At 40.4% G+C, this 144,179-nt stretch overlaps 2 protein-coding genes across 6 annotated transcripts in view; one reads left to right on the top strand and one right to left on the bottom strand.

Moving 5' to 3' along the window:
- The window catches only part of HERPUD2 (HERPUD family member 2), a 22,022-nt gene extending 15,801 nt beyond the window's left edge, over nucleotides 1–6,221 (bottom strand). For 2 of the 5 annotated variants that reach the window (XM_063325504.1, XM_063325507.1), the window contains exons 1-2: nucleotides 5,543–6,220; nucleotides 4,995–5,349 (exon numbers count right to left, since the gene is read on the bottom strand). In XM_063325504.1, coding sequence (XP_063181574.1) covers nucleotides 4,995–5,141 — 147 coding nt within the window. In that variant the 5' untranslated portion in view covers nucleotides 5,142–5,349; nucleotides 5,543–6,220. Of the gene's footprint in view, nucleotides 1–4,994; nucleotides 5,350–5,542 lie in introns of all 5 variants that reach the window. The other 3 variants (XM_063325506.1, XM_063325503.1, XM_063325505.1) reach the window with 3 other exon arrangements.
- Nucleotides 6,222–58,513: 52,292 nt separating this feature from the next.
- SEPTIN7 (septin 7) lies at nucleotides 58,514–124,054 on the top strand. The gene is made up of 14 exons (XM_063325502.1): nucleotides 58,514–58,532; nucleotides 60,286–60,388; nucleotides 95,996–96,102; nucleotides 102,363–102,463; nucleotides 103,068–103,202; nucleotides 106,249–106,366; nucleotides 108,229–108,321; nucleotides 109,566–109,662; nucleotides 111,821–111,872; nucleotides 112,784–112,909; nucleotides 117,448–117,468; nucleotides 120,166–120,301; nucleotides 122,296–122,435; nucleotides 123,022–124,054. The coding sequence occupies exons 2-14, from the start codon at nucleotides 60,379–60,381 to the stop codon at nucleotides 123,059–123,061; spliced, it is 1,176 nt and encodes a 391-aa protein (XP_063181572.1). The 5' UTR covers nucleotides 58,514–58,532; nucleotides 60,286–60,378; the 3' UTR covers nucleotides 123,062–124,054.
- The last annotated feature ends 20,125 nt before the right edge of the window (nucleotides 124,055–144,179 follow it).

The following is a 144,179-nucleotide window of genomic DNA, read 5'->3' as shown; positions in this document are numbered from 1 at the left end:
AACCCGGCTCAATTCAGTTTATGCTGTCAGAAAGTTTTAAATAGTCTTAACAGTAGTGAGTCACTAACATGCTGTAACTCTGTGAATAAACACCTCTTTTTTTTTTTTGAAAAAAACTCCTAAATATTCACCTATATTGAAATAATTTTAAAGAGAATCCAACTGTTACATCCGTTCAGTTTAACTATTGCTTGAATCTGAAATTAATACAATAGCATTTAATACTTGAAAGAGAGCACTAACAAAGGCAAATGCTAAATGAAGAAACCTAGCCTAACATCAGTGGAACAGACATGTATTATCAGCATGAAATATTTGAAGAATTTCCCCATCATGCAAACAGCTAGTCTTACATCTCTCCTCTTTCTCTCCCTGCCTTTTGTTGCCCACTCTGCAGTCTTATGCTAAGACACAAATACCTGAGCTCCAGATCTCTTTAATTAGAAAAAGCTTTCACATAAGTTTTGAGATATTTTTTTCATGCAATAGCCTTTTACAGATTTCCAATAACTTATCAGAACATTAAAAAGTTGCAGAACTTGTTTTTTGCCTGAAAAAAATTTGGTCATATCACTAGAAAAAATAAATATAGATACTCTAAGCAAATAATTATGAAAAGAACACATTAAATCTGAGAAGCTTTTAACTTTTTTCCCAAATTCATACTAGCTATTCACGATTAAATAAGTCTTTAAAAAAAAAGTACATAACCTGCCACATATAGTACAGAACTGTATATCACTTCTTCAGAATAACCATTTTCCATATTCTTCTGCATTTTTCTGTATTTTTAATTATTGACACAATACACTATTTTATTAAGTCTCACAACACAGGGAACTAGTTATTTGCAGCTCCAATAGATAAAATACTGCAATGAATTAGACATCAGTGCTGTACTACTTCTATTTATGTTTAAAACAACAACAACTAATGGCCATCTCTCTCATGTCAAGACTAAATTCTTTTGAACTACACTATTTTGCTTGCTCCTTTCAAGCAGTAACAGGCTGGTAACAGAATACAGGCTTTACTTGCATTTTGTATTTGGGAAAGGCCTTCTTAGAAAAAACAGAAATTTGCAACATGCATCAAGATTACAGCAAAATGATTTCCTGTAAATAAGAAACTTGCTGCTTTAGAATGACCAAGGGAGCCAGAAGAAAAGTCTCAGAAACCTTGTTTCTGGGTCCTGACACAGATTATCTGGAGATTAATTAGAACAGATAAACTTAAAACAAAACAAGCAAAACACAACAAAAAACCCCTTCCAAATCCAACACAGCAATAGAGTGCTGTTTTGCCTGTCCCACTCATAATACAGCTTTCTACAGGGTCAAATTCAAGTTCTTCTCTTTAGTACCTTATATATGAACCTCTCTTCAACCACATCTAATTAAGTACCTTCTCAAACACTATACAAACAGTACAAATTTTTTTTTTTAATAGTGGTACTTTACAGAGAAGAAACTGCTAGATTAAAAAACCCCTCAAAACTGACTATTACGTAGCCTTCAGTAATGTGTTTCAGCTCCCTACAAAACCACAAAAGAAAAGGTTACGCATATGCTGAGTACTGTTAATTATATTAAACTAGAAACATTAATGGGGGAAGATGAGGTTTTAAACCCTATACTCCTCCCTATGTAACTTAAATACCTAACTGCGTGCTACGGGAATACCACTTGAGATTATCCAGGTGTAAAGCCATTTTAGAATTCTGAAGTGTAGGCTTTTTTTAAATGCAGATGGAAGAAGAGATGATAAGTGTGAAAACACAGTAATTCACATATATGCCAAAGTAAGTGGAAAAGGCATTCAACTCATCCTCTGCCTGAGGAGGTTCACCACCACACCTCCATGCTCACTGCTAGCCCAAATACTGAACAGTGACGCAAAAAAGACTTCTATATATAATTTTATATATATATATATGTATAAATAAAATATCTACATAATTTATATATATAAATTATATAGATAATTTATTATGGTATTAAAATAAGATATATACATATTTGGTTTATATATAAAATATGTATATATTTTTTATATATATGTATATATAATTAGAGTGGCCTCGTTTTCAGAAGCAAGCACATATCATCAGTTAAAGTGATTCTAGAACATAAAATTTAGAAGTGAGGTGGAAGGCAGTTTTCAGATCATAATCTAAAAGGTATGCATTTAAAACCAAGAATTCATCGGCTCGCATTTTTTTTTTCTTTCATTTTTCAAACAAGACTCCTTCTGCTATGCTTGTCTTTATAAGAAGATAACAAAGTCTAAATTAGCTATGCCCAGCACATTACCAAAACCCACCAAACTTAAGCTGAAGCAGCAACTTCCTTTAGAAACACAGACAATCTCTGAACTATCCTGTTTCAGCTACCCGACACTCATGATTTTGGTCACTCAGCCTCTCTCCCATAGGAAATAAAAATCCAAACAACCACGTCAGGTTAGAACTGTGGGGAAAGGATATGCCAGATGACAGGTACTGAAGGAAATGAGAAACAGCAGTTTTAAATTCCTATTTATGGGTGTAATCAATGCAGCAGTTAATGCACTGAATGTAAGATCTACCAAATTGAGACACACAGGTGATTTTCCAAGTTTTCTTGTCTTAAATAAACATTTAATTTAGGGACACTGTAACTACAGTCCTCTATCTATGAAAAATTGGTCCAGTCAGGGAAAAAAAAAATATTGACAAATGCAAACTTTAGTATAGACCCACTAACTAATTTAACACTGTTTTAAACCCATTTAGCTTATTCAGGGACTGACTTTATTAAGCATACCACCTTTAATAACAACTAAACCAATTTAAATCTGCCTAAACTTAGAATATGCACATATTTAGCTAAGTAATTTACACAAATTAATCTGAAAAAAAAAAAATCACAAACAACACTGCCTCAAGGCCTAACTTCTAGTTTGCCTATTTTAACCATCTCATTTTCTGAAGATATACTCTCAATAAACTGTAAATGTTATGACAACATTTACAGTTACCATCAGTTCACTAATTTACAGATGCGTATAGGAGAATGAGGTACAAGTCACACGTGAAAACTTGAAAGACTATGTATAGCAGTGATAGCAACTGACTGCTGTTTTACAGTCTTCACTTCAAGAACACTGCAATACCTGTATAGAGCACCTGTGTTCTGATGTACTCTTGCACTCTTAAAATAGCATTGTAATAGAAGTTATTTCCAGGACCTATCCCATTCAGGGAATGTAGAAGTTTGATCGACAAAGATTTAAACAAATTCAAAAAAAGCAGTAACACTCAATATCAAAAACATATCAAGCCAAAAATACACTTTCCAATTTTACTATACATAGGAGACATCCTTTTAAAGACCTTTGTCCCCTCCGACGTTACTACTTTAATTTGAAAGGTTCTATGAAATAAAAATATTGTGATCAGTTACTAGTTTGATTGCAAATACAGTAAATCCAAATTAAATTGGAATTACTGAGATAATTTTCACTGAAGAAACTCCCCATTCTTTAACCCAGAACAATTTTGGGCATTCTGAACTAGTCATTCAATAATGAGAGGCATGTTGAGGAATCAATTTTCAACAGAAGAAAGATGTTCCAGGAAAATGAAATTTGATATTATACTCCTGGTTAAAACCCACAGTGCAACATAAAAACCCCTTGTTCATTAAAGATTTTTCCTAGAAGCCCAACTGAGCAAGATCATAGGATGAGTCAGAAAAATAGTGTTTAAACACAAATACGTCACAGGAGGAGATTCTAGTGAGGAGGAAGAAGAAACAGCAATCAGCTGAAGTCATGTATTTGTTTCCTTCACAGCAGATAGCCTCCCTCAGCAGAGAATTACTCACGGCAGTAACTAAAACCACAAACTGAGTCTCAAATACTGCTTAACATGTCCTAATGTACCAGTGACACAGCCTAAGTCGTGGACTGCTTTTCTTCTGCTTTCTCCAAAAGGCAGAAACCCCCTTTGAGACACAAAGCCACTACATTGCCTTCCCCCCCCCGCGCCACCCCCCCCCCCCCAAAAAAAAAAAAAACAACAAACAACAGTGCCAATAATTCTTCTATTGAACCAGGTGAATTCTAGTTATTTACAATATAAATGCAACCTTTGTCTGATGTTTTATACAGCAAGGTCTAGGCCCCACGTGCTACTGCAACGTGGGGGCAAAGTCACTCCCTTCATACAGTCTTCTGGAACAAATTTTCACATATACTGATCTGTATGACTGCTATTCTAAACAGGTATGGTATTAGCTTTCTATTATTACCTGTATGTTTTTCATAACATCTTTTCAATTGCCAAGTTTAGAACTTAAAAGAATTTAGAAAAAAATCATATTTTCCCCAGAAAACAAAAAAAACCCCAAACTTTTATATTGTTTCAAAATACAGTCACAACTGCCATACAAGTGTGCAGAACATCTGAGAGCAGTTTTTTCAGCACAACCTCAAAAAAATGTCTTTTCAAAGAGGAGGAGAAAAGGAAATAATGCTGGAGATTGTTCAGTTGTGTGTTTCAAGTAATATTATGAATAAACATCTATCTGCTCCACACCTCAGTGAATTCACTAGATCATAGTAACTTTAGATACATTGCTTAAGTACTGTAATTACTTTAGACAGAACTCTTACATTTACAGAAGTTAGTCTTAAACTGAGCTGAGTTATCTCAATTCCAGTTCCAAAATAGTTACATGGAGCATTAATAAGTGTCTTCAGCAACACCATCTTTTGAGACGCTATACTGTGATCATCTTCAACCATATAAAAGGGCAGCTATTTATATTGCCAACTTCCCTGAAAGCAGAGACCCAGCCATTGCCTTTACACAGACAGCTCTTTGGCAGTAGGGCTCTTCCTTGTTTATTTTTGCAGAGCACCCAAGGAAAGTCTCCCATCGACTGTACAGAAGTTACTGCGACGCCAGTCTTACCGACAAGATGAAGAGAAAGGGCTGGCCAACAACTCACCGGCTTACTGGGGTAGACATTAGAGAGGTGGGATTTTAGCTTGCCCACAGTCCAGTCCAGAAAGCAGTTAATGGTCTGGTCGGTGTATTTCTGGTTGGGGGCCTTGATGATGAGGGTCACCGGGTGATCCACGACGCTTTGGTCCATGCTGCTGGCCCGGGGGTGGGGGGGGTGGGCGGCTGGCCCTGCCCGCCCCCTCCTCCTCCCCCTCCCTGCTTCTCCTCGGGGTAGACGAAGCGGCTCCAAGCTCTGGTCGCTGCGGGAGGGTTCAGCGGCCGGGGGCGAACTTCCTGGGGAAGCTGGGGGAGCCCATGCCCGTGCTGGCCCTCACGCCGGCGGCGGCACCGGCCGAGGTCTGCCCGCCGAGAAGCAGAGAGAGAGACGGGGGGGGGGGTCGGCTTAGCACGTCACACACAGGCCCACCCCCCCCACCTCCGGTAACCACAGCGACGGGGAGGCCAACGGACGCACCCTCACCCACCCACCTCCCGGACACCCTCCCGCTGCGCCCGACGGAGAAGGAAAGGAGACAGGGAACAGGCCGGTACCCGGAACTCGCCCGCCCGGGCTGGGCCCCTCCGCCCGCGGCACCGCCTCAGACCTCCGGCCCGCTCGCCCTTTGCGTAAAATGGAGACCGACCGGAAGCGCGGTGGCGTCCGTCCTGCCTCCCCCTCCGCCCGCTGGGGGGCGCTCGCCGGGCGGGGGGGGCGCGGGGCGCAGGCGCGGGCGGAGTGTGGTGTGAGGGGAGGTAATGGCGGCGGCCCGTCTGTGAGGTGGGCGGTGGTTCTTCTTTAGGGAGGCGGCTTCTCTTCAGGGAGGTGGCGGGCTCTTCCGGCGTTTTGCCGAGGGGGCGAGGAAAAAAGGGCGTACAGCGGCGAAGGCGGCTGGCAGGAGCGCAGGGCCTGGGCCTCCGGGTTTGTGGCCGTGGGCGGAGGGCTGCGGTACAGGATGTGGGGCGTCCGCCGGCCTCTTGCGTCAAGGTGCGGGTTCGCAAGGAGGCCTCAAGGCTGAAAAGGTTAAATGCTTCTTAGCAGCCGGAGTTAAAACTTGATTACTTGCCGCGTGTCCCGCCTCCCTCACCATTGTGTGCGGACACCTCCGTGTATTTATCACCAACATCCTTGTGAGGTCAGGAAATGGTAGTTTATAACCGGAACGGAGGCAGAGGAAGAGGTTTGCCACATGTTGCGCAGGAGACCTGTCTAAAACCATAAGTTTCTGAAATCGCAGGCTTGCATTGTAAACTTCTGATCATCTTAGGTGATTCTCAGTTGCTGAAAAGAAAATCCTTTGAAGGATAGCCTTCAATTTTGATGAACAGAATGACAATGAATAAGGGAAAAGTTCAGTGCATGATACTTCTGCTAAAGATCTCTGCAGTAAAAGTTGGTCTCATTAACTCAATAAAAACAATAAACTGCTTAGACAAAATACTTTAAAGTGTCTCTTGAACCAAGAAACAATGCTTTCCTGCTATTTCCTTCAGTCTTCAAATGCTGTAGGTAACTATAGAAGGCACAAGAGTTTCAGGTTAGATTTTTTCAAGTAGGTAGTGTCCCTTTAATGGCAAAGAATCATACCTTTCATTAATCTCTGCATTATGAACAAGGAGTGAGGCACAAAAAAGTTTGATAATAAAGAGAGGATCCTAAGGAACTCCAGTATCAGAAGGGAAAGATAAAAAGAAGAGCCTGAATGAATATCCTTAGCACCCAAGACCTAATTCTTCCTTTTAAATAAAACCTGGATACAGACAGCAGCTAATGTGAGACTTTGCAAAAGCAGAGAAAATAGTCTTAATTTTTATGTTTATTGGCTTCTAATTATTTTCCTCTACAACCATTCCTTCGCATACCTCATGTTTGAGGTGGAGCATGGGACCTCCATGTTTCTACAGCACCTGGTATCCTTGAGATGGCTTATCAAATCATAAACGTGGACAACTGGTACTTGACAACACCTTCAAGTGTAATATTTGACATACTCATATCAGTTTCCCAGCTCCCTCCCTTGTTATATAAGAACAATTGTTTGCACTTGAAATTCTGAACATGCTGTCATTACCAGGGCATGCAACTTGGAATTCCCAGGAATTTCCAAGAATAGAACAGGATTTCCAAGCACTAGTCAAATATTTGTGCATAGGGTGATGCACCAAAATGGATCAGCTAGATGGGCACTTGCAAGGCGTAATATACAAAAATTGAGGCAAATGGTAAGTTTTATGCGTTGCATTTAGGATGCTTGCAATTGTATTGTTTGACCTACGGTGTTTGACCTACGGTGTTTGACCTACAGTGTTTGACCTACAATGGCCACCTACATACACATAATATTTCTATAACGCACCCATTAGCTACTTTAAAAAATGCCAAACTTGGGATGACCAAGAAATCCCCTGAATCACAACCTGAGAACAGTAAGGTCTCTTCTGTGATGTCATTTTAGAAGCTGCGTGTTGTGCCAGCTGCATGAGCAGATCCCCATACTGTGCACAGGCCCTCAGGGGTCAGAATTACACGTGCGGTGATCTCGTTTTGGGACTAAAACTTAAAACCTGGTAAAAATAGTTTGACATTCATTTATACTCCGGAAAACATTGTGAAGTAGTCTAAAGTATCACATCAAGGGGCCATTTGATATTTTAAGATGCAAGAAATAGTGTGGTTATTCTTACTACTTGTCTGACTTGACATACAAAGCCACGGTAATCTTTTTGCATACTTGCATTGTCTGTGGCATCTCTGTAGCTCAGAGGAAAACTTAAGGCAAATCTTTTTTAAGAATGCCAAAACTTTATTAATTTTTTTAAATAAAGGAATTCATGCATTAAAATGTTACGAAAGACAGAGGCATCATCTTCTCACTCTTGAGGTAGCTACAACAGGTACCTGATTTGAGACTTGAGGCTTCTTATACAGCCGTTAGACTATCTGAGGGAAAATTCAGAGCATATAGGATCCTGCCATCTCTAGGTTCTCAAATAAGTTGGGCACAGAAGATACACTGCTTGATTAAATCTACGCTGATAGCATTTATGAAGTTGAAATAGATCAAAAATAACAAGTTATTTCCAGTAAATATCTTCTCTGTTTCTTGATTATTTGTATTTATTTGTTTGTTTGTTTATTTATTTTCTGATAGGGTAGCAAGTGCGCAGTCTAAAAACTCTGGATCACCTTTTTTCTTTCATTCCTCTGCACAAACCAGCAGGGCTCAGCCTAGGCGCTGTAACACCACATAAAATCATAGCAGTTACAAGCTGAGTTGTAACTAGCGAATTCGGCCAGTCTTCTGCTATTTATACTAATAGTTGGGGTCATGTGAAATTACTGACCTATATGTGGGATGACAACCAGAAAGAAGTTGAGAATCCGTATGCTCAGAAACAGCAGTTTTCTCCAAGGCTGTTTAAAAACTCTGCCTTACCATGAAAAGATGACAAGAATTCCCGCATTCCTTCTTCAGAAGAAACGGCTTTGAGAAAATTGATATTTCAGCCCCTGCCAGGATTTTCTGTTCTAAGTCATGGAATTTACATTTCATTTAATGATCTGGAAAGCTTGATGTACAAGGAGGAAAGAGTGGGTTTGTGCTGTTTGTGCTCCTCTCATTTGTATACATGAAGCCAGAGAGGTTTATTCCTGAAGAAAACTAAGGGAAAGGTCATGTTCACATGGGTTTTTTTCACTCTGGAAGTGTATACCATCTCTTCTCTACTAGATATTTTGCTAACTCCCAACAGTACTATAGGAATTTCCGTAATGGATTTCCATGAGCAAAAATGGCGCTGGAAGTCCTTTGGTTGCCATGTTAGCGCCACTGACAAACAGGTTTGACTACGTCTTTCAGCAAGAGGTGTACAATTCGTCAGTCCTGATATTTCTGCAAGCAAACAAGCTGAAATGCATATATATATATTTAAATATAATAATGGGCTTCTCAGTTGTTTGTCAGGACTTAGGCACTGATGTTTTCTACGTGTACCGGTTGATCCTCCCCCTAACCTTTGAGCCCAGTGGCCCATTTCCATCAAACTTCACAAGGTGTAGCACTCTAGGATGTTACAATACTGAAGGTTTCAAGAGCTAAGGGGCTATTAAGAGAGAGAGAGACACCTTGCAAGTGTATCCACTGATAAGAAAGCTAATCAGCTTCCTCCTCTCTAGCCACCAGAGAATTCAAATGGAGCACGCTGAGAGGGAAATACAGAACTACTCGCTTTCACTTGCAAATCGCCTGTAAAGAACGTGACCGGTTAAGACCCAAGGTCTTGCAGTAGGTGACTGGCGGACAGACTGCAACGTGGAATTGGGCTTGCCATGACTTCAGCTGGGCTATGCAGTTTCAACTTCTGGAATAAAAATCCTGCAGGACCAAATAACTGGTTTCTAGTAGGGGCGTGAAGATGGTTTTATTGACAAATCCTGAAAACAAGTATTACTGGGTGCATTGTTAGTAGCAGCGGTAGTCCAGTTGGCGACAAATGTGTAAGGAATATTTTCCTGAAATGGTTAAATGAAAATGCGATTCATCTTCAAATAATTTTGCCCTGATGGTAGCTTCAATACTGAAGAGGAGTAGCAGTTATCCATAAATTTTCCGTCTGACATGGGAGGTGCTTCGAAAGAGACGTAAAGGTAAGAGAATGTCGTGGTATCGTATTGTTTCAAGGAGAATCAAACGGTAAATATGCTGGTTAAACAGCTGCAGAGATAGAAAAGTTTTAGGTGACCAGTAGCTTTCTGGGACAGAACTTAAATGGACCCTTTTTTTTCTCCTGTAATACTGCAGTATAAAAGAGCTAGACTGCTGTGTTATACGGTCTCAGATCAATCTCTGATTTCATCTCAAACATGGAGTATGGTTGTATAGAATGGCTTTTTGCTTACAGATTTAGCATGGAGTTTTATTTGGAAAATTTTTTATGTGCTATTACTTCTTCCTAAGCATGGGTTAACATCAGACCTATTTTTTCAATAATTTCTCATCCATTTTAAACATTATGAGAATTATCAGAACCATTGTTAAAATGATAAGTTGTTTTGTTGTGGAATGCTAGAGACACAATTTCAAATATTTAATTTAAAACAAATTGCTAAAATGGCCGTGGGAAATTTAGCAAAAACTGGTACCATCATGTTTTTTTTCAGAAGAGCATTTGTTTTTGTAAAAAAATACTATTTCCATTTAGCAAATTCCTTGTCTTTTTAAATTTCATATAATTCTAAGTCCCTCCCAAGCAAAATTGGAGACAAATCAGCATTGCTACAAAGGAAGATTTTTTTTTTTGCAGGGCAGCGAATAAAAGAGAATCTACTGATATAATTGATTTTTAATTTTCGAAAAGCCTTTGACCTTATTGCCCACAAGAGGCTTCTGAGGAGATCAGTGCAGTGATCCAGCTTCTGCTTTCATCCGCAGCATTCCTCATTCATGTGACGCCCCATGAACATTAAGGGACCCAGCAGCCTGCCCACATGAAAGGAATTGCAGTCAGTTCCTACACAGACAGTGATAGGGTAGTATATGATAAAGTGACACTGAGACCTGACATATCATTCCTCACTCTAAATGTTTCCTTGTTTTCTGTTACCTGCTTGACTTTCTTTTGAGGTTGTAAGCCCTTTGGGGCAGAGACCATTCTCCACAGTGCCTAGCTGTAGGCTGAGTAACTCGCTCCTTGTGCTTTACAGACGTGTATGGAAGAAGGTAGATTCATAACCACCTGCAGAATCAGGGCTTAATTGTACATTATATCCTGGCACAGTGTGTGGTGCCCCAGAGTTCTGGGTCCCACAACCGTAGAAATAAGTCTTAAGGGATCTCTCATAATTTGAGAACAAAACAGTATTTAATTAAACTAAGAGGAAACAAAAGTTAAAACCAACGCGACCCTTTTTATTAGCTCTGTTTACAGTAGCGTATAATTACTCCATGGAACTTACTCTTTCAAGATACTGCCAAGCCCCGGTGTTGGAGGCAGTGTTGGGAAGAATTTGATTAGGGAAGGGCACAGCTTAGAGGGGGAATGGAATAACTTCCCCCCCATCTAAGAACTGCCCCAGTGCACTCAGAAAAGATGCCTGTTTCATTCTCTATAGTATACAAGCTAAGTTGAGACATTACCTATAAGGGTATCCTCCCTTCCACCTCCAGGAAGCAGTGATGGACTCATCTGGATCAATGACAATGTAAAATTTACTATCATTGAAGAGATTGCTCTTCCCTATAGTGTAATTTTTTTCTCTGAAAAAAATGTTCAGGATTAAAAACTTTGGAAAGAAGACAAGCGACTTGATGGTAGCCAGAATTTTTCATGCTCAAAGGAAAAGTTACTCTGCAACATGATAGGTTGCTGATTTACATTACAAGGGCTCTGTCAGATATTTTAAAAGTGTTTTATCTTATCTTGCGTAAAGTTTGTGCCAGCATCTCTAATTTCAGCTCAGGACAACACAGGCAGAAACGCGGATACAGGCATCTCCTGGCACATACTCAGATAACTAGCACCTGTGCAGTAAGCGTGACATGCTCCAGATACCTCAGATTTATATTCACTTGAAGTGCAGTTGATCTGTCTGTGCGTGCACTGGCCAGTTATCAGGACAGCCATCATTTGGTCTGCGCTATTGCAGATCCAGTCAGGTTGCTAGCTATCCAGAAATCCCAGACATGAGGCCAAATTCCTGTTTTTCTGTTTGAACAAAATTTAGGGGGTGAGGGCAAGAAAGGACACGCATGGAAAGAATTAAGATATGTAAGTGAATACCCAGCTTTTTATTACAGAAAGGATTGCTCTTCCTCTAACCGCTACGGTGCTGTTTGTCTCCGAGTGCCTGCCCAACTCCTGGGATGTGGTGTGAGGAAATGGCGAGGGCAGAGCAGAGCAGCACCGGTAGTTCCAAGCCTTCTTCGCCACGCTCTGGACACGGCGTGACCCAGCACCTCTGCCTTCTTCCAGCGACATCTGAGGCACAAGGGATGGAGTTAGGAATGGGGTTATAGCAGAATTGTCTGTGTGGGAATAGGGTTGGGGGAGCGCATAATGAAAATGCTTGGAATTCGCAAGGCAGCTTCTCCTTGCTTGCGGCTCTGGTGTAGCCATTGCCTGCTGGCAGTATCCCTCCCAGCACCGCCCACAGCATTTCTCTCGCCCCCACTACCATATGCCCTGTGTGTCAATGCTTGCACAAGTTGAAAATAGCCACATAAATAATTCACAAATTGTTGGGAGAGCGTGCGAGGCCGACGATGTGCCTTCATGAAGGGGAAGAGGAAAAACTTTGGGAACTGCCAATCTAATGATTATGAAATATCTAATCTTTTCTCAGCGTCTGCTTTATAGCTTTACATATAAGGCTTATTTTTATTATTTATAACAGAAATGACCAAATGCTTGCTAAGTATGATCCAGTCCACCGAAAAGAAACCATCACTCTTCAGAAGAATTTGTCATTTTTGAAGTTCCAGTTCTACAGGTTTGCAAATGTCACTGCACATGACTGGAGACTTACAGACTCTAAGTGATAACTTTACACGTGAACAATCCCAGGAAACTCAATACATTAAAATCATTCATAAGTATTTACAGAAACAAAATCCAGTTCTGCAAATCCATATATTTTGCATATTTATAATTTGTTCTGCCTGAGCCATTGTCTCATGTCTGTTGTGATGATGTTTTCATTTATTCTTGAGTGGAAATAAAATGGTTTATGTTTTGTTTCCAAATGCTTCCAAATGTTTTGTTTCCAAATGCTTCTCTTTACTTGTTTGTCTTTTTAGGTGTCATCCTGACATCGGTACTCTGGAAAATACAACCACCTCAGCCTGAAATGCTATTCTTGTAGCTATAAGATTTTATAATAGCATGGTATTTATCTCTGTCCATTAAATATCACACTCTTATTAAATAAAGTTTTTACAAGTTGTTGAATATCATAAGGAGAGTCTCAAGTGTCAGTTTAAAGTCTCAAATGCTTGTCGCTCATCTGTGTGGAGCTTTACACCGTTTTCTGAGAATCTATAGTAACGTCTCATTTACAATGGCAAGATACAATAAAATAACCTAGAAGTGGTATTTTGCCTGTAGTTCTTGATACCTTGGCTTTTGGTTGTTCTAAAAATTGCAAAGGGTGGTTTCAGCCTATATGTTCTGTAAGCAATAGGGATTAAACATAATTAAAATTTAATTCAGGCCATGCTGAAGTGGTTGCAGGAGGAAGAAAGGCCCAATTTCCTCACAGTGACACTTCAAAGCAAAGTCTTAGTTGTGTAAATCTGGATGCTCCGGTTCCAGCAAGGGTAGGAACCATACATGTAAATGTAGGTCAGGTAGCTCCAACAGCTGCAATCTGCCTGCTGCCTACAGAGTGTTTAGCGCTGTCACAGCAGCCCTGCAGGTTACACGGCTCCTCCTAAACCTAAGGAGGATCCTGGGACTTCCTTCACCATCTGTCAAAAACCCGTGTTCTACAAGCTGTCGTGAGGCTCATTGTGCAGAGTCGGTTGCTCTGGTCAGTCTTGATCCCTACAGTCATTTCATAACAATGTAAGAGTGTTTTTATATTTACACATAGTCTGCTGCCTCACTATGTTTTCCTTGGTGCCTTTTGGACTGCTCAGCCAGCTACTTGTGCACCAAGTATGCCAGGTATTTTTTTCAGTTTGCTGACAGACACACTGTTCCTGCTGAGCCTCATATGATTATTAACCAACACTTAATTTTCCTTTAAGGATTACAAAAGCTGTTTGGTAGAAGGGAGCTTCTTGACATCCATCCAGGATCTAATACACACTGACTTTAAAAGCAGTATTTCATCCACTTTTCATATCTTTCATTGTAGTTGTATGAATTTTAAATGTTCTTCATTTGTTTGTTTCAATGAGAGTCTGTGGCAAGATATGGACTTCCTGCAAGATTCCATGGTCTTAGGACATCTGAGCCCTCAAGTCACTTAACATACAGGGTATTGCACGTCAGGCTCCATTTTCAATCACCTGCATCATCACATAACCTACAAGCAGATCTTGAACACAATTAAATATCCTGAATAATTCCTGAGTCAAAGACTCCCATCCCCTTATTTTGCCAGGTTTCTTCGTCAACGTTGTGTTGGTGTCCAGAGTGTTTCTCTGACTTCTACAAAGTAACCAGAGTTCAGCAAACACCAGCCTGAGGCGTCAAAAGGGGAACAGGGCAGCCACAGATGTCAGAGAGTCTTGTCTCATTCTTTGGTGGAAATGTACTGTGATCGTGATTTTCTCTTAGCCCTACGCAGCAGCGGAGGTGTGGGGATGGAGCCCTTGCACGTCAACTGCAAGACGTGATGCCATCTTACACTTGGGAAAATACACGGCACATGCTTAGGAGTGCTTATACACACAGCTACCTAACCAGATGTCAAAGCAATGAGTAATAAGGAGAGTCAGCCAGTTACTAATCGGCTATTAGTGGTGTGCTTCAGTAATTGGCTTCTGCTGAAAACCAGTTTTCCACGGGCCACAATTTTAGAATGGAAATAGCGAGTCAAATGACAAGCACATAAACATGCTGTGGTTAACCTTGTCAGTCAGTAGATGGCTGTATTGCTTCTAGCCATCTTCAGAAAGAAAATTGCATTTCCATGGGCAAGAAAGAGAGCGCTTTTCCCCAGGGATATGAGGAGCCACTGAGAGTGCATGCAGACCTTTGCACTTTTTTGTTTTAAAAGGGTTCAGTTTGCGGACAATTAATTATTTGTTAGTTGCACAAAATCTCTTTAAGGCTCTGGTTGAGCAGTCTGTCTGGTGCTGTTTCATACAACTTAGCTGAAGTAATTATCATCTGTCCCTGACATCACCTTAATTTCACAGCAACAGGTTGCAAAATCACAAATAAGCCACTATGGAAGGACTGGGTATTTCAGCTGTTTAAAAGTGGGCTGTGAGTTTCTTCAGCTGTCTTGTGGGCTCAGATCTGGTCCGTATTTATAGTCACTGTCCTGATTCCTTCTCATTCTCACCTGGTGGCCTAGCAATCGCACATGTGAATGGTTTCTTGTCAGTTTAAAACAGGCCGACAGCCACATCACCAAAAAATACAATTGCTTCATTGATTAGCCCTAGCAATGAGAATGAATAAGCACAGAGTATGAGCTACTCTTTCCTTCCAAAAATCCAGTCACACCAAATTGGAATTGCAGGAGACTGCCAGGGCATCAGGAGGAAGCTTGCAGTGTTAGGCTCTCTCTATTCTGCAGATAAAAACAACATTTCAGTTACCCAGAAAATCTATTAATGAGTTTTCTCATGCATTAAATGGCCACACAAAACCCTCTTCCCCTCTGCCCTGAAAACACAAACCAGCGTGATGCCAGAAGAGCTCAGTGGTGGAGGAATTTGCAACAGGCACAAGGAGATTGTCTTGGCTGCCATAGAAAGAAATGAAAAAAAAGAGAAGTTTATTCTTTGGCAGTTGTGGGCAAGTACATGAAAATAAGCAGCAGATGTAAAAAGCTCAGGAAAAAAATACTAAATACTTTCAGACACAGGTGGATTTATGTTCAGAAAGCAGTGATATTATCTGAGGTCTTGGAGTGCTGTCACGGCACAAGGAAAGCAGCCTGTAGGCAGGATCTGCAGTCCCCTGAAAGCGCCGGGAATGTTTTTTGGGGTTTCAATAGCCCATAGAGCAATGGAGCTGCCAAATGTCATGCATTTCACTCAGGCTAGCGAGGACCTTCTCACGCTGGCCTGGCTCTCAGCTGGGTTCTCAGGCACTCAGGCTGGCAGTGGGAAAATGTGTCAGGCTTTTGGCTTGTAGTTGTGTCTTGGGGCTGCTAGGGGCCCCCGTGGCTCTATTCCTGAGGCACATAATCATCTCTTCTCTATAACTGGATTATGCCCCTAAGCAGTGGACTTGATTCAGGCCAAGGGAACCAGGATAAAGGCTCCCAAACTGACACCTCTGTAGCCAGTTACGGCAGGATCCGCTCCAACATTTTGCTCCACAGGTAAAGTAGCTTCTACCTGTAGAAAGTAAGAGAGCCAGAGCATCTACGGCTTTCCTCACCACGCGATGTCTTACCCATCCAGCATCTCTCTGCCACTGAAGTCGTCTAGGTCCAGTGTCTCTCTGCTTCCCTACGGATGGTACCTCTCTCCCCATCAATCCCCTCGCTACTTCCCAGCAGCAGCATCCATCCAGTATCCCTCCCCAGCACCGAGCTACCCCGCACCTCTGCTCTGCCATGGCTTGGAGTAATGTGTGTTGCTCGCTAGTCTGAAAATTGTTTGCAGGCACGTGTAAAATTGCACCCAGGGAGCGGGGCACCTTTTGGAAGCGCTGTTTCGCCCCCAGTCTGGGCCGATATTATGAGGAGAATAATAATAACAAAATCAAAGAAACAGTAGTAGCTGAGGTACATGAAACGTTTCAGCTCATGGAAAACGCCTACAGTCAAGGAATGACTGCACAGCATCTGGAAATGAACGGCCAAGGTCTGAAACAAGATAGGATTTATATTGCCGTGGGTTTCATACTGGATGGCAAAAAACCGCACAGAGATTGAAACAGCAGGGGAATTTACCTAGGAAATGCTGCCTTACAGAGCTATGAGAACATGGAACATTAAAAATTCACGCTCAATAAGGGGTCAAGAGAGATATTTAACCTTTCTTGGACTGTACACGTATGAAAAACTTGTGTTAGATGGTTACAAGCTTTAAAGAAAGCTGACCCATTTTGCTGTTTAAAATATTCTGAGACTTCCATGGAGACTCTGATGCCACCTATATATAATGACCCAGATTTTAAAAACAGTTGGGAAGCAGACGTCTGGAAACCTGCTGTGAATGTTAACATTTTCCATACAAAGATCGAGTGTAAACTTGCAGTTTAATTTCACTTAGGAAAGACCAAAATGGTTTTAGGACTTCTCAGTTATATAATTAGGATCGTCTTGTTTGGGAGATGACCATGAAGTGACAACAGAGCCATCCTTTCCCAGCCAGATTCCTGTCTTAAAGGATGCTCAGGTAAGGACAGGTCTAAAGTCATTACTATCTAATAACCGTATAGCTGTCTGTATGCCACATCTTAATATGCTGATTAGTAAATGGGTGTCAGTGTCACAAAATTCACCGGCACCATTAATGCCTGCCGGCTGAGTTATCACAGTGACCGACAAACGAAGCGGCGAAGAGAATGAATTACTTTGCCAAGATGAAGCATTCAGAGTAAAAGAGACATGTGATGATCGGGATGAAGCAATTTAGAGGATGGCTTCCCTCCTCCTCAGATTAACAGGCTTCAGTCCGCAGGTTTGTCTTCCCGGCTATATTCTCTGGAACTCACTCAACCATCCAAAGCATGGACTACGTGAAGTGGCATTTCTAGAGTTCAGCAGGCAGGCTGCCAAAAGAATCTCCTCTACTCCTATTTTGACATGAATTTCTATGAGTTGGGGAAACAAAATTAAGCAGTCGTATAAAAGGGAATTGCTGGCAGAAGATATTTGAGGAAGGAAAAAAAAAAAAAAGAAACTGAAATGTCTCCTTTTGGATTTTCAATAGGAAAAATATCCCAGAGCCTCATAGGCTCAGGGATCCAAAGGTCAGTAGAAACAATAAGTAGTAAGCCTTAAAAAAATAAATAATCTGGTAGGGGGAAAAAAAGGGAAATTTGTAAAAATAAGCAAAAGCAAGTTAAAGGGTAATTAGTGAGATAAATAATACTGAATTCCAAAAAAATATTTCGGCTGACAGCAAAGGGACACAAATATGTTTTTAGTGGAAGCCAACCAAAGATAACTAAAAATCGGTCCATGGGAGCATAATTGGCTTGATTGTCACAGCTATTTAAATAAGAGTTCTGAGATTATGAAAACAGTTGTGTGATACTGCTGAAAGGGCTCATTAAAATAAAGCAGGCATTTCTGCAGGCTGCTAAAGAGAGTTTCCCAGGAAAAGGTTTGGTTAGAGTTTGTTCTTGAAAACCTCTCTGCACAGCTTTTGGAGACCGGTGTACACGTAGAACCAGAGGCAATTAGAATTAACTATCTGCATTTTTCTCCCAGGGTATCATCAAAACCTTAGTGAAGCACAGTCTCTTTATAAAATCAGTGCTCATTCTAATCCCCTGCAAGTCTCACAAGTGCAATCTCTGTTACACAAACAAGGATGACTCCAGACACAACAACTGTGTCTTGAGAAATATCAAGGGAGATCATCTTTCACCGGGACAAATAAAGACCAGAAAAGATAAAAGACTATAAAAGTATGTTATGCATTTTAGCAAGTGTCAAGGAATAATCTGTGTTATAGTAGTAATACGGAATGAAGTCAGAACTAATTTTAAAGTGATTACTGTTGCGCAGAACGATACAATAGCAGATGTGTGTTATGAATTGGAACATACCAGATGCTTGTTCAGATGAATCTTTGCAAAAATGAAGTCTAGCGCAATAAATTTTACAGCTTCGGCTTCTCAGAAGAACACGCTTTGAACTACCACCTGTAAATATTTGGTGGTTACCCTTGCAACTCTTCTTACTTCCTGGCTGCAGTCCCTTTTAGTATGGGGTGATGTTCCTTGAGCCTATTTAAGTCCAGCATCAGAGGGGACTTCCACCTGTTTTATGCTGGCCCCATGGGAGAACACACTGGTTTTGGATGAGGCAAGTATCAAGGACATTTGAGTGGCAACTGGAAGGACTGGGTGGAAACCCCTGGCAAAGGCAAGCCTGCAGCAGTGTAGCGGACACGCAGAGCCTGCGGAGAAGGCAAGCAAAAGCTAGGGATGGACAGACGACCAATGCTGCCAGAGATGATGCTTTAACATCACCTGAGTAACATCCACTAATTGTCACTTAACTATTCTTTCTTACTACTGCAACACAGAGAAGTTTTGCCAAAGTCTCACATACTTAACTGCACTTTTGCAGTGGAGAATTTAAGCCTCACAGAAGCCAAGATAGTACTGCTGGAAGTAGAATGGGTTTTGTACCTGTTTATTTTTTTAACTGCAAATGTAACTAAGCTTTTGTCAGTGTATATTGTAATTTCCAAAATAGACTAGTTACTGCCTATCATATATTCCAACTTCATTTAAGAATAACTCAGGTGGTAAAAACATATAGCCACTTCTCCTGCTAGAAGGATAAAGACTTAACTATCTCATAGCTTGCAAAGTTGTCTTCCCAACAATTTATAGTTCATGCCCTCCGCAAACATGACAAGAGTCAATCCCCAGAAGTTAAACGAACCACATCCTCTGTGAATATACCAGCCCCCGGCCATCTGCAGAAGGCCTGAGAAAATAGAGCCAGTAGTATAAGCCAGAAGGTCAATAAACTGATTCTTCCAGACCTGCACTATTTTGGAGTTGGAGATAAAAGCCAGGATGTGAGTTTTCTGAGACAGTTGCTTCTCTATCTATAACTGCATGTTCATAAACTGTCTAAAGATGATTCAGGGTTATGTAAAGTCTTCAGCTTTCCACACTTATTTGATATTTCCTAATTACAATTCCCTTCAGTGACAGGCCGATTGAAATTCCTATGATCCCTATTGTAGTTGTTTTGCAGGCTTCCTTTATCTACATAAACATTTCCTGTTCTGCTTTCTCATCCTCCCCCAGTGTCCTATAATGGCTTCCTATCATCATTTTTTTACCATTTCTTTCACTTGAGTCCAAATTGTTTTTCACTGGTGACAGTTCTGTCTGTGATACTTCTTGCTTTAGAAACACGTCACGGCTTCTCACCAAGTGAAGAGGTTTTCCGTGTGCTACCTAATGCTTTAGATAAAACGTATAGCATGATGTTTAAAATTCTTAACTGCATCTTAATCTGACAAGAGCTCGGGCGCAGCTAGTTCATTGTATTGTTGTGATGGCACTACTCTCTTCTGCACACTCATGACATACAGAGGGTTCTTATTGCAGAAGAGATCCTCTCAAAACTGAAATTAACTTCATTTTACCACTATTTTTTCCAAAGAAAACTGCTACGCTAGTATTCCAACCCTGTTGCAGCAGCCATTCCACAAGTACAAGTTCTGCATTCTACCCTTTTGTAATCTATTTATGCAATTCATTTTTACAGCTGGATAGGTTATTATTGATAGAAGAACACCATAGGTGTGCTTCAGATACCGTTTCGGTGCTGTAATACTCTGTGCTTTATATTTTACTGCTATAATGGTTTACTATGGAGCCTGCAGTCTGACTGAGAAGGTTACAGACCACACAGCAAAAAGCGAGGGAAAGACTGAGGCCGTATAGCGCCAGTATGGAAGTTAGTTCATTAAAGTCAAGTCAAAGTCAAGCCAAAAGAGGGGAATCTAAAGGAGGATCTTAAGTCTTTGTTATGTTGTACAAGGGAGGCAGCGCATCCTGAGGAAGGTCTGGGCAACAAGCCTGAGTGACGTTTGTCTATCCTCACCCTCACTGTTGTGCTCTGACCCAAAAACATGCCTCCAGTGACTGCTTCATCCATTCACCTCTGCTCCCTCTCCCTGCTGGCCTTAAATCGTATTAGTCACTTTTACAGCCTTTTCTTATTATTCTCTTAAAATTTATGAATATGCCCCAGCTACCACCATTGGCTCTGTCCTCCTTACTAGCTCCCCCAGACTCTTGTTTTTAATATGCCTTCCATTTTGGGTATCATAATCATGTGCAGTTAGTCTGCAGCGCATTTTGCTGCCAGTCACCTAAACGTCACCTACACTATGTGCCAAGGGATTCTCTCAGTAACACTTAAGGGTGCTTTGGGCTCTCTTTGGTACTTTTTATTGCAAAAATGTACAAGCCTGGTCTTTTTGCCTTCCCTGAGGGGCTTTCATGAAATGCTAGTTTGCAGCATGCAACCGCATCCTTCTCTGCAATGGTGAGGGACTCCATCCTGTACACCTGCAGGCACTTCTGTTGGTGTGTCTCAGTTCTCAAATAAGACAGCTCATCATTAATTTGTATGGATTCCCATCATAATTGTCATTACTGAGTACGGCCACCAAATAAAAGACACAATTTTCTTCATCACTTGACTAAAACAAGGTCTGTTTTTATCTCAGATGGGAGAGCAGATGGGATGTGGCTGCTTTTTAGCATGCTACATGTCACTTCAGAGGTAGATGTTGTAAACATGGCTTCATCTAGCACTGAGGATTGTGTTGGTCCATCCTCAGCTGGAATGTGGCTCCTACAGCTCTTGTCTTTGGAGGAATTAGTGAATATAATATAGTTAAAGTAGGAGATGAAGGAGGTAAATTAGCAGGCAATATATTACTGCTTCTGTTGAAGGAAACCTTAGAATAGAATATAGAATAGACTGTTTCAGTTGGAAGGGACCTACAATGATCACCTAGTCCAACTCACCGAGCAATTCAGGGCTGACCAAAAGTTAAAGCATGCTATTAAAGGCATTGTCCAAATGCCTCTTAAATACTGGCAAGCATGGGGCATCGACCACCTCCCCAGGAAGCCTGTTCCAGAGTTTGACCACCCACTTGGTAAAGAAATGTTTCCTCATGCCAAGTCCGAACCTCCCCTGACAGCTTGGCAGCTTTGAGCCGTTCCCACGTGTCCTGGCACTGGGTACCAGGGAGAAGGGACCAGCACTGCCCTCTCCACTTCCCCACCTCAGGAAGCTGCCGAGAGCAGTGAGGTCGCCCCTCAGGCTCGTTCTCTCCAAACTACAGAAACACCATGTTCTCAGCCACTCCTCAGAGGACATGCCTTCCAGCCCCTTCCCAGCTTTGGTGCCTTCCTCTGGACACATTCGAGGATATTCACATCCTTTTTAAATCATGGGAGGGACCCAGAACTGCACACAATACTCAAGGTGAGGCCCCACCACTGCTAAATACAGCAGCAAAAACCACTTCTGACCAGATGGTTATGCTGTGTTTGATATGCCCCAGGATGGGGTTTGCTCTCTTGGCTGCCAGGGCACACTGCTGACTCCTGTTGAGCCTCCTGTCAACCAGCACCCCCGACCCCCTTCTGCAGGGCTGCTCTCCAGCCACTGCTCTCCCAGTTCAGACTTGTGCCCAGCGTTATTCCATCCCAGGTGCAGAATCCAGCATTTGTTCTTGTTCAGTTTCACGCCGTTGGTGATTGCCTGGTGCTCCAATCCATCTAGGGCCCTCTGCAAGGCCTCTTGTTCCTCAAGAGAGTCAGCAGCATCTCCCAGTTTAGTATCATCAACAAACTTAGTAACTGTGTGTTCAACTCCTGCATCCGGATCATTGATAAAAATATTGAACAGAACAGGCCCTAGAATTGAGCCCTGAGGAACACCGCTGGTGACTGGTCGACAGCCAGATGTAGCCCCATTCACTACAACACTTTGAGCTCTGCCCTTCAGCGAGTTAAATCTTGAGTAAACAATATGCATCTTGCAATCTTTTTTTTAAAAAAGCAAGCAATGATCTTCTGCATGGTTTTTGTTTTGTTTTGTTTTGTTTTTTCTGTTTGCCTGATGAATTTCTGTAGCAAATACGTGTTCTTCACACTCGGTCTCCTCAACTGATCTGAGTTTCACTTCAGTCATGAGAATTACATCATCCCCTCTCAGCAAGTATCCTTGGAGTGGTAGGGAGGGAAATACAGTCTTAATGGGGTTGAGCCCTATCCTGTGGAAAGCCGAAAAGAGAAAGATCATTGTTCTGGTTTAAAGCGGCTACTGAATGCGGAGTCACTAAGCTGCAAGGAAATACGTTCTGACATGTTCCCATTCGCCTTTGCAGCTCGAGAAATGCATAACTGCATGGTGGCCTGGCTAACATGTCTGAGCAGCTTTCTGGTCATTTTAAAAGATAAAGCATTCCCATCTTCCATCTTAGAAATAAAGAGTCACAGGGATGAATGCTGCAGTCCCAAGAAGCTGGTTGGATTAAGAAGGAAGGAACGTAAAATGGCTTCATGGGTGTTCAAATGCTGGTCAGAATTAAGTATTACCTGAATGCTGATATTCTTGATGACTCTGTCATATGTAATCTCTCCTTAGCAACTGATGGAAAGAGGGGAAAGTCGTGATTTCCTTAAAGTGCTGTACCATCTGTCAGCTATACTCATCTTTTCTTCAAACTTATTTTGAGTTAGCTTCTTTTCTTCTTCTGACATTCACGATTCTCAGACTTGGCTATAGTTGGATGAATGTAATGCTCAGTCCAGATTATGAGATACATATAACCCTTCATTTTAAAAATCTGAGGTATCTCATCAAGTGACATCCCATTGACGCAAATATTGACAACTAGCTTTCCACAAAAGGATGTCAAGCAAGGAAGATAACCAATGCGACCCTCTCGGATATTTCTGCAGGGACTGCAGATAGTTTTCATCTTTAGAAAGACCCCATTGATCCCAAATAGCTTCTGTGGAAAAGCAGCCAGACCTTAAATTCATTTGTGTCAAAAGCTGCTGATAAACTTGCAGACTTTTACCAGAGATAAGAGGATCACATTGCTCAATGGCTGTGCAATCCTAAGAAAGGTCTGGATTCCTGTGAAAGGTGGGCATTATTGAACCTAGATTTTTCATATTTTTCTTGAGGTCAAAAAATACAGTGTTTATACAATGCAATAAATATGATTTTTTTATATTTAAATGTGATTCTTTTATTGAGTAACATCTGGATGTTACTCAATAAAATGTGTAATGTCTGTGGGAAGAAATTATGCAGTTTTTTTCATCCTGTGCCTGCTTTATTAATTTTAGTTTTGCATAGACTTTTTTGGCTTTTTAATTTTCTTTTTGCGGTCAGTAGGACTTTAGAGTTTTACTTTCTGGATTTTTCATCTGCAGTCTCTCTCTTCAACAGAGCACTAACCCTCAAGAGGTTAAAATGACAAAAAAGGCACATTCTCATACAATCGGGATGCTAAACCCAGCTGAGCAAAGCGAAGCAGAGTGCAGATGCAAGACAGCAATGAAATAGGCAGCAAACTCAGAAGGGAAAGAATAAAGAAGTCAGTATGGCAAACAGTGAGAAACTAAACAAACACATTCAAAACACAGCCCACGAGGGAAGCAAACACGTACCAAATATAATCAGAAAGGAAAAGTCAGGCCCGGGCCATCCCCACTCATTGGCAGCACATGAAGAGAGTCAGCAAATGCAAACTGCACGGGCTTCTCTAAAAAGAAAAGCTTGATTTTCAGGAATGGAATTTTCTTCTTCCCATGAAGCAGCAGATTGCATTCTTAAAGTCTATCTCTCCAAAAAGTCAAGGCGAATACCGGAATGTGGTTTAGTGTTTTGTCTTCTGGGGAAATGTTTATATACGCTAACTGGGGGTAATTGGAAAGAAATCGTTATAAATTATCTGTGGAACTTCAAAATTTATCTTTTGCATTGTGTCATGTGCTGGCAACAAAGCGAAAGTAACTTAGAGCTGGTGGTTCGGGGGAGGAAAGCTGGAACAGGAAACATCAGGAACAGCTAATGCAGTGAGTAGCTACTCACAGCGTAATTCCCAAAACGTGGATGTTATACACGCACCAGGAGCAAGACGTGCGTGTGTACGCACTTGTGTATGTACGTGCACACCTCTGCCATGCAGACGCTGAGGCAAGAGACGGAGAATGGAGAAGAGAATGGAGAAGAGAGGAGCTTCAGTGCTCTGAGCCCGTGTTCACACGTGTTAGACCTCTGTCCCAAGCCCACCCACACGGAGCCCTTTTTGTCCACTTCGCTAGACTTGAAAAATCTGACGAAGAACCCTGGCATGTGGGAAAAAGCCAGTGGTTTGCTAAAGCTCTTAGGGGTTGGTCTGCTTTTTTTAATCCTTTGTTAAAATGTGCTCGCAGCCCGGAATGCATACTTTTTTGTGTTTTGCAAATTGAAATCAAAATAAATGAACAGCTAAAAGGAGCCTGCTGGCAAATTTATATTATCTATGGGTTGTTATAATTCTGCTAGCAAACACAGACTTTTTCAGAGGAGAGTGGCCAGGGCTCAGGACTTAGAAGAACAAAGCAGCAGAAATAAGGGAACAGGGAGCTACATCCTCTGCCACCAGCCCAGCGCCTATTACTAAGATTGTCATACAGAGGCAGCAGTGACATATTCTGAGCTCAGGAAGATCTCTCATATATCACATAGATGGAACTAACAAAATTTAAAAAGATGTGATATTTTAAAGGATAATGAATAAAGATATACGTGCCTTGTTCCATATTCCAGAAACAAGCAGATGTTCAGAACGGTGAACTGAATAAACCTATCACTTCACATCACTTTCAATTCTTCTTCCATAATTTTCACAGCCAGAATAACTTAGCGGGAAAGCAACACAAAAAGCTGAATGTCAGATGGTGAGGAAAAAGAAACAAACCATCAGTGGCTGTAATATTATCAAGAGAATCAGAGGCTTGCGCTTCCCTGAAGCAAATGCCGTCTACAAGCAGCTCTCGCGGCATTTGAACTAGGGGAACTGCTGATGCAAACGAGGCAAAGCGAAATGAAGCTCCAGTGAAGACCTATTGCCGAGGGGTGGAAAGGTTTAAGCACAACAAACGCCTCGGCTTGACAACGTAAATTCTGCAAAGACTCAGACAGAAAGGGGCAATTACTGCCTTATGTTCCAGTTCTAATCTTAAATTATAGGATAGTTTACTAATGAGGGGGAACACTGCTGGAGACAGCTGTGGTGGATGGAAGGGAACGTTGCTGTAATTACAGCTCCTTGCACATCAGTGACAGAAGTTCCCAAACTCCGAGGGGAAACACCTTCATAATGTTTGTTTTTGCAGAATCAAGTAACACTTTCAATTGGCAATGGAATGGAAACGTTCAAGTATGTGAGCCTTTAAACTAGACTGCAGCCCTACCTGGTGCCTGTTAGGAGCTAGGCTAAATTGGCGGGCATGAGCTAGTGTGCTGGGATCCTAACTCAGACTCGGGGTACGATAACGATGGTCAACTAGAGAAATGCAAGGTATGGCAGCGGCGATCGAGGAAGAGAAAACAAATAAAGAAGATAAGTAGACAAGGTCCTAGGCAGAACACCTGATACGGCAAAGTCAAAACAAACTCCTTCCCTTCTTTCAAGATTACTGCTAGCGGCAAGGGCGTTGAATGTTTCATACGCTTTTTCATTACACAGAGCACGTTACTGGAAAGACCGAGAAAACCATTCTTGAGTTAACAGGGTTTTTTTGCCTTTGTGAGCTATACAGCCACAGACAGTGGTTTACAACATGTGGTCTACAGACTCCTAGGGATCCACAGATGACTTCCAAGGGCTGCAGAAGAGGTAACTAAGGAACAAGCTGTTGTCTTGTCCCTATCCAGGGGTCTGCATCTCTCCTGCAAAGTTGATAGGGATCTACAAGTGAAAAAAGCTCAAAACCACTGCTTTTACACTATTACTATTACTATTACTATTGCATCACAAGAAATGGATGGTATTTTTCCAATTAGTACTTCCATGGATGACTCAGCTCCTAGTAGCATCATACATAGCTAGTTTTTCAGAGTAGCTGTGCTTCACCCAGTACACAGAACCAGAGCTGGTCATATAATGAGCAACTGTTCAATGATTTGTGTTCTCCTGGTTGTTTAATGGGGCTTCAGTGCTGTAATCTTTTATTTTGCTCTGAAGGAAGAATTGTTTGTTCTCCAAGGTATTTTTTTTTAGTGACATTTAAAGCTATAAAATCTGAGTACTTCACAAATATTAATGTATTTTTTCATAAAACTCCAAGGTGAGTGTATGAAAAATGGGAGAAAAGATAAATTAATTTTTGGCATCCAAACCTTATCATTCTAAACATTGACATTACATTTTTTGTATATACTAAAAACATAGCCCCTATGGACTTTAGTTATAGCTCTGAACACTCATCACTTTCTCACATTTTGCATCACGTTGCTCACTAAGGAAATGAGGAGCTTCCAGGTAACCATATGCAAAGTTTGCCTGGTGTGCAAGGAGTTCTGGAGCAGTGGGACAGAGTCCAACGGAGCATATAAACCCCAGGGGCCAGTTATCTGCACCACATCTCCTTGCCCTCAGCTTTAACTCCTGTACCTCTGATTGAGCCAGTCCTCACCTCCACTCCATAAACTTCCTACCCAGTCCTAATCTTCTTGCTCAGCAAATCCTAGGCCCTAGTAAATCCAAGATAAGTGGACTGCAGACAACAGCCCCACGCACAGCTCGTGTCCTGGGCCAGCGCCGTTATTCTCTCCCTGGCTCAGCATCGCTGTCCCTCTTGCCTTTCTCCTTTTCTCCAAGACCACTTCGGGAGGGTTCAGCCCCAGGCTCTCCTTGTGGGTACTTCCCAGGTCCCCCAGCCCTGATGCTCCCTTCCCAGCTCCCATCTGACTTCTGCCTTGCAGTTTGCTTCAGGCACCAGCTTTCTGCCCCATCTCTGCTGCCAGTTTAAACTTTTCGCCCTTCCTCCTGCCACCTCCGGGTCCAGTTTCCACTGCTCTGAGGCTCCTTGTCCCCAGCAGCTTCCCCTCCCCTCCCCAGTGCCAGCCAGGGGATGCTGTCTGGAAACCAGGCTGTGCCCCCAACTCATTAAGCGTGACCTGCCACAGGGACTCATAACAACTGTATGGGGCCGGGAGGAGAGGGGGGAATAAGTCTTAAATTTGGAATGGGGTGTGTTCAAGGCAGACAAAATCATTGGGCAGGTTAGCAGCTAAAATTGTAAAGGTTTCTGTTGAACACGTGTGAGCTGCAGACTTTCAAGGGCCTCTCTGCCTGAGCTAACTGTGGCTGAATTTGCTGAAGGAGTGTGAAAGAGAGAGCCCTTTCAGAAAGACCACTTCCTCCCTCCTCCCCCCACACCTCCTGACTGCAAAGGCCAAATCCTCACTCCAAACCCCTTTGACCCGAGCAAGAAACACGTTTCACTTTTATCCTGGATCTGAAAAGTCCAGCCCCGTGTACATACGTGTACCCAGTGCCGCCAGACAGGTCTGAATGGCTCAATTCTAGGAGCTGGACTCAGACGAAGTTATAACCGGCTGGAAACAGGGCTCTGTAATGAGATGTGCAGACAACTTTAATAATACCTGGAGCCACGGGCCTCACCACCAACAACCGATTTCATTTGGAGAAATCTGTACCAAAACTGTTTTGGGGAAGCCTACAGTAAACAGGCTTTTGTTTTATCCTCCTCCTCCCCATGTTAATTGTGACAGATACAGCCTGACATCATTGTAATCTGGGAAACAGATAGTTAGGAGGGGAATTACAGTCGCACCAGCACCTAGCTTTCATCTGACGACTTTTTGCTCTTTGATCTCTTTAGCTGGATAATTAAGAAGCTTGAATCAGCACGCTGCCGAAATATGTTATGCCTTTTTCCATACCTGTGACCCTCAGAAAGAGCATCCAGTCTACTTGCGTTCAGTAAGAAATTTATCACTTGCGAGTCTTTCGGCTCTGTTCATTTAGGTGACCATATAAATGTGCTCTGTGTTCTACTACGGACCCTCCTCTTTCTGCGTTTCCTATTTCAAGACGAATTGAGGGGGGAAAAAAATATAAGCCTTGACATCACATTTTGCAAAGGAAGCAAATGCACTCCTCCCTAAAGTCTAAATGAATGGCCTTTTAAGGTGACTGCTGAATTAAATTCCTGAATGATGAAATCAACGGGCATGAGAAGGTTCTTATTTCCGAAAAAGAAAAAAGCTGCAGGAAAAAAAAACCCACCCAGTAGTGTGATTGCAGGGCTGAGAGCTGAATAGGGGCTGTTTGCACTGCCTCAATAAAGATACTTTACTCAGCTTTGGTAGTAATGCAGCTTCACAGGCTGAAGGGAAATGGGGATATACGTATTCTGAGCCCGCTAAGCTCCTCTAATGTAAGACATGTGCATTTAGTTGAAGTCCTGAAATACCTCACCAAGAAGAAAGATGATCAAAACCCCAAGCACATCTTTCTGTTTATCATACATTATGTATTTCTGACATATTTTAGGCAGTACTGTATGCAGACAACATTGGTCGTTATATATATGTAACATGCCTGTAAGGTATGCAGCTAAAACCCAGTTTCTGTGAAGACCTAAAATACCCTTAAGACAGAGTAAAAATAATCTCATTAGGGGTATGGGGCATGTCTGGACATTCTCAGGATAGAAGCTCTACCCAGGCACAGCCTGTCGCTCTGCCCTTTCAGGGGGAAATCACAGTGAATCAAACCACCATGAAAGACAACAATGAAACAATCTCCCTGTAATCTTGAAAAAAAGAGGTCTCTACCTCTGTGAAAGCCTTAAATTCCCTAGGAGCCCATTAGTGGTTGATTAGCACTACCTGCTCACTTTTCTATCATTTTTCACAGGGATATCGCAGAAAGACAAGAACACAATGGACATGACAGCTAGTTCCAGTTTTTTTCCACTCCTTATTCCTGCTGCCCCAACATAACTCCAAAACCTGAGTCTCCATCAGACTTTCTTCCATAACATCTTCCATTTTTGGGGCTTCGCCTGTGGCTGGAGTGTCGATAGCAATATGAGCTTTAGGGCAGGAGAGGTACTGTTAGACATTGGTTGTTTTGGTTTTTTTATTACTACATCAACCAGACTTGCTTTAAGTAAGGTTAGACCACACGGTGATAAAACACTGATGTCTTATCTTAATTGTTCTCAGTGCTGCTACAGGCGACCGTGCTACACCAGCGATAACTGAATGTTAGGGGAGGGTGGCTATTTTAGACAAGCCTCCATCTGCAGGAAGGAAGGGAATGTGACACCTCTGTAGGACTTTAGTTTTAAGATAAATTAAGCAGAAAGCAGCAATTTTCCTTTTTTGAACATAATTCCTCCTACTATTGCAGATTTACAGGTGGTAAATGAATTCCTTAGTTCAAATAGGGAATGAAGAGGGAGATGAATGATGGCTTGAAGACCTTACGTAGTTTAGTCACTTCAGTGGACTAGAAGGGCGTTAGGGCCAGATTATTATGACAGGCAGGGGAACGCTGCAGTCAAAGCTACTTTCTGTGTCATAATCTGGAGCTAACCCTGAACTGGATGTCTCAGCAGGGGATGTGACAGCACTACACTCTTTTAACTTCTTCTGTCTTCTTTGCTCCCTATCTACTAAAAGAGTGAATTCTGAGTTTTGGACCCAACATATATTTTATCCATAGCAACCACAACACTTCCCTCAGATTTGCTAAAACGCAAGTCTTTAATTTAGAACAAGGAAGATGGATCTTCCCCCTGATACTTTACTTCTGAGCTTGCCTGAAATGTAGAAGTAAGCATCTTTGTCAGCATCAGGCCTTCCTGATGGCCCTTCCCATCTTAGAGCCTCCAAACTCTGGCTTAGCAACCCATGACCTTTGCTAGCAAGCACTGGGAAAGCACTGAAGAAAAATTGTTGAGTGATGACTCACTCTACCACAGTTTGGTTGCTTTATCATTTTCTAATGCTGCTGATGGGAAGATATTTTCTATTGTGAGAGGCTTGTTTTCCTGCTCCATAGGAACAATGATCCATAAGGATTTCCTGAGGAGTGACTTCTCCTTAGAGTGAGATTTCTTGTCTCTCAGCTCCTGGAAGGCTAACTGAATTAACCATCACCCAGTTACTTATTACCTTCCTGTTCCCTCTCGCCTTTTCAACACCTACTTTAATGCAGAGGGCTCCTCATAGTATGCAGGCACTTGGAAACAGGGTGTGACTAATGAAAAACCTTCATAAATCAGCAGTGGAGGAGGAAACGCGTAGGACCGGGCAAGAGCAATCAGGGGCCGCATGTGGACGACAGCATGGGGGATTGCACATGGAAGGGAGCAACGCTACGGGTTCAGTCCTGGCTCTGCTGGCCTTCAGTGTGAACTCCAGCTTGGAATGGCCACAGCCGACGATGAGCATCACAGCAGAGGACTTTTTTCTCCTCTGATCAGAAACAGCACTTGGGGCTTCTTAAGAAAGCAAAGGCGCAACAACAGTCAAGGTTTATCTGCTTGGGCAGAAGGCCCAAAGCCACTACATTTTTCTCCGTTTATTTACAGCCTTCGGCGAGGACTCATCTCCCCTGATGATCACAGACCGTAATGTTTCAGTGCGAGCACAGCTGGCTGTTTTGGGCGGTTTACAGGCAGAGCTGCACCTGCTAGACTGGATGCTAAGAAAAAAACACGTGTTCTGACAGATACAGGGAGATTGTCTAATCAGTGATGGATTGCGTGGCCAAAAGGGTATGTTAATACCATCCTGTGTGACCTCCTGCATTGACTATCCGTTGACTACTGGCTGGGCAACAGAAAGTCTTTTAAGATGGCACCAAACCTATAGAAATGACTCTGATCTGATGGTGAGTAGGGGTAAATATGCGTGTGTGCCTTTAGGTTGGTGGGGTAGAAGAGATGTCAGTGACGCTGCGTAGCTTGCTATTGTCCCTTTTTCTGCTCCCAGGAGGCCGGGAGAAGCAGCTGTATTGCAGGGATGCCAACCATCAGCAAAATACAGCAATTGTTTTATGAGTTTAATGCTCTTTATCTCCTAATTTATTTACCAGGGGCATGTGTAATGCTCAGTGAAAGCCAGTTTGCTGAGGAGAACAGTCTTAAAAACACCCTTCCATTTGCTAATGTGTTTTTTCTTATTAAATAAAATTGTTGTGTTTTCAAAAATTAAAGCTTTATTTTAAAAAAACAAATAACAGAGGGTGAAGTACCTCCCAGCTCATGCTGAGAGAAGGCAGCAGCAGTTAATGGAGAGCAGGTCAGCCAGATCTTGTCTTCTTTTTCTAATTACCCCAGCGAGGATGGGGACCCCATTGCCCTGGGAGTGTACAGTCCCTGCCCCAAAGCTCACACGCCAAAGGGTGAACGGTCACCTTGTGAAACCATATTCTGAAGGAGTTCAATCTGATCTTCATGCAAATGCGAGAAAGCTGCTGGCTTGGTATTTGCTAGCTTAGGTACCGCTATCTCCTTCGTGTCTACGTACAGGTATCTGGAATGGCTGGGACCCCACGGCGAGCGCTGCCAACCTCTGTACCAACCAGAATTAATTACAGGATAGGGGCCCACTGTGGAGCTGATAAGAGGGATCTAGAAATGCAACAGCGGCCAGACAGCATTAGATAAATGGTGGTGAGAAAGCCTGCATTAATAGCACTAATGTAGTTGTGTTTCCTGAAAAGAAATTCCCTAGTGTAGACATACTTCTTGTTGGCCAAAAAGCATTCTGAATTCCTCAACAATCAGGCAGGAAGTGGTAAAATCCGTCACACAAAATGACCAATATGTTATTTTTTCCAATATCAAAAATATATTTTAGGTCATAACTATTAGAGAAACACATTTTGTGGCCAATCAGATTTATTTTTTCAGCCATACTAAACTCGTCAGTGATGTACAGCAAATGGAATTTCTGTACACAAAAATGTATTTTAAGAACTTTGTTTCAGTCCAGACCAGTACTTTACCTTATAGGTGCATTATTCGTAAGCACTCACTGTTCTTTCAAAAATTTGCACAAACAGAAGTCATGTTTAGGTATTTTCCCAGTCAAGTAATCGGAGAGAAAAGCAGCATTATAATAACCCTGCAGTTTGTGCTGCCAACAAACAAACATCTGGAGTTTTTATCACAAACCGACACAAAACATATAAGGTAATTTCTGATTTAACGTCATTGCTTTGTGTGATTACTTCTGTTTAGTTTCCTCCGTGACCAAAGTCAAAGTGTTGACCCTGTATCCCAACAGGTCTGGAGCCTAGTACCTAGCTTCCTTTCGGTTGGCCGTTCTGAGAACCTCCTACCAAGATTTCCCGTTGTCTCCATTTTAGAGGAGCTCTGTCTCTTCTCTGAGGAGTGGAAGTCAGTAAGACCCCCCCAGTGCTGCTGCCTGAGTTCAGTCAGCAGAGCAACACCGTGGTTCCTTCCAGCTTCTTTCCTCGTAGATAAAGAGGAAGGAGGATGCTAGCTTAATAACTTCTCCCCATTGTGCCCCAGAGGTTAGGCGCCTTGCCAGATACAGATGTTATCAAAAATGGAATCATTTTATAAATAAACTGTGAATTAACAGCAGTCTGGATAAATGTATGCTTTGGTTCAAGACTGATGTATTCCATTCTTTGAGAACATTCTCTAAATAAACGGAATGTTTTCATTTTGTACTTTGTTATGATTTATCACATTGTGGTTTATTTAAGTCTTTCAATGCTCTCTCTTCCATTTGCTGAACTTTAGATATGGAATTAAAATACCCTTGACTGCACTGTCTTCCCTCTGTGTTTGAAGGAGCAGCCATGTAGCTAGCACAATGGATTAAGATGTCCTACACTAAAAACCTGTGTCACTTTTGCAACTGTGTGCATTTATGTAACAAGACATCAGTAGCTAATGGGTCCATCTAAGACACTAACTTGAATGGACACTTTTTTCATAGCTGTGGTAATTATGAATACTCTGAAAAAGGCTTCTTTGCCAATTGTAGCCTCAGAAAATCGAATCCTGTTTTCTTGCAAAAAAATGCTCTGCAAGTATTCAGCCATCTTATTCCATTACACGCCATTACAAAAAGCAGTGGCTTGTTTATTCATTGGAAGCTACATGCACATACACTAGATCTTTTGAAGGCCGATAAATGCTGCTTTAGCCTGCTTTCTGTCAAAGGCATAGGCTCAAACTAAGAACCTTTCTAAAGGGTTACTTCTCCATTTATCTGCTATGGACAGTCCATCGCACTAATAGATCCATAATCATGAAAATTCTATGATCCCAAATTCTTTCATAGTGAATTCCAACAGCCACCTTTGCTCTCTGGACTCAGCCACAACAGAGTTATGGATGATCCACCCATCTACAGGGAAAGGGTTTCTTTTGGGCAACATCCCCCAAAACATCAGGACCAAACTCTCAAATGTGCCCAAACCTACTTTTTTTGAGAACTAGGGCTTTCCAGGAAAGAATATTAATAGTGTTGAGGAATATTCACAATAAATACCTTCTGCTGTTATCAAACATATCAACTTCCATTTGGTATTTAGTTATGCCTTAACCATTTATTTACTGTCTAGTTATGATTCATATAACTATACATTGCTGCCAAGTGAATTCCATTACCATGGGGATATTTGCAGACATTTTAAATAGTTGAGATAAATACAATAAACTAGAAACACACCGAGAAATAAATGGATATAAAATGGGAGACCGTTGGCTCACAAACTGGAATTCAATACACTAAGTTTTTGGACCAGCTAGACAACACAGCAGTAACTGCATGAGCTGCATAATAATATGCTACAGGTAGAACAATACCGTGATTCTTTTTGCAATAAAAGTAGTCAAAACACTTTTTAAAGAAGGATAACCTAGGCAAATATTTGCTTCCTACACAACTGAACCCTCTTTCAGTAATAATTCTTCAGCTAGGTATTTCAAGGAAATAAAGAATGCACGTAAAGGTAAATGTCATGTCCAATATAAATGTCATGTCCAATAGACTACTTCTATCACAGTGTCTTTGCTGAAGATGAGTAATATCCGACAACAGGCACGGGCATTACCAATACTAGTGTGTTCATAAAACATGAAGTCATGCAACTAGTCATTCCAGGTATTAAAAAAAAAAAAAAAGTGGTTTTATTTAGTATATTATATAATGGAGGTGTTCCCGTGCACTCTGTAGAGCACAAGATTAACTATCAAAAAATGCTATCAATGTATAACCACACAGTACATGCTTCACGTATATCCATCCACCGTTTTTAACCACATTTTTTACAGAACACTGGGCATTACATTAGACTGTTAGGAAAAAAAAAGAAGAAATGTTGGCGAGGAGCTCAGAAACATCCTGGGTTGGAAGAGTCCATGCTGCCAGTTAGTCCAAGGACATTTAATGACCCCATGATCCAGAAGTGGGAAAAAACTGTTGTTTCATAAAACATATCTATGATATTATGCAGATAACTCCAACCCTAATTTTTCTACACTAGCACAGATTATGTATGTTGCATTAAAATGTATACACTGGAAGAACTGAGCCTGAAGTTTGGCTCTGTAACAAGCATATAATTTCTTCAAAAAATCTCTAACACTCTAACTTTCTGTTATTACAATAATACAAGAACTTTTCTTATCTGTAAGACCAAGGATATGTCTTGGGTTATGCTAATGGATCTACTTTGAAATAAGCTCTTGAAATATTCTTGGCTTATATAGTAGATTCATCATCAAAAAGACCATTATCTTCCATTATGAATCCCAAACGTCTACATAACAGATTCTTTCAGAACTGTGCTCTGTTTCTAGTATTGCTCAGTCATCATAGCAAAATCACTAAGTACTGTTCTCCTTATGTAAAAAAGCAGTTCAGCATGATGTAATTCAGAATACAAATATGAAGAATTAATCTGAATTAAGTTTCAGCGCTTTCCACTTATGCACCTATAATTTAACTAACTGGATTGAACTATAATGTGTTTTGAGTACTTCTGTACTGTCACATTCATATTTTAGCTGTTCATGGTTTTCTTAGAAAACATAGTTTTGAGATTTTTTTCCTGATAACAGACAAATCTGACTTGTAGGAGATTGTATAACCAATTGCAAAATTCCCACTGGCAACAGTGGCAGTAGGCTTCAGTCCCACGTTTAAAAAGACACTAATCCTTACACGTGGCTTAAAAAAAAAAGGTTTTGCTTTTTCACTTATTCCTAAGTGTTTCCTATGACCTTTTGTTGCAAGGGATGAGTACTTCTATTGCATTAACTAGGGCTCCATGCCTAGGTGTGTTCAGCCTAATGGTTGCTGCTAGATAAACTATGACCAAAGCCCAAAAGACAGGTACAAATAAACCATACTCTGACAAAAGCAGGAGATGAAGCGGTGAATGTAAAGATTGTATTCATTGATTCCAGCCCAAGGGATCAACAACTGTTTTTAAGCTGGAACCTAAAGATCAAAAGCACATGGAATATCTGAAATTGAAAAGCGCAACTGAGTATCTGAAATGTGACTTTCAAGAAGTGTAGGGTGGATGTTCTGGTGCCACGGCACCAATAATTTTGTTCATGCAAAGCAGCTGGTCAGAAAAAACAGGAAGGATAATCTGACGACCTTGGGCGAATAGGTGTGGAGGTTCAAGCCCTCCTCTCTGTGAAGTGCTGCACTCCTGGTATGGTTGTGATAAGCAATTCGTTTTGCTTAATCGATTCACCGAAGTGCCAGGTGCAGCCTCAAAGGGTGGATCTGGGAGCCAGGTCATATGCAGGTAAGAAGAGTAAGCACAGCGGGTGGACTGGGGACTTTCCTACCCAGAGGGAGCAGGGTCCAGGCTGGTCCAACCTGCAGTACGAAGGCATGAGTTTGGAGAGGACTCCAGTTTGTAGGTAGCTCAGTAATCATGTCAGAAGCTAGAGTCACATTTTCACAGGTAAAGGAACTGGAACACAGTGAAAAAGTTATTAAAATGCCAGTAAGTAGCACAATCTGCAACACTTCGTTTCAGTTGTTCAACATCTGTACCCAGGGCCTTGATGTGGCATACTGCTACCTCAAGTCTAATGTCAAGTACTAATCACTTCAGTGTTTGCAAGGACAAAGCCCAATTCATTGTTCCTAGGGTGATGCAGATGTCCTTTAATCGAAAGGGGACAGCTGGAAAGTACAAAGACGGACTGCTGGGACTGCAGTGGCACAGGGTACACAGTACTTCTTTCCAATCAAATCCGGCATTGACTTTACTTTTTGTAGAAACAATGTTCAGATATGAGTGAAGAGAATAAAGAGCTGACTACTGTATGTACAGTATTCATTTGTTTTCATTCTGTAATATTTTACTATTATTTATTCCATAATATTTTACTTCTGGAATGAAAAAAAACCCTGCGAGCATTTATGCAGGAAAGTAATTTTAAGCTCATTGGTTCATTTTAAGAAAAATTATTTTTCTTTTGGAGGGCCTAACTTCTTTCCTTAAATAATAAAAAAAATAATGTAATAAACATCACATTGCATTAAATGCTTAGTATTTTTTTTTCTAATGTAATATGCAAAGTATGACAGCAGTACTTTATGCTACGCTAGGAAGCACTTGCTAATGTAAATAGGCAATAAGCCTGATGCTCTGAAGGCCTTGCTCTTGCAGTGGTGACAATTTGAGTAGACCCTTTTTGCCCATGGGACTCTGCTCAGACGCAACGGTTCGTCGGTATATGTCCGGCTGCAGCAGTGGTTATTAATGATTACACATCGGGATATACAGAAACCCTCATAAGGATTTACCGAGACCTGCCCAACCCCAATGGGGTTTACTTATTAACAAATAAACAAACGGAGAACTGGAATTACAGGACGCGCGCTGCACACAATCACCTTGCTCCTGGTCCATCTGAGCAGCCGCTGCCTGCAAGTGGAAGGGTAAGAGGGGCCTTTTGCTGAAGGCTCCGACTCCCTGGCGCAGGAAATAGATCTTTCAATCTGACAGCTCAGCGGCTTGTGCCTGCGAATGTTGTACAAGCGACGTATTGGAGCATTTTTCAAAAAGTTAAACATTACTGGAAATCTGCTGTGTTTCCCAAGCCACGAGTCCTTCTCGCGAGGATGAGGGAAACTGCCATGAAGGTTCTCTCTCACCTCTCTTAAGGAAGTAATTGTTATTGGTATGGGTACATGACTAAGGGTTAGGCAGCCTTCCTGCTTCTACTGATCTATATTCTCTGCTACACAACTGTAACTGCACAAAGCAACCATTTTCTACCTTAAACAATAAGTGCATGTGTGTGCCTCTCACAAAGATCACATCATTGGGTCATAATCTATCAAAGCCTCTTTCTTTAGATAATTGAAGTAATGGATGTATACCAGGACGATACAGTAAACACACTACAAAACAAGAGATGCTGTATTTTTCCCATAGCAATTGTTCAATAGAAGCCTGTGTTCATAACTTTTACAGCATTTTATAAGCATTTGCTGATGAATGTAGCTCTTTCTGATTGTTGCAGAGCATTTTTTTTAACAGCAAATGGCGACACTTAAAAGGGAGCCAAGAGGTATACATTTTATGTTGCTTCATTTGCATATTGGTAGAATAATGTTGTAGGTAGTGGCCAAAGACAACAGCTGTGATGGCAGGGACAATGATTGTTAGGATAGTTGGTTATTGTGCTGCTTGTGAATTTTCAATGTTTTTCTGCTTCCTGACAGCCCTCCTCTGAATACAGAAAATACAGGCCTGATTCTGGAAACCTTTATTCAGCCAAGCAGCCCTACTGACTCGGTATAGCTCAAAATAGGAAAGGGCTGATGGACAAGAAGACACCGGGGGCCAATTAGATGTGACACCAGATGCCTCATACTATTGTTAGCATTTGTGTTACCATTGTGTCGGGCTGCTTCTTGTACTAGCGAACACAGCAAAATGGCAGCATTTACAAAAAGATCATCCAATGTAAAGGGCAACAGATGTCCAACAGGCAAAAACTACAAGGACAGGAGACGTTACTGGTCAGCATGACAAGCAGTGGTCAAAGAGTGGTCAAGACGCTGGTAAGCATTACTGCAAAGCTGATTTAAGGATGCATTTGAAGGAGGATCCTGTGCTTATTATTCACTGTTGAGCATCCTCAGCCTCCTATCTTGCAAGAGATAGATTTACAGGAGTGGGAGTTCAGGACTTCACACAGGTAGAACGAAACTAGTTGTTTTGGCAAGCGATCGCTTGGTATGCAAAGATCTGTTACACTTGCACAGCAGCTCAAAAGGATGCTGCATACATTAGACTGACTGAGCAAGCATGATTTAGTCTGGAGATCCACCACGTGCCCTACAAATCCACGAGGTATTGGAGTTTCTGTGCAGGAGCAAGTCAACAGGGTACAAACACAGTAATTCCACCACGTCCCATGCTGGAGCTAATGCTATGTGCAAATTCACCTAGTGAGTCACGTCTGCTTGCATTAAAAAAAAAAAAACAACAAACCAAACCCAAAATAGTCTTCATATGTCTCACTGGCAAGAAGACACTGAAACTGGCTTGGCTGGTTGGGAACCAACCTGGCGGCAACCCTAGTTAGCAGATTTTGTAAATAAGGTGAGTGGGTTTTGTTTCTGCATCTGAAGACAAGAAGGACACAGATGGGTTCTGAGTTGTGGCAGGTAGCGCTCTACATTTACCTTTGCAAAGCTTTTTATTAATTTTACAAGAAGCAGTCACAAACTGCATCTTCTTTCAAAATCATCAATTTAAATAACATCTGAAGAGTCTTGAAAAGTACTTGCTGAGTTCAGTTTTTTAAAGTTTAGTAACAGATTTAGTCAAGTCTCTTCCTTTTGAAAGACGAACAGCAGATCGCTACAGGAATGGAAAAGTTTGGATTTATTACATTGTACACAGAACACAGTATTCTTCAAACCTTGGGGACCCATTTGCATTTGCTTTATTTCTTCTCAAAATGCACAGAGTTTTGCAGAATCTTCCTAACCCCTCCTAACCCCATAAATTACCCTATGAAAGGAGAACCCCCCCTGCTATTCACAACACAGAAAAATGGGACATTAACCTCACATAAAACCCACTGGCTTGTATCTTGCTTCCTCATTTAAGCCTGTGCCAGTTTTGCAGTAGATTTTAAAGGTGCAAGCTCACTTTTGTTTTTCCGATGATCAATCAACAAAGTAATGTCTTGCTTAAAAGGAAATTACTTAAAAAGCATGATTCCCACTTTGAAGATATCCTCATCAGTTACATACTATTTCCTCGACATTGCATATCTGAAAACCAAGATAAATGTTTTTGAGCAACTTGAGCCCTTACTACAAGACAGAAAACAAGTATTCTTCTAATTGTTTATTTTCCCACAATGTATTTTTATGGGAGAGCTGCAGGGACCATATTTTGTATTCAGTGAACAACTTCTGTGGTGTAAAATGTCTCTTTTTGGTATTCAAATAACCACGAAAGCAATGTAGCTATATCTTATTGCCATGGACATTACCACCTAAACCAACCAGAATGAAAAAAGAGGTTATTTCTTACCTCATCCATTGTGAGAGACACAGATTTATGAGATAACATTTGGCAGTCCTGTGACCAACGATAATAAAAATCTCTTTCCCTTGGGCATCCGAGAACCGCAGTATATTGTAACGCCACCACTTCTTAAACAGTGCTGAACCACATTGTGCAGCACTACATACCTTTCTGAAAAGATGATGCGTTTTCCTTGTTGTTGCGAAAAGTATTTGTTTATCAAATGCACCCAAAAAAGGAAGTCAGACTTAGACAAGAAAGAATTGGGTGGAAATCGAAAACAAGGACAATCTTAGCGTCATCATTGTTGCTTCTGTCTGTCTTGCTATGACTCTACCTACTGAAATACTGCATTATTGAAAGTTTTCCTTTTGCTGCTGAAATTAAAACCACTATTTTCATCCTTCTAGTACCAGGGAACGCTCTTAAAACGTACTCTTAACAATGGCAGAAACAAATTATATCATAGGCACAATAAATTTATATAGTTTTCCCTTTTTGCCAAGTACCTTTCCCTGCTAGAGAAGTATGCTGTGCCTTGTGTGAAATAAAAGGGAAAGGAACGGACCACACTCGGAAATCCCTAACACAAAAGAAAGTATGCTAGATTTCAAATCACACATCATAAATACAGGCATCCAGTATTTCAGTTGGGGCATAAAATATCCCAGAGTTTAAAAGGCTCCAAAGATACTTGTCCCAAACATAAAGAGGAAATACATGTTGAGAGCTGTATCGGAATAGGAAAGGCAAAATTCATTTGTCTGCCTCCCTTGGAGTCCATCCTTTTCCGGTGTCACTTCTTTACCACAGTGGACGCTTACCCCAACTTTTAGCAGCATTTCAGAGGAGCCAACCCAGGGTCTCGGGAACGTGCCAGACCAGCCCAAGCGGTAGGGCTTGTCATGGTGATTCCCAGGGCGTACGAGCAGCCCTTTGGCCTCCTAGACGGATTTTATATGTGGTGCCTGCCAACAGCAGCATTCAAATGGCATTTTATTTTTTTTTTAAATGAGTTCTCATTCATTTGGGAGGACTTGGGCACCAAATTATCACCTCCTGATGGCAAGAAGGGCCCGCTCCCCCCAGCCCCGGCGGGCACAGGCCGGGGCGTCGGCAGCCGGGGAGCGCACGGCCGCGGCGGGAAGCGGCTCCGCGATGAGGCGGCGGTTTCGAGCGGGACCCAAACGCCTCATTCAGGGGCGGGACGGCGCCGGGCTCTCCCCTACCACGCCGCGGCGGGGCTCTCTCCTCAGCCGGGCGGACGTAATGGGGAAGCAGAGGGACGGACCGTCAGCCACAGCCGGAGCGTTCGGTGGGGATGAGGGAGGCCGGCGGGCCCTCGCCCCAGCGCCCCCAGCCTAAAAGCTCCCCCCGGCCCCTCTCTTCCCGTCGCCGGGTCTCCCTCTCCTGCTCTCGCACGCCAACTGCGTGGGCGGGCGTGCGGACGGAGCGTAAGGCGCCGTAGCCCTTAACGGGCTCCGCAAGGCGCGTACGCACTAGCCATGCTCCGAGAATAACGCCGGGGAAAGAGGGGGCGTTGTAACCGCTTCGCTCAGCCCGTCAGCCATCTTTGTTCCGGGCAAAGCCCTGCGGCCGCCGTGGGAACTTTGGCGCTCCCTGAGCGTGCCCGGTTCCAAAATGACCGCCGAGCGGTCCCTTTTTTCTCTGACACGGAGCGGGAGGAAATAACAGTTCGATCTCGGGCTGGGCTGGGCTGGGCTGGGCTGGGAGGGGGGCGGGGGATAGAGACGTGGGGACCACGGCGAGACCCACGCTGAGCCGGAAGCCGCCGCCGCTGCGTGCTCGGGGAGGCGGGCAAAGAGCGAGAGTGTGAGGAGCGGGGTGGAGGCGGCGGCGAGGGAGAAAGAGGAGGAGGAGGAGGAGGAGCAGGCGGTGGAGCCGAGCCGAGCCGCTGAGTCCGTCTATCCGGCCCGCCAGAGCGTAGGCGCTGTGCGGAAGGGCCGCGGCCCCTCGGCGCAATCGGCGTAGGGGGCGTTGGAGAATCGCCGCGGCGGCCGCCGGGTTGGCTGGCGGGAGGCGCGCGGGGAGGAGGGGGCGGCCCGCTCGCTACCGCCGCGACTGAGGGAAGGCGGGGAGGGCGGGAGGCAGGCGGGGAAGGAGGGCAGCCAGCCGGAGCCCAGCGTCAGCAGCGGCAGCGACACCACCGCCGCCGCCGGCCAGCGCCATGGGTGAGTCTCCAGCCCGGGGCCGAGGCGCGTGTGTGTGGGGGGACGTGACAGTCCGAGGCGGGAGGCTGCGGCCGCGGGGTCTCCATGATGGGTGGGATGGGAGGCGGCGGGGGGGTGCACCGCCGAGACCCCCCCCCCCATCACCGCGGCGCGGACCGGCTGCCGGGCGGAGCGGCGGCCCCGCTGCGGGGCCCCCCGTCCCTCTCGTCTCCCTCCCCCCCCCCCGCCTTCCTCCTCCTGAGATGCGGCTCCAGCGCCCCTCACCGCCGCCTTCCCCCCACCTCCTTCTCCCACTCCCCCCCCCCCCCCGCAGTCACTTCCTGCCTCGCCGAAATTGTATAATGCCTGCGCGGAGCCGGGGAGCCAGGCGGCCAGAATGCCGGAGATGTTTCTTCTCCCTGGCTTTCTCCCGTTCCTTCCCTCCGCCTCCCCCCCCCCCATTCCCCATCCCTCCTCCCCCTTTTCTCCTTTTGCGCCCAAATTTGGGAGGGAGGAATTCGCTGCAGGAATTAAAGCAGCCTTCAAATATGCGGGAGAGGAGCGGGTGGGACTGAAATCACGGCGCCGAGGGGTGGAGGAGGAGGAGGACCGGGGAGGAAGGGGGCGCCTGTGCGTGTGCGGCGGCGGGAGAGGGCCGGAGGCACCGCGCCGTGCCCGCCCGCCTGCCTCGGTAGCTGCTTTTCTTTTTTTTCCCCCCTTTTTTTAAGTTTTGTTGTTGCTCCTAGGGCTTTATGCCGCTCGGGTCTGGCTTTTATGTGGCGTGCATGGGGCTGGTCGCCGCCTCCGCGGGGTGCCCGGTCCGCGCCCGCTCCGGCCCCTGCCGCAGGAACAGGGCCTCGGCCCGTCGCTTTTAAAACAAAATAAAGGTTAAAAGTTACGACTTGCGAGCATCCGTATGAAATGCTTCCTGAGCGGTTTCCGTGTGATCGCCTCGCTCGGCCACCCAGTCCTGCGGCATAAATTAGAGGGGGGGGGGTCAGTGTTTCGGGAGGGTGACTGGGAAAAGGCGCGATTCCATACGGAAATTTTAACGAGCGGCTTAAGGAAACGCAGCTCAACTTATTTTAGCGTGAAGTTGTTCGGCTTCACGCTGAACCAGTTACGTACAAATGTTATTCTGTGAAAGACAACGTTCAAGAATCTTCTGCGTGCAGTTTGTGTGCCGCCTCCTGCAGATGAGAAAGCAGTGAACAGAAGACTGTCAGAAGTACCCATTCACTGAATGTTGTTTTTTTTTTCTTGGCCGTTGGAATCTCTCTGACTGACAGTGGCTTTAGGTTATGTTCAGTGAAAGAAATGCTTCCGTATGTAGAAATACCTACGATCTGTATAAAAATCGGGGCCAAAAAAAATGCCAGCTTGTGTGAGTATGCAGGCTCAGCTCCCATGAAAGTTAGATGGGCCACTGCTGTATCTTTCAGCTAAAAGGTAGACCATACCTTCTTATGCAAGATTTTTTTTTTTGTAGTAGCTTTTCAGTGCTCAGTGATAACTTAATTTCCGACTAGAACTTTCACTGAAATATCAAACTAATATTATTGTGAAGTATTTCTCCTTTATAATTCCTTCCATATATTTGAAAATTCTTGCCTGCTGAAACATTAGGAAATTGGGGAAGATGTATTTTTGTGTAGTGTTTAACATCTTTCACTTGATACCTGCTTAGTTCGTAGTGTTGAATTTTGTTTGCTCTCTGAGATTGCTAGCATCTTTGACCGATGACTTGTGAACATGAGAGCATTATTTCCTTCTGGCTTCAGATGACCGCATTTTTAAATTTTTTTTTTATTTTTTCTTAAGCTAACACTTGAATAACAAAACCCAATAAACAGAAATTTTATTTAGGAGAGCAGACTTCAAAAAGCCATTGCTTTAAACATTGGTTACTGCCTTGTCTGTGTTGAAACCTGAATTGAAATGCAAGGGCATCACCTGTTCTGCATTTGCTACTGTGGAAGAAAGGGTTGTTATTTAGTCATTATGAAATTGAAGCAAATGCACCCAGAACTGCACATATCAGTCTATGTGCTGATAATAACTCACAGCATTTCCTTCAGTTTACCCACAAGGACAAGCGACTAGTCTCAGTTAAAATGGTGCTTCAGATGTATACTCAGTGTGACAAACAAACGTGGGTTTGTTTATAAAGGGATAAAAACTTGATTGTTTATCTTACATGGAAATAAAGGATCAAATTTTTTTTCTTTGTAAGCTAAAATGCAATAGATTTTGCTTTCTTTTTGCATGAAAATGTCTAAACGGGCACAGTAGTACTATCTTCTTTTTTTTTTTTTTTTCCTCTAACTGACTGGCATCTTAGTGGTATTACTGTCTTCCATGGGTCAGGCTCATACTTCTTGTACTTAAATTTCTGCAGTTTTAGTAGCTTACCCAATGGTGCAGTAGTGGTGTTCTTAATACTATTTTAAAATACCCGTTAAGACAACAAATAGTTACAAAATACAGTGGCTATAGATTCAAAACCTCATTTTAAAGATAAAGTCAGTGAAGGAAAATCTGCCTCTGAGAAGGTGTAAGAGAGAGGTTTCCACTTGGAACTGTAGCGTGACATACATTTTTAGCTTTAATTTATGGCCAGACTATTCACTTAACCTGTCTAGACCAGAGATGCGTATGTATGAGCGACGTTCTGTTTTCTGTAAGTTGGTACTCTAACTCCTGAAATAAGCTAGCTAATTGCAAATGTGTTCTCTGTAATTAGAATGGCATTTAGTCACCATTTAAGTAGTTTAGTTAAGTCTCGTTTAAATTAGTAATTCAAATTTGGGGTAGTGTTAAACCGTAGGCGGACACAAACTATTCCCTAGGAGGGTTTGAACGTCTTGAGATGATGTTTATAGAATAGATGTCTTGCAGAGGTGGGGATGGTGGCATAGGTGAGGTAAAGACATTTCTCAACTGTGAGGGCCAGAAACTTGGTTCACAGAAACCAGTGACTTCCTGCTCACCTTGCCAGAGTGAGTTTCACATATGTCAAGGGTGAGTCAAATTGAACTTTTTTCCAGTCCTGGTTTAATGATAGCATTGTGATAGCTCTGTAGTGTCATCAGTTAGCTCTTTTATATTTGTATTTTTTTCTTTAATATGAAAGAATCAAATCAATATTTACTTACATAGCTTGTAGGTTTTGCCTCCTCCTTTAGTTTAATGCAGCTGCCCTGCAAAACTAGATATCTGCTGCATTGCACAAGCATGGCTGTGAAGCTACTATAAGTTATGGCATTCTTTGTGTTACATTAAAAATGGAAAAGTAACCAGTAGGCTCATAAACACTTCAGAAGGCAATATGTATCCACTTTCCTTTTGACAGAGTTTGAGCTAGAGGTATGTGAAACACACGCCTGACTAAACCTTCTTCTGATGTACATGCTGGACTTCCTTCCCGCAAAAGCCACTTAATCTTACTTCTGGTTTTTGTGCATCAGTGCCGTTCCATGCTTCTCAATGTGCCTTACAGAAACCTGCCAGTCGCACACCGACTTCAGTGTCTGGACTGGTAGCGCTGCTGTACAGAGTAGCGCGCTGGCCAGTAGCCCTTCTTCAAGCTGCTTATGGGGAATCCGTTCTTTAGTGGCTCTAGCTCTGTATCTTATTTTCAAATGGCTCTTTGTGTGGCCTTTTTCATGCCAGATTTCTATCATTTAGCGCAATGATAGTTCAGAATGCATTTGCAAATAATTTTGGAAGCAGTATTACAGAACAATAACACTATAGGTGTTACATTCAGAAGCACTTAAGCAACTAAAATAGAACTGAATTACTTCTTAGTAGCACAGAAGACATAGAAATTTTTTTTTGTCAACATTGAAAATTGCATCTGAAGATGTAAGTTTTTCAATTGCTTTTTTTCCCGTTTTCCACTTAACAGTTGTGTGCTTTTCTATTGGTTATTGTTTTCTAACCTGAATAATGAAGATGTTAGGACCTACAGTCAGGGGGAGGATTGATTAAAACATTAAGAAGATTTCTCCCTCCTTTGACTCACTGTAGCTTTAGGGGGATCGATATTAAGATACAGCACCTAGGTTTGGTGTCAGCATTTTTAAAATAGAGCTTTTTAAATGGAAAATTCGCATCATACACACAAAAGATGCAAGACCTAAAGGAAGAAAGAAAAAAAAAAAGGCTTTAGACTCGTCTTTCATTTGACCACAAAAAAGACCAAGGGGTGACAGTGAAGCATGCCCTCAAAGGAGAGAATATCACATACTAAGCCTTTTCCAGTGCTTTGGGGTAAAGCATGATGGGAACAATGACCAGAAAGAGAAATGCAAATAGATATATATATAGGCCGTACTCTTTAACATTGTTGGTGAGTGTTGAGCTACAAGGTAGCAGTTTATCAAATTCCAATCAAAATAGTCTTATTATTTGTAGAAATCAGCCTATCATACAGTAACATTATTACAAAGAGACCTTTGTAATAGAGAAAAAGAGAAAGGCAGCCAAAGTAATGGGTGGCAGAATTTCTGGTGTGACGTTTGCCTGAAAAAGCATTGTAGGTCATTGCAGTTGATACTGAGAAAAATGTAAGATGGTGTGAATGCTGATATTGGTGCCAGTGGTTGTCACTGTATTATGAGCAGGCAGATTATTAGAAGAATAATGTATGAAATAGTACCTCTTTTCATATCTCGTACATTAGAAGACCTTCATGTAATGATTCAAGTTGAACTTTAAATAAAATGAGATTTGACCTAGTGAGGTGGTCAAAATTGCCAAGAATGCTTAAGTTAATGTTAAATAAAGCTTAAATAAAACCTTTTCCAGTGTTGGCCAGTTGGAGTATTTTAATCTCATTTATGTGTAATTTGTTCACAGTTTGATGGAAGTTTTAGTATGCCCAGCAGCATTTTCAAACAGCAGCCCCTGCTTTCCTTTTTGTTCTTTCTTAAGAACCTTATCATGCAATTCCGTAGCTTACGCTGACATAACTGGACTGCAACTGAAAAACACTATCTTGATTGTGTGTTTTTCTCTTCTCCTTTGTGTTACCTCTAGTGCTCATGTACTTGTATGATGAGATGAACTTGCTGATGTAATGGAAGGTTAACCTTAGGGTAGAGTAGTTTTCAGCTGGATATGTGAGCTAATCTGGCTGGTTCCCTAGCTGTACAGTTACCAGAACTGATACCCGGGAAGCCTAAGCTCACCCCTGATGGTACAGTTGCTGGGTGAATCTTTTGGCCAGCTGCTTGAAAGGAAGCAACTCTGCTGCTCTCCCAACCCTTGCAGCGGTGCCTTTTTGACCTGACAGACAGTTCATGGAGCTCAGCTCAGGGGAACTGCCTGTTTTTTCTTCCTCAGGATTATTTTTCTTTCTATCAGTTGAGCTCCCTGAACCTTTCGTAGCATGAAAAAAGAAACGCAAGTGTGCTCTAGGAAGAGATGGAACTTCAGCTGACCATTTCGGCAGTAAACAGGTATGCAGAATCCTGGTTTAGTGCCTGTTTTAGACTTGTGTAACATGGCACTGCTGCGAAGAGAAGCAAGCTTGATGTTCTGTTCCTACCCTAGCACTGAATCTTAATGTAGGCTGAAAGTTGTGGTATTGTGCCCAAGGCACAAGAGATACATGGTAGTTGATCTAGTTGTACAGCTTGTTTATTTCCACTCTACCAGTGGTTAAGATAGGGAAGAGGAAAACCCTGTGCTGTTGGAGGAATGAATGCTCATGGTTAAGAGGTTAGTATTCTCCCCTTGGTGCTGAGCTGGTGACTTCGCTGAGGATAAACACAAGTGGGCAAAGTTTAATGGCTCTTGTTTCAGCTGCTGTCATTTACTGCTTGAGCACTGAATGGGTGAGGTGACTTGCTTTTTATTATCTGTGGTTATGTCATTACCTAAGATGTTTATGGTAATACTAATATTACCATTAGGACTCTCTTGAGTGATTTGCAAAACTAAAGCCCTGACTAATGATGGCTGCAGAAATCTGGCAGTGCAGAGGGTCTTGTAGTCCTGACTAGATCCTAACTGTGCTGGTATCTGAAGTAAGTTGAGATGCCAGTTTTAGCTGATTTGTCAAAAACAAAACAGTTGCAAGGCATTAAAATCTAATGCTGGAGAAACGCAATTTTTCTGGAAGCTTTCTGACAGCAAAGTTTTTTCTGGCTGTGCAGCTTTACCAATACTCACTGTAGCTTTTTAAAACAAGAATGCAAACCTTGGAGTATATGACTCAAAATCTGAGTTCCAGATGCTGGCTTAAATGTAATTGAATGGTTTCAAGTTTGGGACAGTGAAAATTTCCAAAGTAGAAAGAGGCCAAGAAACCCATCTTCTTATTTCTCCCTCCCACCCCATGCTTCTGGAAACAAATGCTTCCTAACTGTAGTTAGTAAAGGTATGCTAACAAACCAAGAGATTCAAGACTAAATTAGTTTCCTCTTGGGAGGCTTTGCCAGATGGTGCAAAATCAAGGTCTGAGTTAATCTCTTGATGATGGGTAAAGGGGAGCCGTGCTGTTGCTGCTTTCTGTGTTCTCTGTTTTTTTAGCACTCAGTTGAGGAAGAACTTGCAGAGGAGAATAGCCTGCAAACTGCTGCAGTATTAGTTACTGAAGCTCACGGCCCTACTGTTCAGTGGTGCCAAGTATTGACCTTCAGTGCTTTTATTTGGAATTCTGTGGGCATCTGCAAACCTATAAGTTTTCAGAACAGTGTAAGGAACCTGCAGTTTGAAAGTGACAGGCTGAAGCAATGGGGAACAAGACCTTAAAGAGACTGGGGCAAAAACTAGTGGATATGATTGTTCAGTCCTTTTTCAGTTCTTGTAAAGTTGTGGTTGTGATTGAAAGGAATTTCTTTTTTAATCAGTTAAAGGAAACATTTCTTCATGTTACAAGTTCGAAACAATAGTGAAGACTAGATGCTTGAAAGGTGGAGAAGGTAGGGGTAATGAGCCCCCACCCTATAGAAATTTGCAAGGAAAGCTGGGAATTTCAGCAGGGAGTTTTTCCTTACTAGGAGTTTCAAATTTAATTAGCAAGTTAATTTTTGAGCTGGTTGATGTTTGTTCCTTTTTGGTTGTTTACCAGGGCCTCTGTAAAAGATCTTTAAGATTTGTTGTGTTTTGAATCCTTAAAAATGGAAATTTTCAGGGGGTAAGTTCAAAATTACATCGGTACTCAGTAGTTTATGTAGACCAAGGGAAGTTATTTGGGCGTTAATACCTTAGTAATGAAGGGACACTGACATCTTGTTTGTCCGAACATATAAGAGTTGATTTTGGAGAAGATTTTGAAAGTGATAAAGACACGGCTTCTCCAAAGAAATATTCAATGGATGGCCTCTAATCTGGTCACTGAATGAATTTCACTTGTCCCAAGCTTTGTGTCTCTGACTTCTTGCCTAGCAATGTGCCTGTAAACCAACCAATATCCCCTTAGGTAAAGGTGATTCTGTTTCGGTATGTTCAAGTCTTTGTTGCTGTGGGTAGCAAAAACAGTTCTGGGTTTCTTATTCTTTTGAATTGTGTTCCCACTTGTGAATCTTGCCCATCAAGTACTCTGGTGTGGCAGCCAGGTATGGAGGGGAGTTAACTCCCACTCTGAAATTTCGCGTGGCTGATCATGCAGGGTAGATGCTCTGCTGGTATACATATTGGACCATGTCATGCATGCACTTCACAGCCAGCTTTGTTACTAATGCCAAAATCAGAAGTACTTGGGAAGTTGAGAAACTGACAGGTTTGGTGCTGTCGATCACTGGGATGGTTCACTATCGAGCTGTGGCTTCAGTCCTTGCAGTTTTTAGTTTTGTCATCCAAGGCAATTAGACTGCTGGTGTTCTGGATGCTCTCAAATAGGTTGCCTTCCTATTTAAAAAACATATGCAGGGAATGACAAGTTAAAAATTAATTCCTTGACATGGGATAAGTGAACCCAAAACTTAGGGCTTTTAACTGCTAACTTATACTAGAGATTAGTGGTAATTATGCCAATTACGTATTGTTGTAGTCTTAATACTAAACCTGGATGATACATTTTATTATCGGTATGGACCATTCTTTTGTATCAGTTGCCATTGCAACCCGCAGGGAAACAATCTTAAGTTTTGCTTACTATCTTCCTTACACAGTAATTATAATGGGAGCTATCTTTCTGTGGTATCTCTCTAGCTTAAAAATAAAGACAATTAAAAACCATGCAGCCAGCCAGCTGTGTTTCAGAACATCTAAGTTTACCATATGAAGAGTTTTTATTAGTTGGCATAATTCTTTAAAATAGCACCTGTGTCTCTTCTTTTAATCTTCATCTCATTAGAGTTATTTATATTATAAATACAGAACTCCTCAGACAGCATGGAAATAGTTAAAAAGTAAAATCCTCTAAGTATTAGTAATTTAATAATATCCCTAAGGACCTCTCCTGGTAGTGTTTGATGAGCCTTGTAGTAGAAGTATTGAAACAAAAATAAACATGATTTCAGAGTATCCTGAAAATTCAGCTTATAATTAAAGTCTAACTTCTGTCTTTTAGTGTCATTAAAATATGCTGTCATGGGGGAAATGAACGTGGTGGGAAAAATACCTAACCTGCTTCAAGTGATAAAAAGTACAATAATTTAACTTTGAACTACCACAGTGCTTTTTTTCCTGAAAATGTGTTTTAAATGATTAGTTGGTAACAGCTTGTTAATGATGAGATAATATCAAGATATATTTTAATTTTTCTAAAGGAATTACTTGTCTGAGACAAAAGAATCAGTGCTTTCAGAAGAACTTGGGTTTTGCTGTTTTGGGGTGCTAGTTTGCTACAGCACAGAAATACAATAAGCCTTAAAGGACAAGTGGCAGGGACATGTCTCTTAGACAATTTTAGCTTAAAATGACTTCCTTGGTGAAACCTACAAGGCTTCTATTAAGTCAAAGCTTGAGGTGTTCAGCATAGAAACTAGTATGGGAAAACAAGAGAATATACAGAAAAACACATGGCTTCCATATGGGAATGAGTTGCATCCACCATACAGAAATGTATGGTGAAAGCCCTTCACCCTAGTTACTTTAAATGAGAATTCCTCATGTTAACAGAAGCACCAGAGGTGAAATACTGTAATTTCTCTCGTGATTTTAAGGGGAACACACTTCACATAAAGTGTGTTGAACATACTCGAGTATTTCTGCGTGAGTGATTCACCTCTCGTTAGCATTTCTGCATCTACATTTCGGGAAATCTTATTAGATAGAATAGTAAGCTCTTCAGGCTAGAAGTGTAGCAATACTGTTTCTTATATTGCCATTCTTACAGCTGCTTGCTGAGGGGAATGGGATAGGATATATAGCAGGGGAGTTCACTTCTGTTAGTATTCAAGGCGTAGAACAGAAGGGAGCACAGAGTCCACACCTGCAAATGCTCTTTTTTGGAGTCTCTCAGTTGAAATACTGCCAGTTGGATTGCAGGAGTCTGCTCTTCCTGAAAAATTCACTGCTGTGCTTGGGCAGATGTGAGATGCCCTTGCTGTTGCTGCTGCTCCACCCAGAGATTTGGGATGGGAGAGGGAGGGAATTAGTTCATTTGGTTTTGTTATCTTCTTCTTTTTTTTTTTTTTGATAGGTCTAAACCTATAAACCATGATTTATCACTACCTGCTGAGTCTTTGTGTTAACTGACCAATCTGTATGCAAATTTTGAAGGAAAATGCAATGTTAAGGTGAACCTAAAGGAACTGAAAAATGCTCAACAGTAACTTAGATTAAAAGGAAATGACAAAGGAACTGAATGATAAGTGATAGCATGGTACTTCAATGTATTTCTTAATATGCTTCATTGCTTCTTCCTACTATGTTTCCAGTGCTGAGTAAGACTCTTGAAATGGTCTCCAGGTTGAGGGACTAACCTACTTTGTGGAGAATTTGTATTTCCTTAAAAATGGCTCTTTTCAGACCCATGGTTTAATTGATTTCATAGGAGATGAAACTAGCAGGAGATAAAAGTGCCTGAAAATTCCCACCAGTTGCTTTTTTTAAAAATTTTCTTAAAATCTTTTATTTACAACTCTCTGGGAAGCTTCCACAAACTAAATAGACAAGAGATTTGTTAAATATGAAGTCCAATACAGATAGATACTTTTTTAATTTTGCTTGGGTTGGTGTGGTTGGTTTTGTGTTTTGTTTTAGTTGTGTTTTTTGGGTTTTTTTTTTTGGTTTGTTTTTTCTTTCCCTTGGCGGTTTTGTATCCATGAATCTTTCATAGGTTGTTTCAAAATATTTTTCCTTTGCGTCTTCAGCACTCCTCTCAGTGTGTGTATTGGAATAAACATTCAATGATAGCAAAAGTGAGGAGGAGGAGTTAGGAAGGAAGGTAGGTTAAAAGTGGAGATAGACAAGTGAGGTATGGTTGATGCTCGATCTGCTGCTGTTCCTGACACTAGTTCCTGGCTGCTGTTTTGATGACCCCTTTCTGTAGGCTTCCCTGTTTTCTATGCCGTTTCTTACTGTAGTCATTTTGACCCCTACTTTATGGAGTGGAAGATAATTGGTCACTTTACTGTCAGATTTGATTTTGAGTTGGTCATTTCAGTTAGATGCAAGTTGCTGTGTGATGGTCGTTTGTGTGCTGCTTTCTGCAGGCAGACCAAGGCTTTCTTAAAGCCAGAGTAAAGGAGAAAATGCACAAAAAGGACAAGCTTTACAATCGTATTCCTGTACTCTTAAATTGTATTTAAAATGCACAAAAAAGGCTTACTTTTTCTTCGAGGAATTAGTTGTCTAGCTAATTCTAGCGAAGGATGAACTATTACATAAAAACTGTCAGTATGGGTAGCTAGTATAAATGTTTTAAAGAGTCATCATGGATAGAACTTCCTTTAATACTGTGTGCTGTAGCTATACAGGGCTGCTTTGGTAGTTTGACAGCCTTTTATCCTCCTCCCCACATCTATAATTAGTTTTGTTTTTCTAAACAGTTAACTGACTTCATTTTCCTGTAGTTGTCTGCTTTCTTGCACTACTTTGGCCGCTATAAGAATTGTAGCACTGGCTGTATTTGCTATGTCTGCTGCGGTCTGTGCGCAGTTTGCTCAGCCTGCCCTTGTATATTGTACACTGGCTCTGAAGGCTGGCAAATCTCTTTTTAACAGGCAAGCTAAGGTTTACCAGTGTGCCTGCTACATCCCCTTTGTTTCTCTTCAGAGTTTTCTGCTTTCCTTCTGGACGTGCTGCCTGTAGCTCAACAGATGGACTGTGTGGTCTGCTCTTTCTGATCTTTTACAGTGCAGAATCCTTCTTGCAGAACCTTTTTGCTCTTAGACATCACGTGTGTTTTAACACTGTCCGTTAATAAACCAGATGATAGTGTCTGGCACAGGAAAAGAGAGATGGCCTAAAGCTCACTCTTTGCTGATACTGACTCACTATGTCCAGTGAGATTTTCAGGAACAGTTGAATTGAAAATGCATTCCCTGGATCAGCGATTGAAATTATTGATTATTGACTTAATCATCTTTCTCCTAGAGACTGAGAGATCCTGATTCCTTAATCATGGTTAAGGATCATCAAAACATCAAAACAATTTTTTTTTTTTGGCTCCTTTTTGAGGATAGTTTTTTTTTTTTTCCTAATGTAGGCAAGACCCTAGGTTTGCACTTGAAAGCCACGTTGTCTAATTATAAAAGAAGGCTTTTAATAGGTTTCTGCTGTCTGCAGTTGATGCCTGTTTGAGGGAATAAAAGTGTTGATGTCCTTTCTATCAGTACTAGACTTCTACTGTGCAGATTACAGTAAACTTTATTGAGCTGGCAGAAGTTTTTACTTTACTTTGAATAGTGACAAGAGAAACATGTTTGTAGATGTTCAGCATAAATTTAAGTTTACAGCTAGAGCTGATGAGTTTCCCCCTTTTGTATTGTTATTTACATACTTTAATTTTTTTTTTTAATGTGGATTGCATATATCTTAATCTATTATATTAAGAAGTGCTCAGGGCGTGTAGAAGCACTACACCAAATACTGCTACCTAAAGATCCTGTTTTAAGAAAGTGGCAACAAAAAAGTCAGTTGCAAGACATGTGCAGTTGCAGTCTGCCTCTGGGATGTGACAGGACACAATAGGGATATGTTTTAGCTTTATGTTTTATGTATTGCCTCCATATTGAAACATTAATATTTTGTACTAGTTTGGCTGTGTCATAAATCCTTGAAGTGTTCTCATAACGTCATGTAACAGGCTGCTGGATACTACCAGTGCGCTGCAGCTGCACTTACCCATGTAGAACGTGAGCTGAGCTCTCAAGTTGTGTGTGGTAGAGGCAAAAAGTGGCTTTAGCTCAGCTTGGATTTGCATCCTGTCTTGTTAAGAGGGTTAAGGTACGCTGTGTTGTCAGGCAATGGACCTTGTGCCACAGACTGATATCTTTTGACCCAGATGGTAGTACCTGAAGAAGGAATTTTATCATTCCTGGTCACAGCACAGAATGAAGGAGAAATGTGAATTATGGTGTGTGGGCAATAACAAAGATGATAGACAGGCTTGATAGAAATCAAGGAAAAGAAGATTATTTTTTTTTTTTTATTGTCAGTGGTCTTCCGTAAAACTCCTTTAGAAAGCCACTGATGGTGCCTCCTTTCTCTCTCTTCATTCATTTACGTAGTTACAGCAGCTTGCTGCTGGCTATTAATCCACTGGTTCAGATGATGGATCTAAAAACGCCAGCTCTGCAGCTGGTTTATGTGGGCTTTGACGTTTTGCTTGGGGGAGACCTACATTAAAGTAATATTGAGTGCAGAGAGTGGATGCATGAAAAGTCATCTAAGGCCAAATTGATAATTGTTTGTGTGGCTTGCCTTCATGTGTGCCATTAGAGCAGAGATGATGGGCAACTACAGGGTCTTAAAAATGTTAGAAGACTTGATATAAAATGGTAGCTGAAATGCAGTGTTAGGTGAATGTAAAGTGATATATACGCAGCCTGCTTTTCTGCTGTGTGCTCATTAGTAAGCTGTGAACATCTGTATAAGCTCAGGAGCAAGGTCTTGGGCCTGTGTATAGTTGACTGTATCATCAGCTCAGTACTCGGAAGTAGTCAAAAGAAAACCAAATTGCATGTTGAGAATCAGTAGGAAAGGGTCAGAGAACAAGAGATACCACGCGTTCAGACTGTGGATCTGTTTTGCCTCTTGGATACTGTGTGTAGCTCTCACCCTGGCCTCTCCAGAAGAGTAGGGAGCTAGAAGAGTGTCGTAGGAGAGCGGCAGAGGTATGAATCAGCTTCTTCTCAATGAAGTATGCTGGTTTATTAAGGCTGTTTTCCAACACAGGTAGTACTGTGCAGCAATTACACTAACAGGCGGTGATTTTGAAACGATAACGTCCTCCCTTTAACAATGTACCTTTAATCAGAGGGAGTCCTTGGTAAAGGGGCTCTTGTGGATGCTCTATTTAAGTGATGCTAAGAAGAGTGTATGAGTGCACAGAAAAGAAATCAATCAAATGCCGTTTAACTGGAAAAATGTCCGCATCTTAAAAATTACTTGAGGTAGATTTTTTGGTGGCTGCGGAGGTGTTTGGAGAAATACTGCCATCTGTTTACCCAGTGATATGCGCTACCTTAGATGCATGTTTTTGGCCACTGTTGAAGGCAGGAGCTTTGGTCTGGCCCACGTGGCTGTTCTTGATGGAGGTAGTTTTAAAATCACGCAGTTCAGTAATACTGCTTTTCTGTAGGGAACCAGGGCCTGCTGTGGGCTTGGTGAACTGAGGTAGAAGTCATCTGTGCTTGACAATGCTACGTTGTTTCAAAGTTGAAAGTAGTGATATAATAGTGTGCTTAGCATGGTTGATATCAAAACCTTTGGGCATTCATACTGCTGCAGGATCTGCAGTACTAGTTGTATCTCAGCTTGTACAGCCTGCTTCAGTTCTACTGCACATGCATCTGTCCTCTTCCCAAAGCTACATGGAGCATCTTGTGCCACCTTTCTTGTGCACAGGGAGGAACTGGAACTGATCGGCAGTGCTTTGCTTTTTTGTCCTCTTGGAAGAGTGCAGCCGCAAAGTACCCAATGTGCTGAATTGTTATGGCTCGGGACACTGGTAGAACATGAGGGGGACTGTGAAAACAGAAAGGTCATATCCGGTTAGGTAGAAAAGGAGGAGAGGACCCCAGTGCCACTTTGAACTGTAGCGTAAACTTTCTAAAAATAGGCTCTGAGCCTCTGGGAGTACAGGACTGATTAAAAAATTAGATGTTAGGGTGCAGAAGCATCGTTGACTGCTGGCCTAGAACTTGGTATTGAGATGACTTTTTTCCTCTTTTTTTTTTTTTTTTTCCTGTATTGGTTGCTTGAAATACTCAAGCATGAGAAGATGTTAGTGAAAAACAGAAATTTAAAGGGTCTTTGTGGTAAGGGTTTGTAGTTAAAGTATTTTAAGTGCTATGTTGGAAAACTAGCATAGGCCTCTTGTCATCCACAGGATTAGGCGATGCTGAACAGACACTTAACTTGTGCCCCCTAATTTGTTATTTATTTTCTGGCTGTTCAACCGTGATAGTTATGCCCAAATTTGTAGCAGTGCTCTAATGCTCAGTATTGCAAGTGAAGTGAATTGCCACTGTTCACTGAATGTATAAAGTGACATAGAAATACAAAATCCTGAGAGACATTTATGATGATGATGGCTTTGATCTTTGTACCTTTTCCACTCTAAAATAAAAATATTGTGCAGTAGTGTGGTGAAATGAGATTACATGTTCTGGTGAGTGTCTCTGAAGAAAATAAATACCCTTGAACACATTAACAGGTTCAGATAGCATATAGTAAACAAAAAGCACACTGAATATCTAGAGTAAAAAGAACTATCAGATAACTAGCTGTATTGATCATGAAATGGTGTGGAGGTCATGTAGTGTATTATCATGAAACAAAGCTGTAATATATATAAACCAAACTAAATTAAGGTTGCATAAACCACTGTATGCCAAGCATTGTGTGTAACTTTGTTGGTCAAATGTAAGTAACTTTTTCTTTCCTTTTCATTCTTTCTTCACACCACCCCTGTTTCTCTTTCTGGATTGCTGCTGTACCTTCCTGGTCTCGTTGCTGCAATGGTTCAAATTCATCGTTTTACTGGACTACTTTTGGATGTATTCTATCGATATCTTCAACACTGGAAATGATGGAAATGTGTTGTTTACAAAGTAGCTGTAAGTATCACTTTGATAAGGATTTATTACAGTTATTGTGGAAATAGAAAAAGTGTTAGTGTTTTAGTAGGCGAGCTGAAATTAAGCTTAAGTAGCAGCTGGTTGAAAATCAAGAAGGAATAAAATTTAAGGGGAAGCCACTCTAAGTATTAGAAACATGAGATCTCACCTGGCACGATTGATACAGTGGAAGTCAATGCTTCAACAAAAAAAGTAATAAGTAACTTATTTTAAAAACTGTTGCAGGAATTTAAGAAACTCAATTCCTAGTTTGTTTTGGTCCATTTAGAAGTAGCAAGTTATGATTGAATGCAACCATTTAAAATCAGTATGTTGAAAGCTTCAAATTTAATTGGTATTGGTATACCAGAAATCTGCATCTGTCATTTGACTTCAGTTTTTTAAAAGGCTCTTTCCTATGGAGTATAAATGCTCACATTAAATATAGCATTAATGCTAAGTGTAACACTTCATACATCTTTCAGGTTAGTAATATTTATATTTCATTATCTAAAATTGTGTGTGTAAATGCTATAGACCCACTTAACAGAGCAAATGACCCAAAAGTTGCCATCTATTCTTGTTTAGCATTTCATACATTCTTAAAGTTCTTAGTAGTAAAACTATCCTAAATGTGAAGCTATATGCGAAGGGGAAGGGAAGAGAAATAAAAATAATTTAAAAGAAGAATTATACGTAAGCCCATTCTTTTAGGCAAAAGAAGTATTACCTAGGTTTAATGAGGGGTTGAGTTGTTTCTGGTAAGCATGACATGCATTAAAAGGTATGTAGGCATTAAAAGATGCAGGTAGTTGACAAGTAGAACTATAAGGAGGGTCTGGCTGTGATTAGATATTGCATCTGGTAGGATGAATAGAAATTGCATATCCTTAATAGTTATTAAGGACCTGCACTGTTAAGGAGTTTTTTAATATCTTAAGGAGCACCCATCTGCATATCATGTAATATCTCTGAAGCACTGGCTCCTGTTCAGAGTTTTAGATTGTGGTAGACTTTATTCCTTGCATGTAGTTGTAGCAATAGAGTGGATAAGTAAACAGTCTTTGGATTTTTAAATTCCTGCCTGATTTTTTTTTAATCCTTTGAAACCTTTCAGATGAGACTATTGCTGCACCAAAGGCTGAATTGAAACAAAAAGCATCTTAAAAAAAGAGTTTCTTGATGACACAAGGCAAACATTCCTACATTTAGAGAAGTAATAACATTTGTTGCATTGTGTGTGTTTGAATTTAGAAACTATTAACACCTAGCTTTAGCTGGCTATCATTAGATGTTCCTCTTTTGTTCTGTATGAGTTAATGAGTTCAAAGATACTGCCTTTTTTTTAAACTTGAAGGAGAATTAATGCAGTGTATTATCACTAAATGAGAGCTGGTACTAATTTGCACTAGGATTAAATCTTATCTTTTTCAACATAGTCCTGCTAAGTTTGGCCTTCTCAGACTTATTTAAATTTGATGATGGCACCAGTATAATATGCCTTTGTAGCAGTGTAGCACTGCTTGAGAATAATGGTTTGTTTGCCAAATTGAGATATCAGTTATGTGACTTAAAGCAGAGTCAGTTCATTGACTGGTGCTGTTGGATTGCAAAGAAGCCAGTTCTTCTTGCATTTAATGCTTTAAAAGGGATAGTGTTTTTATATTGTTGCGAAGAATATTTGTTTTAATTAAAAAAATAATTTTAAACTAGCAGCTATTACTGTAATAAGTTTATTCTGTCAATTTCAGAAAAAAAATCCAAATAAGCATGAGTAAATCACATACCAAACTTAAATCAACCATACTGTATCCCATACAGAGAAGTTCTGAGTCAATAGTGTGTGTAGTAGAACAGATTATTTTTTAAATTATTTTTTAGAATTCCTCTATACGGAATATATCTCTATAAGATAGGGAGGGGAATTTAAACTTGTAGAGTAGATAGTGCTTCAGCTCTGTGGATGTACATAACTCTCTTAAGCTCTGAAATTGAAGTAGTATCGAATCACATCCTCTCAACTTTGGATGGACATAAAGCCTAAAAGCTGAAATCACTGCTCCATGAGAAACAGTAGCTTGTCTTGCTTTAAGCAGGCAGTTATCTCCAAAAGTATTTTCAGATTCTCTGTAAAAGAATTAAACTGCCTTGTCTCATAAGACAATCCTCAGACCTGCTGTGATATCAAAGACATTTCTAGGATTCTACTGGAGGAGCGGTTTAAAAGTAGCATAGCTGATCTCTGGTGTTTTGCTGGGTCTAGTACAGTGAGGAAGAGGCACTTTGATATTCACATCTTCAATATTTTCATTAATGTGGTGAGAAGAAGTAATGGCTAGTACCCTGAATTCTCCTCTCTTTTAGTAGTAGGCAATATTTTGAAAAACTTCATCACAGTCCAAGGCAACTGAAGTTTTGCCTTTATGGAGGGTTTGTTGCAGTGCATGCTGTGTTAGTGTAGATCTAGATTTAACATGAAGTCCTCCAATTGTGTGACCCAGAAGGAGAGGGTGTTGAGTTAGTCCCCCTCATATTGCGGCAGTACCACCATGACTCTCAGGAGTATAGGCGAGCTACACTCGTACTACTTGCCTGTGTTTCAAATGGGCATTGGAACAAAGTTTATTATATTTTAATCTGTTTGCACTTGTACACTCTGATGCTTGCAGTCATAATGTGGTAATTATACTTGCTCAAAATACTGTTAGCATAGATAACTTTCTGTGCCAGTCTTCTGGCTATCCAGTCAAAAATAATATTTATTTTTTTTTCTTATTTATTGTCACAGTTCATTGCGCTGTCTTTGATTTAGACAGCTTAGGCTATTGACAGGTTGGGTAGATAGCACCTTTCTACAAATGTGAAAATGAAGCGAACATTTAAATAACTTAAAAAAAAAATAAATACAAGCGAAGTAAGAAGTTACAAGCTTTTGTTTTAACATTTTTCCTAAATATCTTTTGCCTTAGCAACAGAAGAACCTTGAAGGATATGTGGGGTTTGCAAATCTTCCAAATCAAGTTTACCGGAAGTCTGTGAAGAGAGGATTTGAATTCACACTCATGGTAGTAGGTAAGTTTCTTTCTTTGCTTTGAGTGGGGTTAGGGGTATATAGACATAGCTCTTAAAATCTGCGATGATGATGTAAATATGTTTTGCATGATCTCGGGAGAAAATACGGATCTTCCTCTTCTAGACTGTTAAATCTAGAGTGTTTTAAAAGAACATGTCTGATATGCAAGTAGGTGAGGAGGACAATAAAGAATGAGAACTGTATTGTTCATATGGTCTAAGAAAAGAGTTTGGTGTGGATGTAGTCTAAAATGTGACTTGCAAGTATGACATAATAGAAGTAATTTGAACCTGGATTTTCATTTGAATAAAAAAATCGACCTGCTTTTTCAGTTGAGTGCAACACGGTAAACTGGGATCCAAAAGTAAAGCTGGAATCTTTCCTTGCACATAACCATGCAGCAGGATCCTGTATATCCTGCACTTCTGTGGCCACAAAACTGTGCTACAAAATCAAAGCTTTAATTTGAACAAACCTTTCTAGTTTGCATGGTTGCAAAGAAAACCAAATGTAAACAGTGCTTTCCCTATGGACTACAGAGAATGGGAAACTATAGTTAGTATGGACAAATAATGCCATGCAGAACAGTTCATCACTCTAGGACATCTGATTTCCTCACCCCTTCCCTTCCCTCCTCCCCCCCATCTTTTGAGTACTTGTATGATAGTAGATTGTTATTAAGGTTGGGTACATTTGTGTGTAACTAATATGTATGTATTGGATATGTGACTCAGTTTTGACGTGCTAATGGTTAAAATAATAATTTAAAAGATGTTTTGTTATAGCCAGTTGTCTCTTTGTTGATGTCTGCCTTTATCTCTTGTAATTTGGCTAGCTTGATAATGCTTTGATGTTTTGTCATCAATACAATGGATATCTTGTGCAGTCGTTGTGTACATGTAGCATGTTACATAATAGTACTATTGATGGAGTTAGAAATCAAGGTCAAATTGGTGAAAACTCATTGTAGATCACTTAAAATTTTCTTTTGATTACAAACTGAGTTAAAATTTTAAAATTTGAGGGTTGCTTTTTTTCTTTTGGAACTTGATTACGGGTTCCTTTGTAGTCTAGCATCCAAGTACATAAATCATTATTTGGTACAAAACTGTTAATCTTAAGTCTTAAATAAAATCTGGTTTTCTGCTATCCCCAGGAAAAAGGGGGGAGGGAGGGAACTGTCTTCATAAAGTAGTATTCCAGAATTGGGTATAATTTGTATTTCAAAGTTTAATTCTTGCAAAAAGCAAGTTGCTTAAAGCACAAGTAGTAGGTGTAGCATTAGAACTGGAGGAAGTGTGTGATGTTACCTTGGTGTTCTTACTTTTGCCTGTAGTGCAGTCTAATGCATTTGCACTTAGGAGAACTGTAGAAAATTGTGGCCATCGAGAAGAAAGGTTGGTCCAAAATTAGATTGGAAATAAGATCTTGATCTGAAAATTTTGTTACTAGTTTTAGTATTTTTGCACTTAATACTAGGACTTAAAAATGCATCTAATTGTCTCCTCCCAACGCTCAAGTATAGAAATCAGATACTTGAAAGTGAGCGTTTAAACAAAATGATGGCTGATCTTTTAGTACTCAAACATCTGGGGAAGGGTGTGGGGGGAGAAATTAATTTGTTTCAGTGATGTCTGGTATTAGTATATCCTGAAAAAATGCATCTATTTTAAATATGAAGGTGAAATAGTTTGTGTTTTACTCATCACTTGTTGGTAAACATCATAATATGCAATTAAATTCTTAGACTTCTAATTATTTATTGTTGCATTCATCCTTTGAGAAAGTGTACTCTGACTTGGTTTGAGATCTTTAGTTGACATTATGTTACAGTTCTGTAGTAGTAAATGCAACTGTCTATACTTACTAAAACTTCAAAGTTTCAGAATGTAGTGCTAATCTGTATATGGGCAGTGTTGGCTGAATAAGGATATTGTATATATCATCTCTTGGAGATAATCTAAAACGTCCTCTTGCTCTTTCTACTACCAAGAATCATGTGTGCATGGCTGCCTTTTACTGTGGGTTGGACAATTACTAGTCTGCTGGCTATGCTTTATTTACAGGTACTTCAGTGTCAGTATGTTACCTGTTTGTTCTGAAATGAAAAATGAGAAAAACAATGCTTGTGGTTGCTAAACAAGTACATGGGAGAAAGCAAACCGTGTTTGGGATCTGTGATCTTTGTGTCCAGCTATTTTCAGGTGTCTATAAGGCTTGGTATCGCAGCTAGTGCATTTGTATAGAAACTATTTTTCTGTTGTCCATTTAGTCTGGGATTATCAGTTAAACTTAATAGATGCACATAGCATGGTATCTGGCGTCATTACCTTGAAATGTGTAGTATAAAAAGTCATCAGATCAGCGTTTTGGGGGGATTTGCCTGTATGGTTGTACAGCTGCCCTAACTGTTGTAGAAACAATTCAGTTTTCAGTTTAACTATTTGTCACTGAGGAAGTAGTAAGTACAGCATCCAACAGAGCTGACATTGTTTCCAGTAAAAATTTTTGCAGGGAGATAGGTCAGTTTTACAGAACCTTTTTTGTCCATAAAGCATGAACATACTCCATAAAATGCGTATTCCTCAGGCTGCCACGTTACTGTCATTGCCCTAGAGATGTTGGGGCTGCCCATGGCAGCGTGTGGTGGCTTCCTGAACTTCCATTGTGCCAGTGAAGTTGGAGAGGGGGCTTTTAAATTTGGGCGTGCATAAGGCTGAGTAGATGTTGAATAGTCTAGAGCATGGTTTCTGGAGCAGGTTCAGTATATAGGTGCTGCTTATCTGAGCTGATCTAAGCTGGTTGGAGGCATTGTTTTGGAATTGGCTTCATTTCAGCTGTGTGGGCAGCGCTCTGTCCTGTAACTTGCACTTTGAGTCAGGACTCAATAAGATTACTTTATTTGAGGCTTTTCTGTAAATATAGTTGCTAATTTCCAGGTGTTCTGGCATTTATATTAAATGTAACTAAAGGGTGGAGTGTTTATGAACTACACACATATAACTATAAAAAGCTGATGTTAAAGTATCCTTTTCATATGTAACATTTTAAGAATCAGTGAAAAGTTAACCTTAATGGGAACTGGGATTACTCTATAATATTCAGCCATAATAAACATTTCAATGTTTCTATAAAATTAACTGTGTTTACGTTTTCTCTAAGTTGTATTGATTTGTTTGGTAGCATTTCTAAACTTTTCTTAAGAAACTGAAGACCGAGATAGCCCTTTTTGTTTTCCTTATTGATCAGTTGTCATTGGACATAGATTTGTCTTTAAAAACTTCATGAGACAATGAATTTCATATTAGTCATATTCAAAAAGGCTGATCAGTAGTTTAAATCACGCAACTGCTGAAATGACTTGGTTTTATGGAATAAAAACTAAGAAGCACCTCCTCTGAGGCTAAGACATAAAGTAGGCACTAATATGCATTAAACCGAGCTTCATTCTTGATGCTTTCAAAATAAGACATTTAAATAGCAGTTTAAAGCAACTAATTCTACATCTGAAATATTAAAACTTGCCAGTGGAAAAAATGTCAAGTTTCCCTTGAAGCAGCAGGGAGGCTGCTTCCTTCATAATCTTGTGTAATCTCTTCAAGTATAAGACAGTTGTTGAAATGCTTGAGAACCCAACATAAATATTTGGTCTATTTGAAATCCAAAGTGTATTCTCTGTATTTCTCTGCTGTATAGGTTTTTGGAGGAAAGTACCTGCTTAAGTCAAATGCTTAAGTAAAGAAAACTTCCAGAAGTATATAACTACCATGGTTAGTACCTCACAGTTAAAGAAAATCTTAATTGTGAAGTTGTAGTTATGTCTGTTTATTAATATAATTACACTTGCTTAAGTAGTGGGTGTGTGTTTTTCTTCTTGTTTTAGTGTGATGAGGTGTAGACAAACAGTTCCTTTTCAGTGTGTCTTTTTTTCTAAACACTGAATCAGGAAATCCCGCTTTTGTTGTTCTTGTATTGAAATTGTGATAGTAAGGTGTGATGTGAATCAACACACAAGTAGATGCAAAGTCATAATTTTTAAAAATTCTTTTCTCCTATAGATTTTATGTACTTAAGAATAATTATTTGGGGTGGCTTTTCTTAGAGCTGTATACTTTGAGACGTTCAGGCTTCATGAGCCTTAGTAAAGGTTGGACTCCTAAATTTTTTTTATTTTTATTTTTTTTTAAAATCGTCTGATTTGCAATGTGCAGATCGCTTACAGTCAAGAGACTTTCCAGAAGACCTTTCTACAGAGTTTCTCTTTCTTGAGCAACTGTTCGGTAGCTTTGACTCTGAAAGCTGTTTTGAAACCTCTCCTATAGTAAATTGTCTGTTTTGTTTTCTAATTGTCACTTTAGCCTTGTAGATCACCTGTAGATTACAACTTAAAGGAAAATGTTGTGCAGTACTGTCATAGTATTTTGTTTGTAATTATATGCATGCTCAAATGTTTTGGTTTAAACACTGCTTTTTGGCATGGCTGAAAAGGAAAGGGCTGTATTTTGCAAGGCTTAAAGAGAAAGCACACTATGATTTTAAAATACTTTTATTGTTCACTGAAGAAAACTTGAACTGGTTTAATACTGGTATCTTCTGGTGATGGATCATGTTCTGATTTGAATTACTCCTTTCATTTGTTCACTTTCTGGGTCAGTTTATTTATCAAGCCAACCAGTGGTACCAGAAGCCTCAGATGCTCACAGCTACTTGTTCATTGCTAGTCTGATACCTTCCCCCCCCAGTTTTAAAGCCATGAATAACATCATTAAGCATATGGCAAGATAGGAAGAATAATTGAGTGAAAAATAACATGTGGATGGGCAGTACAGTTTAGTAGAAACTGTCTTGGGGTGTTTCCAGTTCTTGTTGACTTGCCGGGATTTGAAATCCTCTTAATTAAGGTTTCTGCAGTGACCCTACTACCACAGTTTCTGTGTTTGGTCTTTGGTGTGACCTTCATACTTGGTCGCTTACAATCAGTGAAGTAGCATTGCTGAGTATTCATTGTCTAACTTTGCCATTATTTTAGAGGCCTCTAGGCTCTACTACCGTACAAATAAATATATCTTAAATTAAAATGTGCTTTCTTTTAAACCTACTGGAGGAAAAAAAAAAGTGAGTTTTGACGTTTCCAGTCAGTTCTTAGCTTCCCTGGGATATATTGTTGCATTATTGGTTACGGAGCCTTTCCTATGTGTACAGTCAGGGGTGCATACTGGCATATATCTGGAAAAGAACTAACAAAGCCTTTTTTATTTCTTCAGTGGGTCCTGCCTCCTTTTCCTCTGTAACTTCACTTCTTCAAAATACCTCAATTCCTCTAATTCCCTCATCCTCCGAAAACTGTCACATGTTCCATGCTACCACCTTGGCTGCAGCCCATTTTGAGCTACTTGCATGATGGTTGACCACCTGTCTGGTGCTGCTGTGCCAGTGGGCTACGGCCAGGTTAGACAGCACGCTTTCCATTCCCCAAGTACTCTTTCTGTGAAGAAAAGTAGTAGTCTGGGTTCAACTGTTGTGTAGCAGATATGGCTCCCTCGGGAAACTAGATTTAAAAAAAAAAAAATATTTTAAGTTGCAGATATTTTGTTGACAGGGTTATGTTTTAGTGAAGTATAGAAATAAGAAAGGTACTTTGAAGAATTTTGTAAGCTTAAAAAACAAAATTTACTGCCTTTCATGTGCTGGTTCTGTGGATATGTGTTCCAGCAATGATGTCTACAGGGTATTAAAAATGATAGCTTAATATTACATGTACCTGATGGGGATGCCAAAGCAAAATATGTTGAATGCAAGAGAATGGGCAGAAGTAAAAATGAAAGAAGCAGAAAACTGGTGGAACTCAGAACAGAGCCAGGGTATTCCTAGAGATGACACATTCCTCTGGAGTCATCTCTATTGATGGACTAATGCCTCACCAATAGCGTATCACTCCTTTTTGTGGAAAGAAGTAACTAAATGTTTTTTGAGAAGGCAGAGTAGATGAACTCTAAAGATCTTTCTGTGGAAGAGGAGTATCTCTTTAAGATGTGAAAGGTCAGTAATCTAACAGTGAGTTTACTGGCCTGCAATGCATGATTTTCCACTGAGTTACTTTCAGGTGACAGCTTGAAGCGTATATTCATGTGACTACTTGGCTTCAATTAGAAAAATCTTCTCTCATACTTCTTTATTGGTTGTATGGATGGGTTTTTTTGACACCACACCCTCCCCCCCCCCCTTTCTTTTATAATGCAATGAAATACAGTTTGGAGTGTGCTTGCTCTTCTTGCCTCTTCGGTGGTATTTTCCTGTGCCTTTTTCTAGTGTTGGGGAAAGGAACCTGGACAAAGTCTAAAATGTGATGGAGGAAGAGAAACTTTTTACAGCATATTTTTTTAATCACTCAATATGAAAAAAACCCTATTTTTTAATTTTATTTTTTGCAAAGCTCATTTTAAACACTTCCCTCACTGTGCAATAGCTTAGACTTGTACTGAAGGATGCTTAAAGACTCTAGTGGCCAGAACTGGAGCTGGTATTTAAAATAATTGCTCTTCAATTTTCAGTTTTTCATTGTTTGCAACTGCAACATTAATTGGAATTGTAATGCTTACTGGAAAACTTTTAAAGAGCTTTTTTTATTTTCTCTATTAACTGTTTGGATGCAAAGCTGCTTAAGTAGAGTATGAAAGCCAACTTCAGTATGGTATCTCTTACTGGATGCTTGCTGCCATATGAATCTTGAGTTCTGACAGCTAACCTCAAGTATCAAGTATTATTATATTAAAATATTGCTTTGAAAAATTAAGGAAAGGTTTTGTAAAGCCTTGGTGGTTGTATTTAAACTAAACTGAACTGTTTCTTGTGTGGCAGCGGCTTGGTCGGAGCCTAATTTCTCTTTTAAAATTCTTTGTTTGTTTCCTGGCAAGTTTTCAAGGGAAGAGACCTTCTACCTAAGTGTGTGGATGTGAACCCACAATTTGGCAAAAATCTGCCTGCAACCTAATTGGCTTTTATTTCTTTAAACAAGTGAGGATTCTGTTGGAAGCACTTTCTTTTTTCTATTTTATATATAATTTCCTTGTCAGTCTCATAACAAATGGTATGAATTCTTTTACTTCTCACTGTGTTTAAAACTGGATCTCTAATAGATGAATTCAGGGAATTTAATGAAAACCATCTAATAAGATACTGTGCTCTGCATTGTGTAGGTGTCATCTTCACTGTCTCTTTTTTTTTAAGCTTTGTGGAGTTTTTCACTATTTACCTATGTAATTAATCCTGTCTTCAGGCCGGTTGTAACTTTTGTTATGTTTCTAACTACATAAATATTCTTGTTTTAGGTGGTTTTTTTCTTATCCTAGCTTACCAGTTTTTATTATATCTCTAAATAAAAATGTCCTTGCTGATTTTTATGCATCTGAATGTGCACACATGCACACAAACACAGTTACTCCATTGGTATTTCATATATTACAGTACGCTTGTTCATTATGGGGAGATAACATTTGAACCTGGTCCTTGTTCCTGTTGGTGACAGCTTTGTAGGCTGCAGTTTAACTGAAATGAATGAATCTCAGGGTTTTTTTTGATATTAGAATAAGAATAATCACTGCATGATGTTCTAGTTATGCTTTTGTGGATGCTCAGGCCTAACTAATGTATACGTTTTACTTCTTGAATTGGTTATCAGGTGGCCGACACTTGTTTTGATTCTACCCTCAAAAGTCAACAGGTTGTCCTGAGCTCTCGTGGTGCATTGGTAGGGCGTGAGCTAAATGTTGCACATCTTGTAAGTGGTAACCTGTTAGAAGTCACACTACTACTGTTCCCGGTCCCTTAGCCCTAGATAATCAGGTGCCAGTTTACTACAGGACTGTTTTGGGGACCATGTTTGCTACAAGCTCAGAGTGAGATTTAAAGTAGAAGTCAGGTTTTTGTGTAGATAAATGCTGTATGGGTTGAAAACTGCATCTTTCTTCCTCTTGGCTGAAAATATTAGGTTTGCCTGCTGTATCAATAAATGCTGACAATTTCATGAATGAAAAGGTTAATATCGTAACCAAAGTGATATTCTTAGATGGACTATTTGTGGTCTAAACTTCCAATTGTAGTAAAGCCACAGTGACCCATTAAATGTGACTCTTTTGATTCAATATGCATGTTTTCCCTCTGGCTGATTTTGCAATTGTTAGTTCAGATCTTTGCTGTGAATTCATTTGAAGCTGTTAAATTTTGTTCCTTTTTCCAGTGTTTTTCAATGTGTAATGTTGCATGCAACTGTTTCATTTTGGTTTTTGGATGTTTTTCTATTGAGCTTCTGAGCGCATTTACTGACAAATAAGAGTTTATACCATAGTTTTGTCTAGAATTTTTTTTTCTAAAGAGAATGAACATCATCTGAGACGAATTTTGTCTCACTTCTGTTTTGGTGTTGTGGTATGATGTTTTTTCCAGTCATTTACTGTAATATAATACTTAAGGCGGAATATGTAGACTTATCAGTGATTGGAAGTGAGAAAGACTGCTGAAGTTGGCTATTTCATTAAATTGCTGTTTCTGTTTGAGTTCTTGTCAGCCTTTGCTTCTTTCCCAGTTTTTCACTGTAGGTAGTATTGTTATGCATACCAAGAGCTCAAGTGAAAGAACAGTCTACCTTGGAACGGTGCTAAGTTTCTGTCAGTGTTGATATAAGCTGTATTAAGTGTGTAATGATGACATTCAACATAGTTCCTTCCCTCTATTAAGCTCAAAGTGAAAACTTTTTGGAGGGTTCAGACTTCCTCATTTCACAAGCAGTTCTGGCTTTCTATCACTGAAGTTTTGACTTCCATCATTGATGAGGCTTTAAGCCAGAAATTCTGCTAACTATCTTATAACCAAAACTACAAGTGTGTCAAAGCTAATGCAAAATGCATTATTCTGATACTTCTGTTCATGAAACTTCTGCTGTGAAGGCTAAATGAGTGTTTTTCACGGGCAGATGCTTCTCTAGAAGGGGAGAAATGGTCTGTGATTTAAGGGAATTAAACTCCTGGTCTTCCGCAGAAAGAGAAGCAATGCAAAGGAAGGGCAAATTTAAACGTGGGCCAGATATGGACAGCAAGAGTCAGTCCTAACAACATCTGGCTCTGGTATATTACTGCTTGGGCTGTGTGAAGTAGTGCTGCATTCTATGTAAGGTGACAGCTTCCTTATTTGAAAAGAATCTGAAGCATTCCCAAACAACATCTCTAACTGCAAACAGTAGTGCTTTTTAAAATAACAATTTTGCAGTCTGAAGTCATTATATGTTAAGTTTTTAATTTATGGGATAATCCTGAATCTTAGGTCCATTTTCTATTGCCAAGTCAGTTAAAAAATAGTAATTCAGTGGTCTGAAAGCAGTTGTTGGATGTCTGTGGAGCACTTTGGAGTACAGGCTGATGAGCATTGTGTTAAAATGAAGAACTGTGAAACAAACCACTGCTGAAAAATATAATTACCAGATAAGCGGTTGGTGACACCTGGTAAGCTCAAATGGCATGGAGCAACAAAAGGAATTCATTGCAAACATGTATCAATCAGTTATTACTGCCTTGATCCATGTTGCCCATGTCTTCTATCTTTCAAGATAGAAATACTATACTTTGTTTTCAAAAACATGGTAGGGAACCATGTATTTTAGAAGAAAGTGACATTGGTCTTCAGTTTGTTCCATTGTTTTGGAATTTACTGTCCTTGATCTATTCTCATTTAACACCTGTATTTTTTGACCTTAAATGTTACTTACCAGTGATACAACAGAATGTTATGTTCTACTGTGATGGAAATGGCTGTTATCAAGGCTCTGGTTGTCCCCAGTCAGACCAATAGTTCACTAAACTAAAGGATTTTGAACTATTGCAACGAGTGTAGTTGGATTTGTATTCTTTTGGAATAATCTGATTTTTTGTGACAAATGAGGCAATCTCGTGAATATTCTGAAGTTGTCTCATGAAAGGTCTGAATGGTTCACCTATGATACAGTATTCCGGTAAAAAGCTAGTTAAGCTTACATCTATAAACATGATATAAATCTGTAAAACATTTACTTTGTATCTGTATTGAACTGTGATCCGTTAATTTGCCTTCACATCTACATGATCTTTCTGATGAGGAAATATTGTTAAAGCTTCTGTCCTATACTGCAGAGTTAAAAGGGAGCTGTAGGTTTTCTGAGAGTAAACGTTTTTTTTGTTTGTCTTGAAACTCAGCAATTCTCTTTTACCATCCGTTCTTCCTTGTTTTAAGGTATGAGAAAGTTTATTGTCAGTTTCCGGTTATTTTTGTGTCACTGTTTTCCTTATTAACTGTTTACATCTGCCATTGATGAAGAGGATTTGGTTTGTTTTCTTTTTTTCACCCCCAGAAAATGCTTTACATGACAAGTAGCACAGTCTGTCAAAGAGGCCTTTGAGCAATTAGTGTAATACCCTGAAGTAAAAATACCATTGTCTTCATGTAGAATGTCAGAAGTAAATAGCACAAGGAGCTCTTTAAAGGACCTGAAGACAAGCTTAACTCTGAACATTGGTTTTCTTGGGTCTTGGATAATGTGTGATGGTGTTTTGCTTAATGACCTGTGGAGAGGTTACCAACATAAAATAGTGTTCAAGTTTAATTATTTTTAGGAGGATTTCCCTTCTGAACTTACTACATTTTGGTCCCCAGAATTCTAATCTTATGTCTCCAGACTTCTGGCAAAAGACTCGGGAAATGTTGGAACCATCTCCAAGGTTTCTAGGGTTTGTGGCTAACCATTCTGTGCTCCCAGCAACAGAACTGAGGTTGTGAAATGAAATTATATCATCTTTTTGTAGACATTTAATGTATGGCACTCCTTGCTCTGAAAAAGCCAAAGGTAACCTTGTTAGTATGAGTCTTCTGATGCAGAAAAAAATAGAGTTAAAGAAAATCCTAACCACCTTGTTTGTACGCGCTCTGAAGCCTGAGTGAAGGGACTAATTCCTGAGCAGTATGAGTGATGCCTCTTGTCCCACAGCACTACTATTTGTGGCCCATTGATTAACTTCAGTGAAACCCTAGCGAAGTCAGACTTTGAAGAGCACAATCTTGCCTGCAGCACCAAATCCCCTCCTGTATGTAGATTACTGTATCTATAAAATAGAATTTTACATTCACTTGTTCTGTAAAGTTTTGCTGTAATTTTTCCATTGTTATTCTTTTATGGTCTGGGTGCTTACAGTACATAAAAATTTTATTTGAATGATTATTTGAAGGGTATATTTTGTCTCCTACTTCTTCCTGAGTAACTGAGGCTAAAAAATGAAACCAATAACCTCTGCAGGGAAATGTCTTCTGTTGGTGATTTTGCAAAATCAATACCCACTTCTGTTATAATACAGGTAGAGCTTAATCCAATAATGCACATTACTTATTAATTCACTTAATAGACTAACACAATCTAGTGGTTGGAAAACTAAATCCGTGTACTTTTCTTATGAGGAAATACACACTGTGTTTCTGAAGTACAGTTCTTGCTCTGTACACTTTGGTCCTTTTACCTCCTGTTTTTGAAATGTTTAACAGTGAGGTCACTCTGTGATGAAACTGTTTTAGTGACTGAATGCAAAGAAATGAGTTGAGACTTGGATGATCGGGCCAGATATTAGCCTTAAGTATTCCTTGAATTGGAACAATTCGCCTTGAATTATGACAGCGATGTCAGTCTATACAGTAAGTATAAGGTTGTGATATTAATACACTGTTAGACTGTGGTTTGAACTGAGGGCAGTGTCCAAATTCTTACTTGATTGTGAATTTGTCTGCTTTGGTTGATTTATGTCAGGTGGCAAGTACTCAGATAACTGAATAAAATAAAACTGACTCAGAGGAAGTATTTTATGTACTTTGCAGATATTTGGACTATTTGAGGTTCTACTCAAAAAACAGTTTCTGCTTTAAGTAACAACAAATGCATTTATTCTACAATTAATTGCAAAACATTTTTATACACCTCTCTAATTAGAAAGGAGTTGAAACCCACGAGTTCAAAACATCAACTGTACTATGTAATCAACAGAAAAACTTCTATGTGGTGTATGTGTGTATATATATCTCTCTATATCTTCATGTCCCTCAGTTCTGGCACTCTTCTGAAGTTTTCTATCCATCTGGTTTTTTGCTAAAAATAAAGTTAATTTTTTAGAAGTAACTTGCTTTTGGGACACAGCGTAGAATGCTGTAATTGTATTTTCTAATGCCCATTAAATTGTGTTGAATGTCTGACTGAGACCAGGCAAGTATACAGACAGCAGGATAAGTAGGAAATACAGGAGATTAGAAGGAGGATCAGCATAATGACAGTAGCTGAAATCATGATGTGGTACTCATTTGGAGAAAGCAGGTATCTGTAAAGATGCATGAAGAAGTTCCAGTTGCCTGCCTCCTGCAGTTTCCTGACTGTACATCTGTAGAGCTCTTGTAAAAGGCTTCAGAATAGCCCTCCTGCTAATAAAGAGTTAACCAGCCTTTTTTTTTTTTTTTTTTTTTTTAACTCAGTTTGTGACCAGCTGAAGTTGGTGCCTTTGGTTTTTGAGAAATAAATTTTGAGATTAATAGCATCAGGGCCTGACTATAGATGATGCTTGCTTTCTCGTTTACTGTTTGTAACTTCTCGTAGGCACATGTCATTAAGAGGTCAAAATAAAGATTTCTATCAACTACTACCATAAACTTTGTGAGATAAATGGTATTTCAAGGAAATATCACTGCTTGCTTGCATGCCTTTTCACAGAATCATGGAATAGTTCAGGTTGGATGGAATTTCTCAAAGTCGTCTGGTTCAGTTCCTGTTCGAAGCACTTCCATGTGTTTTTTCTTGGGCTTCTGCTTTTGTCCTTTGTCAGGAGGAGAATATTGGATTAGATAGAATAAGCTAGGTCCCATTTTGAAGCCACAGTTGATGACAGTTTATGAGCATTTTGGGAAGATGCTGGTATGGAGCACTTGGTCAGACCAAAGGTTTTAAGTTCTGTACGTAGCTTTTATTGACAAGGCTTATTGAATTTTTTTTAAAATGTTAGCGAGCAGTTGTTTGACTTTATGTTGATGCTGAAAGAGCAGTTGTGTTTCAGGCTAGATTTTTTTTATTTTTTCTTGTACTTGGGGGCACAGTTAATACTTGAGTTTTCTGAAAGGTCTTTTGTATGTTACCGAGGGCTATGTAATATCTGGAGAACCAGTGTAGGTTTTAAGTGGAGGAAGACAAGGAAAAAGCAAAATCCTGAGTTTGTGCGAAATGTTGGTTCATTTTTCTATAGGTTATTTATTGCTCTGCACCACTGTTTGGAAAGCCAAGGGTCAAATCCAGCAGAACCATCCTGCCGATGTTCACTGCACAGTCATACTTTAATACTCTAGGTATGGTAGAGCATATTTGGTCCAACACATGCAGATGTCTTATTGAATAAATTAATGTATACAGTGGTCTGGTATCTGCTGTGTTCTTGAACTTCTGATGAAACATAGGCTCTTCAGTTTCGTTATTAAAATTACTTGACAAATGTTTCTGTCAAATCACTTTGTGATGTTGACTTGATTGTCCAGCTGTTTCTAGAGACAGACAACATCATAATCTAGAGATTCATTGTGTGGATGAGATGCTGCATAGAAGTCTTAACTATTCGGCTTTCTCATTTTACCATTTAGGCAGATTCATTTTGCCTCAAAAAAGACTGAACTGTACAAATGCTTTTATATCATTTCAACGAGAAGTAGAGTTCAGGAAGACAGAAGACACTGGCAATTTTGAAAGGACTCAGAAATCTTCATGAATCTAATACCCTTTAGAATTTTTCTCTGGCTAAATTTGTGTCCTGACATGCTTTGCAGTTGCTAGTCAGATGAAGTTATGCCATTCTCAGTTTCTCATTAACCAGATACTGCAAATATTTTATTAAAAAGTAGTTTTTTAAACCAAGATTAAATAGGGTTGCCTCAGATAGAAACTAGAGTTCGATTAAATTGCATATAATGACAGTTCTTGTTTGAATGACACTAATTTGAGTATGCAGATTGTAAAACCTTTGTCAATGTATGTGAAACTGTTAAAGAAAAGATGATACAGTTTATGAGAGAACCTGTAGTTGATTATCTTATTCCTTTAGCATTTTAAAACTGATAGTTATTGCATCATTTTTTTAGTGCTATTGGAAAGCAGGGCAAGAAAGGCTTCTGTGTTACTAGTAAGATGAGCTTATGGCAGATGCAGAGAATTTTTTCTGCTTATTCAAATAAGGTTATTCAGATAGGTTTGTATTTACCAGTTTCCTTAACTGACTGCTGCTGTCAGCTTAAACAATAAAATCAATTTCGTGAATGTTGAATATGATTAAGATTTAAATAATAGCTTATTGAATGAAATAACAGTAATTTTTAAAAAAGCCCAACAACCATGCGTCAATAACGATGTTGTGTTCTTTACGTGTTTGCATGTTTCTAAGTGGTTTAATTTAGAGATGTCTTTCTAAATTAGGTTATCCTCAACACAAAAATAAGCACTAAAATTAGGGCCCTAGCCTCAGTAAAGACAAATTCTTACTGACTGTATTTTGTGGTTTTGTGGAGGCATTTCATTAACTTGTTCTATGTGCTGTTCGTATTCGTGCTTTATGGAATGCTTCCTCTTGAAGTTGCCCTCTTTCCCCAGGTAAGTCATTAAAGGCTTAATATGCATTTTCGTCCATATTCTCGGCTGTAAAATTTCTAGTTCTCCAGAACCACCTTCCCTATGCAATCAATAATAAAGTGGTGGGATTTTTTTTTGTTTTGCTTTTTTTTCTCATTGTTTTTTTAGGTTTTTGATAAGGAGGAGAAAACCGTATACTGATTGTCCAGCTACTGAGAACTAGACCTTTGCAGGTATACTAGAAGTATATACAGTACTAACTGTACTTCCTAGAAAAAGCATCACATCTTAAAAGCTGTTAGTTTTCTTCAGGTAGACACATTGTTCTAACAACACCTACTGTCTGTGTACTTTAGATGAAGCTTGAGGCTGTCTCTTACTAGATAAAAATTTGAGAACCTTTAGCACTTTTAACTCTACAGAACAGACAAAAGATTAACTTTGACACAGTTAGAAGTATTGCAGATTGCAATATCTCTTAGAGAGGTGGGTGTATATGCCAAATTTAGGTTGGCAGTAATTGCTGTATATTTCCTCTCCTGAGAATTTTCCCCATTTTCTGTCTTTTTAAAATACCTGTTTTTTTCACATATTTCTGGTGCATATACTGGTACATGGCCCCTTCAATGTTACCTATTTATTATGAAGAGGCATAAATATGCAGCTTCTCTTACTTGTAGTGAACTGCAGTCTCAACTTGCTGTGTAAGATTCCTCTCCCCCGCCCTTTCTGCCTTTCAGATAAAGCCTCTTCGCAGCTGAAGTTTTATGACAGATTTTGTTATGTATAGCCAAAACGATTAAAAAAACCTCATCTGGGTTTTCTTGATACAGTGAGAAGCTTTTAAATGAGGTGTCTTGAAAAAAAGAAATAAGCAACTGAGAAATTTTTATTTTCTGGCTAAGAAGACTAAGATAACTAAAAAGACCATCTTTGTTTCTGTAGATGATCACATACGACTTTTAGTTAAATTGTGCCTTGATTATGTTTATGCTTCTGAGAATGGAAGATCAAGGGCCATATCTTACATGCCTTTCTACCTGTTTTGTTCAAGCTGCTGTGTCATAGCAGTACTGTTGAGTATATTTAGCATCCTTTTATGTCCAGTAAATTGTAGAGATCTTGTTTCTGATGTTTCTGGCTACAGCTTCTTTGTTGATGTATTTTGGACCCTTTCCGGAAGGCTTTTTTTATTACTTACTGTTCAAAAACATCTTTAGCTCTTTCCACATATTCTAACAAAGTGACTGCATATGTCGAAACATATGTATAGCTTCAGAGTTAACTGCTTGTTAGGAGCAAGCAAAAGCTGTGGTTCTTGAAGCTATTTTGGGAGAAAGCGAGGACTTGATATGCTGGGTGTGAAGGTGGGAAAGTACAGAAAAGGACGGTGAAAAAAGAAGACAAAGGAAACTTCTATTGCTGCTTAGTCTTGAGATGCAAATTTTGATTTGCAAAAATAATTAGTAATTGAATTTCCATGGATAAAAAGGTGGAAAAATGTGATTGGGACAGATATTCCTGCTCTGTACTGCTGTCTTGGTTTGGATCCCACAATTCAGATATAATGATGGGTGCTGCGAAGAAGTGTGAACCACCTTCGTTGGCTGGTGATAAGGTAGGGAGAGAACTGTGGTTCGTAGAGAAGTTTCTTTGGTTAGATCTGCTAACAAAGGCGAATTTCTGTTCAGCCTCTTGCAATATGCCACAAGAGGTTGTCAGATGGTACCCTGCTACCCACAAGGATTTCTCATATCTCAAACCTGCAGAATACCACAGCTTTTTGTCATCTTTGAGGTGACTGAAGTGCTTGCAAACGCGGGTGAGGACACTTCGCAGTCATGCAGTTGAGTGAGGTTGAGGTGGTATACAGTGTTTCCCTAAAATGTTAGGATAAATGCGGTGCAACTTAACATGGTTTGTTACAGAGCAGATCTGTTGGGTGAGTCTTCTTTGTCTGGCGGAGTCGGGTGGGTACTGTGCCTGGGACATTGTGCATAGACACTGTTCAGAATGAATGTAATTGCCAATGTTCCATTCAAGCTTTTGGAATTGGTCTGAATGTTGTATCATGGGGCCTTTTTATAAGCATAAATTCTCCATACCTCTTTCATCAGGAGCTTATTTGCCATTTTTGTTGCACGTGAGCTCATTGGGTGTTTCCTTTTGAATGCTTAAACGTGTTTTGGTCCTGTCCTTTCTGTTGTAAGAGTATCACTACATACATTCAGTAATCCTCTGGGTACCTCTTTTTTTTTTTTTTTTTTTTTCTGATTTACATGAGTCATGTCTAACAAAGACACCTTAAAGCTTAAGTGCAGAATTAGTTCCTGCACAGATGTGGTGGTCTGAATCATGGTATGGATCTATTAACTTCTGCCATTATGAAGGATTTTCTCGCTTTTTGCCTTGTAGCTTGTTGAGAAGCTGAGTCAGTTTACTGGCTTCAAAGGAGGATGTTTGGGATAACACTTTAATCTGAAGTCTCCATCTAAAACTATAGATCATAATAAATCATCTGCATCCAGAACAGCAGAACATACTGGTTTTCTTTTCAGAGTCCAGTATGTGTGTAGAGAATGCAAAAGAATTACATGGAAGCTATTCCTAAGTTCTTTGCTGCCTTCAGCTATTTTGAGACATTTCATTTCATTCTAAGCTAGTTCTAGAGACCTTCAGTATAGGAATATGGAGTTTATATTTTTTCATAAACAAAACCTGCATCTGGAAATTATGTTTCTGTGTTTTGGCTGGTTTTGTAAGAGTCTTGCAAAGTAGCAAAGTCAAGTCTGAATACTTTATATATTAATTATGTATTAAGTATAAGTTTTGATAAAATGCAGTAAAATGTTACCTTTTTATTTCTGTACATACTTGTTGTGTAATGCTGTTTTTGAAAGGAGGTGTGGGGATTTTGGTGGGGTTTTTTTTGTTTATTTTTACCATCTCTATATTCCCTGTTGGCTATATTTGAGTTTATGCATAGTGACTGTGACTTGTACTATGTTGATAATTTAACTACTCAAGCTTGTCGAAACTACTCTAGCTTGCCTTTCAGAACAAACTTCTTAGTGTCTCAGTTCTAAGCCTGTTAATTAGTAGTTAGCATTGGTCATGAATCAAAACTAAGCACTGTTTGTGTATGCTATGGACAGGATGAATTAATAGAGCTTTCTGTCTTGTTATATGCATGTTTTCCTTGGCGCTTTTTGTTTGAGGATATATGAAATGTAGTAGTTGTTTAATGTTGATCCTTCTTACTAAGATGCACTGAAGTTCTAAAATAATCCATGCTTTGGGTCCAATAGTGCTTTTGGAAAGAAGCAAGTGAAAAAGATAGGGACAGCTTTAGGGCTGCAGTGGTGTGGGGGTTTTTTGTTTTGTTTTTCAGTAATGCTGATTTATTTAGCTTTACATAAAGCTTGTATGCAAAAAGGTTCTCAAATATGTTGTTTTTTATAAAGTCTTATGAGATCTAGTGCATAACACATGCCAGGTAGGAGTATGTTTGCTACGTACTGTGCCATCCTTCATTTTCAGAACTGTGAGGACAGAGATTGCATTAAGTTTCCTCCCCTATGATCCAAAGGTACTAAATTCATTTTCTTGTAAGATACTCGTATATACTTGCCAAAATACTACTTAAAATAGTCTGACCACATTCTGCAGCTTGTTGCTGCCTGGGTCAATGGACTAATGTTAGAATTGTGAATAAAATTTATTCAGTGGGTTATGAAATCTCTGAGAGTAGGAGTGTGGTTGCAAAAATTGCATGGTTTTACATAGGCTATTTCAGGTTTGTTTTCTTGGGCGGGATTCCTGAACAGAAGGTTAAGAGAACTAATTTCTAGTCTCTGTTTGATAGTGGAGTTCGACTAGTGTCTCCCAAAAACTATATTCCACTTCCAAGGCACTGACATTATTGTAATTTTCAGCTTTGGCTCTGGAATGGGGAGCATCTCTGCTCTTCTGTGTGAATCCTTCTGCCTTGGTTGGCAAACCACCACTGACTTGGTGGGGTTGACGAAAGTGGCTTTTGACTCAACGGGGGTGGCTTTTGGTAGTCTGAGAGGATGAGGACTAGGAAGTACTGCTCTACTGTAGAGAAAATAATGCTTCTGCACTTGAAGGGAAAAGAAGTAAACAGACCAACAGCAAGGCTCTGTGTAAGGAAGCTGGAGTCCAAGAGCATTAATACAGATGTATATGAAGTATAATATAAGGAAAAAACTGTTTTGGGTGTGTTCCTCTCTTGGTTGAATAAAAGCTTACTTCCTCACTCCCTTCCCTGAGTGTGGGAAGACAGAGCCTTAAGTTTTGAGGAAAAGGGGAGAAGGGAAGTTTGTTTCCTTTCTGGATTGAATATAAATTATGCCCCTATAATTGGATAGTTTATCTCAGAAAAAGCTTTTAGATAACTAAGGCCAGCAGTGATTATGTGAAAGAGCCCCTTGAGACTGGGGAAGTATTCTGCATTCAGATTTAAAAATTAGTGCTTTTATAGCCTACCTTGGGTTTGCAGATGTCTGTGTAAAGTATCAATGCTGTTTTTTCCTCATGCCTTTTGTCTGGCACTAGAACACTTGTTTTTCTTCCTTATGGGTGGAAGACCAAGTGATCATGCTGCCTGTGGTTAATTCCCTTTTACTCCACCACCTCTCTAGATGATACTGGGACCTCTTGAAGAATTTCAAAAGGTGCCGAAAACTAGAAATGTCATGTAATTATATAGACACTGTTTTTTCAAAGACACTGATTTTTCTCTTCTTGAGGGACAGTATAAATAAGCTTATTCTATTCTACAGTTGGTGTTAGTTGGCTGATTTGTTAGCAAAAGTATTACTGGCCAGCAGGTCTCACTTGTGTTTCTGGTCTGGCGAAACAGCATGCTGTATGGTTGCATCTACAAGGGAGTTTAAGCTCTGGGCTTAATTCCGTTTCTGAAGTGAATCTCCCTTTTTTCCCATGTATGGGGCTTTCATTCACATCATGGGGCAGTCTGGCAGCATATGAACTGAATTTCTTTCAGAAAAAGTATTAGATCAGGAGATTCTCTCTAGGATTACATCTAATAGGGTCCATTTGCTATTTGGCATTCAGTCTGTCTGCCTTGAGGCTTATACTGAGGGTGCTTTACAGGAAGAGAGAGAGGCAAGAGGGCTGAAGGAGGAACTGCACTAACTGCTTGGTAGAAGGGGATTGCCACTGGTGTCTAGAAAACCAAACTCGGTTCTGCCAGTTATAGCACAACTTGTATGGTAATAACGCATAAAATTTATAAATGTTTTTGTAAGTGTATGGTTGCAATCAAGCCCATATTAAACATTTACAAATGAATACAATTTTTCTGATTGTAGTGGTTATTCCAGTAAAAGTGTAAATGTGGCCTTAGGTGTAGTCAAGTCTTAATTAGTTCCTGTAGTACAACTTTTCATGCAAATTTTGCAGTATTTGGCTTTTCTTGTATGTAGGAAGTAGTTCATAGTTTCTGTGAAGGGATGCTGATTTCTTTAAAGGGAGAAAAAGCAGCAAGATGTCTAGTAACAAGTTTTAGATGTCTGGTGGATTTTTTTATGTAGAAACTCTGAGAATCCATAAAAGCATATAACTTATTTAACACACGGGCTGTAAGCTGTAACTTAAACATTTCCAGTTAAATTGAATTAGCCAGAGTAGTTCCGACAGCATTTTAGTGATAGATTGCTTTGCCAACTTTTGCGAACTTGTCAGTGGTAAAAACTTCGAGCTTGTTGGTCTTAATTCCATAAATGTCAAGGTGTTCAGCATAGACAGACAGCACCTGAGGATCTGCAGCGGGCTTGCTGTGTTTGCTTTTCCTAATGAGGAAATTACCAGGTAGTTCTCTTTCCTCTTTGATGGATGTTGGGGTTTTAATTATATTTTTTTTTTCCCCTCCTGTTCCCATTTGTGACAGAAGATGGTCAGTTAGGCATGTAGAAGCACACAGGAATGTAGGTATGGTATATCTGTAGTAGACTCGAGGGGCTTACAAGCGTTTGATGAGTAAAGGCCAATAGCTGTAACGATCATTAAGATCAGGAAATTGATCCTAAAAGCAAAAAGAAATGAGTGAAATCTCTTTAAAATCTGGTTGGTAATAAAGATATGACCAATATTTTTTTTTTGTGCTTCTGCACAAATGCTGTGAAATCAATGTAGCTTTGAGCAAATCTGACCTGACTTGAAATAACAAATTTAATGCTGAAGAGTATCTTGTATCTGCTATCAGAGGCACTGTAGCTGAAAATGACCTTTATCTTTTTTCCTGTGCTGCAGACATTACTGTTGTCCGATCATTTTAAAGATCTTAATGTAACTCCTTATGGGCTGTTTATATTTAAATAAATAAATAATAATTTTTAAAAAAATCTATGCTTTGGGACGGGAAGAAGCCATACAGGTCACTTTATCTGATCTCCCTCACTCATGGTAACTAGCCCTTTTAATCATTGCAATGAAGTCCCCCCAAAAACAAACAAACCCAAAAAACCTCAACTATAGCATATACTTTTTGCTGAAATATCTTCAGTAGGCCTGGTACAAGGACCTCAGGAGTGGCTGGTTGAAATACTTCATTTTTAACGAAGCATTTTAACGAAGCATTTCAACTTCATCTTCGTTGAATACGCTTTAAATGACTCCTTTCAGAATCATAGCTAGGCATGTTTTAGGAAAAATTTTGACCCAGAAATATGCTAACTTTGTGTCCAGTCCTTCAGGATTGTTTTAAGCAGCAGAAAAGACACAGTTCATGGTCACGATGGGGAGAGGGGAAGCCCTTAAATCTAAGAAGATAAGAGTATGCTTCTCATTCTTTTTGCAGCAGGCTTGAAGCAGGAGGATGCTCCTTTTCCAGTAATCAGGAAGTTAGCTAGTAAAGAAGGATTTTTTTAATTTTATTTTTCAAATTACCTGCATAGTTGAGAGAAAAAGTACAGCATCCCAGTAGAGATTGCAGTGCTGCATCTCCAATTGATGGAGAGGAGAATATTGTGAAATGTAACTCGGGAGGTAAAATATCAGGTTATGTCGAATTACAAATAACTCTGTTGGTCATTTCAGTACCTGAATTATGTCTGGAGCAATTTAGGCCTATAATTCAAGTGAAGCATTATTAGAGATGACTGGGGAGAGGGGGGAAAAAAAAAAAAAAACAACACAAAACACCTTCATGGAAATTTGGAAGGAAAAATTATGTTTTTTGGAGGGGTGGTAGTGACAACCTTGATCTTTATTTTACAGTCTAGATGAGTTTAGATCAAACTGTAAAAAGCAGTTAACCTGAAAAGCATACTATAAAGAGGAAGTCTGTTGTGGTTGTTTATGGTGAGTTTATTTTTGGAAGGAGTATTCTTGGGAGAGCAGAGGGCTTATTGATGTACACTGTAACACAGGTCAGTGCAGCAGAGATCTTTGCTGAATTCCGAATCTTGCCTAAAACCATTTTCCACAGCTTTATGATTGATTTTGCTGTAGGACTATTTCACTCAGGCATAATTGGGTGCTGGGGTGTCTAGTACTGCTCTCTTGGTATGATGCTCTGTTTAGGACTCTTGTCCTTGCATTCTCTCTGACTACGATGCGTGGCTTAAGTGGCTCACTGTTGAGATGTTTTGTTCAGAAGCAGCACAGATAGGGGCTGCCTGCGTATAGGTATTGTTTTCAGACACAGATAGCAGCTTATTTTTCAATTTTATTCAAAATTCCTTGTACTTTTTGACAACTTGCCAGCTTTCTCTTCTCCCAGTTCCCCTCATCCTGACCCCAGGTTTTCTATTGATTCTGGTGTGTGCTTACGTGTTGGGTTACCTTCTGATGAGTATTGATGTTTGAGACACCTTATGGTGCAACATAACCAATGAATCTAGTGGCTTCTTCCTTTTCATTGCCTATCTTTTAGGCTGCTTCATTTAGGCCTTCATGTTTGTGAACTTGAGTTGGCTGTTGGCTTGCCTTTGCTTTTGAGAACTGAGTTCCCGATAACACTCTGGATATTCAAGTAAAAAACTTGCCATGTTTTTTTCATCATAACAAGTTTGAACAATAACTGACGTTATTGAAACTGTAAAAGTTCCCCCTCCTTTTTACAAGGATGTTGTACCACACAATGACCTATTTTAGCCATAGCATTTGGAAACAGCTCAGAAGAATCCAGACTTGCATCTTCCTTTTCAAAAATATTAGAATCAATGCAAATTCCTTGGCAGTTGCTGCCTTAACCATGACTCTGTTTTGTAGGTCTTTACCTCATCTGACTGTTTTTTTTTTTTTTTATATTGATACCAGTGGATTTCTTTGGCATGGCTCTTTTTCCACCAACCAATCTGATGTGGCAAACTGTCCTTCTCCAGTCCTCCTTTGATCATGTTAATGTTCGTAGATCTGTAAGGTGACCATCATAAAGTTACCACTGGAAAATTAACTAGAGCTGCTGTCTCCAAGATTGCTGGTTCCTTTGAGAGGTTTCCCATCGGAACATGGCAAGGACGACTAGCGTCACAGATGTTAATGGATAAAACACTGTACAGAAAACCACTTTTTTTAATGTGGCACTGAAGTCACTATTAGACTTGTTTATTTCAAGGTTTGTGTTTTTCTCATTTTTTTTTCTATCTCTTTAGTAATTGTATATCTTTAAAAAATGTAACATTTTAGTTAGTATTTTCCTTTCAGTATTGTGTGCTTGCCAGCTTTTTTTCCCAAACCAGGTTATGGTGACTTTTAGGAAAATGAGATGAGCGCTTTTTGTTGGGGCAAAAAAACAAAACAAAACAAAAAAAACCAACCCCCAAAACTTTAAGGGTTTATTTTGCTTAATGAAAAACAGAACAAAGTGAAGGGGAAAAAATTAAGCTGTGTGTTCCATATGTGGTCAGCCTCTTTTCAACTCATTTTTCTGTAGAGGTTATTTTTGGGGTGGGTGGTTTTCGTTGTTTTTTTTTTCTCTCTTTTTTTTTTTTTTTTTTTTTTAGTGAGTCGTCTTTTTTTACGGATTCTGGAATTCCCTTTTCACGCTGTTTCTTAATATAGTTAACAACCTTTTGAAGATGCTTGGATGGGAAAGTTTGGTTGATGTAGAGGGTGTTAGTTGTGTAATTAAGAGTACAGAAATGATTCATCATCATTTTTAAGTACTTGAAGAGACATACAGGCCTCAACTCAGTGACATTTATGAAGTGTCATTCTGGTTTAATTAGGAAAAACTGTGATCCAACAATAGCAGCTGTTCCTCTAGGCTGAAGTTCAGATTTTAACCTGGCCTAAGTCTGTGCTGTTGCTGGAAGAACTAATAGCACTTGGCCCAAATTGGATTAGTGTGCGAATCCAGCTGGATAGTTCTCTGGGAGCTGCAAGGAAGGTTAGTCTTCAGTCCGTTTGCAACATGGCAAAAGAAAAATCTTGTGTCAGCATAAAGAAGGGGTGGCACGGAGGCTGGTATTTTATTTTTTTTGGTAGCAGTACTGGTTGATATGACAGTGACTAGGCATTTGTTTCAGAAACTTGTCAAAATGAGCCTTGGTTGCATTGAAATAATGCTTGCTTTGGCTAAAAATATTCAGCATTGTAATTACAGACTATACTGAGGTGGTTGTAATGAAGGATCTACATTTACGTCTGAGATTATTTTTCCTTGAAGAATTTTAAGACTTCTATAGTTGGAAGAGCAGCTTATGCTGTGGATACCTTCATACTAAAAATATGCACTAGTCAGTTTTGTAGGATGTGATTGAAAAATAATCCTGGGTAAGTGTTTAAAAATTGTATTTTGTAGATCTATAAGTGTCTGAAATTTTTGAGAGCTCAGAGGAAGAGCACAACATATAGCACTGCTCAGCTAAGTCATGCATCAAATCAGCTGATGTTAATGGGTACATAACTACACTTTGGCAATATGGTTTTGAGTTAACACTTTTTTGAAACGCTGGTTGTTGCAGCTGCCCAGTGTGGTGTAGGATGAAGGCGAGTCTTTGTTCCTTGTTTTAAAAAGCACAACTGAAGGTTTTGTAAATGACGCATCGTTTAGCATACATACAGTCTTGGCTTTAAATCAGTTGTTTAGGATCTGTGTTTCAAATAAAACATTTGTGGGGTGTGGAAGTCTTATTTCTATGTATTTTCAAATGACTCCCAAAGTTTTTATTAAATGGGGAGCTTTCACATATCTTAAACTGTAAATAACTACATGTTAATCATATGTATTTTATTTGGACTTCCATGCATCACTGAAGCTTTTCTTATTTTTTTAAAGTCTCATTAGTAGAATTACTGTTTCAGTATGAACAAGTATATGATATACCACTTTCAACAACAAACTTGAATAAGAATCTGATGATTACTCAAGCAAATTCTTAAACATGGCACATGAGGAGTGGGAAGCTTTTTGCTGTGGGAGAGTAACATGACACTTTTTAAATGCAGATTTTTGAAGTTCAGATAAAACGAAAATCCATAGTGCTGCAAAGGTGGTATCCTCATATTCTACCTTACAGAATGTAGAAATTATTGGAATATTTCATGTGCTGATAGCCCTACAAAAGCAAGTAACTTTAAAATCCATGGTTGAAACTCAGATCCTTAGAGTAGCACGAATACTGAAACAGGAGACGAGGTGAGATTTTGTAATACTTAGTATTAAAAAAGGCTAATTTAAAGGTATGCCATCACACTGTAATGAAGGAGAAATTGCAAGATTTCTTAATTTTTTAGGTCTTGGAGGCACACGCTGCTGACAAAAATGTGGGATATTTATTTTTTATTTACTTAATTTATCAGGGAGTGGAGCAATAGGATCAGGGGTAAAGGTTTTAAACTGAAAGAGGGGAGATTTAGATTAGATAATAGGAAGAAATGCTTTACTGTGAGGGTGTGGTGAGACACTGGAAGAGGTTGCCCAGAGAAGTTGTGGATGCCCCATCCCTGGAAGTGTTCAGGGCCAGGCTGGATGGGGCTTTGAGCAACCTGGGCTAGTGGGAGGTGTCCCTGCCCATGGCAGGGAACTTGGAGCTAGATGATCTTTCAGGTCTGTTCCAGCTCTGACCATTCTATGATTCTGTGATTTGAGCAGCCTGGTCTAGTTGGAGGCGCATGGCGGGGGGGTTGGAACTAGATGATTTTTAACATCCCTTCTAATCTGAACTATTCTATGTTTCTATGAATATATACAGAATCGCTAATTTAGAGGAAACTGGCTAATGGCAAGTATTTATTAATCACTTTTCTGCCGCATTGGTGCCAGGCATCACAGAAACCAATAGCTGACCACTCAGCGATGTTGAGAGACTAGAGAGGATGTCAGATTTTCACTAATTTACTAAGTTAGTATTTTTCTTCTCATTGCATTTGACTGAATGATTTAAGAATTTATGTAAGAAAATACTTTAAGAATTATGTTTTGTATTTCTCGTGCCTAAACTCACTGTCTATCATCTTCACCTTCTGTAAAGGACAAGCCTGTGACTTACCCGATTCTGCATCCTTGGCTCTGGGTTGTGTCCTCCCTAGCTGGCAGGAATTCCAGAAGGAGTCCTGATCCACCTCCCGCGTCTGTCCTTCATGCTCATCCACTGCAAAACATAGCAAGCTCATTAAACAGGTCTTAAGATATCACCTATCAAACCTATCCATTTTCCTTTCAGCTTTGTAAATATATACTTCTCTTGTTGGCTATAAAAGCAGCTCAGTTTTCCTCTAAGTAATTATTAGAAAACTAAATAGTGGTGGCAGCAATGGCTTAGGGCTTAAGCAAACCAGTTTTCTCAACATATTAAAAAGCGTATAGTCTTGACAACACAAGCTTATTCCAACCTATCTCAGCCTTTGTTAGACATAAAACAGCCACTTTTATGACTACAGTGGAAGCTGTCTTATGGTAACAAAAACATGTAACCCACCCCTAAGTAACTGAGTTATCAAATTTGTGTATTTTGCCAAGGTTACATAGAAGTGGCAGCAGCATATCCAGCAGAGCTCATCTCTCGGATCCTTTTGCTTCTTGAATAACACTAGACCAAATACTAAAAAAGCAAAATTATCCTAACTTGCAAATGACGTTCCCCTAACTTTTCATTCCTTATTGCCCCAAAATAACATCACTGGTGTAAATTTGCAGAATCCTGTCAAGCTATCTATAACTTTTTTTTGCTGCTTGTGCCAGTTAAGTGTCTTGTCCTAACATAGTTTCCTTTGTGCTGCCTATAATAACAAGTGCTTCTAAAGACATTAAGAGGAGAAGGCATCAAGAGACAAGGTATAAGATGTTGAAAGAAATTTGGACTGGCACTAGGAATCTTCTAAATTCAGTCCTCTGACAGATTTTTATGGGCTGGTTTAATAGCCGAATGTCCTACCTGGCATATTTTGAGAGTGCTCAACACTTACTTCCAGTAGGTTTTACTGTGTTCATGCGTAAATTTTCAAGGGAAGAACTGATGCAGTATTGAGTAAGTCAATCTAGGTGCTTTTTGTACGGTTACGTAGAGACAATAGTTTCCATGTAAATAAAAATAATTTTCTCTTTTGTCCTTTTGAATATTTCTGGGATATTCATGCCTCAGATGTATATTGTTGGGTGGTTTGTTTGAGTAACATCCTGCCTAAAGTGTCTCACCTTTATCTCCTTTTGCTTGAGTTGATCTGTAATACTTCTTAAGTGAAATGTGAGTAATGCAAGCTATACTGTCTTTAAGGTGTTGAACCCTGTATCTGTGTCAAGTATTTTAGTCTTGCAGTTAATCCAACCGCACTTTTGTTATTTTCTCATCAGCATGTAGATAGCTGTGTGGGTTTTATTTCTGCTCAAGTAATGAAAGATCCTGCTGTGACTAATTAATCTGTGATCTGCTGATTAAAGTACCTTTCATTCTTCAGCCAGCAAATATTAGAAATTATGTTGTGGAAATGCTGTACAATTAGTCATCAATAGTGATGTATAGATTGTATAGATGACAATTTGCATGTTCCTATCATCTTTATCTCTATATATTTTTTTTAATTCATATAATTGGGGAATTTAATCGATTTATTTGTCATTGCGTATGTCCCCAGAGAGCAACTCCAGCTCAGCAGCTTTCTCTAGACAGATGATTCTTCTAGACCAAGGAGTGGTGGTCTCAGATGTATGCTTTCTTAGGCTTAAAAAGAGCACCCTCCTTTAGCATTTTCACAACTGTTGTTATTCCTCTTTCATTCATTTTGAAGTAATATGTTTTTTTTTTTTCTATTCTTGTGAAGGCTCTTTATTTTGGCTTTGTCAAAGCCTGTGAAAACTCAAGGTATATGCCGATTATGGGGTTTAACCGTAGAAGATTTGGTGTCCTGGAGCTCTGCAGCTTCTGTCATTTCTAGTTGAATCCCTTAACCCAGTTACTTCACAGATAGCTTTGTGCATTCAGATTTTCCATGTAGGTCAGTTTTGACAACCTCTTGTTGTTTGTAACGTCTCAGAAACTGCATTGCAGTACGACTACAGCTTGATCAGACATAGGAGTTTTCTTTTAACTAGTATAACTTTGGCAAGCCTGGGCTGCAGCTGCTAATTGTGTATCTATAGTTCCATGCAAGCTTGGATGCTGAAGCCCAGGTTGTCACATTTAAGCTGTTGGTACTAGATATGGGTAGACTATTGCTGTGGAGTGTTTTTTTTTCATCTGCAGTCATGCTGAAAAACTAAAAATGAAGAAACTTGTGATTTCAGTTCCTTGGTTTTACTAGACTAGAACTTTTTTTAAAAAACTGAAAACTTGCTTCCTTTGCCTCATGATTAATTAAAGAACATATCGTATTTTAAATGGCTACTTTGCAGACATGCTATTTCTCAGGAGGAAAGCCTATGTAAGTAATTAAAGCAAATGTGACTTTCTTCATGAAGTGCCACAAATTTTTTACTTGTGAATTGGTCGTGGTTGTTCTGTTGCGGAGAAGAAGTCTAGTTTTAAGTAAAAAATTTTTACATTTACCCTCCTCTCTTTTTGCAAACCTGTAGATTTGACTTACCTCCTCTGTCTGGTGCCTTTTTTCCCTTCATTTTCTCATCCTCAAGCCCCTACTGCTCTGGTTTGCTGGATCGCTTTTTGCCTCACTGTGCTGCCTTATGAATTCTAGTGCAAGTGGTGGGCTGGGAGTAGGGGACCATTTCTTTTGGCAGCAGCCATTATCTCACCTGTGAAGTTAAGCCATTTTTTCATGGCCATTTATTCTGTCAGTTGTAGAAAGCTGGAACCTGCTTTTCCTTTGAGGGGAAATAATAGTACTTGAAAAATGCCATCTAGAATCTATTACAATATTCTTCTGAAGTACTTCTCTTCCCTGCTTTTAATGGCTCTTCTGAATTATTTAAACGGCATCTGTGACAAGAACCATATGCCAAGAATCTGTCTTCCGTTATTGCACTTAAAATTTAAATTTTGCTCTAAGAAAACTGATTAAGTTGTGTTATTGTATACTGAATGCTGAAATTCTGTTGCTGTTGATGCAGTTGCTGATAGACAAAAGTGAATTTATCACTGGTAGACTTCCCTGTTATTCTGTCTTGCTAGGATCAGCTTTGTGGTTCTAACAGGTGTTACTTCCATAATTTATGCTCCAAATTCAGGTTGTGAATTGGTGGAGCTTTGGCTTTCTTTCCTTTATAAATGTCTGTAAAATACAAAGTTGAACTTTTTGCAAGATTTTGCATGACACTGTCCTGTGTGGAACTTGTAGATACATGTGAGCAGCGGAGTAGCACCGTGCTGCTCCCACCCCTCCTCCTGTTGGGTTTCATTTGGATGTACTTGTATGTTTATCGAAATGGTGGTTCGTATTTTGTAGAGTGCTGAAGACAGGAACTAGCCTTTACGAAAGCTTCTAAAATCAGACTTAAAATTAAAAGCATCTTGTAGTCTCCATTTTTGTGGTCATCTATAATGACATGGCAGAGCATCATTCCCCCTCAGCAAGAGGACGGTTCCGTCATACCATTTGGTGTATTTCAGGCTCTTTGATTATTCATGGAGCTTCCCTTCTGTATAAAAGCAAAAAACTGTGTCTGACGGTGCCATCAAAGCCATTGCACATTTGCATAAAGCTGCAGGTGCTGTCGTGCACATAAACTGTGAATTGTACAAGGATGAAAGAAGATGAAATGCAGTATTTTTTATGTCTTCTGACAAGCTTTCTACCCCTCTCTGAGTCACCAGCATCAAACTGATGGGATTATATTTTAAGCAAAAACTGTCACAATAATTACAATTCATACAATTGAAAAAATTACATGAAGAAACTGGCTCATCTGCTAAAAATAAAGTATGCTTTGATGTAAACATACTGTATATGTAAGTTGTGGAGAAGTACAACATTTTTTCTGTTGCATTTGATCCCTTTATAATAACTCTCGGGGCTATCTAATGCACTAAAAATCTGTTCCCTCACATTCTAGAAGAAACCTATTGTTGGATATCTTCATTCTGATAAAGCAGTAAAGCATCTGCAGCTTGTGTTTGGCTGTTTATATCAAGTAACTCTAAATACAGACTTCTATTTAGAATGCAGCGTAAGCTTTGAAAAAAAATTGTGCAGTTTGTAGAAAACTCATTTACCCTGGGACATTTGGTGTTGGTGGCTTGTCTCTAATAAGCTACAAGCCCTACTAGGATGAGTTACCGTCTCTCACCCACCAGAGCTGTTAGCAGTTAAAGCACCTTCTGAATCTGCATTTCCTACCATTCTTATTGAATGGATACAGTGACGGAGACTGGGTCGTCTTCTTGGTGACAATACATGAAGCATAGTTCTTCGAGCGATTTAACTGAAGCCTCAGTTTACAATGCTGTGATCACCAAAAGTGTTTTCCTTGCAGATGGGTGGCTCCTAGGCAGTCTTGTAGTCCACCTGGAGCTTGGGAAAGCAACTTGAAATTCCTAAGTACAGATGGCACATGTGGTCACTTTCCCAGTGGTGCAGTTAACTGTCACAGGGCATGAGCATGAAAGACTGTTTGACTGATAGATAGCCAAGTAATTGTTAGTGAAGAATAGAAAAACTTCTGGTGATTTCTGCAAGAGTAATTTCTTTCTTACTTAATGAAAAGGTAGGAAAATAAGACATGCAGAGAGCACACTGAGAATGTTCTGTATTGGCTAGTGATCTTGATCACTTGATGTATTTCCTGAACTCTCACATGGAATCATAAATCTAAGAATGCAAGTCATGCCTTTAAATTCAGGGTGTTGATTTTTAGAAAACAAGATCCTAAAAATACTAGGAGATCACAGCAGAAAACTGGTCCTGGTTTTTCAGAGTGATATGGTAGGTAGAAGATGTAGTGTGGTATGTTATCAGGGGATGCAATATGAGAAAACAGCAGTCTCCAACAGGAGTTAGATATAAAGCTGGAAGCTGGGTTGGACTGGGCTGCTTGTCCATTTCTTGTAGGTATTTGACTAAGAATGGCGGAGGCTGAAAAGTTGGAGGAGGTTGGAAATATGCCACGTTCTCAACATGCCACAACAATGAACGGTGAAAAAAATCATCATCGTTAAGATTTAAGGATAACAATTCATTTCTATTATCATAGGGAGGAGATTCTTGCAGTTTAAGTTTCTTTGTAGTAATAAAGTCAATGAAAGATCTGATGGATAGGAGTTGAACTAGAAAAAAACACGTATTGAACACTTGCAATTTAGCTGTGGGTAGATTCTATAACAGGTTATCACAGATTAGGATTTCTGGTTCATTTACAGCGTGTGATTTGGAAATGAAGGTGAAAGATTTATCTAGTTCAGTTGAGAGCCACCCGAGTTACTTATTTTGTCTCTTCAGCATTGCTTCCCCCCCATTCCCATAGATTGCACTTAATTGTTCCGTTTTTTTAATTGTTAATTCTCCGTACTTATGTGCTTTAATATTATTCTGGAGACTATAAACCAAGCTTTGCAAATCATTTCGGTGTTTGCTGGTGGTGTCACTGACACACACCCCTACCCCGAAATGTGTCTGAGATATAAAAGAAAAACCTGTGAATGTATTGGGGTAGGCTTTTTTGTCTCCCTTCTCATGTTACAGATAGTCTCATGTGTGTAGAGAAAAAGGGAAGTACCGGATCAGTGTTTTGTTCACAGAAGAAGGAATTTTGCTATCCAAGGTTGATTTTTAAATTGCATGTCATGGGCCATCTACATGAAGAGGCTAATTGTTGACAGGTCATTGTTAACCCAAGTGTATAAGAAAAGCTCCAAGATTTGTACAGGCATTTAGATAGACTTGAGAAGAGTTGGAATTCTTCCTAGCCCTGTAAAGGGCTGACAAAAGATTCTGTCCTTTGCAAGATTGACAGGAGTATGTTAGTAATAGTATGTGCTTATTTTTAGCAAAAAGAGTGGCCACCTCCATGTATTTGAATGAAAAATAACTTCAGAAAAACGTTGAATTTTTTAAATACTAATTTGTTGATAAACAGGAGACACAAAACAATGAAGAAAAAGAACTGTGTATTTGTTCAGAAGAACTTGGGAGTATATATGAAACATTTAGTAGGAGGGTGAGGGCAAGGTAAAAGCAGTAGCTGGATACCAAAAATAATTAAACTCTTGGATTCAGGATTACCCTGCAATGTCAAAGTATTTTTTTTCTTTCTTTTTGAAACAAAACATTTCATGCTGAAAACAAAGACATAGGGTATTTCTAAAAATCACTTGCTCTAAATTAGGCAGCTAGATCAAACTGCATCATGACGCATTGAGTGATTGAACGTTATTACTGCTGAAATGATTCTATTACATTGTGTCCTTACGCCACTTTGTATAATGGTGAAAGGGCAAAATCTCATCAGAAATGCTTACTGAGAACGGAAAGATGCATTTTATTTGGGATGCACTTTTTTGCATTTTTTCCCCATATTAAGGCAAAGTAAATTCCACTTGTTTTCCCTGTTCCTTGGTGTTTTGTTTGTTGTATTCATAGCCCATTGCATCCTTGGAAGCCGCATTCCCAGCCTTTCCAGTAGGGAATCCTTTCAAGTGAATTTGGGTTGAGCAAGGTTCTAGATAGGGAAGAACAGAAGGTTTTGTTTGTAGATTTATTTTTTTCCTTAACATATTTCTAGCTAAGATCAGAATATTTTAATGTGTCCAAAAAGGCTGCTAGAATTGTTCGAATACATTTGGTTTCTCTAATTCTGCTTCCTCTGTAACCAGCAGAGAAATTCCTGTTTGATTACAGTGGAAGCAGCATGACTCCCCATAGTACAATATTCAGTGTTGCAGTTATGGTTTTTTACCTACAGTTTCAGTATAATTGTTTTATTTGATACTACAGCCTTTTACTATGATTGTAAGTGTTGACTGTTATGTGTTCTAAAGCGCAACTGCAACCAGGGTTGGTGTAGTAATGCAAACACATGTAATACTGCTAGCAGTTAAGCAGTTTAAACTGTTATAATCAGCACTGGCTGATTAAAGTTAGCATGGGTATGGGTATCAAGGATGATGGACGCCTGTGGGAACAAGGTGGTGCATAAATACCTTTTTCACTAAAATAAATTGTCTTCACTAATTCCAGCTCAAAACTGCCTTCCCATCCTTGCTACTGTAAGCAAGCGGGGGGCAGGGGAACAAACCTGAAATCTATCAGGGCATAATGCTTCAGCAGTTCAGGAACTACTTGGTATGGAGTGCCACAGCTGCAGGAACCATCTAGGGCAAGCTGCTGGTTTTCCATCACATTCTTTCAAACCTGAAAATCTTATTTCCATATGTTCAATTTCAATGGCAACTTGACAAGCGCTGTGATTTTTCAGGAGAAGTGGTTGTTCTGAGCATTTTCCACTTCAAATTCTGTAGCATGGTAAGACAAGCAATAGCCCTAATAGAAGGGAGAAGAAAGGGCAGCCCTTTTTGTATATTGAAATAGGATCTGATACACAATTTTTTTCAATAGTGCAGTGGAGAGCCTTTTGCAAGATAATGGTCAACTAAAAAAGCGATGTATGCTGAAAGGATATGAGTTGTACATTGTGAAATCAGAGCCCTCCTCTTGAGAGGTTCAGTAGGGTGGATGAAAAACTCGGCAATTTAACTGGAATGATATGTGCGTCTTGAGCAGAGTTGTGAGATGGAGAAGTTTAAGCTTCAAACTGGCTGAAGCTGTGAGTTTGGAAAGCTGTGCTTTCAGAAGCTTCTTTCTATTGCAGGCTGGGTAGGGAAGTCTTTCAGCTGCAGCTGACCCTGCCCTAAAGATTTTGTGGTGCAGAGTAGAAGACGTGCATCCCTTACAACCAGACACTTTTAGGCACTGTATTTACCACGTAGTTCTGAAATGTCTATTGCATCTGAACACAGAAAAAGGCAAAATTTGCAGTGGTAGTAATGAAATGCTTGTCAGCAAACCTGTCTCTTCTTGCTTGCATATAGCTGTTGTGTTGAGGTTAGTTGTTCTCAGCACTGCTGTCTTGAGGTTATGACATGAGCATCTCCTTGGTTCCTTGGCTGATGCAGCCCATCTTCCTGGCCGTAGCCAGAGCCTGCCTGCAGCATGGCTTAGCTCATCTGTCGCACAGGATGGGGTTTGAAGAACAAGCACTGCTAATAAGGTAGGGAGCCAGCCAGCCTGCAGGAGCTCTGGTTGCAGCATTTCATCAGCTGCTAATCCGTTTACAGTACAGCTAATCAGATTGCTGTGTTCGGTGCTTCAGAGACTTTGAGCTACACTGTTGTAATCGAGATGGCTGATGTGTATAAGCTAGCTTGTGTATGAAACCGAGATGGCTATTACAGCGGAGACAAGGTCTTGTCTGCTGAGGTCCATAACTACTTTCTGTTTTGTAACTTTCGATTATTTGCATTAACCCAGGACATGTATCTTAAGACAAATTGTGAAGCTTTCTGAGTTTTGTCTTTAAATCAACCAGTATTTGGGGATGGGGAGGTTTGGCAGGTTAGGTTTTTTCTTTTCAAAGTGTGCAGGCAGTGCAGCTCTTTCTTCCCCCTCGGTGAAAGTATGTTACCAGTACTTTGCACTCAAATTTGTTAGTTTAAGAGCAAATTTCTGTGTGACTGTTTCCGTTTAGGTCAACATGCTAACAGCACTGCATACAAAAACTTAAACAGAAAGTGTCACTTTTGTATACTTTTTTCATTAGTTCTTATGCCAGTGTGAATTCTTGTGTTGAAGTTGTTTCTTTAGAATAGAAAACTAAGCCAGAGACTTGACTTTTTAAATACCATGGTAAGTAGTTCACCTCAAGTTCTTGCTCCTGTCTCTGTAGAGCTGTAAATGTGGGATGATTTTTGCTGTAGGAATTTTAACTGTATTTGCTTTGGTTTGTCATGGTAGTAGTGTCTCCAGATTCTTTAGCAAGGCTGACTCACTGTTGCTCATGAACAGATTACCAAAAAGCAAACAAACAAAATGCAATCCCCCTTCCCCGCCCCAACAACAACAAAATTCCCAGGCAAACCACATAGTTCTGGAACTTCATTTTAGCTTTTTGTAGCTTTAGAAGTTAGACCAAAACAATCTTAATCTTTTTTTGTTTGTTCCCCACCCCCCCACCCCCCGACAATAAGATCCTCAAATAATACTTGAAGTACAGGAGATTACTTAGTCTGCATTGGTGCCGTGATAGGAAGGAGTACCAGGAAGGTAGCTTGTTTATAAACTTTAATGTGAGGCAATATCATCTCTGTGTGTTGTAATGGGAGCGATGGAGAAGTGCTAAATGCATGCGTTCAGTACTTAATGTGATCAGAAACATGAATGTCCAAAGAATCCAGCAGTGCCAGTTGGATTTGTAAGGTTTCCCTTGAAATTAGAAAAGGTGATAGATTCTTAAAGCCTTACAGTGGAGCGCATGTCTTCAGGTAGTATGTTTCAAGAGTATTTGAAATGTAGATGTAAATGTTTATACTCAGTATGATACTCCTGGTTTTACTGAAACTGTTTTGTTTTCTTCTAGGTGAATCTGGACTGGGAAAATCAACATTAATCAACTCATTATTCTTAACAGAATTGTATTCCCCAGAGTATCCAGGTCCTTCACACAGAATTAAAAAGACTGTACAGGTATGTCTGGGTGAAAAACCTGCAACTTGAACTATGTAACTTGCAATTTAGGAACATAAGGGGATACAGTTGTTACATAAGCACCTACATTTCAAAGAAGTTTAGCCAGGATGTGAACCATTAAGAAATATTCAGTGTGTCTTTCAGTATACCTTAGCTATGCAAAACTTCCATGTTATGAAGCTTGTAGCCTGTTGAAGTGTGAGAGCCCTGGTGTGAAGTACCTTGTGTGCAGTCCTGTTCAGAAATGGAATGTTTTATTATCAATTAAAATATTGAGTATATCTGTAGAAATATGTAATGTGCACTAAACCCTGTATGACAGGCTGTTAAAAAAATGTGTATTAAAGGATTTGACATAAATGCAAGGACCTAGTGTGTACAAGTATCCAACAATCATCTTCAACTTGCATACTTTATGGTACCTTTTTTTTTTACCCCCTTATTGTAAGTTGTAATTCTGAAACATATCTGGGACTAGGGTGAACCTGGCAGACTAAACCCTGTACTTACATAGGCAAAAAAGGTGTTCCTGCAAGCGCAAGAAACAAAATATTTCGTCAGACTGAAAAGCTGAACTTTTTAATAACCTATAAAAAGGTTATTAAAAAACCAAACAGAACCCTAACACAAATAATTAAATAATGTTGTGGGTAGTCTAAGAAATCATTATGTTTCAGTGGGGTATTTTCTGCCTCTGCGGCTGTGCAGCCGAATAAGGGTGCATGAGTTCCATTCATCTCTCTTGATGCTTGTCAGACACTTGCTGGTGAAGATAGATTGTGATAATCTAACTTGGTACAGATGAGGACCAAGTGTGCTCACCATTGTTACTGTTGTCCAGCAGAGCTCCTCCAGCTGCAAAATACGACAGTCTTAGACCACCTCAGCTGTGGCAGAAGTGACTGAAATTACAGGGTTGTCATAAAGTGATTAAACCTTCCTAAAGTGATACCCTCCTAGCATTGAGTTAGGAGGGTATGCAAGGTGCTAAACAGAAGCTGCAAAATTGAACGGGTTTTTTTGTTCAATGGAATTGAATAACTGTTCCGGTGCTATGACCCACTGACCTTACTGTTTTGTGGGTTTTTTGGTTTGTTGTGGTTTTTTTTGGTTTTTTTTTTTTTTTGAGGTTTTGGGTAAGACTTTTTTTAATCCAATCTCAGAACACTGAATAATGACTGGAGGGCCAGGACTAAGTTAGTTATGCTAATACTAAAAAGGTTAAATGGCATTGATGTTGAGCTAACTGACAAGCAAAGTCTTGAATACTAATACCAAATACATTTGTTACATAATATCAATTTTTTTAATTTGGAAGACATCTTTTGAACATCCTGAGTTTGATTAACAATATTTTATTTTTTTTCTAAACTTTGATCATGTCTATTAGGCTATGTTATCGGTTTAATGTAAAACCATAGTGACTTTGAGAAAATGGACTTAAAAGCTTGTTAGCAGGGGCATTAGACCATTATTTGAATTAGAAGGGTTGAATTTATGTACCTGTTTCAAATAGATGTTAAGTGGGATGGAAAAGATATGCAAATAATTAAGCTCTGGTACAATATACTTATTAATGAAATAACAAGTGAGTGTTGGAAAAGCAAGTAGAAGGGTGACTACTTTTTTATTGGAAAAGAGGCGTAATGTGACTCCATTACTGCTGGTTACTCATTGGTTTAGCAGAAACTGAACCAATTCAGGTTATGTTTATTGAATTACAGTTTAAAGAACTTAACAGTGCATTGAATTTCTTGTTGTTGGAAGATTTTTTTATTTTTTTTTTAAATTGAGGAAAATCATAGGAAGGATTTACATACAAACTAACCAAAAAAAATAACACGACATCTTTCCGATAACTCAGTCCCACCCTGGCTGAAGGTGGACCAGTGTAAGAAAAATTAAGCTAAAACTCTGTGTGTGGAACTTCTGGAATCTGAGTTAAGTATTTTCATCTGTCAGGTGCCGAGATCAGATGATCTGTTCATCCTGACCTTTTGAGTTCTTCAGAAATGTTTTGATTTTTATTAACTTACTGATTGAAGAAGAAAACCCATACTTCTCAGGAAGCTTCACTTAAATTTTTTTTTTTGGTTTTTATTTTTTTTTTTTTAGACATGTAAAGCTATGGGGGGGAGGGAGGGGAGGGGCTTGAGCAGAGCCTGGCTGGAAAGCCATTGCCTTTTTTCCTACTTCCACTGTGTGGGCTAAAGCCTGAGGGTGGCCTAGAGCTAACCAAAACTATTTTCATTAGTGAATTGGGGTCTATCATGACTTAACAAATAATATGATTGGAATAAAATATATTAAAAGACCACCTTCCCCCATAGAAACTATTGCTTACTTTATCTAATGAGAAATTTTTTTGTTTAAGTATGCTCGTAGTGCGGCACTGCTTTGCTTTCAATTACTTGTTGTGATGAATGAAGAATCAGTAAGCATAACATTTTAAAAAGGAAACTGAAACTGGCATATTTCAGTGTCAATGGCTAAGTGAGGATAAAATTATTTCCCTCTACAACCTTGAAAATTATGTGTGCTAGCAACTGTGTGTATGATGTGGAGGCGATTCCATTCAAATATTAAAGAATTAAGTGGGAACTGTTATTTGGATCCGTGGGATTTGTACTTTTTGCCAGTGTAAACCTTTCTAAGTTGAGGGTGTCAAGAGTTTTGTAGGGCAGAGATGGGACAGACCACCAGAGCATCCTAAAATCTTGGTGGTAATAACAGTCTGCTCTTATATGGTGGGAATAACTTAACTGATCATGAATCATGTAAGACAGTCTCACATAGATACATACAAACCGTGGTTTTGGCTTGAAAACAATTGCAGTTTGAAGTTGTTTTGTGAGGCAGGTCCTTTGTATTAATTTAAAGGAAAACATAGAAAACCAGTTAATAGTAAGTCACTTGATGTCAGATGAATTCAAAGGAAACTTCTTCAAATTTGATGGGATATGAAATATGTTTTCTGTGATCATTATTTGACAGTCTTAAATGGCATATGGTAAAGGCTCGTTTAATTCATTAAAAGTAGTCAAGCTGTAACAAGCATCAAGTCACGAATGCTGTGTAGGAACTGCCAAGGAGACCCGAGTGACCCAGTTGACTGGAGTGCATGGGAAAATGGCTGTTTGGAGGAGACTTTTAATAAAAAGTTCTAAATTCCGAAACTTGAACTAATGTTTTCCATGAATCCCTTGGGAATACTTGTAAATCAGATGATAGGATGCAGTTGGATGCTTAACTATGAATGACACTAGTTTACAGTGATTTTCTGGATCTTTTCCAGATGTTGCTGCTTTCTGTGCCTTTGACCATGTATGGACACATCCAATTTGGTTAGAAAAATGCAGCTTTACAGAGGCTTTATGTCAGGTCCTTCACATACTGCCTCTTACCAGCAGTCTCTGCTGCTTACAATACGTGGTGGATATGGTCTGATTGTCCCCAACACGAGCAGAGGACATCTAATTTGATCAACTAATGTTTCTTGTTCTGTAAGGTTTTGAAAACCCTGCTCTGATAGCAAGATACCTACATGAAATTATAAAAAGTAAGAATAAATTTAAATCCTCACCACCCAGTAAGGTATTAGCACAGTCTGTAGAGATTCAGTTATTGCAGGCCGTTTGTCAGAAGGTGACTTCACAAATTCAGCCACGCTGACATTTTATAAGCATACAGAATCGGGGAAAATGTTTGGTGTGGCATTTCTGAGGATCTTGTGACCTTCCTTTTCCTTTGTTATAAACACACGTTCAAGATAATGTTTTATTAATTGCTTCTTTTGTAAAAGCACTCCACTGTGAGCATTTAATAATTTAACGGTTCTTGCTGGGAACTCTTGTGCTGGAGAATAAAGCTGATACCTTGTAGCACTTGGCAAGAGTACAGCTCTTAACATTATCATCTCTAGTATTCTGAAAGTGTTAGGGGTTTCTTCTACTTGCAGAGAGCTTGGTTATAGGAGCACTCTGTGGATACTATGTGCAAGATGGCAAAAAGAATGCGAGGAATCAGAAGTTAATCTCCTGTGTGCTAAAGCTTGTGAGTAGTAAACTCTTGGCTGAGTTGACTGTGTGGCTGGGGATTACTCTCTTGAGAGTTCTGGCATGGATTGTGTGCAATAAAATTTCTCCATAGAACTCTTGAGGAGGGAAAGATACATGCACCACAATTAAAACATAAGTTTTTAAACCACTGCATGTATTCCTCATGGTTCTCATGGCTTTGGACTGGACACTTTTGGAAGGATAGGAGCTGTGCAGTTAATGAAAGGGTAATTTGGTGGTGTCTTAGGCTGGGCTGGGGTTTTTTATTTCTGTAATTTAAACCTTCCTAACCTTGCAATAAGGCCTGCTCAAGTAGGAGATGGATCTGGGGGTGTGTGAAGTCCGCTCCAACCTGAGTTCTTCTGTGACTAGCATCCAGGTAGCCCAGTGTAGGGGACTTTTGTTTTATGAAGCTGCCTTCCCAATATTTTTTTTGTTGTTGTTGAGTGAGGAACCAGCTCATGACTATTGCAAGCTATAGGCAGCCATAGTGTAGCTGAGTTGATTTTTTGAGACCTAGCAGTGAAAGGGGTTGATCTGGCTCAGATGGGATCCCTACTGGTGAGTAGATAAAAGCAGCATCATGAATACTCCGAGGTTAAATATGTAGCTTTCTCTGCAGTTAGTTACTGTTTTCTGTGCTTCTGTATATTCTTTTCTGAATTAGAATCAGTGTTTTGCTTGTGCAAGAGAGATTTTGTTTGACTTTCTGCAGAGTATTAATTTATCTTATAGATTGACATTGCATCATGTAACCAGTGATTTGCAAAGTGTTTGCAACAATGTTCAGGTGTGACTGTGAGAGAGTCTGTTTCACCTTTATAACTAGGGGCGTGCAAGCGCTTCAGCAGCATTGATACGATCTTGCAAATCTTGAACTGGTCAAGAGACCCATCCAGATAGGATTTTTTTTTTATCCACATTTCTGCTCTCTCAAAGTTCATTACTGAATGTTCTCGTAGGTATTCACCTAGTTAAATATAACTTTCTTTTCTCTCCCCGGTTAGGGTTCAGGAAGCTTAAGAAATGTTTAGCAATGAGCAACAAGGTGGCATCAATGTCTGCCAACTTTTGTGTCGCTCTGAATAAATGGCTTACATGGTTGGTTTCTTGAATCTGTATCTGGAAAACGGTGTCACTAGTGATTTAATAGATATTGTCTTAATATCAAGGAAGAAAACTATGATTAAACGTGTGAGCAATTGGAAAGAGCCAACCTGCTGACATGAGTTCGTCATTTCTTACTATTGTGGATCAGACTGATACGACAGTGGTGTACAGCACTTTCTCAGGCAGATACACCTGATGTTGGCATTATCAATAATTACTGAGCTATTGGTAGAAAGAAGGGAGTAGCAGTTTACTTGCTGTTTAGCCTAAATTTTGTGTGTCATGACACGCTTAATCTGTTTGACATGTTTACTGCAAGCTGACTGAGCTGCGCTGCAGATGGGTGGTCACAACTGGAGGCACGCGTTCCCACACCCAGATCTTGCATCACGCCTTGCGCTGATGCGGTTGCCTTCTGAGCCAGGTTTCCACCAGTGACCTGAGCTAACAGGAACCAATCCATTACGGTCACATGAGGTCTAGCTCAGCAGATTGCAGCCAGATTGTATTACCTTCCAGTATCAATCTGTTTGTAAAAGGAAACCATCACTTTCTATGATTGCTTTCCCAAGCATTATACTAGCTGAAGAATAAATGTATTCTTCAAAAATATATTAATAGGACTAGAAATGTGGTGTCTAGAGGTGCTTGGGGAGAGGTTAGTTTTGAAAAATTTAATTTTCTTTGAAGTGACCAAAATTCACAATTTCATCAAGTATAGTGCCTGTTTTATCAGAACGTCTGGATGTCTCAGAACACAATTATTTTAATTTTTTTTTTTTACTACTGGCATTAGTATTATTGTTTAGGGTTTTTCCTAATTTGACAGAAGTTAAAATGTTAAGATATCCTATGTATTTAGATGGGTTCTTTTATCACTAACTTCAAATTATGACCCTTTTTTTCTTTAAAAAAAAATAAAAATTATCGGATTATAGGGATTTTATAAGCAAAACATGGACTCAGTATCCCTCTGAAGCAGGAAAGTTAGCGATTCTTTGTCAAATTTATTTAGTATTCATTTAATGTTTTTCCCAGTGTTTAAGATTGGTGACTAAATTGCTAAATCTTGCCTTATTTATTTTACAGGTTGAACAGTCAAAAGTTTTAATCAAAGAGGGTGGTGTTCAGTTACTACTTACAATAGTTGACACACCAGGATTTGGAGATGCTGTGGATAATAGTAATTGGTAAGACATTCTTTATTCTTTGTATGTTCTCCCACAACATTTCTGAATTGTGTTGTGGGTGTGTGAGATATAATAGCATGTGACTTTTTTTTAAATGCACACTTCGATCTTCAGTTAAAATATTAATGCTTTTGAACTTTTGCAGTTAGGTGAAAACTTTAACTACTGTAGTTCCAAGTACCTTTATAACTCGATGGAAATGCTACCAGCTTTTCCCTTTAAAACACATGGAGCATTTGGCTCTTTATCCACACATGCAGTGTGCAGAACCAGCTTCTGTGCTGTCACAAGATGTGACCAGTAAAGCGTATTCCTTTGGCAACTCTTAAGTGTTCTATTTAATGCCATTACAATGAAGGTAATTGTGTTTGAAAGGGTTTTTCAGTGAACTCACAGATTGTATCTTCAGAGCTATGTAACTCTGTTGTATTTGGAAGAGCTGGTCACTTAAAATGTACTGTCTTGAAGTCTCTTAATTAAAAAAAAAAAAAAGAAAAAAAAAGGCAAGCCATGGGGAAATAGTGTACATCTGTTTCATAGCAAAGACAGACTTTTTTACATAAATGATGTAACTTACAGGTTTTTATTCATATAACCTCTGCAGTTGGCAGCCAGTTATTGACTACATTGACAGTAAATTTGAGGACTACCTGAATGCAGAATCTCGAGTGAACAGACGTCAGATGCCAGATAATAGAGTGCAGTGTTGTTTATACTTCATTGCTCCTTCAGGACATGGGTTGGTATTGGTGTATTTTATGTTTCCTTTCTCTGTCTTTTATCAGATAAACATCCAAATATCGTATACTTAGTTATGTATAGGATTTTCTTAATGGCCTGCAGACCAGGCTTAATTTCAAGATGAGCTTACTTTGGCTTGTCAAACATCAGCAAGCCAGACAAGCAATAAGCTAGAACACCAGAAAATACGATTGCACATTAATTACATAACAAGAAAAATAGTATTAGAACGATTAAAAATACATAGATGTTCACAAGTGCCAGGTCTATTTGTGATCTATATGTCTTTTGTTCACACACTCCGATTAGAAGGAGAAACTGGTTCACACTTCAAGCAACAGGGTATTTCCTTTCCACTCTTCCTCCTTCCCTTTGATTTTAATGATAAATTGAAGATGGGAAGTTTTATGCATCCTTATAAGCATGCTTTAATTCACCTGGGGTGTAATCCTTTATCTGGTGACAATGCCAATATAGGCATTCTGGATTTTCTTCAATGATTATGCAGTCTTCCACCCCTGCTTAGTTTTTAACTTGATCAGACTTCTATCTAGTGGTAGAGAGAGAGAACTGCATTTCCAAGGTGTATTAGATGCAGATTTGACTATATCTGAAATTGGTTGCTTAGCATTTTATCATTGTATTATAACTGATTAAATTTGTCGGAGACTGCTAAGTTGCACCTTCAAAACCAGGAGGAGGAGAGCATAAGCAGCCTATTCTATTGTATGGGTCAAAAGTAGTAAAACTTGTTAAAGGAAATAACAAAGGAATTGTGAGGAATATTCCTTAGGCAGTGAAAAATGCCAATTGTTACACTCAGCTTCTCTAGCTAGCATTGGAATGGTTCTAATAATGTTGAACTAGACGACAATTTCTCAAATTTGGAAAGAAATATTGGAGGGTGGAGAAGAGTTTTTCTTATGTCGACTTGCCTTAACTAAACGTTTTTTTTTTTTGTTTTTTTTTTTTTGGTTGTTGTTCAACATGAGTGTTTGTAATGTCAGTTTTGTTCAACATGCATGTCCATTTTAAATGCAGATACTTGAATCCGTGGCATGTTCGGTTTTATTAGTGTGCAGAATCAAAATGTCATTTAAATGAAGGGAAGATTATCCATTCCTTGTGTTAGTCAATTTTTTTTGAGCTAACTTTCAGATTCTTAAGAAGCATTTGTCTTCTCTCCACACCCCCATATCCTCCTTTTATGCATTAAAAATTTCTAAACCAGTGGGAGGTATAAATTGTTCATAAGGAAAAATAAAGGTAAGGCTTCAGATAAATTAAGTTTTGGTCACTAAATTTGTGAGGCTGAAAGCTGGAAAAGTATGTTCCTTGTACAGGTATTTCATCTCATTCTTGGTGGGGGGGAAATGTGTAAAGTTTAGCTAGGTTTTCATAGTATCTTTCGATTACTGGAATAAATGCTTAGAATTGTCATCTAATTAAGGAAATGAATGAAATTGGTGCTGGTGTTAGTGTTCACTTCCTCTTTTAAGATACTGTCTTCTCTGAGAGGACATTGCTCACTTCCTACCTGGTTTTTGTGGCAGTGCAGTCGTCGGTCATGTTTCCTGTGCACACAGCAGCATATGTAACCAACCCATCGAGTAGTCTGCTCCTCACTCTTGATAATGCGTGGTTGTATTTACATTTGAATTAAAGCATTTGTAGGTGGACTTACTTCTGATTGTCTTTATGACTTAATACATTCATAAAAGCCAGCTTGTTACAATTTATAAAGAAAAAAATATTGCAGATTGGGTGCTTCCATTTAATGCCTCCCACTGTTTTTTGCTAGTAAGCCCACAAAAACCCGAACTGTTGGTTTTGGGGGGAGGGTAGGGAAAGAGAGTGAAGGGGCAGGGGGAGCCTTCCAGGTAAGTGAAGGGGGTGATAACGAATTGCAGCCTCTTTCTGCAATTCTAGAATCTTTTATGCAGAGTTCCCGCTTCAGTCTTCACTCTGAACTCAAGACCTTGAGGTGTTCTGAACTATTCTACTTCGGTAACTCTCCTTCAAGCTGGTGTTGCCCTAGGTAGGTTTTTGAAGCGAGGAGAGGGAAAGCACGTTAAGGTGAATGAATAGCCAAACCAGTGCTCTTAACCTAGAGGTGCATTAATGTTAGCTATTTAATGGAAATATGTTGAGAAACTGAGAAATTCAGTGGCATGTAGAAAATGTTAAAGTTTAGTATGTGTTCTTTAACTTTTTCTTTATTTTATGTATGGTTTGGAGAAGAAGCTAAATTTGAGTACCAAATGAATCTGATTTTAACGTTTCTAATCCTAATTTCTTTTATATGAGAAATAATCTTGTTAAATCCTTCAAGTGAATCCTTTAAGCCTGACTAAACTTGCTGTAATTCTGAAGCATTAATGCATCAAAACCTCCGTGGGTTTTCTTTAGCAAGCAGGAAATATTGACCGCTTGGACCCACCTTTTTGGGTTTTATATACCCATATGGTGAGTGGTTTAGTTTTTGTCATTGCTGTCCGCTTTCATAATGGTCTTTTTGTTATACATAGCAATTTAGAGATGAGATATTTCTACCTCGTTTGTGCACAGGCCACAGATAACTGTCTTCAACAGTCTAATGTATAAAAAAAAAACCATCTCACAGCCCACTCTTAGGAAGAAGCATGCAAATAAACATGACTTTCAGAAACGGAAACTGTGTATGTTCAACAGAGCACGATTCATAACTGTAAACTCTTACCAGTCAGGCTTTTAATGGGACTATCTTCCAGCTAATGACATGAGTTTTACTTCCTTTGCAGGTGAGTTCTTATCACTTGCTTAAATGAGTGTCATTTCAGCTAGCAGAAGTCTCATGACTAGTAGTAATATTAATTTCTTCCTCTGGTATTCTACAATTCTAGGGGTTTTCCTATAGCAGTTGCAGGTAGCCTTCTGAATTTCATTCAAGCATCTATCTTTCAGAAATGAATTTCTTAAAGAGTAGTGGTCAGGACAAATCTCGAATCATTTGTGTGTTCTTGTTTAATTAATATAAATTGCAAAGCTCTAATGCTCTCTTTCAGACTTAAGCCTTTGGATATAGAGTTTATGAAACGCCTGCATGAAAAAGTGAATATCATTCCACTTATTGCCAAAGCAGACACACTTACACCTGAGGAATGCCAACAGTTTAAAAAACAGGTGAGTTGTAAGATTAATATCTACAACACAGGATAGTTTAGTAAGTTAGTCCCTATGGAAATGGTGAGATTTAACTTCTTATATGCAAAGTTTAAACCCTGAAGCAACAACTGGAGACAGCAAAGCTAAGTAATTTATATCTCTAGATTTAATTATATTTCTTGGTGAAATAATTTTGTTTCTATCCTCAGGGGAAGAGGTTTCAAGTTTAGTGTGATTCTTGGCAAGTGAAGTAATTCACTGCTGAGATAAAAATCAGTAAGGGAGGAAGGGAGCTTGCAAGATTTAGGTGCTTAACAGAAGTTGTGTTAGGTTGTTTTGGTTTTTTTAATAAAAAAAAGGTATTTAACAGTGTTACAGTATTATTGATTGTGGCATTCACTTTTGTGTTGACACACTGTATTTATTAAAGATGCCTCAAGTATTAGATGAGAAACAGTATACCTGTCGTTCAGTCTTGGGCTATGGCAATGCATTTTAAAGATGGTGAGATAATTCTAACATTGATACAACTGATATAAGACCTTTGTATGTGTAGAATAAATTTGGTATTAATGGCTTAGAGCGGTTTGTGTTTTATTTCAACTACATGATCAGAATAGAACACTTAGGCTTTGCTGTACTGTATGAGGACGATAAGGAGGACCCAGAACAGGAGAAGACAAGGCATGAAGTTTGTTTTACTGAACAGTGTCCAGTCCTAGTTTAAAAGAACACAGATTCTGAAAAAAGTTGGCGTTAAGAGATGTTGTGTGCGAAACCGTTTATTTAAAATTAAAGGACGTTTTCTGTCTTGAGGAAACTTAGGCAAGATGCTGTAGACCTGAAGTCATGTTTTGGTTGCATTTAGTTTTTTTCTTTTTTTTTTTTTTGTGATGTAACTCTATATGGAGGGGAAAAATAGTAGAATGCAGGATATTTCTTAATATATTAACCAGCTTTATCAATGAGTTAATATTAAAATAAGGGAGACTTTCCCCAGTCAAACTTTGAAAATTAGACCTTGCATGAATTGGAAACTTATGTTCTTATAAGATTGCAAACCCCTGAACCAGAAATATTCCCCAAGGCTCTGGAGTGTAGCTGTCAGCTAAATGGTCTAATATTTTTTCCGTTCCAAAATTCTGGAAGACTAATCAGCTTGTTTTGAAAAATACCCTTCAGACAAGTTGAGCACCATACCAGTACAGTATCATTTTTGATGACACTGTCCTTTATTCTTAAATTTTCAGTAGTGCTTGCAAATATTTTTCAACACAACTAACCGCTAGAGTCAGTCCATCAGTCACAAGCTCTATTAAAATAGGCAGGTGATCCTGCTTCAAGCAACTGACGCTCAGGTGAGCTAGAAACAGAAAAGAGTAGGAGTGACAGTAGTATCTATTGTGGGAACCCAAAGGGCTGAGGTATGCCTGCAGTTATCTATTCAAATCCTTTTTTTTTTTTTTTTAAGGTACTCAATTGCAAGAGTACCTTGCAAGAGTCTGAAAAATTTCAGCTGTATTGTATTAGTTTTTGCATGTGCAGCTAGAATTCCCATTAGTGTAAATCTCTGTTTGCCCTGTTGTAAAAAAACTGAAGTTCATTTTTGCTGCCTTGTGTTTATGGAATAGTACACTCTTAGCTGTGAGGCTCTGGCTCCGATCCTGTCTTCTCCTGGCTAAGAAGAGATGGTCATGCTGATAATCCCTGGGGTGACCTGATGGTGTTTAGCATGTGCAAGTTTTCTGATGTAACTTAGTCACCTTAATGTGCAAGGATCTTGCATATCAAACAAAAGGAGGGAGAATCAGATTGCAGCAAGAAATAGGGTTGTTGTAAACTATGAATTCCTCAAACAAGTAACTTATTTTTGGTTTTAGATAATGAAAGAAATCCAAGAACACAAAATTAAAATATACGAATTTCCAGAAACAGATGATGAAGAAGAAAATAAGATTGTTAAAAAGATAAAGGTAAATAATTTTCTTTTGAAAAACTGCTTACAGGGTGGGGTGGGGAGAGAAAGTAGAAAGTGAAAAGCTTTTTGTCAGTAATGAAGAGCCCACCAAAATATTTAGAAGGTAAAAATCAGATGTAAAGTTGTTCTAAGAGTCACTGTTCCTCAGCAGAGGCAATGGATGACACTCTTAGATTAAGTCCGTTAATGGCTAAAATTCAAATGAGAGCACTAGATCACATGCTCATTTAAGAAACTCTTAAAAGCTCGCTCTCTTTTTATTCCATCCCTATTTGACTTTTATCCACCTCCCACATTTTATTTCCTTCTGAGCTTTGAATGAGGCTGGGGTTGTCTTTCAGATAAAGATGTGCAGTGGCACAGAGTGTGTGCATTATAGTTAATAGCTGTCTTACTAATTGATATACTGAAACCTTAATGGAGACAAATGGCTAAAGAAAATCAAAAGGGCTGTCAGGCTGTTGAAAGGCTTTTTCTTTGTTTACTTGTGTTTTTTGGTTTGTTCTTCTATGTTGGAGTCTATCTTGTATATGTTTCTTGAGCTTTGCCTCTGTTTGTTCAGTATCTTTAACAGCCTGTAAGAGCTTTTAAATTTTTTTGTTACTGTGGGAACCACCTAGGATAGCTAAACAAAAATAGCACAAATGGAAGGTATTCTGGTACTAAGCCTAAAGGAGAAGAGCATAATAAAAGCAAAGACAAAGGTCCCAAATACTTAGCTTTGTACACTCTTCCTTTCAGCTACTTAAAGCTGCTCTTGGCTCCTTTGTTGCTTGTTACACTGGAGGAATTTTTGGTTCAGCTAAAAACAAGAACTTGAAGTAATACTTTGCCAAAGCTTTGAAAACTAAAACTGGGTACAAGGTGCAGCCTAAAGTAACAGTCCTTGTAGCCACTGGGAAAACTAATTGATAAATAATTACTGTGCAATTGATTAAGTAGGAAATGGTTTGCTTGTTGCTTAGCTTACTAAGTAACGGTAGTGTCTCTTTCTTAACTAGATTTACAGAATATAACAGTGTAAGGAATTTCAGAGTAGGGTGTGTGGGTGTGTGTATATATATATACGTTGTTTAGCTAGACAGAGGTCAGTAAACATAACTATTCTTGCACTTTGGGTAAGCTGCATTGCAGTGTTATAGCATCAAACTAGCTTACATCAAGTTTATACATGGGCTTGCTTTCAGTATCTTTTGGCAGTTGAATTTTTGGTTTTTAAAGTAATACTTTATCTTGTAGGACCGTTTACCTCTTGCTGTGGTAGGTAGTAATACGATCATTGAAGTCAATGGCAAGAGAGTTAGAGGAAGGCAGTACCCATGGGGTGTTGCAGAAGGTAAGGCTTTCTCATGATTTTTATTAATTTAAAACTTATTGTACGTTAGTCTGTATTCAAAATGTTTGAAATGCTTGATTTGAATGTGCTTTGGTCTGGAAATTTATTGAATATACCATTTTGTTATTCTGACAGTGTTGGAATGAGGTAGAGGTTTGGCAACATGTACCTTTGCAAGCAGATTCCTGTTGAAGCCTCACTGAGAAATTGTAAAACTTGTAGTAACTTACTGCAGTTGATGATGAGGCTTAAATTACAACTGCTTGCCAGCATTCTTATTCTAATTTTCTTTGTATAAAAACTATATATTTGTTAAATTCTTCTTTCTAGAGTATTTGCATTTTAAATGTTAATTTGATCAGCTTGACTAGCATAAATTCAATTTAAAGTTTCTTGACGACATTTTTTTTTTTTCCCCAAAAAAACATCTGAGTCTTAATTGCTGGGGTGTAGCAACAGGAAAGTACCTGGTAATGAATTGAATACTTTTGATAGTTTCCTTTTTTTTTCTTGTTTGTTTTTTTTTTTCTCTTTTGTTTTTTTCATTTAAAGCTTACTCTCTAGGGTTATAGAGGCTTGAAGATAACTGCACTTTCCTCTGGCAAACATTGCTTGTGCTTTAATGCTGTTCACTTATTTCAAATGGCACATGAAAAATAAAGCTTGCGCCATGCTGTATAGTGACACAATCGCTATTAAACTTTTTTTCCATGATCATTGAACGTTTTCTTTATAGTGTGCATGTACTGAATCAAGAGAAGATCTTCCATCCCCCCCTCCCACTATTTTGGCCTTCTGAGAGCAATGTGATAATAAATGTGATGCAGTATAAAACAGACAAAAAAAAGTCACCAACCAACAAGCAGAGTATGGACCAATGCTTTAAAGAAAAATGCTGCAGCACTTTGAAGTGCGAGTCTGGCAGGAAATGAGGTTTGGCAGAAAGTAAAAACCAGCTGCACCAGAGAGGATCAAGCTTTATTTTAAGGCTCTTGTGTTAGCATTTGGGAATGTACAAGATGGTGCTGCTTTTCTTTTATTTTAAAACAAACTTCAAAAATGTTTCACACTCATGTGATTGTACAACTTTTGGAAGGGAAGAACTACAGCCAGACTAAAAGGAACCTCTTAAAGTGGCTTTGAGTCTGTCAGCTACAGACAGAATACTTGGAGACAATGCTTTTTTGGGAGTGTGACCTCATGTACTATCCAAGCGGAACTTACCAGTTTGTGGAAAACCATAGAATAAAATAATGCAGGAGTGCAGATACAAGATGGACACATGAAGAGGCTACTTCCTTAATTTTTCAGTAGAATTTGCTGAACTTACTTGGGTTATTGTAATTCTTTCATTCTGTTTTTCTTCTTCCTTCCCATGAAAATGGCCATCTCTATTTCAGGGGCACATTGGAACCTACTTCGTGCCTTTCTTTTGTGTGTGCTAACAGCTTTGTGTGTTGCCTTCTCTGTCTGCACACCAGAGCGTTCTGGGGTGTGCATTTTTCTCTGGTGTCATTTCATTATCTGTTGGGGAAATGTCACTCCCGGCGTCAGCCTCCTCTACCGTAATGGGATGCTAGGCACGGCTGGAATAGGTGGCACTTAATGACAGCTGCCAACCCTCTCTTTTGGTCCATAGGCAGGTGCATCAAATTAAATACGACTTTCCTTTGCTTAGTTAATAAAGAACTAAATCCACATTAAAATTAAAACGAAGACTTTTGCAACTCGTTTGGTGAGGCAAGGAGAAATAGATTGATCTAAAAGTTTTGGATATGGCTGGATCTAGACTGAGGTCTTCAGTGAGTGTCTGATCCTTATACAGCTGTGCTGGCAGGGCCTCCAAAGGATCGTAAAGGTAGTTAAACTTGCAAAACTGTGTTTCTGTTGTAGTAGCTTATTCTGCTGTATTGACTCGGAGTACCGTTTGCCAGTATGGCTTAGGGGATAATAGGAACTTTGCTGGTAAGATCCATCTATACAGTTATATTGTTAACGCTCTCCTACTGTTACCACACATACTATTTAAGTAAGGAAAGCCTGGAAGTAATCTGATGTTGGAATGAATGTAGGAGATGGGTGACATCTAAAAGTCTTATCTCTGTGTAAGGCACATACCTTGGTTGGCATCTCAACAAAAATTTATCTCTTTCTGTAGTTGAAAACGGTGAACACTGTGACTTCACAATTCTGAGGAACATGTTGATAAGGTAAGTGATTTAACAGGTAACGTTAAGTTTTCTAGTATGTCTGAAAGATTGGAAAGTCCTATATTGGAGAAAAAAGGATTTGAGCTAGTGAGTTCATATTAATCCCCATATTTTTAATTGTAAACAGTATCTTACTCTCTGTGATATCTTGTTTAACCACATATTTAGCAAGCAGTGGTGGTGATAATTTTTTAAATAGTTCTCTTTACTTTCTGGTTACTTGTTCTTAAAAATTGCGATAAACCATAGGAACCTGAGTTGTCTGTTGGTGCTGATGTATATTTAGTTGTAGACTTTTTTTTTTTAATTTCCAGTGCTATAATTGTCTAAAGCAAGACTGCCTGTGCTTCCTTATGTTAGGTGCTGAGTCCTACCTATACTTACAGCAGTTCAGTAAGTGAAACCTGCTGTAACAACTGTTGGTTTGATTATTAAACTTTGCTTTTCTCCAAGTAGCCGGTGGAAAATTATTAAAGGAAGCTAATGTTTGTGTCTTAGTCTTGAACTTTACATTGCAGACTTAAAAGATAGAAACTAGGAAGTTTTTGCTTACTTCCTGTTTCTTGCTTGATGTACTTTGGTGCACCTACTACAGTAGTAATACACAAGTTTTCATATCTATTCTCCAAATCCTTGCAAGTTTATCCACAGATCTCATATTTTCCAAAGATTTTGTCTGTAAGTTAATGTTTTGAATATTGCAAACTTGAAATAGTTCAGTGCAAACTGGTATTTCTGTGACTTTGCTGTCTTGACAGCTCTAATTTAAATGGAAGAATGACAGCATTGTGGGGAATGGGACATTCATGGAGGGATATAATTTAAGTCAATTTGCAAAATGAAGATGGACCGATTTTTCAGATACTATTTTGTGTTCGTGCACTAAGCTGATAAATTACACTTATTGGCAGAACTCATATGCAGGACCTGAAGGATGTCACTAACAATGTACATTATGAGAACTACAGAAGCAGAAAACTGGCAGCTGTTACATACAACGGTGTTGACAACAACAAAAATAAAGGGCAGCTAACAAAGTAAGTTCTTGTTAAGGTTGTATTGCACTTTTATCTTTTTGCTATGGGTTTGGTGATTGGTTTTTTTTGTTGGTTGGTTTTGCGTGTGTGTGGTGGAATTTTTGTTTGGGGTTTTTTGCGTGAGTGGTAGTTTTGTTTGTATTTTATCCTCCAGTCAGTTGCCTCTTCATTGCGTCCTGAACACTGTATACTTCTGGTTTACTTATGATTTGGGTTTTTTTCTGTTTCACTAAGGTTTACACTAGTTTGTCTGAACACGTTAAATAACTAGAGTTTAGTTAGATTCAGTTCCGAAGAGAATGCTTTCATTTACTTTTCCGTAAATAGTTTTTTGCAAAGTTTTTGTGCATTAGTGTTTCTATTTTGGTATATATACTACTTTTGGAATTACTGTCTCTTTCAGTATGAATGCTCAATATTCAGTGTCAGGATGATTTTGAGAAGAACGGGTTAATATTTGTTTAGAAACTTTGAAAATGCAGATGCACTACTGTCATCTTTGAAATGCTGCCCTGGCTACTTCTAGGGTTGCTTGTCATGGCAGGGAAGTTATTGCAACATCTTTATCTTTTGTGAGAAGAGAGTTGCAATGCTGGGGTTTTGGGTTTTGTTGTTGATGGTGGGTTTGTTTTGGTTTGGTTGGTTTTTTTGTTTGTTTTTTTTTTTAACCCTAGTATGTCAGCAAGTTGTTTGCCAACCTGATGGAATTAATGGAAAATTTAAAAGTAGGCTCTACTGTATTTTTAATTTTGTAATGCTATTTGAGAATAGCTGCACTCTTAAATTTAAGTATTTTTCCTGTTCTGCATGTGTCAACTCTGTAAACAATAATTAGTGATTAAATAATTAGTACTTGGTGACAGTCTTTTTTTTTTTTTTTTAATTGTACTGTATTTAAATACAAATTTCTCAACCAAAATAAAGGGTAGTATTCTGTTAGGCTATTGATATGCCAAATTATAGCTGTTCTTCCTGAAAAAGATCCCTGAAATCAGGTGGAAATATCTGCTGTTCCCATTGGTGTGATAGCTACAAAGCCATTTTTCACTACTGGAGTGCCTGTTCTACACAATCTTAATGCTTTGAAAGCGCCCGTGAGGGGAATGATTTAAGTGGATCTGATTTAGTTGCACCTAGTATGAGCCCACACACTAGGCTTCCCTCCTCAGTGTTGACAAGAAATATAATAGTATATGTCAGTTACATCAACTTTTCAAAAGTGTACTTAAATTTAGGTAAAGTTTATAGAGAGGTCAAGTCTTAAAGTGGATAGTCCTCAGATATGTGTATCTATTACGCAGTGGTTACTTATTCTCACTGTCATGTTTTTTGCCATCACTTTATCCCTGACTCGCATCACTAGGCTTATATAGCAAGTGTGTTAGAAATTTTTCCCAACCTACAATTGTCCTCATAACAGTACAGTGTTGCTGGTAGAGAGGGGAGGAGTTTTAAGAAATAAAATTACTAAATGAGGTAGTAAGTGTGGAAAAATCGGGGTGGGGGGCATGTAAGGTAGTTTGCACATTTGAGAACAAAGCAGTGCAGGTGGGCACATCAGAGAAGAAAATGTGCTTAAGCACAAGAACTTGAGCCAACTTTCTCTTTGCTGAGGTGATACTGTAGTAACAGTAGCGTAGAATAGAAAATTGTGCATTTCCTCCAGGACTTCTAACTCGCTATTACTACACTTCTTACCGTACTGTTATTTGCTATTACTGTACTGAAAAGTGAAACTTTTTCATTGCAGTTTTAGATATCAGAGGAAGCTGTTGTGATTTTATTTTTTGTGTGTTGTTTAATACCATTTTTTATCCCTTTCCAAATCTTCCTAAGTTTTCCTTAGATTCAGAAAAATCTTAATTTTAGTGGTAACATGTTCACCACTTTTCGTTTTGTGCCTGCTTAGATTTGTGTTAGTCTGCACCTACAGACTTAGTCTGTTACATAGTTCAAGTAAGGATCAGTTATTCTGCATTCTTCTTAAAAAGAGCAACACAACGATCTATTTTTTTATTTATTTTTTAATACCGTATTGCAAACATAACAAGGTCTGTTTTTGTATAAATGCCTCTACCAGACAGTTTCAAAACTTTTCACGTTGTTCATTCTCCCCCTGCCCTGCAGTCAGTTGTTGATAGCATTGCTGAGATTCCCTTTTTAGCTAGAATTTATGCTAAGAGACTTTGGAATTACTCTGCTTTCTGAAGCATGCCTACTTTTGCATCTTCTGCCATCTCAGGTCACTGTGCTATCCACCTGAATATTTCTAGGTAAACGTGCCTTTTGGAATAATTTTCTCCATAAAAAAAATTATGTGGCTCAGAACACTGCAGTACTGCAGCTTGGAAGGGAATAAATACGACTGGTGCTCTTAGCTATCAGGTTTTCTTCTTTTGAAAAAAAAAAAAAAAAAAAAAAAAGAAATAAGTTATCACAGTTTGCTTGATTCAGACATCTGAAAGGTGGCAAAAATCTATCACAAACTTGTGTTTTGAACCTTTCCTTGGAGTTAGTTCCTCCAAACACAGGGTGACTTAATAAGTAAATAAATAGAATTCTTGAATGCGTATACTGGTTATGAAGCAGATGATGCTATTTTTGTCTTGTTACCTTGTCCATATGTTGAGTTGCAGCTTTTTTTTTTAAGCTTTAACATGCTTTTTTGGCTTCAATGTGTTTTCATAGTTTTGAATCTAGCATATTGAAGCAGCATGAAAGGAATTTTCCTAATAACCATGTATGCTCCTGGAAATTAATTAAAGGGGGGAAGAAGAGATATTAACAATTTATCTGTGCATCCCCTTAAGAATTTTATGCTTGCCTCCTTGCCTTTTGAAATAAGTGTCTGTGTCTCAAAATGAAGTACTATTTGACTTGTCCTCTGGAAATGTGATTCTTTGATGGGAGACAGATCCAGTGCCTCTGTATGAGAATGGAGATGTGCTCTGATGCTATCTGCTGGTATTACGAGCATACTGTTAAGCACTGAGACAACCTCTGGGTCTGGAAACTCTTTAAGCTGCTCTTCCTTTGTAAGCTGGGAGCGTACACGTAAAAGGAGATGTATGTACATGCAGTGATTCTTGCACTTTTCCAAAAGTATCTCCTACTGGCAGCTGTTGGAGACTGGAGTGACCTTTTGTACCTTTAAAACAGCTGTATCTTTGTGATTTTAGCAGATCTTTATTTTTTATGCAACTGTTAACATTTTTGTGAACAAAAATGCAAACGTTAAAACAAATAGAAGTATGTGCTACAAGTTTTAATAATACTGTGCAAATTAATTGAAGCAGTTTCTTTTGTTCAGTTGATAACTGTCTCTCTGATTTGTCTGCTTTGGTTTGGTGAAACTATAATTGACTGTTCTACAAGTAAGTTATTGACCTAAGAGCAATCCAAAGCATGTGTTTTCCATGATTATGTAGCTTTTTTGTATTTTAGGTTTAGTGTCTGATTTCTTCACGTTTTCAACATCATCCCATCCATTAAAAAAATGAAATGAAATGTCAAGGGTAATCTTCACATATATGGATAACTTGTCTCTTCAAACTATGTGGTAATTGTAATTTCACACGTGTACTATGTGACATGTGCGAAAATTGATATTTGCTCTGAAATTTAAAGTTTTTAATTTGAGAAATCTTTTCCCTTTACTGTATGAAGGTGATATCTTCAGCGAGTTTAAAAGTAAAACCTTATTTTATTGAAAGCCACATTGTATACTGTAAAGATGGGCCTTACCCATCTACTGATCTGTTCAATAACCTGTCACACAGGGTAACAAAATACACAATGCGTAGGTCCTTCTAACTGCTTAGTTCAGACTGCTTCTAACTCCTTTTGCCGATATTCTTAGAGAATTCTGTGAAATGGTTCTAATGTTATTAAGGCCATCTTACTATATGGTGAGACTTAATATCAGAATCTTGTTTTCAGACTTTTTTGCCCTTTCTATAGCATTAGTGAAGTGCTAACAACGAGGCATGCTCTAGTTAAGCATCAGGCTCTGGGGAGGTGACGTTGCAGCCAGACCTTCTTCAGAGCTGAGCTCAGCCGCCGGTGAGACCTCTGCTGGCCATTGAAGTCAAGTGCTCTTTTTGTAGCACAAGAACATTCATGGGTTTTTAATACCATGCCCTTTACAGGGTGACAATTTTTAAATGAACAGATAGGCCTCGATATGGCATTGGTTTCCAAAAACTTGTTTGGAGCAAGTAGTCGTTTATGTCACTAAAATATTTAAAATCACTTTGAAAGCATTCATATTCTAGGGAAACTATTCCTGAAAATATCTGCACATCAAACCTGCATTAATAGTTACGTGGTGTGGTGATTTACTAACGGAATTTGAAATAAATATAACCAGCTTTAACTAACAGTCTTTACTTCTACTGTGAAAAATTTGCTTTTGGGGGAGCACATAAATAGCTTTAGGAATCTATTAATAATGACTTTACTTTTTTAATTATTGCTTTTTGTTTTTGTGGTTTTATTTAAGCATGCTAAGCTAAGCCTCTGTATTTTTTGTTTTTTAGATTTGACACAGTTGAAGGCATGTAAGTGGTCATTTAAATTTTTCCAAAAAACTTAAAGACAAAAATTTTATAAACACAAAAAGAGTTTCACTGTTTAATGTTTCAAATTTAAAACAGTTTCCTGTTATCCCACTCTTAGCATTGTTTTTTTTTTTTTTCCCTAGCAGGTTTTTTTTTGTTGTTCTAAAGCTATGCTAGTGTAAACTTTAGGAATTTATAAATACTTTCAGTGACAAATACCTCTGTAAAAACCCATTCTCTTTAGAAACTTTTTGGCTAAGTCTCAAGACAGATTTGTTCAAATTTCAACAATGTAGATCCATCATCTTTATAGAGATGCTTATAAAGAGTTAGTGGAATTTTGATCCTTATCTGTAAATCTAAAACTCTTCGGTGGATTGGGGAATTAGTTACTTTAATCTTTTCTGACCATGATTTTACCTTATTACTGGCTCGCAGAGGTTCCACTTTGCACATATCTAGAATAATATTTAATTTTTGCAGAATAATTTAGAGGGCTGTTTTAACATACATCCTGTTAAATCAGTTAAATGTTTCACACCTTTGTTTAGTGGTTTGGGTTTGTTTCCTTCAGCTCTTTTTTTTTGTTCAAGTCCCTTTTATCCTGAAATACAGGTATGTGACCCATGTCACATACCTAAGACATAACAAAATCAGTTGTGACCTGTGTTGTAAAGCTCTCAGCTGTAAATGCTCGCTTATTAGTTTATCAGATTTTCTGTGCAGACTGATTTTTACCACTTTCTCAAATACAGCTGGCATGATCCCCATTAGATTATTAGGTTGTCAAAAGAAGGACTATTCTGCTCCCCTTTCAATTCTGTAGAAACTGAGCAACGATTCCTCAGTATTCAGATCTACCTCCCAGGTTAATTTTTTGAAGAGCAGATATGATTGAGAACTTTACAATTCTAAAAGGTAACAACAAGAAAATAGTCTTGTTTTGACAGCTTTTTAGCTTCCACAAGTACTGCTACTCACCTCTTCTTTCATTTTCTTCTTATTTTTGTGTATTATTGTATTTCACCTGTGTTTAACCATTTATTTTTTTTCCTTGACAAAAGTTGCTAGCAGTTGGCCTTTTGAAGGGCTAAAGTAAACATTGGACTGAGGATCAGTTTCAGTTCTATATATTATACAGGATTTTACTCACCAATCCAAGCTTTGCAACTATTAGTTCAGATTCAATTTAATTATTTTTTTTTTAAATGGAAATCCCATTTTCCTCCTCCTTGCCCTGCGCCAGTTGTCATCGTTAAATACTGGTATTTGACGAAAAAGTTCATATGGCCTTGAGTTCATATGACATTGATTCCTTTCACTCTATGGTTAGTTGGTGTAAATGGGCAAGCAGGAAGGGTAAAATGAGCCATTAATAGTCAAACCAGATGTTTGATACATCGCCTCCATTCCTTTAAGAATGAATGGCAAATTCTGAATCAAAATAGACACTGCTAATTATGTTTCAATCATCAGTGATAGTTAGTCAATTATTTTCTCATTTTAGAATACTTCTTCTGCATGATTTGAATCAGAACAAGGTTTTTTTTTATTGTGTGTGGGGTTTTAGGGTTTTGGGCTGGTGGTTTTTAAAAAAAAAAAAAAAAAAAAAAAAAAACAAGAATTGAAAGCAAAAATACTATTTTTGATAGGGCTTAGGCCTGCCACCTCTATTTAAAAATTTGCTAGTCTGTGTGACTTTTGCATATGTTACAGTAGATATCCTAGCTGGTTGATTGTAACAGCTTCAAATATATTTAGTTCTTCATTTTTACCAACACGATAGTTAAAACTTTGTCATTTTAAGCCATATGTACTCAAAACTGAAACAAGAGGCCAGTGATTTGTTTTGATTGCTCTTTGTTGAACAGCAGAAAGGTCTTACAAGACTGTATGTAGCAATCATCACTAGATCAAAATCATCATGGTTCATAGGGTATTTAGTGTGAAACTTGCTATTTAAAACCTGTATCACCTGGATAGCAGGCTTATACAGCTTTAAAAAAATCAGTAGAATCCAGGAAAGTAGTTACCATATAGTGTATAGGAAAAATGAAAAATCATGTACGTTATTTTTAAACATTACATTTATTAATAGTATTCTAAAGGCCAACTAACACTTTCATAAACTACTGATGTTCAGTTGCCTGAACCTTTTTTTGTGAAGTCGCTCTCTCTTCAGAAGTATGACCACGGCGTTCAACACAGTTATTTATGTTAACTTACTCTTGGGCTAACTTTGAACCGTGAAGATTTAGAGAGGAAATGAGACTTTTGTCTGCAATGCTCTTAAAATTTTTGTTTTGTCCATTAATTTTTTATATATTTGAATGGGAAAGAAAAAGACACCTGAAGATCACTCAGAAGATGCTAATTTTTTTTTTTTTGTAACTTTGATTTCCTTTCATCCCATGACCAGGTTCTACTAAAGATAGTGAAGAGTTTCTGTTAACCTAAATGTAATGTAAATCAATTGTGGGGGAGGAAAAGATATTGTATGAAATGTCTTTTTGAGGAACACTTACCTCAACAGTTAATATAATAATGCAAGTTGAATTTAAGCTAGCAGTGCATAGAGCGACGTTGTTTATCTTAATGCTTCAGCATTTTTATTTTGTTTTTTTGCAGATGCCCTAATGTAACAGATAGGGGAAAAAAGTTCTTATTAGCTAACTGCTTCTTCTGGATTTATGGCAGGAGCCCGTTGGCACAGATGGAGGAGGAAAGGAGGGAGCATGTAGCCAAAATGAAAAAAATGGAAATGGAAATGGAACAGGTGTTTGAGATGAAAGTCAAAGAAAAAGTTCAGAAACTGAAGGACTCCGAAGCTGAGGTAATTGAAATCTCTTAAACCCCAATATGCTTGAGGCTTAACAAATGTAGAGATGGCTCTTTTTGCCAAGACTTTGCAATATAGCCTCTGTCTAGGAATTGATTTCATAGTTAGATTTTATGTTTAAAGACAACTCAGTTATTCTTTCGCAGCTTCTTGTCTTTGCTGAAATGGTATAAACCCAAACTAAAACAGTATTTTAGTGTTCATGTATGTCCTCTTTTTATTTTCACAGTCACAGTATGTTAAAATACTCCTTAACTTTCTTACCCTCTTTTTCTCTCACTTCTTTTGAATATTTTATGCCTGTTTTCTTCCGTGTGCTTTAAAAAGTTCTTGGGACTTTCATGGTTTACATAAGATAATATCGTAAACACAATTTGTTTTGAATATTAAAGAAGCATTTCAGGAACTTGATATGATGTCTATAAGAAATCATCTAAATTAGAATTATTAGACTAAGGAAGAGGCAGGGATGTGTTGTTGTCAGTGTTCTGGTGTCATTTGAAGATATGGAAATTGTAAGGATTAATTTCTGACATCTCCAGGTGAAATCCTCACAGTGAAGCTGTTTTTATGGGCTTCAAGCCGCTCTTGAAGTCTCTTTTTAAGAGACTATTATAAAATTACATTTAAGTAGGAAATTAATTTTAAGTTTTGAGAAGGCAGCTTCTCACGAAAAGCCAAACAGAGAAGTTCAAAACTGTCCTAAAGAAAGTCTGGCTCAAAATTTGAGGGAAAGTGAAGAAACTTGGAAGGGTAGTTGAAATGCTTGGCAGCCTGGACATTGTAAGGAGCCAAGGCATACTGGATCAGAGGGAAAAAAATGTATCAATCTAGATATTTTATTTTTTTTTTCTTTTGGAGAAGTAAGTAGATAAGAATATACCAGTCATCAACTTGAGGATTGTAAAGCTAGTTGTTTTCTCTGTGTCACAGTGTTTAATTAGTCATTGGATTTATCCTTCCTCGATTTCTGTCTCGAATCTTTTTAAACCCATTTATACTTCTGGCCTCCACACTCTCCTTGTTACATGAAAAACAAACAAACAAAAATCATTCTTTTTGTTTTTTATGTACTACCTCATGACTCTCTGAGTAAGTGTGTCCTGTGATACCAGTTTTTAAATGTTCATGCAATTAATTCCTTTTTTAGTTCACCATTCATGTCTTCATAACCTTCTGTTTTATTTTTTAAAATGTGGAAAGATAGGCAATAGACGGTATAAAGCATTTTAAAAAAAAAAATCTGTAAAAGGAAATACGTTTATATGTTTTGAAGGGTTTGTGTAAGAGAGGGACTTGCAAGAGAATAAAGAAAGAGTAAGTTTTATTTAACTCAATTAAAAAATGTGTTACACCAAACAAAAGGAATCACTTTTCCTGACAGTGTCTCCATTCTCACATACAACATGATTGATTGTTGGTCTGTCCCGTCAACTTGCAGGAGACTTCTTATACTATTCTGGCAGTGTAAACAGTTCACTTCAATAATACTAATAATGATTCATTTAATTAGTATTAAGTGTATTAATTTATTCACTAATGTTTTCCCAAATAGATCCTTAATATAGTTAATGCTATCGGATAAAATAAATGTTTGGGTGTTCTATCCACACAAAGTCAAAGGTGCTCATAATTTATGCATTACTGATACTCAAACGCTCTGCAATTTGTTTCTTAAACATTTGCATCAAATATCAAAGTATGCTTGAATTTCCTTTTGTTTGCAACATGTAGCTGCTTACAAGTCTTATTTGGAACTCAGGCAGCTTTTGGGGTGTTTTCTGTTATCTCTAACATGAGGATTAATACCCTTTTCTATTATTGGCAATAACTATAACCTTAGAGTTTTTGGTCTAAGAGTCTCTCTGAAGAGAAAATATAATACTGTATTTTCTTGCATTAGTATAGTTGCTGATGGTTGTTTCTACAGCTCCAAAAGTCGCTGTGTTTTCTGTGCGTACTGACTCTGTTCATAACTTTTTCTACAGCTGCAGCGACGCCATGAGCAAATGAAAAAGAATTTGGAAGCACAACACAAAGAATTAGAGGAAAAGCGTCGCCAGTTTGAGGACGAGAAAGCAAACTGGGAAGCCCAACAACGTATTTTGGAACAACAGAATTCTTCCAGGTAAGTTGGAGTCTTGTCCTGCAGTTCACAGTAATTGTGTAGCTTTCTGCTAAAAGACAATTTCTGTGGTAACGATGGTCAGTGGTGGTTGACCACTATGAAAGTGTCACTTAAAAGCCAAGAAAAATCTTGAACTGCTTTTAGTTACAAATGAGCATATATCAGAAATACTGGGAAGATTATTAGCTTCCAAAGCAGTTTTTCATCTGCAAAAATGCTGTATCTATACATGACTACATCTGTCTAAAAAAATTGTGTTTTGAAACTTTGTGTACTTGTGTAAAAAGATGGTGTATTTGAAAGCTAGATTGCATCAGACTTCTGAGGGCTGAAGAGTCAAAGCTTTGAGAATGAAAGCGTTTTAATTCTCCTGGTTCTTGGAAGGGGAAATCTAGTGATAAATGCATTGCTTGACTTTATGTACTACAAGTACTGTGTACATAGTAAGTTTCATACATTGTATTGCAAATGGCCAAGCTTTATAAAATGCATGTTTTAAAGATGTACACTAGTGATATTTTGTTAAAAAATAATAATCAAAGCACATATGCATTATTCAACAAAATTTTTCTTCTATCATTTTTAGAACCTTGGAAAAGAATAAGAAGAAAGGGAAGATATTTTAAATGCATCATTTTCACCACCAGTTATGTATTAGTTGCCAATATGCCAGCCTGGACATCAGTGTTTGTTGGATCCGTTTGACCAATTTTGCACCAGTTGTATCCATAGTTATGGATTTAACAGCATGACAAATTTTTGTTAATTTTGATGGAGAATGAGATGCCTTGAATTGTCTAGGGTGTTGTGTACTTGGAAAAATAACAGCTCTAAGTACCTTATTTTTTTCCTTTTTGTTTTTTTTTTAAACAGATGTCATTTTAATGCAAAAGAAAACATTTTACTGTTGTACAATCATGTTCTGGTGGTTTGACGGTTTACAGGATATTAAAAAATGCAAGGACTCTAGACGGTTTTTAGTGAGGATAAATTGCCATAATATGATGCAAACAGTGCTTCTCTATTATTATAATACAGGAATTCCATTCAGTGCAGCATATACAATAATGTAATTTAGTCTAACACAGTTGACCCTATTTTTGACACTTCCATTGTTTAAAAGTACACATGGAAAAACAAAAGTTGTAGGCTTACAGTGCACCTAAGCTTTTTATAACAACCCTTTTATGTTTTGGATTCTTTAAATATATGCTATTCTCATTTAGTAACTTCTTTAGCCAGAAGGATCTCATTACTGCTTCATTTTTTGTAATAACATTTAATTTAGATATTTTTCCATATATTGGCCCTCCTAAATAGAATATAGCTTCTTTCATATGGTAGGAACCAGCGAGTAAAACTTTTCCTTTAACTCCCTTTTTACATTTTATGGTAAGTAGCAGGAAAACGCATTTATAGGTCATTTCTAGGCAAAATTGTGGAGTTAACTACCAACCTGTTTCTACCTGTGTGCAGTCTTTCTTTATTTTACTAGAAATGGGAATATGGCCTCAAGAAAAACATCACCATTTCGCATTTAGCTGTATTCATATACTGCATTTCTGTATTTTTGTTTGTATTGTAAAAAGTCACATAATAAACAATGTTGTGATGTAACACGCTGCTGTGTCAGAAATTTTGAAGGAGATAGACAGCCAAGGACTTCCTTGGCTCTGACTCTTCCTTGACTCTTCCATCTGGACTTGATTGACCTGTGTCTTTGATTTGTCCGAGGAATTGGTTAAAGGTATAGAAAATGCCTTTCCATTGTGGAATTGTTAGAAAAATCCCTTTTCAGTGTCTGTGCTCTGAATTGGCAAAACAAGGTTCTGTCTTGCCCAGGAGAGGGCACCAAGTGTCCGCACCGCTGCGCTGTGTCCCACCAGCTCTGGTTTCTGTAGTCAGGCCCTCTGCGAGCTTTTGTGTGTATCTAGTGAGGCTGCTGCGTAACAACACATTTGCAGCTTCTTCGGGTACTTCTCTTAGGCTCGTTGGCAAGGGAGGGTTTTTTTTTTTGTCTTTGGTTTTAGTTAATTCTGTCCATTCTAATAAATGTAATAGCCAGGAACTTGATATTTAAAATACAGCCTAGAAGTTGTTAAAAAAATTGATGGGGGCTTTTTATGTCTGTCTTCGCCTCTGAAACAATGAATAATGTCTCTTTTTTTGCAGATGTCCCTTGTATCACCCCAGCTATCATTCAGTTTCTGTTCATTTTTCTTTTACATGAGTTATGCTTGTCAGAAATATCATGTATTCAGGTAGCTTCCCAAAGAAATCAAGACATTTTCAATAGTCTATATAAAGGCCTCCTTATAACTCATTTCAAATATACTGCTTATCTCTTTTCAGAGAAGGCACCGATGGCTGGTAAGTGGACGTAGCTTTCCCTTTCAGTTAAACCGAATTGCAAAATCTCATCTTTAAATACATCACAGGGGACGTACACTGCTTGCCCCTGCCCCTCGCCCCCTCAGGTTTCAGTTTAATTCAATAAATTGAATAGTGTAAAAAAAAAACAGGCAAGAGTTACTATCTAGGACAGAAGCTGCAGATTCTGAATTGCTTTTAGGACTCATCAAAATTCAGGATGTACTGTCTGTGGATATGCTGGTGCTTTAGTGGTCCCATTTGCTCTGAAATAGGGATTTTCATTTATCAGGAAACTCGTTTTAATCATGCTTGTCGTCTTTCTCCCCGCTCCTGTTCTCTGTCCTCCCACCCACACACTCAGGATAATCAGAAACTAGTATAAGCTCTTGCTAGATCTCTTGTATGAGGGCCCATAGATATTCTATACCATAGCATTTGTATTTGAATGAAAATGTAGAGCATGCAGAAATCAAGTGTTCCGAGTTCTTTTCTGAAATGGAGCATTCTCCTTTTGGGAAGACTTTTGTCACCTCTTAAACTGTTTCTTAAAAGCTTTGGCTTTTTATGGTAAGTTCAGGCTGCACCAGAAGAGTATGAGTTTGCCAAAAATTAGAATTCTTTTTCAGACTTTCTGCATTCTCTAGGTGTGTGTGGGTTCTTATTTTAAAAAAAATAAATAATAAAAAATAGGAGGCGTGAACCTGTGCAGCTTGCAGTATAGTAGCTGCGTAACCAGTAAAAAGTCTGTAAGCTAAAGAGATACTATGACACAGCCCAGGATTTTTTTTTTCTTCCACTGAATAAATAATAATTTAAATGTGTGAAGTCAAACCTCGTTTTTCTTGCTAATAAATAGGTATTTAAATTTCCCTGTATTTGTGTCACGACTCAAAGAACGTGCAGCAGGGGTTTAGTCATGTGTATGCTAGTTGGTCAGAAACCTGTTGCATCCAGATGTCACTGGACAGCACTAGACTTGTCTCATTTCCCTGGTGATGCGCTGTGAAACATTACCTGCTCTACTGAGGCACAAAATAGAAGGTATTAAAGAATTCTATATATCTGCTGCATGTTTCTATTAACAGTAGTTGTTAGAATAATACGGTCTAGATTTCAGGCAGCCATGAGGCTGGAAATTTTGCTGCTCTGTTTTAGAATGAAGATCTCAATTCAGCTTATCAAGTGTGTTCTGCTAAAGAGGGAGTGAGGAAGGGAAAATAATCCTGGTCCTGTCAAGCACGGCACTGCAAACAGCCCTGTTGAGTGTGCAACCACACTAGGCCATACATTTATATGGGGGTGTGGGTATATTATATAGAGAGGTATATTATTATAGAGAGAGAGATAGGAAAATGCATCTATATTTTTATCTATGAAAAAGTATGAATAAAGACTGCAAACTTGGGACTTTCTTCTGATGTAAAATACATTCCCATACTCTTCACAGAAAGAGTGGTCAGACACTGGAATAGGCTGCCCAGGGAGGTGGTGGAGTCACCATCCCTGAATGTGTTTAAGACTCGTTTAGGTGTGGTGTTGGGGGATATGGTGTAAGTAGAGTGGAGTTGATGGTTGGACTCGATGATCCCAAGGGTCTTTTCCAACCTAAACGATTCTATGATTCTATGATTGGGTGGTTTATCTGGCTGACCATACTTCAGGTTCAGCATCCTAAGTATCTGGATGCTGATATTCCTGCTTCCAGCCTGAAATACGAAGTGTCAAGTTTTGGTGGTGTGGCATTGTGGCTCTTTCTGTTTTCACTGTAGTTTCCCATTTGGTAGTCAGTGACCAGCTGCTGCCCTTTCTGACTCCTTGGAAAGGCCACATGTTGGACCTCTTGAGTTCGGGTGACTTTGTATCACCTGACTTCTCTTTGTGGTCTGGCTCAAGCAATGCCAAAACCATTCCTCAATTTGGCACCCCAGGGAGTGAGGCAATCTACGTTTCCCCTTCATAATTTCCAGAGTAAGCATAGAAAAGAGGTCTTTAATTGTCTGAGGACTGGTTTTGTCTTCGTTGATTCATGAAACCTCTCAATCTGATTTAAATCTAAATGACTTAAAATATTAACGCTTTTAAAGGTTTCAATAAATCAAATAAATCAGTACGGAAATCAAAAATTGGGCTGGATTACCAGTTCATGCTTTGGAAATGAGCAGAAAGTGTAGCTGAACTTGTGGAGCAAACCACTGTATGAAGGGTTCATCTTCCTACTTGTGCAGCATTGCCAAGCTTCATTTGTCTTTGGGTGGCGAGGACAGGCTAGGTTAGGTGCCCAAGGTAAGGACGTGCTTTTCCCTAAGGGCTCCCTGCAGAGGCTGCTTTTGCATACAGTTCTTGGGTTTCCTGCCAGCTTAACCTTAGTGTTTCCAAGCCTGTCTTAATGCAGTTTCCATTTCTCCACTGCCAACATCTCTGTTTCCTGACCTTATGCTGTTTAAGTCTCAGCAAAGGCAATTATTCCTTTCTCCACAACCCATGCCTGCTTCATCCTGTGTTCCGCTGAGTATATTGCTCTGGCGGATGGCTGGTGGGTTTGGTGGCCGGCCATCACGGTAGCCTGTCCTTGACAGCAGGATGTGCTGGGTCGCGCTTCCTGAAGTGAGCTGCTCATGCCAGCCCCTTCAGGAGTGGAGCACTTCAGAAGCTTTGCGCTGTGGTGTGGTTTCGCCCACCCCTGCCTTCCTGTTGGCACATGGTCACTTCTCCCAGGAGCTACTCAGCTGTCGCCTGTGGCAGCTTCCTTTGCTTCTAACTAGTCACAAATGTTCATCTTTAGAAATGGGCGCTAGACCCTGGTAAAAATGGCAGAGGTTGTCTTCAGAGGGTGCGAATGGGATTCCTCCCCCACACCTGGATCTGAACACCTGCTGGTGCTGGGACAAAGCACTGTTCCCATCGTCTCAGTTTGTGGATACAGGTGGTTGGCCATCTTTGGCTGTGGATGGCAGTGAGGAAGCAGAGTAAACAGAAGGTCTTTCCCTTCCTATTGTGTTTGGAAGTGAATGAGAGATGCTGTCACCCACCTCTCTCTGTCCAAGGAGAGGAGGGAGAGAGAGACAGACTTACAAGTTTAGAAAAAAACTAAACTAATGAAATATTAATAATAAAAGAAAATAATGAAACACAATACCTACAAAACAGTATCAAGCTCCCAGTATGACGATCACATCACCGGCAGGCACTGGGAAAGTCCCAGACTGGACTCAGCAAAGGACGGGAGCTGAATTCAGGGTCTGGATTCAGGAACACATGGATGAGGATCAATCCTACGGGTCAGTTTTGGGTCACCTCTCCTGTCCACTCCTTCCCGCAGGTGGGACCCCTCTATGCTCTTCTGCTTCTGACCCTCCAATGGGGCAAATAACAAAGTTCCCTGACCTTGGTTGTTATAGCAATAAGTGTAAGCAAGAGCCTCTCTGCATACCGTTCCTTGGTATAAATAATAAATAAAATCAGGTCTTATCACTCTGACAGCAATCAGCGTCTGGACAATAGGCTGTTTGTTAGTTTCAGAGAGTTCAGTTAATTAGAAGAGGCCCAGCTGCAAAGTAAAATTACTGAACAGAAAATTAGTTCTGTTTTACCTCAAACCAGGACACCTGGTCACCAGGATATACAGCTGGGAGATCAGTTTGATCCGTTCACCAGGTATCCTGGGGCATCCCAGGAATTGGGCAGCCGGAGGGGATGCAGGAGGGCATCTGCGACTACAGGTGGGGGCCCAGCAGCGGCACGGTGGGACCTGCAAGCGGACTGGGATGGCGGGCAGGGCTGCTGCGGGGGCTGCACACCGTTTTCTTGTAATGAGCTTTTAAAATCAGGTGACTGAGGGAAGAGATTTTCAAGCAATATCACAAGAAGAAACTGCTGACCGACACAGCAAAACAAGTAGAAATCTTTATCCGTTCCCCTCATGACTGGGGAGGCAGCTCTGGTTCTCCTTCTGTAATGTATCACTGCTGTGCTGTCATCTGGAGAGGTCTCCAAGGCAGCCAAGATGCTTGCTTTGTGCAGCCAGAGCAATTTTTTAACGAAGGTGATCATCTTTCAGCTTGCCCTGGGACAGCTAGACCACGTAAGTCAAGATAAAACTTGCGGTTTTGCTTTATTAAGAGAATATTATTCCTCTGGCTTCTCTGATCCCCCTCCTTGGCATGCTAGCAGTAATCTTCATGAAAGCCAATGAAAGGAAATGGAAAAAGCAGCCATGTCGCAATGACCAAGCCACATTTTTGTAGTTTATCAGGATTACTGAGAGGCAAGAGGAATCCCTTTCCCACTCTCAAGAGCTTCTCATTGAGATGCCTGGGGAATAATTTGCTCCTCTCCTTCGGGAGCTGCTGAATCACTTCTCCCCAGACTTGACTCATCCGTGTGGTTCTCACAAGGCGAGTGTGATGGTGAAGCTTTGAAATCTTTGCTGACTTGACCTTCACTTATGCCTGAGGAGATGTTAAAATCCAGGAACAACATGATATCACCCTCTTCTACCCAGCAAAAGCTGCCCCAATCTGTGGGCTTTAGCCGAATATTAACTGGAGCAGTATGAGAACACCAGAGGAACGCTTTATTTTGTACATGCCAAGTCTGAGAATCATGGTGACAGTCTTCAGGCTTTCACCTGGCCAGTAAAAGCCTCTGCGAGCTTGGGAAAGTCACCTAAATTGTAGTTTTCTTCAGTTTCCATCTGGAAAACAAATTCTGCTCTCTCTCCAAAAGAAAAAAATACCTTTCTTCGCGAGGATGGAAACAGGGGCATGAGTCTTAGCAAAATGGATGAAATGGGTTTGGCCAACTTCGGTGGCTGAGTGTCCTGCCACCTGGTACGGCGTGAGCTCCTCACCTTCCCTCTCTGCTGCGCTGCTTTGGTGGTTTTAGACCCCGCACGGAGCTCATTCAACTCCCAGAAAAAAAAAAAAAAAGCAAGTAGCTGTGTAATTTCATCCTGTCCAGACACCTTACAGAAAGTAGGTTCAGATTGAATCAGCGCAATTCCCAAGCCTTCACATCTCCATTCCCCCCAGGACTGCGCACCAAACTCCGGTGGGGCTTCTCCCCTGACCCCACGGATGGATGTAGCAAGGTCACCGCGGGCTGTCCCTTCCCAGCCACGGCGCTGGTCTGGTGGCTCAGCCCTGTCCCCAGCTCTGTCCTGCCGTCCCCTCTCCGGCGTCACGAGGGCATCTGCAGCTAAGACGCTCTTCCAGATGGTTATAATTAATAGATCTTTCCCCAGAGGCGTTTCACCGGGGGGGGGCAACAGCAATCCAATGCTGCTGCTTCACCAGCTCTCCCCGCAGAGCAGCCCGGGCTGGTTTTGCTTCGTTTCTCTCCAACTGCCAAGCCGCTCTCCGGCAGAGACGTGGGCCTTCTTATCTAATCCCGTACAAAGCATGCACGCTCTAATCCTCAATACCACCACCTAATTCTTTGAATTGCAAATAAGGGCGGCGGTTCAACACCTGTTCCTAGTGTGTTTAGGTTATGCACTTCTTGCAGTTCTTTAAAAATAACTTTAAAAGCTCCTGGATGATTAGGAGACTAGAATATCTCTCGGGGTCTGGGGGGACTGAGGGACTCGGGTCTTTTCAATCTGGAAAAATGAAGACTTGAGGGGGGATTTTATCAATGCTCATAAATACTTAAAGGGTGGGTGTCAGGAGGATGGGGCCGGGCTCTTCTCAGTGGTGCCTGGGGACAGGACAAGAGCTAATGGGCACAAACTTGAACACGGGAAGTTCCACCTAAACACAAGGAGGATCTTCTTTACCCTGAGGGTGGCAGAGCACTGGAACAGGCTGCCCAGAGAGGTGGTGGAGTCTCCATCTCTGGAGACATTCAAAACCCGCCTGGATGCGTTCCTGTGCAACCTGCTCTAGGTGACCCTGCTCTGGCAGGGGGTTGGACTAGATGATCTCCAGAGGTCCCTTCCAACCCCTGCCGTTCTGTGATTCTCTCTTGAATTTGCTTTTGAATGCCCAAGGTTTGGCCACCCTGGATCCTCATTGTCCCCACAGACTTGTGCCTTGTACTAAGAGGCACCAGGGAAGAAATGTCAGCTGAGTACCTACCCAAGCTCTTCTGAAGACTTTGCAGGTGATGTATGCTTGCTGTGGTAGCCCACCTGATTTGCAAACCTGATTACGGTGAAGAAACTGCAGAGAAGGGAGAGTTTCATGGTCCATTGTGTTTGCCAGCAGTACGGTGGAAGAGGAGTTGCTGACAAGTGAGTTACAAGCACAAAAAACCAGCTGTTAGTCCCTGGAACATGCTGTACTACTCCCTTCTACCCCGCAACCAGGCTTATTGGGCTACAAAACTGTTCAAACCCCAGAAATGACCCAAACCCCAGGGAACTATTGCCTGCCTGCATTTAAGCAGCAGGTGGCAACATCCACTGCCTTATGAAATTCAACTTACGGGTTCATGAAGGGTTTATTTCTCCTTCTCTTGGAGCAGGGGAAACCTCAGGCCCTGTTTGCAGTCTCTGCTTCTCTGAGGAGCACCAAATAAAGTCTTCAGTAGCACAGAAGGGAAGTACCTTGAATTTAGAGCTACGGTTCCTGTTTAGAGAAGGTGTTTTTTTCCCCCTGAGGTCTTTCAACGAGCACAACCTGAAGGGAGTCGGTGGTGTGTGTGGGCATGCAGGAATGCCTCCACAAGTACTGACAAACGCTTTCCCTACATGGTGGCTTTAATAGATTTGGGAAAGATGCAGAAAAAATGCTTTCCCTGACTACAAGGATGTGCACGGGTATGTGTTTTAATGGCTTCTCAAGGCGGCAGTTTAGAAAAACACCTCCACTTTCCTATTCTCAGCTTTTCCCTGCAGGGCAGCTTAGTGACAGCTCGGCTCCGGGACCTTCCTCCTCCTCCTGCCCTTGTTTCTCCAGCCTCCTGCCTGCCTTCCCCACGGCCATGCCCTGCTCCCCCAGCCCTGGCTTCTCCTTCTCCTCTCCCTACTGTGGGAAAAGACCCCATGGAGCATCCCCCACCCCAGACCCTCCATGGCCTCATTCCTGCCCTTCTCCTCCACCTCCCCATGGAGCAGCGTTCAGCCCTCATCCACTCCTGTTCACGGCTGTTCCTCATGCACTTCAGAATTCCATGTGCTTTCTCCAGCCATCGGGCACGGGGACTGCTCAGCTGCCCCCTCTGAGGCTGGCTGTGGCCTGCAGGGAGAGGTGTCCCCATGACGAGAAGGGGCGTAGCAGAGCTGTAGTCCCACGTGTTGGGTTGCATCAGATCGCAAATTGGCCATTCATCCTGAGTGAATTTTAAAAGCATGACTTGGTGTCTCTTGCTCATATTGCCTTTAACGCCTCATCGAGTTTCTGGTTTAAAGGGTGTTGCTGCTGCTGTTCTGTTTTCTGGCTCCCACTGGGAAATCTCAGCGTCCTCCTGAAGTCTTCTGTTGGCCTTGGTGGGTCGCAAGCAAAACACTTTAAATATGAATTCAAGCTTTACTTTGAAATACCCTGGCACCCTGCTGGTGTTGCAGCAGTTAGACCTGAGATACGCTGGCTCCAGCAGGCGTGGCTCTCCGGCTTTGCTGCCATCCTTGGGACCACAAACTGGTAGCCAGGCCACAGCTGGTAACTCAGCCTTATTTTAACCTCAGCATCTGGAAAAGCTGCCGTAAACCCGTTGAGCCACTTCACTGTTTGTTTCTGTGTGCTTCATCCACGGCATCGCTCAGCCTCGCACTGGTGGGATGGGGAAGGACATTTGGGACGAATCCCAAAAGGGAGAAGGCTAAAGCTCATTTTTAAATGGGAACTGCATGAAGAAGCCTAAAACCGTGGTACTCTTGGCACGGGAGGATACAGGCAAAGGGCCCAGGGTGCGGACAAAGTCGTTAAATGGCATGATTTCTAATTAATTAGAGAGAACGCCAGTTAAATTCTTCTATGTGCTGCCTTCACCTTACATCTGTTGTTCTTCTGAGGCATGCTCGGTCTCTAATGTCCAGCTCTTCCATGCCTCTGGCTAGCAAAAGCAAAATGGTCATGGGTATGAAGCGTGAGGTAGCTGTTGATGTCCAAAAATGCAGTGACTTTAAACAAAAACGCAAAAACAAGAAAAAAACAACCCCAAAACTGCTGACTAAATCCCCTTCTGACTGCAGAGCAATTCTGTCTGGCACTTCCAGATTTCAAATCTGTGAGTAGCTGCTTATGGTGAAGAAGATGAGCTGCTGCGCAGAATGACGCCAAATCTACATAGTGAGGCTGAGCCCCCAAAAAAAAACAGAGAAAAATGTTCTGTAAAAAATATATTCTGTAAAGTGGGTGATTGATGGATAGTGTTGAGCACCAGAGGTAAGGTCACATTGTTTAAAACGCAGAGGAACTAACAAAATAAGGGAGCCTGTTATGGAGAAAGAAGCAGCCAGAAAATTGTCAGATCACAAGATTTTAGTGCAACAAAAGACCATCTCTGTAGCTGTGCAGACAGTAAATGCTAGCCCAGAAATTCCTGGAAACTGAGGAAGAGACACACGTGACGCTGACTTCAAAGATACTAAAATATTTCTGTCCGTAAAGACAGATGGTCAACAGGAGATGCCTGAAAGCCTGGGGGATTTCATTTGATACGGGTGAGGAGGACAGTTTATTAAGTCACGAAATGATTGTAAGTAGTGGGCTTCGTTATGGGAATTGGCAATAAGCATACTTCCACTTTCTATTTCATCTTCTGCTCTTCTCATGGTCGTCCTTCTGGCATGTGATTCGTATTACTCTTTCATCAGTTTTCCATTAGCCTCAAACTCTTCCTTTTAAAATCTGCTCTTACCATTAACGTTGTTTTTCTTAAATACCAGGTTTACGTGCCTTCCGGTCTTTCCATCTACAAGGACAATCCCCATCCATGTGAAGCCATGGAAATGCGGTTGCATGGAGAAAGCAGGCAAACAAACAGTCCCATTTGCTTAGAAATTTAATTTTCCATGACCAGAAAAGGTGTCAGCTTAACACCTGCTCCTTCCTACTTGATGATTTCAGTTCTGCTTCCACATGCTCTTCCTGCACCGGAATTTGTAATTCATAGTCCTGGCTGGAGGTGGTGGTCCGGTTTGGTGGGAGTCTGGAGGAGCTGGATGGAGTCTGGGTTTATGGCAGAGAGCGTGACCCATGGATGTCCACCTGAGCAGATGGGTTGTTCGTGCACCTGAGGGCATGGCAAAGGCTGTCCGCTGTCTTTGCAAAACCCCTGTCTGTCACCTTTGGAAGGGCCTGGAGACCAGGGGAGGTGCCAGTGACTGGAGAAAGGCAAATGGCACACCTGGCTTCAAAAAAAACCACTGAAGTTCTGCAATTCAGCAAGGCCAAGAGCTGAAAGTGGGAAGGATTAACCCCTGACAGTGATACTGGGGAAGGACTTGCTGGCAAACAGCTCTGCAGGAAAGGCCTGGGAGTGGTGGGACAGGACCTGAACATAAGCCCCAAGTGTTCCCTGTCAGCAATGGAGACCAGCAGCATCCCACCCCTTACCAGAAGCATGGCTGGTAAGTCAAGGGAGGGAGTTATCCCCCTCTAGTCAGCACTTGTTACACCACGTGTGGATACTGCATCCCTCCTAGTACCTGATGGATGTCAATGAACAGCGGCGAGTTCAGGGGAGGTCCCCAGGGTGGCTGTGCTGGTGGCCAGGAGGCTCTGCGAGCTCCTACCCTGGAGGTTTTGCAGCCCGGCTGGATACAGCCCTGAGCATCCAGCTCTGAGCTTTGAGCGGGAGGTTGGACCAGAGCTCCTCCCACGGTTCTGTCCCACCTGAATTATTCTGTGCCCTTCAGCTTCTCCAGTGGCAGTGGAAAAGACAAAACCCTGAACTAAACTGGTCTGAAATCCACAGCCACGTGGAGCACCCCGCACTGGTGAGAGCATCGCAAAATGCCAAGAAGGGACCAACCTGACAGTGTTGCTGCTGCCCCTGTCTGCACTTAGAAGAAATAGAAATGACCCAGAAAATGTAATTGCCTTATAAAGGTATCTCGTGACTCAGAAACAAGGATTTTTAACGCTGCTTAAAGTGCTACTTGAGACTGATGTCTCCAAAACAGCAAGCTGTCTTTATTGATGTGAGCTTATGTAGAGATACTGTGTGCTTATATATGGCATACAAAAAGCTGGTCCTGGTTTTGCACAGTGAACAGGAATGTGCCTCGGCAGCTGGTGCCCCCGCTGGCCATGGCCTCATCCCATGACCGAGATGGGTTTCTTGAGCTCCTGGGGTATGTCTCAGCCTTTTCAGATAATTAATTGCCTCATTACTGGCAGTTTCTCCTGGTTTCCTTGGGGAGGTTTGCTTGCCTTCGCTGCTGGGGTTCCTCCCACACCGCCCCGCAGTTGACTGACCCAGATGCAATGTCCACTGTGGCCATGGCTGGGAGAGAAGCCTGGGATGGATGACCACAGGATCCCTCCTCTCCATGTCCCCGGAGCAGCCCCCGAGCCCACGGGATGGAGAGAGAGCACAGATGTTTGGACCCGACAGCATCCACGAGCCGCATCCCGGGGTATTTCCGTCACAGCGTCCGAGCGGCGCTTGTGCCTAATCCCCGCGGAAAGGCAGCCACATCGCCAGATGTTACAACTCCACTGACCTAATTCGGGATCCGGGGGCTGGCACCTGCCATCCCCGCCGCATCTCCCAACATCCTGGAGCAGCAGCCTCTGCCACGAGCAGGAGCATCCACCTCATCTTTGGGACCCTGCAGAGCACCTTGTCCCTGGGCACTGCTGTGCTGCCTGTGTCTGCACGGGGCAGCCGTGCCCAAATTCACAGCTGGCAGCATCCCACCTGCAGTGTCAGCTGTGCTCCGGCCCCGGCTGAGTGCTGGAGGATGGGCACATGACTTGTTTTTTGGCGTGCTGAGCCGATTTGCTGCACGCCATGAAGGGCGGGCACGCTGGGTTTTCATTGAGGGCTGCTCTCCCAGAGGAGGGAATTCTGTCAGGGATATTAACTCCCTGCTGGTTCAAGCCAAGTGCTTCAAGTGGCTCTGATTGATGTCTTAAAATTTGAGATATCCTTATGAATATATCCCAAAGGTCTTTGCTCTCCAGCAAAATATGTTGTTGCCCACACACCAAGCACTGTCTTCCCTACCACGGCCTTGCCAGCATTTGACTTCGTCCAAAGGAGAGTCAGGAGGTTGCACCCTTTTCCTCAGATGACCATCACTTTGTCAAAGAGGAGTTTGGGCTTATTGACACCCCAAGGGATTTCCCATGGGTTGGATTTATTTCCATGCCTCTCAAGAAAGCTGATGAGTTATGTGGCACCCACTGAGGTGTAGGTGTGCAGGTGGACCTTCAGACCTGGACTACTTAGATGGCAAGCAGATGATGAATAAGCTGTGCATAAAGCACTACTTGCCTTCTCTACACGGGTTGCATCCAGGATCAGCTCAATCTCCAAGCTCTGCGGGGGATGGGGTGGTGGTTGGGGGCTTGGTGAAAATGTCACCCGCACCGAAGGGGCAGAAGACCCAGTGACTTTGAGGTTGCTTTGGACATTCAGATGTCTCCTCTGCCTCCGAGCTGAACCAATGCATGGAAATTAAGTCCCTGTCACACACAAAATCACCTTTTGAGAAGAAAGCTAAAGACTCTGCTTGTTCTTTGCTCCTATAAGACTGCGATTTATTTAATTTTCTCTGGAGGAAGGGAGTGACCTGTTGCCTTGTCCCAACCTCAGTGTAAACGATGTCTCTCCTGCCTGCGTGGGGACTCAGCTGAAGGTCTTTATTCCTTCTGTACTAGTGCAGGGTACTACTGCCACGTGTCCCACCAGCTGTAATGGGTCTTCTGCTGGGAAGAGAAGTAGCTCCAAAGTCCACAGGGAAGATCCCTGGACCCAGGCTGGACCGTGGGACACTTTTGTTTCAATTGCCTCCTTTTCTGTGTCACCAGAGCAAGTCACTTCAGACCAGGTTTCCCAGGTCCAGAAATGCCGGTGGATGAAAATGCCTGGTGTGATTTTCATCAAAGGCTTGGACAAATCAGGTCATGCATTATCACTGGAAGATGTAGCAGCTTCCAGACGTGCCCACCTGCCTCTTCCAGACCCACAAAACCCTGCACACCCCTGCGTATTGATGCCAGAGTGCCAGGGATGCCTGTGGAGATTTTCCTGCATGAGAACCGAATTGGATGAGGGAAATGCATGTGAGGGTCCCAGTCGCTGTCTGAGAGGGATTGGTCCCCCAGTGACACCCCCCAAAGTGTGGTTTTCTCTTGTCACATGAGGGAGGGCAGCAGCATGGGGACAGGGAGGCCGGGTTTGGGGTCCTGAGTGCTGCTGGAGTTCCATCCCCCTGGCTCTCACTTGCTGTTTTTTGGCCAGCTCTGCATCTGGCTGGGTCCTCAAGAACATGACTGTGGGTTTAGGGGCTTGGGCATGCACGGGAAAGGGCTCTGCAAGCAGAGGCTGTGGACAGCCTTCATGTGTCGTTTATCTGAAAAAAAGCTCCAGGATTTTGCGTTGGTTTTGTCCTCAATTCACATTTGCTGTCCCTCTTAATCTTCTCTGCTGTTGTTTACAGAGGCACCGGGGTGGGATTTCAAGCACTCAGCTGTGGCTCTGACCCTGAAACACTAAACCCCGTGGAGAAATGCCGCAGTTGGGTCAGCCATGGGCTCTCTGGGTGTCGGGAGCTGGAAATCGGCAATCCTAGCCATGGGCCCAGCTGCTGTTCCTGGCTCACCACAGCCCCCGGTGACTGGCTCACACTGGAGACAGCAGCTATCCTGCCCGGAATGCCGAGGGAGGGAAGTAAAAGTACCTCCTTGGTCACACACTTGTGTGATTCCTGGATGGAAGATGCTAAAAACAGCATGAGGGTTTTGCACGGTCAGGCTTCTTGGTGATGCTGTCCACAATTAGGCTACTTCCTGGCTTTGCACCCTGTTATGGTTTAAGAAAGCCACAACAATTTATTGTTGTTTAGACAATTATTCTCTCACCCTATGACCCCTCCCCACCCAGAGAGGGGAACTGGGAAAAAACAAGGAAGACCTGGCATTGAAATATAAACACATTTAATAGAATAAGACTAGATAACGAGCATTAAAAATACTAAAGAATCAATATTGATCCCGATACCAATATAAAATACACCAGGCTTATACTCAGCCCATTCTATCAGCAGGAGCTGTGCACTCCCAGCCGTGGACAGCAAATGTCGGACACTGCGAGCGCTACGGCTTCGGGAGGAAGGGAAGGGCTCAGGGGTCCGGTGCTGGGGCAAGAAGTTCTCAGGATTGCAGCCATCGAAGAAGGGAGAGAACTTCACAGCAAACTTTCTAATCGATATTGAATGTGACGTTCGTGGTATGAAAAAATCCTGTTGGCCAGCTTGGCTCAAGTGCCCGGGTCTCGTTCCTCCTCATCCCTGCCTCTGGCTGGGCTCGAAAACACTGAGACCTTGAAACCCACATACCATAGCTGGCTATAAAATAAATATTGTCATGGATTCAGACGCTAGAGTCTTCTAAAAGTGCAGTTTTCCCAAGCAATAGAAGAGAAATTAATCCTGCGTTGCTCAAACCAGGACACAGCCAAATGACGGCGTAGGGTTGGGGAGAGAGCAGCACTGCCCTGGGTCTGCGTACTGGGACCTGGGTGGGAAAATGTGCCTTTTCCCAGCTTTCTTCCTGCCAGGAAATCTGCTTGGGCAAAGAGGGTGGTGTCCTGAAAGCAGGGCTCTGTGCCTCAAAATCACAAGGCTGGCCAGGAGCAGAGCAGAGGCACGGCTGGACCAGCCCCCGCTGGTCTAGGACACCAATGCTTTATAGGAGAAAGGGTGTTTTAATGGTATAAATGGTCTGAACAGACTCGTCCCACACGTATAACAAAAGGAAACTTCCATGGAAATAGTGTAGTGGGGAAAAGCTGGGTTTTTTTCCCCATGGGGAAGGGAGTCTCTGCCCTCCCAGCGCTGCTGGTGCTTTGCACTTTCCTGAAGCAGCACACCAGCTTGTGATCGACCCCCAGGAGACGCCTGGGGATGAGGGGGAGCTTGCCTGGCCCAGGAGGAAAGATGCTCGACAAGTGCAGAGGCTGTGCATCTCTGAGATGTTCCCTAAAACAAAGGAAAACGAGGGATGCTCACCCATTACAGGCAAACCCAGAATAAAAGTTTGGGAAAATCTTTTATCTAGGAAACCGAGAGAGCTGTGCTATTTCTTTCCTGTTGTATAAACAGGCTTTTGTAAACCACAGGCTTCAGCCATGTTTATTTCAGTTGTAAATACTTTATAAGAACACCCAAGGGAAGATGGCAGGAGAAGGAAAGCCAGCCTCTGAAATAAACGTGAGCGCAGGCAGGAAGACTTGCGTGATCCCACTCTGATGAGTTGCAGGAGCTGTCATAGGCGAATGGGCCGTCCCGCAGCCTCCGTCTCCATCCGCAGCTCCTCGGGCTGGATGTGGTGGGGAGGCCAGGAACCTGCGTTGAGTAGGATGAGTCCTGTAATTAGAGCAGAAACCCTGTTGCAGCCGTGGTCTTGGCTTCACTTTAACTCCCAGCTTCCTGCAAACGCTTCCTCTGAGCCCTGCAGCAGCTGTGTTCCTCCCCAGTATAAATGCAAAGGGATTTGGTAGGTGCTCAGCTAAATAAGCGCTGAAGGAGTTGGATTGTGCTGAGACCTCAGTGGCCTGGCCATGGGCAAGAGGTGTCGTCTCTCACCAGTGCTGCCCGAAACCAGTAACGGCTGTTGAACCCCTCCATTAATGCTGGTGCGTCACCTGCAGTCACTTCCCCAGTCCCAGCAGGGAGCACAGAGCAATTGGGAGGCTGATTTATTAGTAGTCAGTGTCTTGTTAACTCCTGGAAGAGGAGCTTGGCCTCTTCCCCAGCCGGGGAGGGCAGCAGGGCTGCAGCCAAGGGAACAACAGGATGAATCACAGAACGGCAGGGGTTGGAAGGGACCTCTGGAGATCACATAGTGCAACCCCCCTGCCAGAGCAGGGTCACCTAGAGCAGGTTGCACAGGAACGCGTCCTGGTGGGTTTTGAGCATCTCCAGAGACGGAGACTCTACCACCTCTCTGGGCAGCCTGTTCCAGTGCTCTGCCACCCTCAGGGTAAAGAAGTTCCTCCTCATGTTGAGACAGGATTTCCTGTGTTCCAGTTTGTCTCTGTTGCCCCTTGTCCTGTTGCTGGGTGCCACTGAAAAGAGTTTGACCTCATCCTCTTGACACCCGCCCTTTAGATGTTGATGAGTATTGATAAGATCCCCTCTCAGTCTTCTCTTCTCCAGGCTGAACAGACCCAGGTCTCTCAGCCTTTCCTCATAAAAGAGGTGCTCCAGTCCCTTGATCATCTCTGTAGCCCTCCATTGGACTGTCTCCAGTAGTTCCCTGTCCTTCTTGAACTGGGATCCCAGAACTGGACACAGTGTCCAACTGCTGTGTCCTTGGCAGCTATGGATTTTGAGTTACTACCTTAGGGAGGCATCAGCCTGTGAAACACACCTTTGAAACCCAGTCGCCTGATCAGGTGAAGCAAGACATAACTTGGGTTGCCTGTCTTGAAGTTGAGTACCAGGGCTTCTCTCCATCCCTGATCCTCACCCAGCAGGCATGCAATTCCCCTTCGGTGAGATGGTGGTGTAGCCAGTGCTGCTGAGGGATGCTGCACTCCCAGTGGTGCTGCTGTTCTTCTGCCTCCACCACCTCCTCATGAGCTGAGCTGGCTGCTCCTCACGCAGGGAAAAAGGTCTCTTCTCCCAGCTGAGGTGGCTGAGATATCCATAATGGGGCAGGGGGGAGACAGCACCCCGACCCTACTCTATGCTTAGACCTGAGGTATCTCGGCAGCACTCGCCCATGTTATCTTAGATAATGTCCAAGGACGGGGGAAGCCAAATAACTTTAAAAATATCTATCTGCATGCCATGCAATGTCAGGTCACCGCTCCCCGGGAACAGCTGCTGCGGAAAGCCATCCCATCTCACAGCGCAGGCACGAGCCCAGAGGGTGGAAAATCACAGGAAGGAATAGTAAATTAGGAACCAGCACCCTTCCCATTTAATTTTAGCAGCAGACAGTGGTGTTTACAGGAATTTCGTCTTCTTCCTCCATATTCCTGTTGACTTCCTACTTGTCGATGTTATGGCTTCAGTCAGTGTGACCCACAGGCAGATGAAAAGCAATCAACAAGCCCTTGCCTTGCCACGGGGAGGTGTGGGACGAGGGGCTCTGGTGTGGCTACTGATGTGAGATGCTCCAGTCTTTTGATTGCCCACGCTTAGCCTGAAAAGCTTAATTCTCAGCGAGGCTGATCACATCTTTCCTCAAATCAGACCTTGCCAAGAGTTCAAATCAGCCCCATGAAACTGTAAATGTCCCCAGATCTCCAGCCTCATGTGCCCGCGAGGAGCAGTGAGCCGAAGTGAGTGCTGGCTGCAGGACTTGCTCATGCGCTGGCCCTCAGTCCAGTGGTGGCAGCAGGGGATACTCCTTGAGGATGCTCTCCGCAGAAAAGCAATCATGATTTTCCGACGTGTCAGACCCTGCTGGGAGGCTATCATGCTGCTCCAGACCACGCATCTCCATTACCGTTTAACGGCACAGCCTATTTAATTAGCCCACCTGCTCAGCAGTGGGAAAGGGATGGTGTTCCCAAGGCTTGTGCATCACCTTTCCTGATCTGAGCGGGGCAGGGGCTCTGCAAAACCTTCAGACACGAGAGCTGACAGGGAACATGTCAGGCAGTGTCCCACTGTGTCCCATGGCAGGATGATGCTCCTGCTTTCCCTTCACCAGCAGGTGACAGCAAGCCTTGCCTTCCCCCTCTGCCAGCCCCCCCTTCCGCTTCCCCGCTGCCTTCTCTTTCTGGGGGAGCCTTGCCCCATTAGAAACACCTGCTACAGGCAGGGGACTTGGGGCCATCACTGTGGGCAGGCAGGGCAAGGAGGGCAGCAGGACAGCCCTGCTCCCAGCCCAGCATGCAGACAGATCTCCCTGCACAGTGCTGGTCGTGATTTGCCATTGCATCTACTTGATCATAGGATCGCCTAGGTTGGAAGGACCTTTCAGATCATCTAGTCCAACCATCAACCTAATGTTGACAAAAAAACCATCACTAAACCATATCCCTAGGCACTACATCTACCCATCTTTTAAATATCTCCAGGGATGGTGACTCAACCACTTCCCTGGGCAGCCTGTTCCAATGCTTGACAATTCTTTCAGTGAAGAAGTTTTTCCTAATGTCCAAACTAAACCTCCCCTGGCACAGCTTGAGGTAATTTCCTCTTGTCCTATCACCTGTTACTGGGGAGAAGAGACCACCCCCACCTCTCTACACCCTCCTTTCAGGTAGCTGTAGAGAGCGATAAGGTCTCCCCTCAGCTTCCTTTTCTCCAGGCTGAACAACCCTATCTCTCTCAGCCGCTCTTCACAAGACTTGTTCTCCAGACCCTTCACCAGCTTCATTCCCCTTCTCTGGACCCGCTCCAGCACCTCAGTGTCTTTTTTGTAGTGATTTTACAGATTGGGTAACATAGGCTCACTTCACCTCCTGGTGGGCTTTGCTCCAGGTGCTGCAGAAGGGATGGGCAGAGTCACAGCAAGGAGAAGTCACAGCAAGGAGAAATCCAATCCCATCCCATCCCCCTGAGGCCAGGGTGCTTCCCTGCCACTCACTGGTTCAGGACATTCCCTCCCAGCACAAAGATTCCTGCACCTTTCTGAGGTGGTATTTGTGAATTACTGCTGACCTCCATCAGCTGGGACTTAATCCCCAGCAGCTGCAAGTTGTGGGGTCAGGTTATATAGGGACCTGAAGGTCCTCTCAGGTGAGGAGGGTAGTTTGAGGTTGTTTTTAGTGCTGTGGATAAGTGTTTAGTCTGCTCAGTGCATTGTTGTACTGGGATCCTCAGAAGAGGTATTTCAGCATCCAAGAGCAGGGGTGGCAGGTAAGTCATGCTGCAGCAAGTGGGCGTGAGGGAGGAAAAGAAGGGGTTTAGCCCCAAAATATTGCTTCTTGTTTTTATTCCCTATAGGCTAAACCTTAAAATTTTAGATGCTTATATTCCTGCTTTAAGTATTTCTTTGTGGAAGATTTGGGATCTAAGCTGTTGTGTTGAAGTTCCTCACACAGTGTGTTCTATCTCCTAAGTGTTCCTGGGGGTGGTTATCCCTGCAAAGGAAACCACAGCGCAAGCCGATTATGGGCCTTGGTGGTAAAATGGAGAAGTGAGGTCTAAGGTCTTAAATCCCTCTGCTGTGGGGCAGCTGGCAGGCAGCTCTGTGCCTGGCCCGTGGGGAGCAAAAGAGCAGCCATCGGGAGGGAGGGATGGATGGAGGGTGCGATGGGATGCTTTGTGGCTCACCAGGAAACCATTTCAGACAGATGTAAAGAGCAGCAATTTTCTGCCTGTGAGAGAGGTGAAAAATAATTTCAGAAAACAGCCTTTGGGGATAGATGAGGGGTTTCTTTGTGTGCTAAACCACCTGTAGGAACGCAGCATAGCTGGAGGAGTGTTTGAAGAGGGTTTGGCAGCGCTTCTGAGTGAGGGGTGTGTGAGAAGCTGCATACTTGGATGCATATTTCTGTGCAGCTGAACTCGGGAAGCCACTCGTTCATCTGCTCTGATGACCTGGCCCAGCTGCTTCATGTGGCTGTGTAAATTCCTGGTGGCTTTCTCTCTTCTGGTGGTGTCTTCCTTTTCGCCCCGTCTTCCTTTTCGCCCCGTATTGTGCAGAATGAACCCCCACCTTTTGCCCACTATTTTGGGAGAGAAAAGGGAGCAGCAGTTTGTCTTTTATTCAACTATCGCGATCGCAAAGCTCAGCGCTGCAGTAGGCGATGCTCACATGCCACCCTTGCTTGCTGGAGGACGAGGGCACATTTGAATTGTTTCGGTGGGAGATGCTGGTGAGGTTACTGCCTTTCCCTGAAGCTGTTCGGCATCATCATGTAAGAAGTTGCTACTAATTTGAGGACAAGGGACTTCAAAAGCCCCCGTGCTGAGGTGAGCCACCTCCTGACCGAGCGGGGTGATGAAACGAGCTGCACCAGAGCTTGCTCAGGGAGGCTGTGATCAAACATTGCCTCACCCGCCATGCCCGGGGGGGTCTCTGCTGTCCCTCTCCCTAGAAGCAAGCACAGGGCTCCGTGTGACCTTGCATCTTTTATTAGGAGCAAAAAAAAATCCCCCCCTGCAGTCTTGTCTGGGCAGGAACCAGAGTCTTTCCTCATCTGCCCCGCTTGCTGGCTTCTGGCGTCTTCCCACCTTTCCCACAAGTGAGCTGCGCAGACTTGTTTTTTGAAAAACGCTGGCGTTTTGTAATTTTTTTGGCAAGTGAGACAAGTTCTTTACAGTTGTCTGAACTTTGCATTTGTTTAAGC

This window comes from Chroicocephalus ridibundus, chromosome 2, assembly GCF_963924245.1.
Source record: "Chroicocephalus ridibundus chromosome 2, bChrRid1.1, whole genome shotgun sequence".
In the NCBI taxonomy this organism is placed as follows: Eukaryota; Metazoa; Chordata; class Aves; order Charadriiformes; family Laridae; genus Chroicocephalus; species Chroicocephalus ridibundus.
This window is presented reverse-complemented; position numbering and strand designations above follow the sequence as displayed.

Coding starts and splice junctions, on each gene's coding strand:
- SEPTIN7 (XM_063325502.1), top strand. Junction 112,910..117,447: donor AATAAAGGGCAGCTAACAAA/GTAAGTTCTTGT, acceptor TTTGTTTTTTAG/ATTTGACACAGTTGAAGGCA. Junction 117,469..120,165: donor TTTGACACAGTTGAAGGCAT/GTAAGTGGTCAT, acceptor GATTTATGGCAG/GAGCCCGTTGGCACAGATGG.